This window comes from Lygodium microphyllum, chromosome 11, assembly GCF_053477565.2.
Source record: "Lygodium microphyllum isolate KBCC chromosome 11, Lygodium_microphyllum_v1.1.10, whole genome shotgun sequence".
Classification (NCBI taxonomy): Eukaryota; Viridiplantae; Streptophyta; class Polypodiopsida; order Schizaeales; family Lygodiaceae; genus Lygodium; species Lygodium microphyllum.
Window position 1 is genome coordinate 1,977,157 of NC_141145.1, and position 144,179 is coordinate 2,121,335.

Sequence of the window (144,179 nt, forward strand, 5' to 3'; positions counted from 1 at the left end):
GAAATAAAGTGCAAAAATTTAAAGCTGAAAGAGAAGACTCCACATTGGCTAGGATTTCAATGCTTTCATTCAATAAACATATAGAGTCTTTCTTTTTAGACTATGACTTTTCTTACAAATTGTTAATGTGAAAGTACTAATGGAAACTTGGGATTATGACAGGAACAGAAGATGTCACAGAGCAGGACCATGCCCACCGACTTCCGTTCACAGAAGAGGAAAGAGCGTAGTACAACATCACTCTTGAGAGCCACGCTTACAACCAGCTAAAGTTCCAAACCATTCACAACATAGAGGGTTTGGTGGCCAAGGAGGAAGCAGCCAGGAGAGTCATTGAAAAATGCAACTTCACCAAGTACCTTGAAAAAAGTACACAGGAACCTGACCACACAAAGTGTATGGAGTTTCTCAGGTCTTATGACCCCGACAATGAGTGCGGCACCGTCATGATAGGAAGGGGATAAAATGCCAAACAGGTGCAGGTTTGCTTAACCCCTGCCTTGGTAGAGAAGGTATTGGGACTAGAGCCAAAGATAGAGAAGAAGAAGAAGAGGGATGTGTATGCCATGCTGAAAATGAGAAAGGAGGACATGTTAAGAGACGATAGCATCAGCATCCAGGACATCCTTGATGCAGAAACTAGATTGCAAGAAAAACTAGTACACATGCTCTTCTCCAACCAGCACTACAACACCTTAATGTACCAAATCAGCGTGCCTGTGCTGGAGAATGTAGCGGCTCACACCCTACATGAAGTCGACTGGAGCAGTTATGTGCGCAAAACTATCAACCAGGCGGCTAAAGCACTAGGAAGCACACTCGTAGGAGGAGAGTCCCCAGCTTCCAAGGCCACAAAAATAAAGAAGGCCTCGTCTAAGGCCTCGTTCATTGCCTATGGAAGCATTTTGACTGCACTCATCTAGGAGGCAGTGAAAGAGATGCAGGATGCAGAAGAAGGGAAAGGAGAAACGCCCGACAGGTCACCCCCCACTAGGACCAAGAGAGGTCCAGCGACAAGTCTGAGACTGATAAGGAAGGGCAGAGGCAAGAAGAACAATCAAGCAAAGAGCAGAACAAAGAACCCAAGAAAAAGACAGCGCAGAAGAAAAAGAAGCCGGATGAAGGCCATAGGAAGGAGAAAGAGGATTTGGAAAAGGCAAAAAGACAATCCCTCAAGGAAGCCGAGGAGAGGGAGAAGAAGAAGAAACAGGAAGAAGAAAAAACAAAAGAAGAAGTCAAGAGGGCTAAAAAGGTGTCAAAACAGGAAGCTGAGAGAGAAAAAGAGAAGAGCGGGAAGAAAAGGAGAAATTGGAGGAAGAGTACAGGAAAGATAAAAAAGAAAGGCAAAGAAGAGCTGCGAAGGAAGAAGAGCAACTAAGAAGGAAGGAGGAGGAGGATTTTGTCGAAGCCACACGATGGTCCATTAAGCAGCAGTGCAAGGCTAATGATCCGGGAGCCTGGAGCCCACTGAGGGAAGAAGGGCCTAGCTCTAGCATGTAGGTACCAGAAGTCGCCCCACCCATTGTCCTTGAAGGCAAAGGCAAGGCCCTCCTCCATCCTATCCCCACCCTCATGGTACTCTCCACAGAACCAACCCCCCTCACTCGTAGCATCCCCACTAGCATGGAGGATTCCAACTTCGTGGCCTGGATGCAATATTTTATCAATAAATAAATGGCCTAGAGAAAGAGCAAAGAAACCACAGCCACACAAATGCTGAGTCGAGACAGGACCAGAAGCGTTCGAGAGTGGAAGCCTCGCCCACCCCAACCCACACAACAATGATGCCACCAGCCAGTTACGATGAGTACGTTGCCGAGTTGCTCTCCCAATTGGAGAGGGCAAAGGAGGAAAAGAGGATGGTTGTGGCTGAGTTGTGGCAGAAAAGGAGTCACTGGCTGCCTTCTAGCTTGAGAAAACCCACACAATAGCCATGAAACAATGACAGATCTTTAACCTCAAGCAGGAATTAAAGGCCAAGGAAGACATGGAAGAAAGCTATAAACAGTGGCTCGAGGATGAGAATCAAGAACTCGTGCAGATGCGACAGGAATACAAGCTCCTCCTGATGCAACATGGGAAATCGGAGGCAAAAACTGCCAAGATCAAGCAAATGATGGAGGAATTAAATGCCAAAGAGGAGGAGATAAAGGAAGAGAGGGAACAATAGCAAAAGGAGATCGAGTCTGTGACTGATCAACTACACTTGGGAAGGAATTTGAGTAGAAAACTCAAAGCCCAGGAGCAGAAGCTCGTAACCTTGGCACAGAAGCAGGGGGAGAGCATGGAAGGAATGAACAAAAGAGCAGAGGAATGGACTGCGTAGAACGAGAAACGGGTGAAGACATTGGCATGGTGCCTTGCTTTGCTGGAGAAAGAAAAAATACTTTCAGAAAGTAAAATAGAGGCCGCCTAGAAAGCCTTCAGTGCCCAGCAATAGCCCTTCCTCAACACATTACTGGACACGACCCGGCCAGAGGGAAAGGAGTTGTTGGAGGTGCTGCAGAAAAAACTGAGCATCGCATGCAGAGGCCTACATGCATGGCTACAGATGCCACCCCAACTTGCGGAGGTTAGGCTGAGCTTAGAAGAGCAACAGAAGTATCTACTACTAGCCGTCCTAACCCCCCAGGATTCGGATGCACTGGGCTTTGAGGAAGGAGCGCAACTAGAAGACCGACAAGGGGAGGAGGCTAACCTTGAATTCGTTATGGGAAGAATGAGAGAACAGATAATCCCACAACCCCCTTGTCACATGTTCAAGAATAACAACAGATTGATCCACCCACGGAAAGACAAGCCACGCTAAGGGACGGAGAAAATTAGTTGAAGAAACAAGGAAGCAGTTAAGAGACAAACTGGTTGTGCAGTTGTCCGCACCCCTCCCACTGTGCCCTGATGACCTCCCTACTGGATTCCACGTGAAACTAGTGATTTGGGAATTGCAAGAAAAAGAAAAATACTCTTTCACCTTCAGCTTCCTCATGCCTAACAGCTTGCGGAGGGTCCTACCGATCAAGGTGATGGAGGAGGTAATCGGGACTTGGCAGCCGACTGGGACAAAAATGGCTGGAAGAAAGGGAAAGGACCCCCACTTTATGGAGAAGGGAAAAAACAGAGTTTTGGCAAGATAAGGTGTTCGAAATACCACATACTATATAGGGCTACAACTGCCAACCCCTATGGAGAAGGTGAGTGTGCAATATTAGCATGCTCGCCTGGATGGCTTTTTGTAACACCCTGCCCTATGAGAGGAATGACCCCACATTCATGGCATATCCTCGTAGGGTAGATGTGGATTTTGTTGCCACCCTCCATGGGTGTCATGATTTCCCCATCATCTACAACTCCAATGCCACCTCCTTCGAGCATGCCCTCCTTTTTGACTCAGGAAGCCTAAATGATTCCATGACGCGTTTTCTCATGGACTTCTCTTTATGCCCCGATCCAGACTTTGTAACTACCTGTAATTATCTTAGACTACTTAAGCTACTACTCAAGCAGGATCTGACCCCACAAGAGCGTGGCTTGCCTCCCCTCTTTTTTTACCCTAACGCCATTGACAGTAGTGCCATGGTACATTTAATGATGAGAGCTAGCCTTCTCTCCTCCTTTTGCCTAGCTCTCCTAGAGGATATGAATGACAGCCAGTTCACTAGGTGCAACCATCCCTTCCTCTCCACCACGTCCCTCCATGTCCACATGAACCTCAAAGGGTACATGCAAAGCCATCAATTTTTGAGCAAATCCATCCGACCCCCTTCTCTGCCTAAATGAAACAAGGAAGATTAGGTACAGGCTATCATTCTACTAGTTTAATACTACTCACAAAAAAAAAAGCATCCAAGCAAGAGCAAGTGGAACATTACACATGGAATAACCAAAACAACTCACTTATAGAAGCACTTAGCACCACATAAAGTATGATCACTGCACCTAGGGGTCCTCAAGTTAGGCATGCCCAGTGGCTTTGGTCGGCCAGCTATGCCCCTATCCCCTTAGCCCTTTTTGCTCCCCCACTTCATGCTTAGGGCCCGTCAAGGGCAGGACATACCTAGGGAGGTCCACTTGCCTATGGTTAGACATGTCACCCTAAGCTACTCGCACTGCACCTCTTGCACGAATGGGGCCCCCAAGCGTGGGATATCACCCAGGCTACCCTATGGTTAGACCCAACTCCCCATTCCTCTAGCACGGGCACAATGCACTACACAATAAGATAGCCACTCCCCCTTAGGTAGTGCACCAAAACCTTTCCTTTCAAGCATCACAAAGGTGACCAACCACTGACTTCGGAGGCCCCCGTCAACCACTTGCTATCCGTTTGACTTCTCCAACAAACCTTATTACCACGCTTCCACGAGCACCCGAGTTTACACGTCACCCTGCCCTTACACGATTGCTTCGTCAACTGCCTCTTAAATATCAACAGTCGACAAGAGTGCCATGGGACTAGCAGCCATCTCGGAGGGGGGTAATTTTAACACCAAGCAAAGAAGGTGGAAGAATGAATAAAAAAGTGGAAAGAAGATGGAAAAGGACCAAAGACACGAAGGCGGTCTCTAAAGCTAAGTGGGGGCCAAAAGTGTAGTTTTAAATAAAAGGCGCCTCAAAAACTCCAAAAACTCTTGTAAAAGAATAGTCGGATATAGGCTTAAGGCATGAAGCAAAAGAGGTAATTAGAAAAAGGGACCTTACCACAATGGCCGGTCATGTAAAAAGGGATGGGCATCCATGGGGTTTTAGGTTTGTATATATAAAGTTCAAAAAGTGAATGGAAGCTCATTCCTTGGTGTGTGGGTAACAAGAGCTCTCCTCTTCTTCTCTTCTTCTCCTCTTCTTGCTTGTGTGTGCTCTTGAGAGAGGAAGTGTGAGAGTGTGAGGGAGTGAGTGAGTGGGAGTGAGGGATCAAGAGAGTGAAGCTCTTCACCATCTCTTCTCTTCTCTTCTCAGAGGCTTGAGGATGCTTGAGCTAGCATCTAGGATCGTGGAGCTACCAGTGTGTGCGAAAGAGAAGGAAACTCATATCGGCATCAAGGTAAGCTCACTACATTCGTAGGATCGATGCCACGTCGGCTATGTGAGAGGTAGCCATTAGAGTTTGCTTGGAACGCTTGAAGCAATAAGCGGTCCATGGGTCTTGGCGGTAGAGCAAAAGCTCCCACACCACCTAGATTAGACACTAGTATGAACATGATCTCTTTTTTTAAAATAAGTAACCTCCCATTAGGATCAAATAGCCGAGTCACCAACATGTTATGGCATGTGTAACAATTCTAATCTCTAATTCCACCTAGATCATAAGGCATTGATAGTGCATGATATCCCTCGTTCATATAGCCTTTCATGACTAAACCCATGAACTCATTAGATAGTTTGAGATCAAAGGGTAAACCAAAATACTAGTGTAACATCCTATATCCTTGATTTTATGCATGGTTGGAGCATCCATCTATGTATCGGTGCATTCATCCAAAGCACATATTTATTTCACACCTTCATTTCTTGTAGCATCATCCATCTCAAGCACATTAACATCAACATGCTTCATCATCACATCCTCATGAGGAACGTTACCAATCTGCATTATTATCCATAGCATTTGTAATAGTCTCCTCTAGCATTACATTTGTCAATGCATCTCTATCTTGAGCATAAATCTGCTAGCAAAAACATAGCAGAATCCTAAATCAAAACCTCCACATAATCACAACCCTCCAACACTATGTCTGATTCTATAATTATAGGCAACATGTCCATAACTATAGCATCAACCTTCATGTTAGATAGTACAAAAGCATCCTTAGACAAAATATCTATATCATCAATAATCTTTGGCTTTGTATTGGCATCTCTATCATCCTCTATCACTTCAACTTCTAGTGATGGAACCTCAAATAGTTCAATAGATAAATTAGGATCTTACATACAAATATTAGGTTTTTGGGCACCCTTACATTCTTTCCAATATTTAAGAGCATGCTTGTAGTCATCCCAAGTTATGCCATACATTTGTCACATGTCCTACACTTGTTCCTTTCACCCTCTTTCATCAATGCATTCAAAACATTCAATCCTATAATCCTCTAGGATATCAAAATATTATATCCTTTCCGCAGAAACTTTGAGATGGTTACATATGTCCTATCCATCAAATAGACTAGCTTTCTCCACAATTAGCTGAATTGGTTCATTTCCGAATTCTACATCTACTTAGGTTTTTGTTTAGTAATTTCCTATTCTTGCATATCTATGACTAGATATAGTAACTGCATTTATACTACCTCTATAAATATTTGAACTACTCATACCATACAATCCATATCCAAATCTTTATGCATAACTACATGTGTACACTTTTCCATTAATTCACTCCCTACCACATTCTTCTTAAAGTCCTAGTCAGGTTCATGATTCATATCGTCCCCATTTTGAAACCTTGTCACGACGTCTCATATTGGATTCAACATTGATATTGAAAGGATGTGTACTGACCAGTAAGAGATTCAAGGAAGAGAAGGAAGAGTGGTAGAATCAGATGAACAAGGAGAGACATTTTGAATATTATTCACTATATTATGAAAAACCCGGATTACAATCCTTGTCAAGAGATTTGCATCCAAATCACAAATTCATATGATACCTTGATGGTAATTAATCTTCTTGTTGAAAATATCAAGTATCTTTTGTAGCTCATTTGGTACATGAGTATATGCAATACAACCAAACACTTTCAGGTGTGACACATTGGACTTTTTGCTTATAAAGCATTCTTTAGGGATTATCCCATGAATTATAGTTGTGGAAGCTATTCATAATATAGACATCAATATGAATATCTTCATATCAAAATATTTTTTTCAACCATCAATGCTCCTGCAACTTTTGCAATATGTTTATTTTTTTCTTTCTACAATCTCATTTTGATGTGTGATATATTTATGAGTAAACCGTCTCTTTATCCCCTGATTCCTTAGGAAGCCACTGAACTCATTAAAGAGGTTATCTTGTCTTCCATCTAACCTCAAGTACTTAACTTTCAAAACTTGAGTAAAATGATTGAACCTATTTACCACTTCTCTCAAATAATTCACCCCACATATTGATCCCTTCGATGATCATGAGAGAGATCAACTCATTAAAATCTCAAAATGGCTTTCATATATATATAGAAATAGCAAATGATTTCTAAGCCTTGTCAGCATTAACGCCATCCAAAGTAGATGAAACCAAATCATCGTCATCAACCATTGTATCAATCATTGCCAAAGCATTTGCAATGATCATCACCTTCAAAATATACTCATTAATAGAAATTTTTTCTTTCTTCAAAGTATTCAACCCTTGCTTGAGTTGAATTTTCCATGCCTTCCTATTTATTGAAAGCATGTTTGTTAAAATGGTCCAAGCTGCTTGTGAAGTTTTTGCATTTCTAATATATCCCAACATAGTATTATCAATGACTACCAATAGCCAATACATCACCATTTTGTCCTTTGCATTCCATTATTTCCACGCTTTTAATTCATCTACAATCATAGGATTACTCAGCTCTAGCTCTTTATTTACCTGAAATGGACTCGTAATGGCCCTTTCCAATAAGGAAGTTTGTCACACAAAACTTCCATGATGGAAAATTTCTCTTGTCCAACTTCTCAATGATGGGATTTCCATTGTTATTTATCATTATCACAGAATTGATACAAAACACAAAGAAAGTCTTCTGCAATCTTTCACAACAAGTGCATATCAATACACTAAGTAGCCTTTTTAATTGACTACTCAATAGTACATTGAGTATGCAACTTTTTGTAGATAAAAATTGTGTTTGATTCCTCGGAAACACCTTAGAACTTAAAAATTTGAAATCTGTAACCTATGTATCCATTTTTGATTGATACAACCAAAACTGCAATATATCTTGAAACTATTATTTGCAAACTTGTGGATATTAAATGCGGCCCAAAATTGCCTCAAATGGCCAAAAAAGTATATGACTATCTTGCAAAATATACAATCCTTTGTTTGAACATCAAATCTCACAACAATCTAAGATTGTTGCTATGTCGTGCTTCCATGCCTCCACATGCACTATCTAAGAGAGAAAGTGGAAGAATGGGAGAGATTCTTACTCCTTGTTTGCTTGCTTGAATCCTTGCTTCTTCTCCTTCACTTTAGCCTTCATCAATACTAGCCTCTCTTAATGGCACCACTCTAATACCATAATAAGAATCATGTTGTGGGGAAACTTGTTTGAGTTGTTGTGCCAAAAACACACTATATACATAAGGAAAAGCTCACTCAAGAACACAAGAAGAGAGATGGAGGAAAAAACATTTTCTTTCTTATTCTTCCACCCATAATACAATGTATACAAAGTATAAATAAGATACAATATAAAGAAAATTTATATACTAAGTTAAACAGTGTATAACTAATTATACTAATCAAGTAGTGATATAATTATGTCATAAAAGTAGGTGCATCAAACTAAATATAATAGCTGATAAGTCACTGACCATGTGAGGAATATAATAACCATCAAAGTGCTAAGTACAGATGTGCATAAGAGTCTCCTTTAGCATTGTTCTTTAACATCAACCTACATAGTAGAAAACATAGTAGCATCCTCAATCAAGACCTCTACATCTTCACATTTCTCCAGCACTACATTTGATGCTTCAATTATAGTAGCATCAACTTTTACATCGGATAGTTTAAAGAATCCTGAGAAACAATCTATGCAACATCAATAATCTTTGACTTTATGTCTACCTTTGCATTATACTTTGCAACTTTAGCATGTAGCAGTGGAATCTCAAATAGTTCAATAGACAAATTATGATTTTTCATACAAATTTTAGCTCTTTGGGCACACTTATATTCTTCCTAGACTTTAAGAGCATACATGTAGTCATCCTAGGATATTCCATACATATGTGGAATCTCCTAAAACTATTTCTTAAACACCACTTTCATCAACATATTCAAAACATTCAATCCTACAATCCTCTTAGATATCAAATTGTTGCATCCTTTTATCAAAAAATTTGACATAGTTACATACGTCGTGTCCATTATATATGCCCACTTCCTCTTTAATCATCTCAAGTGCTTCCATTGCCAAATCCTATATCCTCTCAGGTTCTCAATTAGTAATTTATTGTTCTTGCATATCTATGACTTGAAATGGTAACTACATTTGTACTTCCCGTATTAATATTTGAATTACATGTATCCTACAATCCATATCCAAATCTTTACACTTAACTACATGTATACACTCTTTCAATAACTAGGTCCGCTCCTCCCTACTACATTCCTTATAAAGTCCTTGTCAGCTTCATGATTCCTAAGTCTACCATCCTTCAACCTTGTCAAGACATCTCACATCGGGTTTTAACACTCATGTTGAAAGGATGCAAATGTAGGCCAATAAGAGGTGGGGTCTCTACCAAGAGATTCAAGAAAGAGGAGGAACAGTGGTAGTATTAGCTGAACAGGAAGAGATACTTTCAATGTTATGCACAACACTATGAGAAACCTGGATTACAATCCCAATCAAAAGCTTTGAACCCAAATCACAATTTCATATGAGAATATCCTCAATGTTAACCCTCCACTTCACCCAAGTGCTTCCAGGGATTAGTAGTGGTCGACATTAACCCCAAACTCTACTTAGCCCTCCACTTCATCTGAACATAAAGCTTTTCAAGAGTGATAAAAAATAAGCCTCGGTAGTTAACCCTTATTAAGTCACTTCAAAAATTGAAGTATGTTTTGTAAGAAGAGGTAAAGCCTAACTTCCTTCATTGCATTCTTTCCATAAAGCATTGACCAACACATACATAAACAAAGTTAAGATGAACTATGATAGCTACATCAATTTCTCCACTTCTCCAATATATGCAAATTAAGTATAGCGTGATTCTCCTCTTAGGGTAGGTTTACCCTTCTCTTGTTGTCACTTGTTTCTTTCCAAGGTTCGTTAGTCAATAAGATGCCCTTGCTGAATGGTAGCTATGATAACAAGGAACTTTCAACTCTTGATGTTTGTAGCAAGGACCATAGACTACACAGAAGGAGTTCATCATAGTGCTAGCTCTCATGATAAGGCAAACAGAAGGATTAGCTTTTGTACTTTTCGTTAGGGGAGGGTAGGACTTGAAAAAGTGTTTCTTTTACTCAATTGTCTTCTTGAGAATAGAAGCATGGAGAGAGACTCGGCTTGTTGCCACCTTGAAGTCAACTTTATAAATCTAGTGGAGTATATCTTGAAGGTAGTGTTGTAATTGTAGTGTTGTATACACAATGATTTCAACACAAGAACTATTGAAACCCTAGTAAAACTTCGGTATGTTGTTAAAATTTAGACTCTTCTTATAGACAACCAAGAGTCCATTGAACTGATGCTCCCCTCCTTTCTTTATAGCATTGGCCTCCTTATAGCAAGGTGAGTTCTAATGTAGTCTAGGGAATACACAAAAGGAAAAATAGGAGGGAAGACACACTGGCTACTCTTGTGCATAATAGTATTCCCACATTCCCCCACATGAAGATCCTTCTTTACGAGAATGAGGTTGCACCCCCACCCTCCTTTGGGTTCCTAAAAGCATGCAAGGAAAATCCCTTTTTTTCCCACAATGCATGGCAATATATATTAAATACTTATTTTTCTCCTCCTCTTTCTTTTTCTCCAATTCAAGTATTATTCACCAATCAAGCATATTTGAATGAAGGATGAGATTTTTCCCATCCTTGTCCATGTTATCATTCACCACCCTTATGGCCACACAACTTACATCCACTAGATCATGTATGGAGGTGTTCTCAAAAAAGCCATAAGCTACCTTCCTCATATATAGTGATCATTAACCATTCCTTCTATTCTTCCAAAGATGTAAAGGTACTCACAAACAATGCTAAAAGCATGTACTCGTTAGTCGTACAATGCCAACCATTTCACCATTTAAAAAAATGGCCCATCCATGCATGAGGTCTTATTCATCTAACTTAGATCATCTATACAATCAATCTCACTAGCCAAAACAAAATATATGGATAGTGTCGCTGAATTTGGCTACACAAAACACCTAGCTCATGTCCTTTTTCCTAGGGTTTTCATAAGTGGATGCACAACATCATGACATCCACCCTCTTCGAACCTACATATCCGTATGATGTGCCACACTATGTAGCCACCTAGATTAAACACTAGTATGATCATGACCTTCTTTTTTTGAATAAGCAACCTCACACTAGGATCAAATAGCCAAGTCATCGGTATATTCTGGTATGCATAACAATTCCAATCTTTAATTTCACCTAGATCGTGAGACATTAATAGTGCATGACATACCCTCATTAATATAGCCTTTCATGACTAAACCCATGAACTCATTAGATTCTCTGATATCAAAGGGTAATCCAAAATATTAGTGTAACATCCTATATCCTTGAGTTTATGCATGGTTGGAGCATCCATTTGTGCATTGGTGTATTCATCTAAAGCATATATTTCTTTCATAACTTCAACTCTCATAGCATCATCCATCTCTTGCATATTAGCATTGATATGATCCATCATCACATCCCCATTAGAAATGATCCATCATCCATCTCTTGCATATTAGCATCGATATGATCCATCATCACATCCCCATTAGAAATGTTACCAATCACATCAACAGACAATGGATCCATATTATCAACCATAGCATTTGTAATAGTCTCATATAGCATTACATCTATCAATGCATCTATATCTTGAGCATCAATCGGTATACAAAAAAACATAGCAGTATCATGAATCAAAACCTACAACAAAGCATGGGTGGAATAACATTTATGTGGTGGTGGACTAGTCCAAGGAAGAGAAGGAAGAGTGGTAGAATTAGTTGAACAAGTACTACAAGGGAATGGGGCAATAGCGATGCTGGATATCGGTGTCGCTATAGGCGTCGCAATTGGCGTCGCTATATGCGTCACTATTTGCTTCGCATTTGCGACGCAAATAGCGACGCATATAGCGACGCCCCAGGGAAAAAAAGCGCGGCCGAAACCAGAGCGCCGTTTTCATTTTCTTTTCTTCGCCTTTTGAGAGCGAGAGCGAGGGAGAGAGCCAAGGCTTTGTGAGAGAAGAGGAGGAAGAGACTTGCTGCCGCCGCCGCCGCCGCCACCGCCGTTGTTCGCGAAGGAGAGGAGGAGCCCTCGTTGCAAAGAGAAGCCGCCCACGCTCGCCATATCTCATTGGTGAGTCTCCCTCTCTCTTTCTTTTACTTGTTGAAGGTTTAAATCGTTCTCTTTTGTTTGTTTAGGAGAGGAAATGAAAGAGAAGGAGAGGGAGAGGGAGAGAGAGGGAGAGAAAGAGAGGGAGAGTGCATTCTCTCTCTCTCTCTCCCTTTTGCTTGTTTAATGTTTAAATTACTTTCTTTTTTGCTTGTTTAGGAGAGGAAACGAGAGAGTAAGAGAGAAAGAGAGGGAGAGGGAGAGGGAGAGGGAGAGGGAAAGAAAGAGAAAGAGAAAGAAAGAGAAAGAGAAATAGAGGGAGAGGGAGAGGGAGGGGGAGGAAATAGGAGAGGGAGAGAAAGAGAAAGAGAGGGAGAAGGAGGGAGAGTGCATTCTCTCTCTCCCTCCCTCTCCCTTTTGCTTGTTAAATGTTTGAATCACTTTATTTTTTGCTTGTTTAGGAGAGGAAATGAGAGAGAAAGAGAGTGAGAGGGAGAGGAAGGGGAAGGAAATGAGAGAGGGATAGAAAGAGAAAGAGAGGGAGAGTGCATTGTATCTCTCCCTCTCCCTTTTGCTTGGAGGATGTTTAAATCACTTTATTTTTTGCTTGTTTAGGAAATGAGAGAGAAAGAGAGATAGAGAGGGAGAGGGAGAAAAAGAGAAAGAGAGGGAGAGGGAGAGGGAGAGGGAGAGGGAGAGGGAGGGGAAGGAAATGAGAGAGGGAGAGAAAGAGGGAGGGAGAGGGAGAGGGAGAGGGAGAGGGAGAGAGAGAAAGAGGGAGGGAGAGGGAGAGGGAGGGGGAGGGAGGAAATGAGAGAGGGAGAGAAAGAGAACGAGAGGGTGAGAGAAAGAGAGGAAGAGAGGGAGAGGGAGAGAAAGAGAGGGAGAGGGAAGGGAAGGAAATTTAAGATAATATACGTATTGATAATGGTATGCAATGTGCTTTGCATACGGCCACGTACTTCATCAAAATGAACCCAAAATTATTGTTATAGAAGAAGAAACCCTTAAATTGAGTATAGGATAATTTCTCTCAGGTCTTATGACTATGAGTAGAATTTATTGAAATAAATTTTATTACTATAGTTATAAAATTTCATAGATGGCGCGCATTAATTTTAAAATGGATTACTTATACTCAAAGCCGAGATATAACAAAAAATTATCTACCGGGACAAACAAATCGTTGAGCATGATACAAGGCCGAGATATAACATCGGAAAATCTCTCGACTACTATATAGAATGCAAGGTTTATGGTCAACTTGCAACTTGACGTACATCTCCATAAAGCTATCCATTTAAGCCTCGTTTGCTGTAATGTAGATAAGATGGCAAACGAAGAAGGTCCTATTGTTCAAGACCGTGAGCCGTATCTTAATCAGCGTGTCCCATGTCCTTGCTCTCAATGCAAGTTGGCAATTAGATGAAAACGCCAATTGTCTATAGAACATGTACGACGATTTGGCGAGTTTCAATCTGAGATCATTGATCAGGCGATTGTAGATTTTCAGCAAACGGTAATTTGAAGTTAACATTTTTCATGCATTGTACTCTCAAGCTAATTGAAAACCATACACAATAAGATTGGGTCTTGTTGGCAAATTTTGTATCCAGGGGGGTGATGTCTCGACCCAAGGGGGAGTGCACCCTTTGCGGCCAATTAGAAGAGTTCGTGGACGTGCGATGGATGGATTGCAGGAGCCAATCAACCACTCACAAGGCCCAACTATACCGTCAATGCCAGAGGAGACAAACAACCTTCCCGACTTGCCTACAATCTTGGAGCCTGAGATGGAGGCAATGATCGATGCATTGATTCCCATGGATGTTGAGACATCTGACCCGCTTAGAGAGGAAGCATCCATACCATTATATGATGTGTGCCGAGTATCTCGGTTGAAGACATTGCTTGCACTCTTAAGTGTGCAAGCAAAATACGGTTGGAGCGATACGAGTGTGACTGAGTTATTCAGGTACCTTGCACACAGACTTCATTGTTTTTTTTTTAAACAGTATTATTGCAAACATGGATGGATTTTTCAAGGTGTTTTATGATTTTTTCAGGTTATTGAAATATCATATATTACCACCTGCAAACACCATGCCCGAGTCTCGTGATGATGCACGACATGTTTTACGGAAGCTTGGCATGGACTACAATAACATCCATGCATGTATCAACGACTGCATATTGTTTCGAGATGAATACGAGACTATGGAGACATGTCCAAAGTGTGGTGCTCACAGGTATCGACAGGACTTACAAGGGCATACCATCCCTCAAAAAGTCCTCAGACACTTTTCGCTCATCCCCCGCATAACCCACATGTTTCGCATGTTTGCCATGGCAAGCTTGACAACGTGGCATGTGCAGAATAGGTGCACGGATGGAGTGCAACGAATATCAGCAGATTCGCGCGCATGGAGCCACATTGACTCTACCTTCCTAGGCTTTGCGCGAGAGCTAAGGAATCTTCGGCTCGGTCTCGCCATGGATTATGTGAACCCATTCGGTCTGCGCTCGACTTCTTACAGTGTGTGGCCTATAGTGCTTGTCAACTACAACATTCCTCCATGGCTTTCTACGAAGAAAGGACATCTCATCCTTAGCTTGCTCGTCCCGGGCCGCTACAAAGTAAAAAATATGGATGTGTATCTTCGTCCATTAGTCGATGAGCTTAAGATTTTGTGGGAGGAGGGGGTCACGGTGCAAGATATGAGCAGGTGCGATGGTCGGCGGTCAGCCAACATTCGAGCCATTCTCATGTGGACGATGCATGACTTTCCGGGATTGGGAGAGTGCTAAGGTGAGCAGACCTTTGTTCTCGCCGGTAATATCTATATTTTATTTCATTCAATCAAGTATTCACTAGGTCGTGGATCGCCTTACAGGTCTCGTTACCTCAGGTTATCATGCATGTCCATTGTGTGGGCCACAATTAGACTCCCAAAGGTCACGAACCATGAAGAAGATGGTATATCAAGGACACGTCGCTTTCTTGCCGGAGGATCATGAACTCAGGGAAGGTTTTCTTGGATAACCTCCAGCACGTATGAACGTTGCAAGCTGGTACGAGCTGAAAATGGTAAACCCGGAATCACATCCAAATGGAATGCAACGGTTCTCAGTTTTCTACGAGTTGCCATATTGGACCCACTTACAGGTCAACCACTTGTTGGATCCCATGCATATTTTCAAAAATTTGGGCAGCTTGCTATGGGACCACATCACAGGAAAGAGAGACACTATAGGGTCACGAATGGATTTAAAGGAGGTAGGTAAGATGGAGGCGCTTTGGCCGTAGTCGAGTGCTGAAGGGGGAGTGCAGCTTCATCGCGCTCCCTGGGTTTTGTATACCAAAGAAGAGCGCATTGTGAAGCAAGTAATCAAGTCTATCCGCACTCCGACGGGTATGATGCGTTCTCTCAGGTCCGCATTTTCTAAAGATGACCAAATGTCTGGGCTAAAATCCCATGATTGGCATAAGATATGTTAGGTTTGTGAACAGAATGGATTTTAATTAGCGTGGACATTTTGAAATTTGAAAAGTGACCATTATTCTTAATGCTTTCTCATTTGTGGCAGTTTGTCCTACCGATCGCGATCACGGGATGTCTAACTCCAGAAATTCACGGGGCCATTTACAAGCTGTTGACTTTGGTGCAATGGATCTCACAGAAAGAGATTAAGACGTCCTCTATTGAATCCGCAAGGCGGGGAGCAGTTGAGACGGTCTGTCTCTTTGAGAAATACCTGCCCACTAGCATGCTCACGATACAAGTTCACCTTCTTGTGCATCTTGTGGATGAAGTGGAGATTGCTGGACCTGTCCATACGCGATGGATGTTCTTCCTGGAGTGCTTCATGAAAACCCTGAAAGGCTTTGTGCGACAACGAGCTCATTCGGAAGGTAGCATGGCGGAAGGTTGGTTGGTGTCAGAGGCGTTAGTGCATATCTCACAATGGCTACCAACGGTGGAACCAGACAATGAAATGCTATGGACGCTGAAGGACGATGACAGGCTGACTGGAGATGTGGTGGTTGGAAATGGGGTAGAAAAAAGAATGGATGCCTCAATGGAAGAGAAGGTGAATCGCTTTTGTATGTTGCACCATGCCTCCATGGAGACGTGGCTCGCCAAGTACCAGATTGCAAGGCAAGATCGAGAGGAAATGCGAGCTAAATTCTAATCCACACATATACAAAGGGAGACTAAAATTCTAAAAATACTTTTAAAGTATGAGGGAGACCTCTAGCACAACAAAAGTATTTAAAATAGAAAATGATTTATAAATTATATTTTAAAATTGAAATAAAATTATCCCTAAAAATGTACCTTATGGACTACCATTAGTTGAGTCGGAGGCGAAGCAGAAAGGGAAAAAACTAGTCAAAGGCTTTCAAAATGAATAAAATGTTTTGAAACCTTCATTTATGTACTTAAATTTTTGTTTGTAAGTTTAACAATCAAAAGCTTTTGATCACTACTCCAATAACAGATGATAATGATGATTGTAGTCTTTGTTGAGATGTAGAGAGAGAAGATATGTAGAGACTCGAGAGGGAGAGAAGAAACACACCATGTAGACTCCCGAGGACTATTTCATATTAATCACAATCTACATATATATATGCTCAAACAAAGGTCTCCAGTTGCATATGAAAAAAGCCTTGGGGAGCACAAGGGAAAAACCCCATCTCCTAGATACAAATTTACAACCATGATCAAGAAGGATTATTGTGTGTATGTAAAGTGAATCTGTGCATGTGAAGTGAAATTGAATATTTATTTACAAAGATGACCAAGATTTCTCAGATGTATATGCATGTGTGAAGTATATGGTGCCTACAAAGAGTATGTTCAATGGCACTACAATGTCGTAGTAGATTAATTCCCAAAGATTGAAGTTGAGACAACTCCAAGTTCCAAGTCTAGCTGAGTAAAGCGTACTTCATTGAGTCCTTTAGTGAATATATATGCAATCATCTGATCACTTGGACAATGTTCAATCATGATCATGCCTTTCTTTACTTCATACCAAATGTAATGATAATGCATTGCAATATGCTTAAACTTGTTATGCTGAACATAGTCTTTAGCAAGACTAATGGCACTTTGGTTATCACATCAAAATGGTATGCTGGAGTGAGGACGATGGCCAATATCTGATAGAACTTGTTGAAGCCATACTAGCTCTCGAGCCGCTAAAGATACAGCTACATATTCAGCCTTTGTAGTGGAAACAACAACACAATGTTCTTTGTTGCTAGTGTAAGAAACATGACAACCATTGATAAAGAAACAAATTCTACTTATAAAATGCATAGATAAGTGAGAGCTTGCCCAATCTACATCTGTATAACCCAAAAGGTGAAGTGAGCACATAGAATTGGAGTTTTGTTGGCACCGATAAACCAACCCAAAATCTTTAGTGCCTTTCAAATACTTCAAAAATCATTTGGCTACAGTCCAATGTTTAAGGCATTGAGAACTAGGATGTTGTCTGGTGCAGAAAGTGAGAGTTTTTGGTAGAGCTCATAAGACAAGGAGTACTAGTAGGATATTCAGAATCCAAACCAAACTTCTAAATAATATTGTTAATGAACTTTGTTGGACATAGTATTAAAACACCCTTTTTTTGATAGCGTCGAATTTGAATACCAAGACATGAGTGCATGTCTGCAAGATCCACCATATCAAATGCAAAAGATAAAACCTTCTTTACTTGTTGAAGGAAGTTGAGATTATCAATTGGAAGATCAACATAGAGATCAATGCCACGGTCATCATTAGCAATAATAGGTACAAGTTATGAATCGTGAAGAGTCAATATTATCTTGTGTAGGAGGTTCATCATCATATAGAAAAGAAAAAGCAACGAGTAATGACTTTTTTTCATCAATGTCCTCTAATGACCATATGACCATGTCCTCCCAATGTCCTCATGACACCATGTGTTGCCCATAAGTTTCTCATTGAAAATAGCATCACGACTTATGATAACCTTCTTGGAGGATGGATCATAAAACTTGTACCCCCTAGGAAAATTTGAATATCCAATGGAATCAAGTTTTCTATGAGTCTCTTTGGGTACGTAAATACAAGCAATACATCCAAAGGTTTAAAAAAATGAAATAGAAGGAGTCTCACCTGTCTAAGTAGTAATCACTATTTTACAAGGAGAAATAGAAAGATGATTTTGGACAAATACTATTGTTAAGACCGCTTCAATCTAGAAACATTTAGATAAGCCAGAATGAATGAGCATACATCACACAACATTGAGGATAGTCCTGTTTTTACACTCAATAACACCATTCTATTGAGGAGAGTAGGGAACCATATATTCATGGATGAATACCTTGATTATTACAATAATAATCAAAATCAGTATTCTCCATCATTATCACTCTGAAGTTTCTTGATATGATGACCAATACGAAGTTTGGCATCTTTTTTATATTTCTTAAAAGATAATAAAATTGAATCTGATTTGTGTCTCAAGAGAAAAACAGAGGTGTATCTTGAAAAGTCGTCAATAAAAGTCATGAAATACTGATATTGAGATTTTGATGGAGAAAAAGGTCAATAAATATTAGTGTGAATAAGATTATCTTTAGAATGAGTAGTTTTAGAAATTGAAAACAGTTTTTGAAAATGCTTTCTAAGTGCACAATATTCACAAATACCCATGTGAGAATGAGCTTTGAATTCCATAGCTTGAACAAGGTCACGTTGATAAAGATGGACAAGATTAGAAAAATCAAAATGAACAAAGCGTGAAGCTATATTTTACTGTTAAGATCACCAGGAGATGTAACAAAATTTGTAATATCTTCATGTAAAGATTACTAAAAAAGATTACCATTTTGAGGAGCGACAGCTATGGTTTTCCATCTTTCTCAATGCCATACTTGATATGGTCAAAACCAACAAAGAGACCAAGATCCACAAGCATTGCAACTAAAATAAGATTCATTTGTAGATCTAGGATGTGTAAAACTCCACACAGAACTCTTGCTGACGATAGAGTACCGAGATATAAATCACCTTTAACTTTGACTTGACAGTTTGTGTCATCAACAAGATAAACCAATTTCTTGACAAGAATAGAATGATAATTATGTAACCATTGGGACTAATATGTCATGTATCCTGTAGCACTAGAATCAATAATAAAAAGAGATCCAGCACACAAACATGAAGTATCCTTTCCAAAGAGATATAATAACTCACATAAGTTGCTTCTTCAATAGTATTGTCATGTGTAGCAACATATGCTATATTATGATCTAAATAAAAACGCCTCTTGAAATATACATGGGTTTGATAATCACTCTTTTTGTAGTATTCATAAGGAGAATAATCTGTGGATAAACGTGTTGTTTATTAGTAATACCATATTCTTCCTCATATTATTTTACCTGAAAATCATCTGTACTGTGATCATTTCTATTACAATAAGAAGAATGTCTATTAAAAAACACGATATGAGAGAAGTTACCGCCATGATGACGCCTATGTATAAAGCGTGGAGAGGAATATCTTTGAGAAAGTAAAGCTTGATTGTTTTTTTTGACTATGTCCTCTTGTAAGATCATAGTTGTTTCTTGATTTATGCATCGTCGTTCATGTCATTGTGAACAATCAATCATAGATATCCAAGCTTGATCAAAATTGATCCCAACTTTGTTAGATAATATGGTAATAATATTATCATAAGTAATCCTTTTTACAGTGTCAAGAAGTTGTGTTACCAATTGCTTTCATGGAATGGCATCACCAACAGGCAGCAAGTTGATTGATAATGTTCTTGAATGATTCGTGTTGTTATAGAAGTTTCGATGTTGTATAGTAACTTAGTCAGCTCTCATCGTACACTACTGCAACTTATTATAGCAAGCATATATCTCCAGACTACTGTGATGTATTTTTCATGCTTAATCATCTTGGTTTGATGTACTTTTGATGGTACTTGGTGGGCAGCATCATTAGATACTCGTTTCTCGCCATTTTTCCTTGGTTTTGGTGGTTTTTTGTCATTTTCTACAGTTTACAGCAAGCAATTTTGAACTATCTGCATTGTTTTAGCTTACAATTGGTATCTTCTTTCACTGACAGTGCTATCTTCAACATCAATAAGCTTGATTGTATGAAATATGCCTATTGGAAGAGCCAAGTTTGGCAGGGATTGGTGTGACAAGCAAAGTCCTGCAAGTCAAATGTATTGGCTGAAATAGCTTATTGATCTCCGCATGAAAGAGAATGTGACCATGTCAGCTCATCTACACTAATTTCATGCTATTCTTAAGAACTTTGGTTCGTAGGGAATTTATTTCAAAGAGGATATCACTCTATTGTTCTTTCTTGGAACTCTTAATGAGTCTTGGGATGTATTCCGCACTATCTTATGTGCTTCTGCCACTACTCTGAAGCTATCTAATGTTGAGAGCTCTCTTCTGTAGAAAGATATAAATTTTAAGATTTTGGATGTCTCATGTTTGTCTCATTCTTTGACCATTAGAGGTAGAAATGATGGAAATGAAAAGAATGATCGTGATAGTAGTTGTGGATGGGATTTGCAAAAATCTCGGTCCAAGTCTTGTGGAAAGTCACACAGGAAATCCTATGGAAGGAATGCCAATTTGACATGTCATCATTGTGGAAAGAAAGGCCACAGTCTCATGAACTATGCAATGAAAGGCGCACAGAGAAGGGAAAAGAGAAAGTGTAAGATAAGTCTTCTGATTGTAGCATAGTACCTACTAAGTAAAGTGTTAAGATTAAAGAGATCAATGTTATGCAGCCCGAGGATTTTGATGGGGATTATATCCTTGTATAAGCTTCATCTAGTGCTTCACAGATGACAAAGATAAACTTTATGTATGTATAGTGTTGGCTCTTGGACTCAGGTGCATCCTTTCAAGTGACACCTTGCCAAGAGTGGTTTCATTCATACCATTCTATTTCGGCTTCTCTACACTTGGGTGATGACAGGTCTCTTGAGATTGTCAGCATTGGTGATGTTAGGTTGCAATATCCTTCTGACAGAAGTTTTGTTATGCACGATGTATGTCATGTACCTACATTGACATGTAGTTTCATGTCCGTTGGACAACTTGATGGCACAGGATATCATGTATCTTTTGGAGACTTTACATGGAAGATTACTTGTGGCAAGCTTGTGCTTGTGAGAGTGCCAAGGCTAGCAGCCTCTGCCCCTTAGTTGTTTCTAGATCTACAGTTGATAATGCTTTGTCTATAGGGTCTTTACCTCATGTATCTCTTTGGCATGCTCATTTGGGGCACATGTTCGTTAAGGGAATGAAAATGCTTTTTGCTTTGCAGTACTTACCACCCCTTGACTATTCTCATTTTGATTCTTGTGATCATTGTCTTTATGGCACATAGACTAGGTCTATGCATAAGAAGTCTCGTATGTCATGCATGAGTGAGCCCTTGGCTTTCATGTGGCTGAAATGAAAAAGCTTTACCATGATTCTTTAGCATCTGCATGAAGATTTTCTTTTTAGCTGTCAAGAGAAAAGAGTCTTCACCAATTTTTAGCTCTTGTAAACTGTCTGCTATAAATTGGTGACCAATATCTTTGGGATCACAAAGGCTTGGCTGTTTGGATACCCTTTTTGCTAGTCCTTCACTTTCGGGTGGTAGAGGAGTAGCCACTGGCTTGACCTTTTTATCAAATGTCTTATACTTTGTTTCTACTCTTACCTCTTCCTTATTCGGATGTCCAAGAGCTTCATGATCTACAGATTCTTGAATTATGTCATACATATCCAATGTGCATACTTGTATGGACCGATTTTCAGCTTGATTTTCAGCATGAACAGCTGCATATATTTCAGCCACTATATCATTATCATTCAGCCCATAAAATAGCCCTGAAATTTTTTCATCTATAGGCAAAACATCAATTTTCTTCAGTTCTTATTCCACATGACATAGATGCTTTCTTTCAGCCCTATTCACGGCTGAAAACCGTTTATAAAAGCCCACACTATTGGCCATAAAAATCTGCAAGTCAGCTTTTGGCCTTGCCCTCTTTATATGTGAAGGCAAGTTTTTATAACATGATGCACTGCCATAGCCTCCACTTATAGCAGTGCTACCCGAAAACCCTTAAATTCTCGGACATTAGGAGGAACAGGATGATCTCTCAATCGATCTCTATTCCGGTGATGATTTACACATACAGTCAAGAATTGGATAGCTTTGTCATTATCCTTACTTCTTATCTGAGCATATGATGAACCATCATCAAGGGCCTTTGTCTCTAAACGAGACTTAGAAATAAAAGGTTGTCCAAGAATGATAGGATAGCTGCAGGAATCTTGAACAAAGAAATGAAATTCATCTTTTACATTACCAATAGTATCTTGTACATAAGGGCATGCTGCATAAGTATCACCAGAGGAGTTATTGGATGCTTTTATGCGCCATCCTGGGTCCACATCAATGGGCCATCCACCATTCTCGTAGAGACTTCTTGACATGACATTAATCTCCGAGCCATGGTCTATAAGGGCAATGCATGGAGTCTCTTTTTCTCCAATCCTAACAACGGTCTCAGTGGTCGCCCTTGCCCAATGGGTACGGGAGTAGTGACTACTAGGAATAAAGTGAGCATCACTTTCTTCTTGCATGTTGTGAAGATGAGCTTCTTTCTTAAGCATGGGTTGCACTTTAGATTGAGAAGTCCCCACCATAATAGCTTCTTCAGTTTCTGCTTCATAAATGTCTTCATCTTTGGCTTCTATGGGTGCAATCAATTCATCTCTAAATACCTAGGTACTAATTTCCATCTCCGCTATTCATTGAGACATAGGCATGTGCATGAATTCATTTTAACAAGTAGCTTGAATTTATTTTTTGATAGTTAATGAACTCATAGGGGGATGGTAGGATAATTATTTTCATGTTAGGTTCTCGATTACCATAAATGAACTTGCATAGATTTATGCATATGGTGCATTGAGGTTCGCACAAATTATTGTACCCAAATACAATCATGGCATCCTAGTGCTACACAACAAAATCATACATAGTATGAAAAGCATATAAGTTTACCTTGAGGGTTACGTGCATAGACAGTAGATGCATGGGAAAGATTATATGAAACATACATCAATGGTACATGAAATGATCTTTCATTAAAAGTCTTGTATCTATCCTATGAAGATTTCACCTAAAATAGCGGTTAAGGAGTTTACCTTGTGCTACCAAACCATGAGTTGATTACAACTTGCACAATAATTTGGGAATTATTTTACATCGGAAGATAGTCTTACATCATTACAAATTTGTCTTGCATTCTTTGCCTTACGAGAAAGGAAGATAAAGTCAAGTTAAAATTTTACATAGTATCCCTCTTTGATCCCAAGGGGGAGAGCAAATATGCAATGGAAAGGTTATCGCAAATTTTCTTGTAATGTTTGGGAAATAATACCATTGTTTTTGTTGAATTGTTGTTTGAATTATTATTTCAAGTGTTTGTGATTGATGGTAAATTCATGGCGGGGGTCTATGATGACGAATTGCCATGGGGATAAAGGAATGTTTTCTTGGAAAATTATATAAGAGCTAACTACCTTGACTATGCTTGATTCTTAAATGATTTAATTAAGGAAAGGTTATTTGCACGGATGGATCACCTCCAAGATCGCACCGTGGATCAACCCGAAAAGGGCACCACTAGATTCACGACCCGAAGGTCGAGTGGTGAGAAGGCCAACCATGGGAATAATGTTTTCACTCCTAGGCAGCTTGCGGGTTAGGTGGAGCTCTAGACACCCCTTGCCAAGTCCAAAATGGAGTTGAGGACCTCTGTGGCCCCAAAGTCTGTGTGATGTTGGAAGATCCTATTCTAAATAAAGGATGCAAATTGTGGTGCCATGTGATTTGGACCAGTTACTTGTGTAGAAGGACATGTAAATTCTCCTGTATGGGGAGGGGGCAAAGATTAACTTCAAGATAAATTAAGGAACTTGTTTGCCAAAATGATTGGTTGCTCTATATTCGTTTCTCTACTATAAATTATGCAAACAAACCCTATTTCTTAAAAGGATTAATTAAGGAACATGGATTTAAATGTCACACATAAATGTGATAGGACATAATTAAATAACTAAAGAATGCCTATTGAGGGAAGCGGGTGGACGGAACCCTCGCGATGGGGTCCGTTCTACAATAGGGTGGTCTAAGAGAACTGGGAGGCTTCTCACCAGGTTTTACCGAAATTTGAGATTTAGGAATTGTTAGGTTAGAACCCCAATTCATGCTGTTTTAGGGGACCGGAATGGGACTATGCCCTACTTGAGCCGCACATCCCTCTTGTTTTCGATTCTCTTTGAACCATGTGCGGCATGGGTCTGCTTCGACTTGGTATCTCTACATAAACTAGGATGTTCAGGACCACCTAACACTAGAATGTTGTCAGGAGACCTTGACCACTAGGGACTCAAATATCAAGTCAATCCTAGTGGGTTCCTCGGCCATGAATGTTCTGTTGTGAGGCAGACTCAAGAAACCCTGGGTGACAAACCCCGTAAAATTCCATGGGAGTGCCGGGCAGCGTCGCTTAGATTCATCTCTCGATGGACCGCTAAAAATGTGCCTTCACACCCGCTAGGTGGGCACGTCACATCTTGCTAGGGCTTTTGTGAGGGCTTGTGGGCTCTTGGTCTACCAGAAATTGTTATCATTTGATGTTGCTTTGGATGGTCTTATGGAGCTCAATTTCATGTTCTCTATTCTCAACTCAATAGAAGTCATTTTGGTGGCTTGTGTGCCAATTATTTAGTTTTATAATCAGCTTTTGTGTTTATTTCAATGATAGAAATGTGATTGGCTTGTGATGAGGTCAAAACTCTTACTTATGGAGGTAACACAATTGGTCTATGGGCTCATGGATACTTGTGATTAGTTATTTCAAGAAGTTGTGATGAAGCGTGCCATATTTCTTGTGATTTGTTTATGATATTTTGGGGCTTTCTAATCCCTAAGGGTGTCTCCCCCACACAAGATGCACCTATTGTATACTAGGAATTTTCTTATCATTCTATTAAGGATATATATCATATGCTTGTGTCCTACACAATAACCCTTGAAGAGTGATGTAAATGATACCCTTAAAGAGAAGAAATATTATTTGTTTCCTTTGTCTTGCGTAGTTTGAGTTGTTTTAGACATTGAATCTCATGATATCTCATCCCTTGCTACTCTTATTCAAGGGTAATGCCATTGTTCAATCTTGATTGGTGGGTGGGTGGGTGATTAGGAAAAGTCAGTGGTTGTAAGTGTGGTATTGTTACCCTTTTCCCATTATGCTGCTATCTTATATGAATGAGTTTGGTCTTAAAATATTGAAAGAGGGATGGAGATAAGTGACGACACAATAGGAGAAAGAGTTCAATTACAAAATAGTAATGAACACTCTATTTATGAATATGATGTGCCTTTATAAAGGCATTACAACTAGTGGTTTTGGAAGGTCCTTTTAGTATCTCCAATCACACCTAAATAGTTTTCCCTAGTTAAATGTAGTACGTGAAAAGTGAGTTCCTATCTACACTTGTGATAGAGAGACTCTCCCTTTATTCATGCATAAAAAGTATAGAATAGAACATAATTGTTCCTAATAGCTATGGCCCATCTACAATCCCCTTAGTACATATCATGTGTTTGGATTTAAACCCCCCCTCCCCCCCCGAAATTTAAACTCGTGATGTAGACAACTTTATGCATGAACATCTTTTGTAATAGCTCGATTACCACATTACTTGCAAGGAACATGTGTGCCTCAGAGATGTAAATGGTTTAGTAGACTTGTGCTTCTAGATAATATAATTTTAGCCAAGGCTTATATATGTAAAGTTACAAGGTGTTTATAATTATGATTTGCGAGAATTAAAAAAGAGATTCCGCACTTTCTCAAGTACTCCTTCATATGTAGAAATATTAAAAGGATCCTTCTTTCTCTCTTTTTATTAAAATTCATGGAAATGCCTTTTTGGCGGGCCCTAACTTTGGCATACAATAGGAAATTTCAAAAGTTTGTTATGGGGGTGGGTTTAGTGAATCAACAAACTAAGTACCCCAACAAACCAACCACTTCTTGGTTGTTAGTAACTAACTCATGTATTTAAGCATGGATTAGCTAAAGAAGGGAGTGAGGGAAAGGTGAGAGTTGAAGCTCTATTTGAAGTATCTTTCTTTTTCCAATAATTGATATTTTCCCTTTCTAAGCCAATATAATGTGTGTTGTCAAGAGCTTGTTGGATAGGAATTTTATACATAGTTGTTGGTGGAGACAATAGGCATCACTCATCATGTTTGTTAATTTGATAGATGAAATTATGATTTCTTATGAATTTTACTTTGTACAAACTTCTAGCCTAAATTCCTTGTTGCAATCTTACAGTGTAGCATTGGAGAAACTATCTACAACCAACCAGCAAATTTCTATCAATCAAGCCATTCTATCTTTGTTAGCCAATCAAGATACCACCACCACCACCACCACCTCCTCCTCCTCCTCTTCTTCTTCTTCTTCAAACCAATATAGGAAGGTTCACCCAAAATCTTTTTCTGTTCTACAAGCTGTAGACATATTATCTTGGTTAGATCCCTTAAAAAATGTTGTAGATTATTATCAATGCTGGCAAGAATGAGAAAATTTCAATGAGGTACAATTTTTTTTTGAAGAAATTGCATCCACATGGTATATTCAACAACTTGATGAGGTAAAGCATAATTGGAATTCTTTCAAGCTAGCTATAGGATGAGATTTTCTCATGACATGTAGCAAAAAGGGCTCTGCAACAGCTTAATGAGTGTGAACAAAAGGAGCATGAAACAATTTCTCAACTTGTTGTGCATTTGAAGAAAATTGTGATGAGATTTGATATAAAAATTATAGAGAACATGAAGTTATTTATTTAATGGCCTAGACTAAGACATTATCTTCATAGAGGGTTAAGTTCAAGGTCTTAAGACTTTTGTAGATGATATTTAGATTGGTCAAAGAATTGAAGGAAACCTTCTCAATGAAGAAGCAAGAAAATATTTTCAACAAGAATAAAAAAAGATAGAGCCAACCTTGATGGTCATTAATCTCCGGCAAAATGCTCAAAGACGATTATTTGCTAAAGATACCCATGGATATACAAAGTGTTTCAATTGTAATGTGTGTGATCACCTATCCAAGAACTGTTGGAAGCCACAAAGACCAAGAAATGTAATAAAGAAAGTACGTACAAGATGTTCAACTTGAAAAGATTTCATTATTAAAAAAATCCTAAGTGAATGGATGCAAGAAGCAAACCATTGGTACATTCAAGCCTCAACATGAAGTTCTCAAAAGTGAATTGTAAGCACAATTAGTGTGAAAATTAATGGTTTGAATGTAGAAGTATTGTTGGATTCTTGATGTTCTTTTTCTTTTATTAGTTCTAATTTAGCAAGCACAATCAAAGCTTATTGATAGCATGTTCAAGAAATTTCAATAACTTTTGGTGACAATAAACATGTTTATCATACATTTGAAGTTTATAATTTTTGGCAATAAACATGTTCATAATACATTTCAAGTTCTCCATGTCCCCTTTGGAGTAAAAGTGAGATTTTTTCAACATCCCTATTATATCATTCTGTGTGTTGTGTTTTCAATGACTTTGGGATCTGATTGGCTCATCAGGAGGTGCCCATTTGAATTTTAAAGATATGACATTGGATATTCCAATAGGATTGAAACTTCGTTTCTTGCACTTGGGTACTTGGGACCATTTTCAAAATTTACAAACTAATGAGTTAGTAAGGATGGCACTACAAGAACAACAACAACAACAAATTATAGAGGATTTGCTAAAGCAATTTGGAAATCTAATTCATGATAAACGAGTTTTTTCAATTATATCGGTTGATGTAAAACATGAGATAAAAATGGGAGATCACAAACCCATTAAAGTTGAAAAAAGATGTTCCCCAATGAAAAATCAAATAATAAATAAATTATTTAATGACATGCTACAAAAGGGAATTATTCAACACTCCAACAGTCCTTGGGCATCCAAACCTCATCTAGTAAATAAGGACAATGGAAAATACAGGTTTTTTGTAGATCTTTTGCATTTAAGTAAGATCACTACACATAATATTTTGCCAATGCCTTGCGGACTCAGAAAACAATGATACTTATCAATTTTCTACATACATTCTCAATGTTGTTTGAGCATGAGATGTCTTTCTAGTTATAGATTAGGCTTTCCAACTAGTTTGGTGGATCTAGTGTAGGTTAAAGAAGGTGTTCTATGGGTTGAAGTAAGTACAAGATTGGAGAGTACCTTCTCAACATTGGCTTTTATATTTCTGATGCTAATCACTCACTTTATGTGAGAAAAGGAGATATAGGCTTGGTCATCACGGTCATCTATGTGGATAACTTGATTATTACATGTAGCAATGACAATGGGATTGCTGAAGTTAAGGAACTTTTGAAGAGGAAGTTTGAGATGAAAGATTTGGGTGAGCTAAGGTACTTTCTTGGTATTGAGGTGATCATATATGATGATAGTATATGGCTATTCGAAAGGCAATATGGCTTAGATATATTATCCAAGTATGGTATGGCAACATGTGCTTAAGCCTTTTTTGGTGCCATTAGAGAAAAATGTGCAGTTGAGTATTGATGTTGGGGATAAGATAGAAGATCCTACTATGTTCAAGAGGATAGTAGGGAGTTTGATTTATATGACTATCACAAGGCTAGACTTGAGTTATGATATTGGCCTTACAGTCAATTTATGCAAATACCTAGAAAGACTCATTTGAATGCAAGTAGATACAGATTGAGGTATGTGAAGTCCACTTTATATTATGGAATTTTTGACAATGTAGGTAAGGATATACATGTGTTGGGATACACAAATTCAAATTGGGTTGGTCGCATACCTGACAGAAGATCTACCATCACATTCATGTTTTCCTTTGGTAGTGCAATGGTTACATAGAGCAGAAAAAGACAACCTATAGTTGCTTTATCAAGTACATATGCTAAGTATAGAGGTGCTACTATTGTAACATGGAGGTGGTATGGTTGCAAAAGTTATTGACTGATTTGGATTTGTAGGGAGATGGTTGAGTTTTCATTCATTATGACAACATGAGCAACATATAGCTAGCTAGGAACCCAATGTTCCATGGTAAGACAAGACACATTGATGTGCATTACCACTTTATGAGAGAGAAGATACTTGTAGGAGAGATTGACTTGGTCACATTGGATTAGATAGATGACATTCTCACAAAGCATTAGGTGTAGAGAAGTTTCAAAAATTTCAAAGATTACTTGGAGTTGTAGAGATACAGTTGAGCTTGACGGGGAGTGTTGAGATGGCAAGCTCAACATGTGTAAACATTGATGATGGACCTCTTGATTAGATGAGTCTACACATCTACACTTAGCATTTTGGTGGTCATTATGGTCCTCATATGGCCACTTCCTTATTACATATTATATTTAGTTTGCTACACCTACCTACAATTGGGATAGTTATAGTGACAATCGATTAGTATAGTCAGTTGTGCATTGTTTGACTTAGTTGGCCACTTTCCTTTATGTTGTATCTTATCTATACTTTGTGTACATTGTATTGTGGATGGAATAAGAAGAAAGATCTAGCAAGAAAAACATATTTGCCTCCATCTCTCTTCTTATGTTCTTAAGCGAGTTTCCTCTTGTGTGTATGGTGCATGTTTTGTGCAGCAACTCAAGCAAGTCCCTCCACCATGTGATTCCTGGCATGGCTATATGAATGCAGGATGTCATGCACGATAAGTACCTTATGATATAGGTGGATATTAAAATTGATATGTGTGCTCGAAGATACTCATGACTTGGGTGTTTGAATTTAGTTGGAGGTTGCTTACACACAGTTTTGGTTGGGTAGGTTATGATCATATTGGTCTTTGATCTGCATGACGATATAGCATGGCACATCAAGGGGATATGTAGGTTTGGAAAGGTTGGATCTCACAATTCTATGCATCCACTTGTGAAAAACATAGGAAGAAAGCTAAAGCTTTCTACTCGTGATACTTTGAGCTGGAGGTATAGAAGGAACCCTTAGATGTTCTTGTTGGAGTTGTTTCCATGCATTAGTGTGATCTAATGTAATATGAGAAGGAAGCTATGTTTATCACCGACTTGTTATACATTTTCAAAAATTATTATTGATGAGTTGATATGAGTTTGAGTAAAGTTGGGTAGAGTTGAGGGATAATTGCCATGCGTCTTCATTTGTGTTTGAGTTTTGAGTTCAAAGGTATTGTATTTCAATTTGAGTTTGCTGGTTTTAAAAGTGTTTGAAACTTGGTGGTTCCATATCTTCTCTCTTTCTTTCATCTTTGACGTAATGTACCTTCTTCACAAGACCTTGCATCTTTGGGTTCCTCACGTGCAACTATGTTTGATATTTTGGTAAACCCTACATGAACAGTTGAAGTGAAGGCTTAGTTATGGCAGGAATTATAGATGCAAATATGCTTTCTTTACAAGATGTGCAACATGTATTAGGTTACAATTTATAGATACTTGAGCCTGAATATGGAGATTTGGATTTTGTAAGGAACCTTTTGGATTCATGCAAGAGGGTGGTTGAATTGTACAAGAAACAATATGTAAAGTTATAAGAGGGTGCAAAAAGAATACTGGAGCAAGATGAAATAAGGATGGAGGAAGAGGATGGTAAAAGGATAGAGGAGGCATGATAGGATTTTCCTCAGACTACACTACTTATTACCGATGTTGAGATTAGCCATACCAAGGCCTATGCTAAGATTACTGAGGTTGTGATTAGCCATACAATGGGTGCCTTGAAAAGCATGAAGTTGATAAGACAAAAATTGCATGTGCGCACTTGTGAGTGCTTATGAGGAGGCATATGATGCTCATGTATTACTTGATGTAGTGAATCAAAGAGAGATTAAAGAATAGATGCATACACATGATACGCAAGACACACTTGTAGTCCATGAGAAGGTTCAAGAGCTAGAGGATATGCATACATGGAATGATGAATGTGATGCTACAAAGTTTGAGATGTTTCGTATGATTTGACATATGAAAGTACGATCTCTTTTTATGCCTTGGCAGGAAATCAAAAACACGTTGAATGTCTTGATGCCTTTAGTGATGCTTTGGTTGATTTGGATGTGGAAAGTGAGAGTCAACAAGAGCGGCTTTTAGTTCCATAGATTAAAAGTGAACAATAATATTCTTTGTAGATGTGCATATCGCAAGCATCTATATGGAGGTCAAAAGTCTCAAGTGTATGAAACCCACACAAGTCCTAAGGATTCAAGAGGGGGTGCTTGGTGTGGGACTCTAGATGTAAATATGTCTATTTTTCCAACCTATGATACAACTAGACACTTGATTATGTGCATGTTTGGAGAGGAGTTGGATATATGGGTGTTTGACCCAAGTGGTTGCATAGGTGGCATATTCGAAGGATGTGCAAATTCGAATGGGGTGGATATCATGTGGATTATCATCCTCCATGTGAAACCTCCAAATGCATCATATGTTGGGTCAATTACAAGATAATGGAAATACCACGATAATTACACTAGAAACATCTTGGTGTTTAATGATAAAGATAGACATTTAGATCTAATTAATTCTTAGTAAAACCTTAGCTTTATAGGCTAAAGCCATTGTAGCATTTAGGAGGCTATTTTTGGGAACACAAAGAGAATAGATGCATGTAGTAGCAGAAAATAAAGGGGAAAGCTAAGGCTCATATTGCACGTGAAAAAAGCAATGTTAGAGAGAAAGAGAGCTTTATGGAAAGAAGTGCTGATCAAGGTAGTCAAAGGGAGAGCGATTAATCGTATAAGCAATGAAGTGGTCATGTTTTATGTTTATAGATGATACTCATCATCAATTTGAGGAAACTCGGATTGCTATTGCAGTTGCATATGGTGGATTTAGAAGAAGCTCTGATGTATGAAACACAAAATGGGGATAATACTATAATCGGATGATGGAATCAACAGCCATGGAAGAAGAATGAATCCACCATCCCCAACAATATACTTGGGGAATGTAAGACTATGATAATCAAAGAGAGTGCCTATCAATCTTTGTCAACCTTAGTAGTGGTAATAAAACCCAAAGTTTTTCAAAAGCTTGTAGACATTAGTAAAACATGGACACCCAACATTGAGGAAAAATCATATTAATATGAGTGCAATCTAGGGTCCCCTAGCAATTGGAGAGGCCTCGGTGCGATCTAGATCCATCCTTAACTTTGTAGAGTGGAAGGCCACTACATGCAGTGGGCCCCACACTACATGTTGGCATCCACCACCTCTTGGAAGAACGTGGAGCAAGTGTAGCCAAATGTGCTGGCTATGTGATCATGGATGTTGTTATAAGTAAGCAATATCACAACAATGGTAACTTTCTTCTCAACTAATAATATGTGTCTAGGCATGCCTCGAAAGCAGACATGTATCTCTCCTTGTGTTGCAAGTCTAGATGCAGGAGGTTACACAAAGATATGGAAAATGGATATGACAATTTATATAGCTCCCTCCACTGGTCATTGTCCTCCCTTTTGTAGAAAAATAAGTGATTCCACCAATGGATGGAGGGCCACAACTTAATGTACCATGGTTGGATGTCTTTGTTGTACCTAATGGAAAATGGGGACCACCTTTGAATGAATTGGAGTGAATGCACACCAAAGCAAAGGAAGGTACTCCAACCACAAATGAAGAGCCCTGAAGAGTCTCCCAACTATTCAATAGTTGATAAATAGCTATTTTAATGAGGGAGGAAAGCCACCATAGTTGGGCTCTCATTTTCCTATGACATGCCTCAACATCACCCAATAAGGAGGCTTGAGACCAATGGAGTTGATAACTTCTCATTTCCTACATGATTTGTATGTTAAAACAATAAAAAGACAAGACTCTCACTTGACTCTAATAAAGCAAATAGACAATTAAGATGATGAATGTGATCAAACCAAGCTTCAAATACATGATTGTAGTAAAGAACAATGTAATAACTTAAACCACAGCATCTATGATAAATTTATATGCAAAAATTTCAACCAGAAAATTATATAGAGATTGCCCTAAGGGGATCACCTTATAAAAGCCTTCTATATCACATGTGTTCAAAGGACAATTTAATATTTTATTTTTTAAATTTTTGTATCATTTTATATACCCCTTTTGTGAATTTAAAAGGCAATAGTTATATATTTTCTATAATTTTAAAATTCAAAGAGTGTAATATCATGGTGCTTTTTATATAAATCAAATTAAAGCATGATGTTGGAATACTTTAGCCATGGAATTTTCATTGTGATCTAAGATGAATATTTTCTCTCTCCAATAGAACTTTTTTGGATAATGATTGATTGAGAAGGAGCTTGAATATAAAGGACAAAAATATACCATAAATGGTAACATATCAATCTACATAAAATGCTTATATAAATATTATAATGGTCACAATAAAATGCCTAAAATACCTAGAAATTTTAAGTATGAGTTAGACTCACACGAGCTAATCAAATTGCTAACATCGACTCTCAGATCATGGGTGACTTGATGTAATAGAATGATATAATGATAATGACTCATCATAGTCTATACAACAAAGACCACCAAAATAGGACTATGGATATCCAAGTAGTGGATGATGAAGCCACCAATAAGGTGTTTCAAAGAGAATCTAAGTGTCAATGTCAAGCATCTAGTACAAGATTATCCCAAAAAAAAAAGCCTCTAAACATAAATGACCATAGATTCCTTGCCTTTGGTCAAGATTGCCAAAGTGTCACCTCATATGAACTCCAACTAGGAGCTAATAACAATGTGTCAAATAATAGCCTATCATGGACTTGGATGTCAATCTTAACTCTAGGATTTCAAAACTTGTCAGACTTCAGCTTGTGTGCTAGGGATGCTCCTTTCTAGAACTTGTGTTCTTGTATATCTGTGTAGATGAGACGTAGTTACCCCATCGCACCACCCACTTACACATCCTCTCTTGCATTGGAGAGTCATAAGGGATGATCGCATCACTAATATTGGAAAGAAAGAGGAGACACCAAGTCCTTTCTGTGGTCTAAAGAAGATCATCATGTCTATTTCTTGGCCTTGGCCTTGGTCAGGATCCAAGTTAGAGTGTCTGAGAAAGATGATGATTGAGTAGAGGAGTTAGGATCTTGCTTCATCTTCATCTTTGCCTTCCTCGAAGCCTCTAACTCTTTGCAATCCTTGTGCCAATGTCCCTTTTTATCACAATGATAATACTTGGCTGGGCCTTCAACTTTTTATGCATGTCACCCCCCTCTGATGCTATAAATCCCTCACATATGGGATGCTCTAAATCCTCACGACCTGTTAGCTTCTCCATTTACACCTCTTTCTACAACTCACTATGCTAGACTGCATTCTTGACATCTAGTTGCTACAAACTCCAATCTTTGGGTACTATCAAAGCAATCATGCATCTTGCCGTGCTAGTAGCTAGAGTGAATGTCTCTTCATAATATATGCTCTATGTCTGAGCATAACCTTTTGAAATCAGTCTATCATTATACCTACTAACATAACCATTTGTATTATGCTTGATTTTGTAAATCTACTTATAGCAAATAACTTTATTTTCCTCAAGCAATGCTACCAAATTCCAAGTCTTATTGGCTTCTATTGCAACCATATCATTCATTGCTCCATTGCATGACCAATAGCATCCTCAAAGCATGTGGGCTCAACATTCTCAACCAACTTTATCATATAAGCATAACGGTGAGTTGCATAACCTTCAAAACCAAATCTTTTAATAGAGTATCTTACCTTGCTAGACATGTGTAATGTAGGATCACTCAATAAAGCCTTTACATTACCATATGCTCTTTGTACACCTGGTGTCCTGACTGAAAGAATACCAAGCTCATCATCTAAGCTCTCTAAACCATATTGGAATCTCCATGAGATCCCAAATGATTAGTAGATTTATCATTACCATTTGACACTTTCTTATTCCCTTTTTCTTTACTTGTAATACTTATAGATGCACCTAAAGATGTGGGCTACTACGCAGTCACCCAAACCAAGGGTTAATTGTAGATGTAGTACTAGATAATGTTTCAGGTCTACTAAGACTATGATTTTTTCTTTTTATTTTGCACATAACTATTATGATTATCATAATCATCCAATGTATCACTACTAGATTCATATCAAATGATTATCTCATTAAAACTAATATTTATGGTTACTCTAAACTCACCTATGATGACTAGGTTATAACGATAATACCCTTTCTACTTTAAAGCGTTGTCGTCGCGCTAAGAGTTGAAGGTCTACCACCGGGGCTTTAGTGCAAAAGAAGAGCTTAGGATTCAAGATTCAGGAAGGGAAAATAGATTGGGGTTTAATAAGATCTGGATTTTAGAAATGATTTAGGTACGGAAGAAGAGTTCAAGCTTTCTCACTATGTACTTAGCATACATGAACAGAAGGAATAAGTCTATCTTGATTACATCAAGTGCCTCTGGATACATACATCATATCATAAATGATATTTTTAGATTCTCAATTCATTTATGAATGTCAAATGGAAGTTCTAATGGCATTTATTTCAAGTACATAGATGGATTTCAACCCTTTGGAACAAGTATATTGTTGATAGATTCAAATGCATCCAAGATTTGGGCCAAAGATACATGAATTGGATTGAAGAAGTATAAGTTTAGCTTTAGTCCTGTTTTAAAACAGAAAATTCCAGCCCATAATCAAGTTCAAAATGAGTGCATAAACTCAAGAAGAAGCACTTCTGATCATTCATGAACAATGTCCTGAAGAAAAGAGGTCATTTCCTTCCATTACAACCATAAAAATCCCATGTTTGCTCATAAAAATGGACCATAACAGTGGGCTGCCCTGTTTATGACTGGTTATTTCAGCCCATAACAGCCCGTATGTCTTCAATATCCTCACCCTTTGCTTGCCCCAAAGTCACTCAAGTACTTGGATACAAGTCGGGCTTTATTGGACCAAGAATATGGTAGACAAAATGAGAGAAGTCGCGCATAAGAGCAGGCTGAATACTTTTCTCTTAGATTTCCCTCTTTTAGAGACTGTTTCAGCATGCATTTTTGTCAAACCAAAGAGGCAGAGAAGTGGAGCTCTCACCATGTTTACATCTTCAGTAGTTGGGCCTGTTGATCTTCAGTTTGCATGCTCCATATCATGCACCATAGCTCCAGCTCTCTCCAGTTTGCCTCAGACTGTGCAGCCCGCATTTTGCACCAAAAAATGTGGGCTGCTCCCTGCTCAGTCCCTGGTCACTTTTTGACCTACCCAAGTCACTTGCTGGTCACTTAAGTTTGTTACTCTAGGTCCCATGTGGACCTAGTGGACTTTTGGCAACTTTTGGCATCTTTCTTGGGTTCTGACCATATTTTGGCACCTGAATTAATGTGATTTAACCTGGAGACTGTCAATTACTTCCAGATGACCAAGTTGTAGGTTTCCATAGACTTATTTTTCATAAATATACATGGTATAACTGAAAATTATATGCTAAATACAAAAGAACTTGTGTAACTAAGGTGGTTATTGGATAACAATGTCTGAATTTTGTATGCAAATTTCTCATGTAACTTCCAGTGAAGCTCTTCTGTGTTCATAAGAATCCCATGATCTATATTATGAACAGTAAACTCTTTGACATTCACCCCCTCCTAACCTGCACATCCTCCGGCATGTGCCATTTCATAAGATTACAGGTCAAGGAGGGTCTTCTTCTTCATCTTCATTCTCTAAGTCTTTTTCTTCCTGCATGTCTTCAAGTAGAGGGCTTATATCTAAGTCATCAAGTTCATAATTTGAAGATTCTCTTCGTTTGAAGAGTTTGATTCGTTTCCCAGCTATTGGAATCTTAATCATGGTCCTATCCATTTCAGCCAAAGAATAAGTAGCATTATTATGTACTCCTTTTACAACATATGGTCCAAACCATCTCTTGGCTAACGTCCTATGAGCATTATATTGATTGTCCCGGCTGCTATCATAGACAAGAACCCAATCATTCTCTTGAATAGCTCTTGGACGGAGTCGATGATGCTTGTCAAATCTCTTCTTATTCTTTAATCTTGCTGTTTTTAGCCTTTCAATGGCTGTTTTGACATCTTCTGGCCTTCTTTCAAGTTGCCTTATGCATAAAGTAAGCAATTCTTCTCTATTCATGCCTTCATCCCAAGGCAAGAGACTCCATGTGACAATGGATTCCTCAATAGGCATAATAGGTAGCTGCCCATACATGAGTTCAGCTGGCATATATCCTGTCACTGCACTATGGGTAGTTCTATCAGCCCATAATGCGAATGGTAGCATTTTAGGCCATTTCCTCAACTTTCCTTTGCATGATTTTGCTAAAGCTTTAAGAATTGGTTGATGACCTCTTTCACTCTTACCATTGCCTTCAGGATTGTAGGCTGAAGTAAGAGATAGCTTAATTCCCAATTGAGCAAAGAAATGGCGAGCCTCATCGGCATCCAATTCCCCTCTATTAGCAGTTACTTTAGCAACACATCCGCAAAATACTTCTTCAAGTAGAAATCTACAAACAGCATGAGTGGACTTTGTTGTCAAAGCCTTTCCTTCCACTTGATTTGTGAGATCTTCTCTAGCAAGTACTAGATATCTCATGTTCCCAATTCTTGTAGGCATGGTTACTAAATCAATAACCCATCTATAGTGAATGGATAAAGGATAGGTAGGCTGAAGCCCATCTCTATGCTTTACCATAGAATACATTCGACAAACATGACAAGACTCAACAAAATGCTCAATGTCTTTATACATGTTTTGCCACTAAAATTTCTCTTTTATTTTGGCAAAAGTGCCCCATATGCCTCTATGACCAGCTAATAGGCTTTCATGGAATTCTTGCATGACTTGTCTCTGTGTCTTTTTATCTCTTAAGACACGAACATGCGCCCTTCCTTTCTTTTTCGCATTCCTCCAGAGGTATCCATCTTTAAGAAAAAAACCATAGGCTTTTCTCTTAATTCTCTTGAACTCTTCATTAGTCCAATATTCCTTCTTTGTCATAGTGCTCAAAAATTGGCCAATTTTTAGCCAATCATCTGCATAATATTCTTCTTTAAAGTGTGAACAAACCATAACAAAACATTGAATATGTTGTTTACTAGCTGTCCATTGTCCTTCTTTGGTTGATTCATCCTTCCTTGCTGTTGTAAAGTTTGTTTTAACAGTTGAACTTGTTGTTCTTGTTGTAATTTTTGTTGTACATGTATTAACAGCATCATTTATAAATTCTGATTCTTCTTCATCCATCATTTCTTCTTTATCTATATATCTGGCACGTGAAAGCATGTCAGCAACTGGATTATCTCTACCTGCAATATGTTTCAAATTAGGATTTAAGGATTTAATATAGCCTATCCATCTTAGCATGGCTATGTCAGGAGTGGAACAGTTGGCGATCATGCCCAAGAGTGGAAGGCAATCTGTCTCAACTATAACATGTGCGCCCATGAAGTACTCCCTGTCACATTTTAATGCAATTACTACTCCCCAAAGCTCTCTTTTAATTTGAGCATACTTTCTTTGTCGTTCATTAAGAACCTTCGCTCCAAAGCAGATTACATATATGTTGCCTTCAAGGTCCTCTTGAACAACTACCCATCCTATTCCAATAGGACTTGTGTCCACTGTCAGTATAATGGGCTGTCCATTAGAGTAATTAGCCCTCTTTAAAGTGGGGGTTGAAGTCAGCATTTTCTTGAGTTTCCGAATAGCTTGAGTGTGTTCTTTTTCCCATATAAACCTTTGACCCTTTCTCAGAAGCTGATAAAGACTTTCAGTAACATGGGCAAAATGTGGTATCCAAATAAGGTAGAAGACACATGCACCAAGAAATCTTCTCACTTCTGAAACATTTGTACATTCTTCCTGCATTTTGCTGATAGCATTTATTTTGGATGGAGAAGGCTTTCGGCCATATGGACCACACATATGACCGACCACAAGGACTTCTTCGACTCCAAAGACAGATTTAGCTCTTGAAAGAGTAAGATGAAATTCTTCTAATTTAGATAAGATTTGAGCACAATCATTAATATGATCAAAAACAAACTTTCGACATCCAAGTTCATAGAGTTCTTCATTTTTCTCATGAACTTCACATCCTTTGATTGGAACATCGTCAAGAAAAGGAAGAGTTAATAGAGGAATATAATCCCTCAATACTTTGTGCATAGCATTCATCATGTGAGTTACTGAATTCGTAGCCCCTTGAGGTAGAGTACACATGCGGACTAGGCCAAGAGGTGTCTTTATTGTGGTAATGTCACGGCTTTCCAAAGCGCTGAAATTGGTCGTAGCCTGAATATAAGTCTCCCATGGAATAGATTGCCCTACCTGCAAAAAATTCAGCAAACTCATCCACAATTGGTCCTGATCCAACATTTCTTATAGTGACTTTATTGACAGGTTGTAAGTCTTGAATGAATCGTAAAGATCCATTCTTCTTAGGTACCGTAAACCATCGGTTGGAATATGGAGCTGAAGATGGCTCCAATATTCGCATTTTTATCTTTTCATTTAAAAGTTCCAATAACTTAGGCAAATGAGCCCTTGGAACCGGAATTGGTTTGAGATTCCAAGGCACATGTGGGACTGTAAAAATTACCATTGGTGCCACAATGCTTGGATCCACACAGCCAATTTCATGTGGCTGAAATGAAAAGGCTTTACCATGGTTCTTTAACATCTGCATGAAGGTTTGCTTTTCAGCCGGCAAGGGAAAAGAGTCTTCACCAATTTTCAGCTTTTGTAGACTTTCTGTTGTAAATTGGTGGCCAATATCTTTAGGATCACGAAGGCTTGGTTGTTTGGATACCCTTTCTGCCAGTCCTTCGCTTTCAGGTGGTAGAGGAGTAGCTACCGGCTTGACCTTCTTATCAACTGTTTTATACTTTGTTTCTACTCTTGCTTCTTCCTTGTTTGGCTGTCCAAAAGCTTCATAATCTGCAAATTCTTGAATTATGTCATACATATCCAATGTACATACCTGTATGGACTGATTTTCAGCTTGATTTTCAGCATGAACGGTTGTATAAATTTCAACCATTGTATCATTATAATTGAGCCCATAAAATAGTCCTGAAATTTCTTCATCTTTAGGTAAAACATCAATTTGCTTCAGCTCTTGCTCCATATGACTCAAATACTTTCTTTCAGCCCTGTTCATGGCTGAAAACTGTTTATAACAGCCCACACCATTGGCTGAAAAAACCTGCAAATCAGCTTTTGGCCTTGCCTCCTTCATATGTGGAGGCAATTTTTTATGACATGATGCACTGCCATAGCCTCCACTTATAGCCGCGCTACCCAAAAACCCTTAAATTCTCGGGCATTAGGAGGAACAGGATGATCTCTCAATCGATCCCTATTCCGATGGTGATTAACACAAACAATTAGAAATTGAACAGCTTTATCATTATCCTTGCTTCTTATCCGAGCATATGATGAACCATCATCAAGAGCCTTTGTCTCTAAACGAGACTCGGAAATAAATGGTTGTCCAAGAATGATATGATAACTGCAGGAATCTTGAACAAAAAAATGAAATTCATCTTTTACATTACCAATAGTAACCTGTACATAAGGACACGCTGCATAAATATCGCCAGAAGAGTTATTGGCTGCCTTCATGCGCCATCCTGGGTCCACATCAATGGGCCATCCACCATTCTCATAGAGACTTTTTGACATAACATTTATTTCTAAACCACGGTCTATAAGGACAATGCATGGAGTTTCTTTCTAACCGATTTTAACAACAGTTTTAGTAGTCGCCCTTGCCCAATGGTTACGGGAATAGTGACTACTAGGAATAAAGGGAGTTTCACTTTCTGCTTGCATGTTGTGAAGAAGAGTCTCTTTCTTATGCATGGGCTGCACTTTAGATTGAGAAGTTCCCACCATTATGGCTTCTTTAGCTTCTACTTCATAAATGTCTTCATCTTTGGCTTCTATAGCTGCAATCAATTCTTTGATTGCCTCCAATCAAATCCCTTGTGTTTTCAGCTTCTCTTTATCCTGCAAATACATATGAAGTACTTGCAAAAAAGCATGTACAGATTCTTCAGTTTTCTCACCAACATATTGTCTTTTTCATTTGATTACATCAATTATTACATCATGAAATCCTCGTTTTGCAATACTGAGAATTTCACCTAATGTAAATTCATTTCTACTTCCAAGAATCCTTTCTTCTAGGATCTGTTTAAGATCCGTTGCGGTCTCTATGTCAGACTGCAACTTGTAATTGGGATGTTTGCTTTTTCTTTTTCCTTCTGTCTTCTTTGCTTGAGGGGCATCTCCCATGTCAAATTCCGGTGGCGGTGGATTTTCAACAGCCTTCTGTTGGTCTGGTTTACTTCTTGTTATGCGTTTAGTTAGTCCTGAAGAAGAAGGATTGGAAACATCTTCTTCTCTTCTTCTCTTTTCTTCTATCATGGCTTCTTGATTATTAATTTCAGCTAGCCGGGCAAAATCTGAAAATGAATCCACAGGCTCGGACCATCCAGTTTTCCCTCGTATACATTGGCTGGCGGTGGTTAAATCATCCTTAGTTGCCTTGCCTTGCTCCATGCGTTCCAAGGCCTGCGTCCACACTTTAGATTTTGCATTAGTTTTACATGTTTTAACAATTTTATTAGTTGGCTCAATTTGCAACCCATAAGTTGCAGCATCAACAGCTGCATAGGCCGTTCTTGTTGCCAAATCCTCCAATCTTTTCTTCATGCCACTGTTGCCGAAGTTTGGCTCAAGAGAAAGCCTGGTTTCAGTTGCATGAATTTTACCATCCTTCCAAAAGACTAATTTTTGTGCTTCAGCTTCACGTAATGTACGCACTCCCTCTTGTCATGCTGAAGTCTATCACACCAAATCTAGTGTCTTTTGAAGCCTTCTCGTGCAGGCCTTTGGGCAGTTGACTGACCCCTTTGTTCTACTTTTACATCAAGCCTTTCTACTTTAGAATTAATTTATGTTAAACTAAGATGGAGATCCCGCATGCTTTTAATTAGCTCGTCCATGATATCCTTCTTTGGAGAAGGAACAACAGAATTTCTTGATTGCTCGACCATAGAGACAGGAGGTCGAGAAACTGGAATAGGCGCCTTCATAGATTCAGTTGTTGTAGGGGTTGATCCCCATCTTAGGTGCAATCACTCTCTTCAAGCAATCATATTAACTGCTCCAGTGACATCACTCCAAGTAGTCTTCAATCCTGACTCAGAGTCAGGGTCTTCAAGTCGGTCAATCAATTTCTCCTGAAGAGAAAAATCTGCAACCTTTAAAAATAATTCAATCTTTTGACTTTCCATACCTTGTTGGTCATCACGATCTAGTTGGGCAAATTTGCTTTCAAATTCTCGATGAAGAGTAGTAAGCGGTTAGACCCTTATTGGGCCTTTCGACCCATTCGGTGAAGACTTTCTTTGTCATAAGGCCAGAATCGTCAAGGAAAAATTCTTCTCGAAGAGCCTTCTTGAACACAGTCCATCCAGCATCTTTTTGGAAATGAATTCGGTCCTGGAGACCATGCACAGCCAGGCGGGCAAAGTAACGGCTCCAGGCATGTTGAGGAACTCCAAAGAAGACCATCTTGTCAGTGTAGAGGCGGATAAAAGACGACATATTTTTCCCATTAAATTGCTTGAGCTCATGCCCAACTGCTTCTAAGGCCTTAATGGCACAGCATCAATCCGCTCTTCTTCTTGTCTCCGTTGTTGTTGTAATTGCAACTGTTGCTGAAATTGTAGCTGTTGTTGTTGGCTCTCTTGCATTAGACAAACCAACTATTGCAAAGCATCTCCTCCCGAACTTGATGATTCTCCCATTGGACTTCTTCTTCCGTAGCAGACCTTCACGTCGGATTCACCACTGTCGTCGCGTTAAGAGTTGAAGGTCTACCACCGGGGCTTTAGTGCAGAAGAAGAGTTTAGGATTCAAGATTCACGAAGGAAAAATAGATTGGGGTTTAATAAGATCCGGAATTTAGAAATGATTAAGGTACGGAAGAAGAGTTCAAGCTTTTTCACTATGTACTTAGCATACATGAACAGAAGGAATAAGTCTATCTTGATTACATCAAATGCCTCTGGATACATACATCATATCATAAAGGATATTTTCAAATTCTCAATTCGTTTATGAATGTCAAATGCAAGTTCTAATGGCATTTATTTCAAGTACATAGATGGATTTCAACCCTTTGGAACAAGTATATTGTTGATAGATTCAAATGCATCCAAGATTTGGGCCAAAGATACATGAATTGGATTGAAGAAGCATAATTTTAGCTTCAGTTCTATTTTAAAACAGAAAATTCCAGCCCATAATCAAGTTCAAAATGAGTGCATAAACTCAAGAAGAAGCACTTCTGATCATTCATGAACAATGTCCTGAAGAAACGAGGTCATTTCCTTCCATTACAACCATAAAAATCCCATGTTTGCTCATAAAAATGGACCATAATAGTGGGCTGCCCTGTTTATGACTAGTTATTTCAGCCCATAACAACCCGTATGTCTTCAATATCCTCACCCTTTGCTTGCCCCAAAGTCACTCACGTACTTGGGTACAAGTCGGGCTTCATTGGACCAAGAATATGGTAGACAAAACGAGAGAAGTCGTGCATAAGAGCAGGTTGAATACTTTTCTCTCAGATTTTCCTCTTTTATAGACTGTTTCAGCATGCATTTTTGTCAAACCAAAGAGGCAAAGAAGTGGAGCTCTCACCATGTTTACATCTTCAGTAGTTGGGCCTGTTGATCTTCAGTTTGCATGCTCCATAGCTCCAGCTCTCTCCAATTTGCCTCAGACTGTGCAGCCCGCATTTTGCGTTGAAAAATGCGGGCTGCTCCTTGCCCAATCCCTGGTCACTTTTTGACCTACCCAGGTCACTTGGTGGTCACTTAAGTTTGTTACTCCAGGTCCCATGTGGACCTAGTGGACTTTTGGCAACTTTTGACATCTTTCTTGGGTTTTGACCATATTTTGGCACCTGAATTAATGTGATTTAACCTGGAGACTGTCAATTACTTCTAGATGACGAAGTTGTAGGTTCCCATAGACTTATTTTTCATAAATATACATGGTATAACTGCAAATTATATGCTAAATACAAAAGAACTTGAGTAACTAAGGTGGTTATTGGATAACAATGTCTGAATTTTGTATGCAAATTTCTCATGTAACTTCCAGTGAAGCTCTTCTGTGTTCATAAGAATCCTATAATTTATATTATGAACAGTAAACTCTTTGACAGCGTATATGAATATATGCAATACAACCAAACACTTTCAGGTGTGAAACATTGGACTTTTTGCTTATAAAGAATTCTTCAGGGCTTATCCCATGAATTATAGTTGTGGAAGCTATTCATAATATAGACATCAATATGAATAGCTTCATATCAAAATATTCTTTTCAACCATCAATGCTCGTGCAACTTTTGCAATATGTTTATTTTTTCTTTCTACAATCTCATTTTGATGTGGAATATATTTGTGAGTAAACGGTCTCTTTATCCCTGATTCCTCAAGAAGCCACTGAAATCATTAAAGGGGTAATCTTCTCTTCCATATCTGACCTCAAGTACTTAACTTTCAAGTATGTTTCTATTTCAATAGCAGTCTTGAATGTTTTGGGACACTCAAATACATCACTCTTTTTCTTCATGAAATATATCCATAGCTTTCTTGAGCAATAATTAATAAACATGATAAAGTATTTGCTACCACCAAGAGATATATTTTGTGTAGGCCCTAAAATATGTGTATTCACAACATCAATTGTATTTCTACTCATATCTCTATCATGAGAAAAAGGTTTTCTTACCTACTTACCAAAGTGATATGTTTTATACACTTTATGAAATTTTATAGCTTTTAAAACAAGCAACCTTGTAATCAGCCCTTAAACTACATTAGTTTTAACCTTTACACATTTGTATGTCCAATATATTTGTGCTATATTTTAATGTCTTCAACCACTTCTTTGCTTTATACGTAGAAGCATTCATAGTAGGAATTCTCGATTCTAAAGTAAACATTGATAAACTCTACTTCCTTTTGCGATCAACCTGCACTTATCATTAATGTCTTCTACAAAACAACCTTTTGCATAAATCAAACCTGCAACCCTTGCTTTATCATTTGCACAATAGACAATAAGTTCTTTGTGATTGATGGCATATCTAATACATTTGACAAACTGTTTGTCTAGCCATCATGCAAGGATAAAGGAATCTTTTCAATGTGTAAAATTGGATGGCATGAATCATCACCCATTCGCACACAACCTAGATTTTGTAAATTCTTTATCTTTCCAAACCATTGAGCATGACTTATCATATTATTAAGGTCATCTAAATTTACAAATCATATATTGTCATGTGTCCTATTTCTTTGAATAGTATTCATCATATGCTACATAACAAACAAACACTCATGTTGGTCTTCATTTTGTCATTACAAGACGATGCAAGTTTTATTGTTGTAATTTACCACTACTAAGGATATCATCCTTCTTAGCTTAACAATGGGCTACAAAATGACATGTTTTACCATAATAATTACAAACAATACTAGAATTTCCAAAACCTCTTTTTATCATCCACCTCTTTCTCTAGAGCTCCCCTTATCTCTGAAGTTTTCATGGCTTCTTGAAAACTTTATTTCATCAAATTGTTCATTTAACTTGTTTTGCTGGTTATCACCAATACGTCCATACCAGAGTCTCTCGAAAAGGATGTGCCATGTTCCACTTCTAAACTTGAGTAAAATGATTGAACCTATTTACCACTTCTCTCAAATAATTCACCCCACATATTGATCCCTTCGATGATCATGAGAGAGATCAACTCATTAAAATCTCAAAATGGCTTTCATATATATATAGAAATAGCAAATGATTTCTAAGCCTTGTCAGCATTAACGCCATCCAAAGTAGATGAAACCAAATCATCGTCATCAACCATTGTATCAATCATTGCCAAAGCATTTGCAATGATCATCACCTTCAAAATATACTCATTAATAGAAATTTTTTCTTTCTTCAAAGTATTCAACCCTTGCTTGAGTTGAATTTTCCATGCCTTCCTATTTATTGAAAGCATGTTCATTAAAATGGTCCAAGCTGCATGTGAAGTTTTTGCATTTCTGATATATCCCAACATAGTATTATCAATGACTACAAAAAGCCAATACATCAGCATTTTTTCCTTTTCATTCCATTCTTTCTATGCTTTTAATTCATCTACAATCATAGCATTACTCAGCTCTAGCTCTTTATTTACCTGAAATGGACTCGTAATGGCCCTTTCCAATAAGGAGGGGGATGATGTATAAGGGAAAGGTTAGTGATAATTATTTCAACCATAGGGGCTACACATATACCCTAAATAGCACCTTCTTAACACCAAAGATAGATTTTTCACATGATAGAGTGAGATGAACTTCCTCTAACCTAGTCAAAATCTTCTTGCAATCAGTTATGTGGTTAACAACAAACATCCTGCAATCCCTATCATCCAACTCCTCATTCTTTTCATGCAATTCATAGCCCTTAATAGGGACATCATCAAGAAAGGGTATTGTGAGTTGTGGGATATAATCTCTCAAGACCTTATGCATCACATTCATCATGTGGGCAACTGAGTTAGTCCCCCTTGTGGGAGGGTACACATGCACACGAAGCCAAGTGGTGTTTTTATCATAGTGATATCTTGGCCCTCTAATGCAAAGCTGAAATTGATCATAGCTAGAGTATAAATCCCCCATGGAATAAATAGCATTACCAGCAAAGGTTTCTATAAACTCATCTACAATAGTCCCTACACCTACATTTCTTATCATAACCTTGTTGAGTGGCTGCATATCCTGTATAAAGTGTAATGCCCCATGGGACTAGAAATGAGTGATTATATTATGGAACTAAAGATGGATCCAAAATCTTCATCTTGATTTTCTCATTTAAGAGCTCCATAAGCTTAGGCAAGTATGCATAAGGCATGGAAATTGTTTAAGATTCCATGGAACATGTAGCATTGTAAAGATCACCGTTGGAGCCACAACAATCGAATCCATGTAGCCAATTTGAGTAGACTGAAATGCAGAAGCCCTTCCATGCTTTGCTAACATCTATATAAAACAATTCCTTTCTACTAGGAAGAGAAACCCATTACATCCAACCTTCAACTCTTTCAATGTTTCTGCAGTAAATTTATGCCCTACACCATTCAGATCACAGACCGTTGTTTAGATACTACCTCATTCAGCCCATTATTATTAGGGGGTAAAGGCAAGGCCACAAGCTTAAACTTTTTGTCAATCATTTTATATTTTGTTTTCACCAATGGTTCAGCCCTCTTTTACAACCCTTTACATTCATGTGTTCAACAAATTCACTTATGACACTAAACATCTCCAAAGCACATACATGAATGACATGCTTTTTAGTCTTGTTTTCAGCATTAATTACAATAGTAATTTTATCCAATGTATCAATAAAATTCAGCCCTAAAAATAGCCCCAAAATATATTCATTTACAACTAAAATACTTTATTTATTCAACTCTTTTTTAGCTCATGTGCATAGCCCTTTTCAGCCTTGCACATGGGTGCAATACTCTTAAATCTACCTACATTGCTCACTGTCCATTCCTAAAGACCAACCACAAAGATATTTTCCCCTTTTTCTTGGAGGAAAAAACATCTTCCAAGAACCACAACCATAGCCTCCATTTGCAACAATCCTGTCTAAAAACCCTTGAATTCTCTAGCATTAGACAGAACCAGATAATTTCTAAGTGTATCTTGATTACATGGATAATCAGCACATACATTTAAAAATTGAACTGACCTTATGCCATCTTTACTTCACACATGAGCATAAGAAGAACCATCATCTATCACCTTAGTTTCCATTCTTGACTCCACAATGTATGGCTACCCTTGGATACTTGTAACATTCATATTCGACATCTCCAATAATCATTAGAACACTTGAGCATGCACCATAGAGCTCCCCTAATGAGTTGTTTGTAGCCTGCATATACTAGCTAGGCACCATATCCATCGGCCATCCACCATTCTATTGAAAGATATGATAAATGATGTATGCTCCAGGAAGAGATGCTCTGTATCCCATAAGCACAGTGAGGAGAGTGGAACAACCCAAAGGCTACATAAGCATATACTTGGTTTTTATTTCAATGCAATGATATTGTAATTTTTACTTCCAATCTGTGTCCTTGTTATGTCCTACTCAATATTTTGCTTATGAGTCTAAGCACTTAATCTTGGAACCTAATTCACTTGAGTAACAATCATTGTCTCTTATCTATATCATCATGGTTCATGTCTATGTATTCTATCCTCTATAGCTAAATGATGCTCAAGATCCATGTTTCTGAACATGGTATTAGAGCCATGGTGAGCATGGCTAAGCTTATCAAAACTCTTCCTTTAGCTCATCTTAATCTTTGGTTAGCTCATTGTCATATCATGAGTTCATTTCTCACTCCAACTCCACTCTTTCCTTCATGGCAGCCATAGACAGCTTGCACCTACCTTGCTTGGAGCTCCCATATCTCTTTATATAGGCCAAATCTCAACAAGGTTCCTTCTAGAGTCTTTTTCCCCACTTCGAGGTGCTCCCTCATGGCACCTCAGAGTAAGAGATTAGTGATAATTCACTCTATCATTGCATGAATTCATCATTGTTGTCTAGATATGCGCCTGTGTTGGTCGTATGCTCCCAGCTCCTGATACGAAGCGCGATTCAACCTATGACCATAGGACATTGTTAGGGCACTATAGGAGCTCCTTCCTCACCAAATATCTCAGGCAGTGATCACTTCTATGTGGTATTGTAAAACTAGTCGGGTTCAGAAACCCTAACTGTGCACTCCATAGCCTTTAAGCTTCAAACTCATCTTTTACTTCCTTCAGCTCAAGCTTGTCAATGCTACTCTAATCTACTATAACACTCAATAGCAAGGAAATCACAACAAATCAACAAGAAGATCAAGTATAAATATTAGTCTCATCAAGATAGTATCACTTGATACTTATCTAGTGCTTCTTGGCACTTGTGTTTCTTAACACATCCAAGAACAACTCATTTGTTTGTTTTACTTCAGTTCTTACAATAACAAACATGAAGTTTTTTAATGTGGAATGCCCAATTGATTAAATCCCTTGTAAGCCTCAATCTCATTGTAAAAGGATAGACACTACCCAAGTATAATCACGGTAAGACATCCTTCAAAATGTCTAAACTTGAGCAAATAGCCAAATTCAATGGTGAAGGTTTTCATGCCTAGAAAGAAAAGACAATATACCATCTCATGAGGAAAGACCTCTGGGATCTATTTGAGGATGATGTAGGAGATGCAGATGGCAAGAAGGAAGATAATGAAGATAGGTTCGGTGAAGAAGTCCAGCCCAAGACAAAAGAGTGGAAAAAGATGAACAATAAGACTCCGGGCATGGGGACTATCTGATGATGTATTGCACCATATCTCTAACATCAAAGATGCAAAAAAGGAATGGGATGAGCTTGACAGGATACATAAGTTATAGATTTCAAATTTGTAACTTCTAAGGTGTTTCCTAGGAATCAAACACAAGTTTTATCGATAACAAGTTGCATACTCATGAAGCTCTCATGAAGGATTGAGGTGGCATTAGTGGCTGCCTTCTTCTCCAAAAGACTCAAGGTAACGAATTCTTGGCTCTCATTCTCTCCGTTTAAGCCTCTTGTTGAATCCCGTCCACTTGTTTGAGAGAATGTATGAGTCCAAGTAGATAATAAGAGTCCCAGACATTGAATGCATGCTAAATATTAATCCTAGTCATTTCCTACTAGTAGAACTTTTGAAGATTTTGGTCTTTTCTTGGTCCCCGGGAGTACCTCTTCAAGCCTAGCTCAAGATTTCAGCCCCATCAAGAAGCACGAGAAGAAGATTACAAGCAATATTTGAAGGTATACACTTGTGGGCAGACATGGCTATGGAGTAGAACTTCAATTTCAGCAAGAACTCTTCATGGGAAGGTCTTGAGCCATCCTGCCTTGACTTCACCCTTTCTTGACCGAGCACAACCATTTTGGAGCTATGGAGCATGCGGGATCAAAGTGGAGCTCTCATGAAGGATTGAGGTGGCATTAGTGGCTGCCTTCTTCTCCAAAAGACTCAAGGTAACCAATTCTTGGCTCTCATTCTCTCCGTTTAAGCCTCTTGTTGAATCCCGTCCACTTGTTTGAGAGAATGTATGAGTCCAAGTAGATAATAAGAGTCCCAGACATTGAATGCATGCTGAATATTAATCCTAGACATGGCTATGGAGTAGAACTTCAATTTCAGCAAGAAATCTTCATGGGAAGGTCTTGAGCCATCCTGCCTTGACTTCACCCTTTCTTGACGGAGCACAACCATTTTGGAGCTATGGAGCATGCGGGATCAAAGTGGAGCTCTCATGAAGGATTGAGGTGGCATTAGTGGCTGCCTTCTTCTCCAAAAGACTCAAGGTAACCAATTCTTGGCTCTCATTCTCTCCGTTTAAGCCTCTTGTTGAATCCCGTCCACTTGTTTGAGAGAATGTATGAGTCCAAGTACATAATAAGAGTCCCAGACATTGAATGCATGCTGAATATTACATCCAAAGGTTTAAAAATATGAAATAGAAGGAGTTTCACCTGTCTAAGTAGTAATCACTATTTTACAAGGAGAAATAGAAAGATGATTTTGGACAAATACTATTGTTAAGACCGCTTCAATCTAGAAACATTTAGATAAGCCAGAATGAATGAGCATACATCACACAACATTGAGGATAGTCCTGTTTTTACACTCAATAACACCATTCTATTGAGGAGAGTAGGGAACCATATATTCATGGATGAATACCTTGATTATTACAATAATAATCAAAATCAGTATTCTCCATCATTATCACTCTGAAGTTTCTTGATATGATGACCAATACGAAGTTTGGCATCTTTTTTATATTTCTTAAAAGATAATAAAATTGAATCTGATTTGTGTCTCAAGAGAAAAACAGAGGTGTATCTTGAAAAGTCGTCAATAAAAGTCATGAAATACTGATATTGAGATTTTGATGGAGAAAAAGGTCAATAAATATTAGTGTGAATAAGATTATCTTTAGAATGAGTAGTTTTACAAATTGAAAACAGTTTTTGAAAATGCTTTCTAAGTGCACAATATTCACAAATACCCATGTGAGAATGAGCTTTGAATTCCATACCTTGAACAAGGTCACGTTGATAAAGATCGACAAGATTAGAAAAATCAAAATGAACAAAGCATGATGCTATATTTTACTGTTAACATCACCAGGAGATGTAACAACATTTGTAATATCTTCATTTAAAGATTACTCAAAAAGATTACCATTTTGAGGAGCGACAACTATGGTTTTCCATCTTTCTCAATGCCATACTTGATATGGTCAAAACCAACAAAGAGACCAAGATCCAAAAGCCTTGCAACTAAAATAAGATTCCTTTGTAGATCTAGGATGTGTAAAACTCCACACAGAACTCTTGCTGATGATAGAGTACTGAGATATAAATCACCTATAACTTTGACTTGATAGGTTGTGTCATCAACAAGATAAACCGATTTCTTGACAAGAATAGAATGATAATTATGTAACCATTGGGACTAATATGTCATGTATCCTGTAGCACTAGAATCAATAATAAAAAGAGATCCAGCACACAAACATGAAGTATCCTTTCCAAAGAGATATAATAACTCACATAATTTGCTTCTTCAATAGTGTTGTCATGTGTAGCAACATATGCTCTATTACGATCTAAATAAAAACGCCTCTTGAAATATAGATGGGTTTGATAATCACTCTTTTTGTAGTAGTCATAAGGAGAATAATCTATGGATAAACATGTTGTTTATTGGTAATACCATATTCTTCCTCATATTATTTTACCTGAAAATCATCTGTACTATGATAATTTCTATTACAATAAGAAGAATGTCTATTAAAAAACGATATGAGAGAAGTTACCACCATGATGACTCCTATGTATAAAGCGTGGAGAGGAATATCTTTGAGAAAGTAAAGCTTCATTGATTTTTTTTTACTATGTCCTCTTGTAAGATCATTGTTGTTTCTTGATTTATGCATCGTCGTTCATGTCATTGTGAACGATCAATCATAGATATCCAAGCTTGATCAAATTTGATCCCAACTTTGTTAGATAATATGGTAATAATATTATCATAAGTAATCCTTTTTACAATGTCAAGAAGTTGTGTTACCAATTGCTTTCATGAAATGGCATCACCAACAGGCAGTAAGTTGATTGATAATGTTCTTGAATGATTCGATACGTGTTGTTATAGAAGTTTCGATGTTGTATAGTAACTTAGTCAGCTCTCATCGTACACTACTGCAAATTATTATAGCAAGCATATATCTCTAGACTACTGTGATGTATTTTTCATGCTTAATCATCTTGGTTTGATATACTTTTGATGGTACTTGGTGGGCAGCATCATTAGATACTCATTTCTCACCATTTTTCTTTGGTTTTGGTCGTTTACAGCAAGCAATTTTAAACTACCTGCACTATTTTAGCTTACAATATGGCATCTTCTTCCACTGATAGTGCTATCTTCAACATCAATAAGCTTGATTGTATGAATTATGCCTATTGGAAGAGCCAAGTTTGGCAGGGATTGATGTGACAAGCAAAGTCCTGCAAGTCAAATGTATTAGCTGAAATAGCTTATGGATCTCTACATGAAAGAGAATGTGACCATGTCAGCTCATCTACACTAATTTCATGCTATTCTTAAGAACTTTGGTTCGTAGGGCATTTATTTCAAAGAGGATATCACTCTATTATTCTTTCTTGGAACTCTTAATGAGTCTTGGGATGTATTCCGCACTACTTTATGTGCTTCTGCCACTACTCTGAAGCTATCTAATTTTGAGAGCTCTCTTCTATAGAAAGAGATAAATCGTAAGACTTTGGATGCCTCATGTGTGTCTCATGCTTTGACCATTAGAGGTAGAAATGATGGAAATGAAAAGAATGATTGCAATAGTGGTTGTGGATGGGATTTGCAAAAATCTCGGTCCAAGTCTTGTGGAAAGTCACGCAGGAAATCCTGTGGTAGGAATGCCAATTTGACATGTCATCATTGTGGAAAGAAAGGCCACATAAGGCCATAGTGTCATGAACCATGCAATGAAAGGCGCACAGAGAAGGGAAAAGAGAAAGTGTAAGATAATTCTTTTGATTGTAGCATAGTACCTACTAAGTCAAGTGCCAAGATTGAAGAGCTCAATGTTATGTAGCCCGAGGATTTTGATGGGGTTATATCCTTGTACAAGCTTCAGCTAGTGCTTCACAGATGACAAAGATACACTTTATGTATGTACAATGTTGGCTCTTGGACTCAGGTGCATCCTTTCAAGTGACACCTTGCCGAGAGTGGTTTCATTCATACCATTCTATTTGGGGTTCTCTACACTTGGGTGATGATAGGTCCCTTGAGATTGTCAGCATTGGTGATGTTAGGTTGCAATATCATTCTGATAGAAGTTTTGTTATGCACGATGTATGTCATGTACCTACATTGACATGTAGTCTCATGTCCGTTGGACAACTTGATGGCATAGGATATCATGTATCTTTTGGAGACTCTACATGGAAGATTACTCATTGCAGGCTTGTGCTTGTGAGAGGTGCCAAGACTAACAGCCTCTGCCCCTTAGTTGTTTCTAGATCTACAGTTGATCATGCTTTGTCTATGGGGTCTTTACCTCATGTATCTCTTTCGCATGCTCGTTTGGGGCACATGTTCGTTAAGGGAATGAAAATGCTTTCTGCTTTGCAATACTTACCACCCCTTGACTATTCTCATTTTGATTCTTGTGATCATTGTCTTTATGGCACACAAACTAGGTCTACGTATAAGAAGTCTTGTATGTCATGCATGAGTGAGCCCTTGGCTTTGGTTCGTTATGATGTCTGTAGGACTATGCCCTATTAGACTATGGGTGGTGAGAAATATTTTTTTACTTTCATAGATGAATTTTCACGTAAGATATGGGCTTATTCCATAAAGCAGAAGCCCAATGTCTTGGCAGTTTTTCAAAGATGGCTTGCGTTGGTAGAAAACTAGTCTAGGAATAGGCTGAGATGCCTTAGGATAGATAATGGGGATGAATATGTATCACGTGCTTTTGAGCAGTTACATGATGAGAGGGGTATAAAGCGTCAGGTGACCACCCCCTTACACCCCTCCCTAGAATGGTATGGTTGAGTGGATGAATAGGACCATCCAGGAAAGGGTTCATAGTATGCTTAGCCATGCTGACCTACCCTAGCACTTTTGTGTTTAGGCAGTTACAATTGCCATGCAAATCATTAATAGATCGCGTTGTAGTGGCATTGATTTTTAGGTTGCAGAGGAGGTATGGATTGGAAATCCTCCCTCTTATGCTCATTTGTATGTCTTTTGGATATGAGACATTCTACCATGTGCCCAAGGGCAAGCCTAACAAGCTAGATCCTAAGAGTTTTAAACACATATTCCTTGGTTATGAAGATGTAGGAGAGATGGGTTACCATCTATGGGATCCACAGGTACGGAAAGTCATCCACAGCCATGATGTAGTCTTCCATGAAGACAAGATTCATAGACAGCTTGAGAGAGTTGTGGAGATATGTAGGGTTATATTTCAAGAGGAGCCAAGTAGATGCTCATGGCCAAGGTGTTGGATAGAATGTTGGGCATGCAATAAAGCTTGCAATGCAGTATTCTATGATAGATAGATGCCCACTTGACATATTTGATCCCTCCATGCACTATGTCTTGATTACAAATGCAGGAGAGCCTCTCACCTATGATGAGGCTATGCATAGGGGTGACAGTTATTCCTAGGAGAGGGCTATGCAGTTTGAGATTGACTACTTGGATAAGAATATGACTTGGGATTTGGTTTCCTTGTCTACTACTGGCAAGAAGGCTCTACCATGCAAGTGTGTGTACAAGCTGAAAAATACCCCTGGATACTCCAAGCCGGCATACAAGGCTAGATTAGTAGTGTAATGAACGGGGATCATGGGAACATGGCATGGGAACATACCAGTCACATTGACGGTATATAAGGTATAAGAGGGTATTTTGAGGCATGACAAAAATTATCAAGAAACTCTCTTTTCACCTTCTCAAGCTTCCATGGCTTCTTCTTCTTCCTCCTCCTCTTCTTCCTTTCTCCCTCTTTCTCTCTCTTCTTCTTGACTTTCTCTCTCCTCTCCCTCTTCTTCTGTAGTCCTTCTCTCTCTCATTCCCCTTAGTTAGGATAGTTAGGTCTCTTTCATTACATTTGATATCAGAGCTTTGTCCTTGATCCTTCTCTTTTCCCATAGATATAGGGCTCTCACAGTTTCCCACAGTTAGAAAACTCCAGTTACATCTCTTTCATAGGTACACAGGAGTACTCAGGCAGGCTATCAGGCCTCTTGAAGACTATGGCAGCCTTTCTTGAAGCTTTCCCAAGAACCATGGACAAATCTGGAGGCGAGCAGACAAATTTGACAGGTCCTCACTAATTTTCATGCAAGTTTTTTTAGGGTTTTGGGCAAAAAGGAGGGTAGCACAGTTAGAGAAGGCCAAAAAATCAATTACTTTTCAAGAAGACCTTCTCTCTCCTCCTTTTCCCAAGTTGCCATGGAATCTCCAACCCAAGAACCTCAGAAATCTTGCTTCCCCCCTCTTTTGGAGCAAGAATGGCTGGTCCCAATGCCTTCCCTTCAGTTGGAGCAGCATATAGAGTAGCAAAAATCTTGATCTATCCTGGCCTGTAGCCCCAGGAGCAACCCCGAAATTTGCGGCACAAAAAATAGGCTACTTCTTGGCCTGCTGTGGACAGCCCCCCAGCCCTCCTCTCCTTCTTGACCTCACTCCTGGCTCTTGGCAACCTTCTTGGGCAGAATTAGAGGCATCTTTCTCATCTCTTGGACTCCCCTTTTCACTTCAAGAAACCCTGGTCTGGTGCAGTCCATGGCAGCTATGGAACCTTGGCATCAAGCTTAGAAATTTTGAAGATTTTGGTATTTTCTTTGTCCCCGGGAGTACCCCTTCAAGCCTAGCTCAAGATTTCAGCCCCATCAAGAAGCACGAGAAGAAGATTACAAGCAATATTTGAAGGTATACACTTGTGGGCAGACATGGCTATGGACTAGAACTTCAATTTCAGCAAGAACTCTTCATGGGAAGGTCTTGAGCCATCCTGCCTTGACTTCACCCTTTCTTGACGGAGCACAACCATTTTGGAGCTATGGAGCATGCGGGATCAAAGTGGAGCTCTCATGAAGGATTGAGGTGGCATTACCGGCTGCCTTCTTCTCCAAAAGACTCAAGGTAACCAATTCTTGGCTCTCATTCTCTCCGTTTAAGCCTCTTGTTGAATCCCGTCCACTTGTTTGAGAGGATGTAGGAGTCCAAGTAGATAATAAGAGTCCCAAACATTGAATGCATGCTGAATATTAATCCCGTCCACTACTAAGGATATCATACTTCTTAGCATAACAATGGGCTACAAAATGACATGTTTTACCATAATAATTACAAACAATACCAGAATTTCCAAAGCCTCTTTTTATCATCCACCTCTTTCTCTAGAGCTCCCCTTGTCTCTGAAGTTTTCATGGCTTCTTGAAAACTTTATTTCACCGAATTGCTCATTTAACTTGTTTTGCTGGTTATCACCAATACGTCCATACCACAGTCTCTCGAAAAGGATGTGCCATGTTCCATTTCTAAACTTGAGTAAAATGATTGAACCTATTTACCACTTCTCTCAAATAAGTCACCCCACATATTGATCCCTTCGATGATCATGACAGAGATCAACTCATCAAAATCTCAAAATGACTTTCATATATATATAGAAATAGCAAATGATTTCTAAGCCTTGACAGTATTAAGGCCATCCAAAGTAGATGAAACCAAATCATCGTTATCAACCATTGTATCAATCATTGCCAAAGCATTTGCAATGATCATCACCTTCGAAATATACTCATTAATAGAAATTTTTTCTTTCTTCAAAGTATTCAACCCTTGCTTGAGTTGCATTTTCCATGCCTTCCTATTTATTGAAAGCATGTTCATTAAAATGGTCCAAGCTGCATGTGAAGTTTTTGCATTTCTGATATATCCCAACATAGTATTATCAATGACTACAAAAAGCCAATACATCACCATTTTTTCCTTTTCATTCCATTCTTTCTATGCTTTTAATTCATCTACAATCATAGCATTACTCAGCTCTAGCTCTTTATTTACCTGAAATGGACTTGTAATAGCCCTTTCCAATAAGGAAGTTCATCACGCAAAACTTCCATGATGGAAAATTGTTCTTGTCCAGCTTCTCAATGATGGGATTTCCATTGTTATTTATCATTGTCATAGAATTGATACAAAACACAAAGCAATTCTTCTATAACCTTTCACAAAAAGTGCATATCGATACACTAAGTAGCCTTTTTAATTGACTACTCAATAGTACATTGAGTATGCAACTTGTTATAGATAAAACTTGTGTTTGATTCCTAGGAAATACCTTAGAAGTTACAAATTTGAAATCTATAACTTATGTATCCATTTTCGATTGATACATCCAAAACTGAAATATATCTTGAAACTATTATTTGCAAACTTGTAGATCTTAAATGAGGCCCAAAATTGCCTCAAATGGCCAAAAAAGTATATGACTATCTTGCAAAATATACAATCCTTTGTTTGCACATCAAATCTCACAACAATCTAAGATTGTTGCTATGTCGTGCAAAATATAAATCTATGCCTCCACATGCACTATCTAAGCAAGAAAGTGGAAGAATGGGAGAGCTTCTTACTCCTTGTTTGCTTGCTTGAATCCTTGCTTCTTCTCCTTCACTTTAGCCTTCAATACTAGCCTCTCTTAATGGAACCGTTCTAATACCATAACAAGAATCATGTTATAGGGAAGTGTTGTGTCAAACACACACTATACACATAAGGAGAAGCTTACTCAAGAACATAAGAAGAGAGACGGAGGAAAAAACGTTTTCTTACTCATTTTTTCTTATTCTTCCCCCCATAATACAATGTATACAAAGTATAAATAAGATACAATATAAAGAAAAGTTATATACTAAGTTAAACAGTGTATAAGTAACTATACTAATCAACTAGTGCTATAATTATGTCATACAAGTAGGTGCAGCAAACTAAATATAATAGTTGATAAGTCACTGACCATGTGAGGAACATAATAACCATCAAAGTGCTAAGTACAAATGTGCATAAGAGTCTCCTTTAGCATTGCATTAATCAATGCATCTCTTTCTTTAACATCAACCTACATAGTAGAAAACATAGTAGCATCCTCAATCAAGACCTCTACATCTTCACATTTCTCCAGCACTACATTTGATTCTACAATTATAGTAGTATCAACTTACACATCAGATAGTTTAAAGAATCGTGAGAAAAAGTCTATGCAACATCAGTAATCTTTGACTTTATGTCTACTTTTTCAATAGACAAATTATGATTTTTTATACAAATTTTAGCTCTTTGGGCACACTTACATTCTTCCTAGACTTTAAAAGCATACATCTAGTCATCCTGGGATATTCCATACATCTGTGGAATCTCCTAAAACTGTTTCTTAAACACTACTTTCATCAACACATTCAAAACATTCAATCCTACAATCTTCTTAGATATCAAATTGTTGCATCCTTTTATCAAAAAATTTGACATAGTTACATACGTCGTGTCCATTAAATATGCCCAGTTGCTCTTTAATCATCTCAAGTGCTGCCATTGCCAAATCCTACATCCTCTCAGGTTCTCAATTAGTAATTTCTTGTTCTTGCATAGTTATGACTTGATATGGTAACTGCATTTGTACTTCCCGTATTAATATTTGAATTACATGTATCCTACAATCCATATCCAAATCTTTACACTTAACTACATGTATACACTTTTTCAATAACTAGGTCTGCTCCTCCCTACTACATTCCTTATTAAGTCCTTGTCAGCTTCATGATTCCTAAGTCTACCATCCTACAACCTTGTCATGACATCTCACATCTGGTTTTAACACTCATGTCGAAAGGATGCAGATGTAGGCCAATAAGAGGTGGGGTCTCTACCAAGAGATTCAGGAAAGAGGAGGAACATTGGTAGTATTAGCTGAACAGGAAGAGATACTTTCAATGTTATGCACAACACTATGAGAAACCCAAATTACAATCCCAATCAAAAGCTTTGATCCCAAATCACAATTTCATATGAGAATATCCTCAATGTTAACCCTCCACTTCATCCAAGTGCTTCTAGGGATTAGTAGTGGTAGACATTAACCCCAAACTCTACTTAGCCCTCCACTTCATCTAAACATAAAACTTCTCAATAGTGATCAAAACTAAGCCTCGGTAGTTAACCCTTATTAAGTCACTTCAAGAATTGAAGTATGTTTTGTAAGACGAGGGAGGTTGCTTAGTCAATAAGATGCCCTTGCTGAATGGTAGCTATGATAACAAGGAACTTTCAACTCTTGATGGTAGTAGCAAGGACCATAGACTACATAGAAGGAGTTCATCATAGCGCTAGCTCTCATGATAAGGCAAATAGAAGGACTAGCTTTTGTACTTTTCCTTAGAGGAGTGTAGGACTTGAAATAGTGTTTCCTTTACTCAATTTTCTTCTCGAGAATAGAAGCATGGAGAGAGACTCGGCATGTTGCCACCTTGAAGTCAAGTTTATAAATCTAGTGGAGTATATCTTGAAGGTAGTGTTGTAATTGTAGTGTTGTATACACAATGATTTCAACACAAGAACCGTTGAAACCCTAGTAAAACTTCGGTATGTTGTTAAAATTTAGACTCTTCTTATAGAAAACCGAGTCCATTGAACTGATGCTCCCCTCCTTTCTTTATAGCATTGGCCTCCTTATAGCAAGGTGAGTTCTAATGTAGTCTAGGGAATACACAAAAGGAAAAATAGGAGGGAAGACACACTGGCTACTCTTGTGCATAATAGTATTCCCACATTCCCCCACATGAAGACTTTACGAGAATGCAGGTTGCACCCCCACCCTCCTTTGGGTTCCTAAAAGCATGCAAGGAATATCCCTTTTTTCCCCACAATGCATGACAATATATATTAAATACTTATTTTTCTCCTTCTCTTTCTTTTTCTCCAATTCAAGTATTATTCACCAATCAAGCATATTTGAATGAAGGCTGAGCTTTTTCCCATCCTTGTCCATGTTATCATTCACCACCCTTATGGCCACACAACTTACATCCACTAGATCATGTATGGAGGTGTTCTCAAAAAAGCCATAAGCTACCTTCCTCATATATAGTGATCATTAACCATTCCTTCTATTCTTCCAAAGATGTAAAGGTACTCACAAACAATGCTAAGAGCATGTACTCGTTAGTCGTACAATGCCAACCATTTCACCATTTAAAAAAATGGGCCATCCATGCATGAGGTCTTATTCATCTAACTTAGATCATCTATACAATCAATCTCACTAGCCAAAACAAAATATATGGATAGTGTCGCTGAATTTGGCTACACAAAACACCTAGCTCATGTCCTTTTTCCTAGGGTTTTCATAAGTGGATGCACAACATCATGACATCCACCCTCTTTGAACCTATATATCCCTCTGATGTGCCACACTATGTAGCCACCTAGATCAAACACTAATATGATCATGACCTTCTTTTTTTGAATAAGCAACCTCCCACTAGGATCAAATAGCCAAGTCATCGGTATATTCTAGAATACATAACAATTCCAATCTCTAATTCCACCTAGATCATAAGGCATTGATAGTGCATGGCATCCCTCATTCATATAGCCTTCCATGACTAATACCCATGAACTCATTAGATTCTCTGAGATCACAGGGTAACCCAAAATATTAGTGTAACATCCTATATCCTTGAGTTTATGCATGGTTGGAGCATCCATGTGCGCATTGGTGTATTCATCTAAAGCATATATTTCTTTCATACCTTCAACTCTCATAGCATCATCCATCTCTTGCATATTAGCATCGATATGATCCATCATCACATCCCCATTAGAAATTTTACCAATCACATCAACAAACCACGAATCCACATTATCAACCATAGCATTTGTAATAGTCTCCTATAGCATCAATCCGTATAGCAAAAACATAGCAGTATCATGAATCAAAACCTCTACATAATCACAACCCCCAACACTATGTCTGATTCTATAATTATAGGCAATATGTCCATAAGTATAGCATCCACCTTCGTGTTAGGTAGTAAAAAATCATCCTTAGAAAGAATCTCTCCATCATTAGTTATCTCTGGCTTTGTATCAGTATCTGCATTATCCTATGTCACTTCAACATCTAGCAGTGGAAGCTCAAATAGTTCAATAGATAAATCATGATTTTCCATACAAATCTTAGCTTTTTGGGCATATTTACATTCTTTTCAATATTTTTTAGCATGCTTGTAGTCATCCCAAGTTATACCATACATCCATCATATCTCCTTAGCTTTTTGGGCACAGTTACATTCTTTTAAATATTTTTGAGCATGCGTGTAGTCATCCCAAGTTATACCATACATCCGTCATAACTCTTAAACTTGTTCCTTTAACCCGTTCTCGGACGGAATTTGTGTGAGGACTCGTGAAAGTCGCTCACCGCCCGCAGGGATGCTTTGCAATGGGAGAACTCAGTGTAAAATAATTATCCGAAAGAATTTTAGTTTGAGAAAAAAAATCCTTTGATTAAAGATGCATACAAGATACAAAATAAAAAGGCTCTCAGATATGATCAAAAGACATAAGCTCGATATGGAACTTGTCTCTTTTAAGCAAGCAAAGGTATATTTTTACTACCTCAATAAATTTTTGAACTACTCATACCCTACAATCCATATCCAAATCTTTATGCATAACTACATGTACACACTTTTCTAGTGACTTCATCCACTCCCTACTACATCCCTCTTAAAGTCCTTGTCAGCTTCATGATTCATACAGTCCCCATTCTACAACCTTGTCATGGCATCTCATATTGGATTCAACATTGATATTGAAAGGACATGCACTGGTGGCCAATAAGATGTGGAGTCTCTATTAAGAGATCCAAGGAAGAGTGGTAGAATTAGTTGAACAAGAAGAGACGTTTTGAATATTAAGCACTATATTATGAAAAACCCAGATTACAATCCTTGACAAGAGATTAGAACCCAAATCACAAATTAATATGAGAATATCCTAGATGTTATCCCTTTGATTCACCGAAGGACTTCCATGGATTAGGAGTAGTCGATGATGCTAACCCCAAACTATGCTTAGCCCTTCACTTCATTTGAGAATAAAATTATTCAAGAGTGATCAAAACTAAGCCCTTGTCATTAACCTTTATCAAGTCACTTCAAAACTTCAAGCATTTTTTCTGACGTGAGATAGAACTCGCCCACTTCCTTCATTGTTTTCTTACTGTTGTAAAGCACTGGCTGAACTACACATAAACAAAGTTAAGATGAAAAGTGATAGCTACATCAATATCATTGCTCTACTTCTCCAATCCATGCAAATTAAGTGTAGATTCCTTTTCCTCTTAGGCTAGATATACACTTCTTGTTTTCACATATTTCTTTCTAAGGTTCCTTGATCATCATAAAATGCCATTGTTGAATGATAGCTATGATAACAAGGAGCTTTCAACTCCTTATGGTTGCTTGTTTATTATAATATCGAAATGTAATATAATAATGCAGCTAAGGTTAAGGCTCTCTCTTTTTAAGCTTGAATGAAGAAGCTGTACGGGGTTTTGGTAATGGTAGCTTTTTCGTTGCATTCATTATAAAGTAAAAAAGCAGGGAGGGTCCCGGGACAAAAGACGGTGGGTGGATCGATGGCCGTGCCGGGCGGGTAGGGTGATTTTTCTTCTTTTCTATTTTTATTATTTATTTTTATTTTCCTTCCTTTCTTGTAGCGGGTTGTTTGTTGCCTTTGTTGCTTGTTCCGTTCGTTGTTAAGTTAGGGTGGAGGTGGTGGTAGCAGGGGGCCGTCCCAAGCCTCCCGCAGCAAGGCCCGGCCATCGTCTCCGTTGCATCATATCCCCACCGACGCGAGGTCTGCAACAAGGAGAGCCCACCGGGGACAGACGAGATGGGAGGCGCCGCTCTCCGCACACTTTATAAGCAAAGCCCGGATTACGCGCCATTGCATGTGGGATACGCGGGATGCAACAATGTTAAAGGATAAGACATCATATACGTACCGAAGGTCTTCTTGAACATGGAGGGCTTGCTCTCAGAGGATGTGTAGTATGCTCAATTATAGAAAACTTGAATAGAGCATGGTCCTCGAATAGTACTTGCAAGGTAGGATTCAAAGGGTCTCCTCCATGCTTATGCTTTTGCCACCCCACTCGCGCCATCTCATTTTCTCGTGATGCATCCCCAGAGGAATATTCCTCAAAATCAAAATGCTCAAGAACCAATCGAGTGTTGTAGCCTTCGGTTTCCTTCACGGCTACATCATGCAAGGGGGTGCATTCTTATGAAGCATAGGGCTTGTTTTTCATGTCATGGTCCATCGTTTCGTTTCTTTAGGATCTGTAGCATATACTAGGAGTATCTATAGAAAACTTAGAGATGCTTTCTCATTTTGTAGCATACTAGGGCTACAACATGTGAGGACTAACACATTGTACAAATTGAGGGGCACATTGCATGATGGTCTAGCTCATGCTTCGTTGACTTGAATTTAAAAACATGTGCGTAGCTCTAGCTTCTATTTTTTGAGAGCTAAATTTTGATACTAATCTTACCTTAACTCAAAGTGGTGTGAATTCTTATACTGAATAGCTTCCAATGCATTTCTACAAGCTCAATTTGCATGTGCATGCTTCAAGTCTTTAATTTTGGGAAATGGTTTATTGCGTTCCTTCAAAACAATGTAAGTTTCCTTATCCCGCCTTCTTCGATACACTGTATGCTATGTGCAATATGGCCAATGATAAGGCAACCATGATGTGACTGAGCATGCATATTGGAAAATCAACAAAAGTTCCTCAATTCAATGCTATGCGCATGTTTAGTATTGAAAAGGCATTTTGGGGCTAACGTGAAAAGGGGGAAAAAAAGAGACAATAAACTTCTACCGGCTCTATGATGCACACATGCATGATGATTGAAAAGGTAACTAAGTTGTGAAGGGGCATATGATAGGAGGGGAAACTAGAAGTTTCCAATATCTCCATTGCATGTATACCCTTCCATAGCACAACTACATGATAATAAAAGGGTTTTGTGTATGTGGTGAATTATAATGATATCTCAAAACTTGATAGGATTAAATGGCATGCAAAGGTAAGTGAAGGAAAGATACACATGAGAGAGAGAGATAGAGAGATACACACGCATGCAAAGCATATGGAAGGCCTATCTATTCTAGTTGTTGTTGTTTATAAGCCCGGGGAGTCTACCTTATAGAACATGTAAGATACCACACACAAGCTCAAAGGATAGGATATTTTATTTGATTTTATCTATAGGATTATATCTATAAAATGGGGTTCTTCAAATAATAATTTAAAAAAAAAACAGGGAAATATTAGTTTATGGCCTTAGATCATGTAAACAAAGAGTATTTCTTAATAGCCTTTGAGTGCACATTATATAGATCAGTTTTTATAGGTGCACCCCTAGGTTTATAAGTCACTGACTTTATCTTCATGTTCAGATTTGTCTAGTAAGTTCCCATCCCAATTGTTATTTTGATTCATGTCACTGGCCTTCAATGTTGCTTTTGTCTAGTTACTCTTCCTATTGTGTTCCTATCATTGTCATTCAAAAACGTTTCTATAAACATTTAATATGTAGGCATGACAAGCAAGATTCTTAGAGAATTTCTAGTTTTAACAACTCATATATATACATCCATATGCAAAACATGTTGGAAATACGAAAGAAGTGGGTGCATGTAGTGTACCCATTATGCTAACCTTGTACTTCTAAATCTTTTGTATCGTGAATGGTTAATTTAAATCTTGATACTTGGTGAATTCAATGTTTCATTTAAGAAAAGTGATAAACAAAGTTCGTCTCGAATTTTGGCGAAGTTAAAGAGAGTCGTCTAAGACTACCCCTACCCCTTTTGGACATCTTGATTCGCTAATGTAATATCGAATTTTTTGTTCGAATACCACCACTTCAACATGAGAATATTCACCTTATGTTATTTCTTCCATGTAAATGGCTCCACCCAAAAGGTAAGACCCATCAAAGACACAACGAACTATGACAAAATCTTCTTTACTTTGAAGCCACAATAGGCCTGCAACCTCTAACTTGTGCTATGGAACATGGGGAATTAGAAACTTTTCTTGTTGAACAAGATAGACAAGGCCATAGCAGGCAATGATATAGCCAAATTGCTGATTAAGTCAGTGTAGAATCATTGGAAGACATCAAGGTCATGAGTGGACTTGCACAAATGCTTGGCTCCACGGCTTTCATTTGGGAGTTCATGCTAGATATTAAGGCCTCTACAATGTGTGCATCATAGAAAAAAGGGGACATCATGCTTGCCAAAGTTACACAACAAGAATTGGTGGAGCTCGTCCTAGGCATGGACATTGGTTGCTCTTTAGTGCTATCTAGGACAATGATTTTAGAGTCACCACCCAAATCTTCTATGCTACGTTCACTTATGTTAAGGTGATTAGCTATATCCCCAAGGGATTAATGGAGGACATCATGGTAGGAAGATTAGCCAAGTCAAAATCTGAATGGATTTTGACTTAAGGCTATCACAAAATCCACCGTGAGTATTAGTAAAGTTTGATTATTCTATTGTATTAGAGAATTTTTCACACCAATGAGGACTCCAAAATGACAAATATGCACGTATTCCAAAATGTAATTTTATTTCGAGAATGTGAGATAAGCCTTTAATATAAAAAAATGATAGATTACTCTAACACATAACTCCTTTCTCAAATGCGAGGTTAGTCTTTAACAAACACAATGAACAAATCACTTGAATGCAAGAAGATTCTTACACTTTTATTGTAACTGGAAATACTAATTTCTTACAAACACAAGTACAAGCATCATAGTTTAAATCCTTTTCCAGAGAGTGGCTGAAGTGTTAACACTCTTAACAATAATATTTTTATTACCTAGATGCGCTATTGGAGTGTGAGTGCACATGTCAAATAGCAAAGACTAGGTAGTTTCTATGCTTGTATTGTGAGTTAGTGTGAGAACCTCCAACGCAACACAAGTATACAATACCACAAAGTTTAAATCCATTTGTAGAATGTGATGCAAACCTTTAATAGACATAAAAATGGATGTTTTATAGCTTAGACTTGCTATTGGAATGCAAATGCAAGTCTTGAGGACTAGCAATAGAAAATCCAAGAAAATTGTATGCTTGTATTATGAAGGAAAGTGCAAGCCTCTAATACAACATAACACAAATGAATAATCCTAATATCCTATTTCTAGAGTGCGAGGCATGTCTCTAATCCACACATATACAAAGGGAGACTAAATTTCTAAAAATACTTTTAAAGTATGAGGGAGACCTCTAGCACAACAAAAGTATTTAAAATAGAAAATGATTTATAAATTATATTTTAAAATTGAAATAAAATTATCCCTAAAAATGTACCTTATGGACTACCATTAGTTGAGTCGGAGGCGAAGCAGAAAGGGAAAAAACTAGTCAAAGGCTTTCAAGATGAATAAAATGTTTTGAAACCTTCATTTATGTACTTAAATTTTTGTTTGTAAGTTTAACAATCAAAAGCTTTTGATCACTACTCCAATAACAGATGATAATGATGATTGTAGTCTTTGTTGAGATGTAGAGAGAGAAGATATGTAGAGACTCGAGAGGGAGAGAAGAAACACACCATGTAGACTCCCGAGGACTATTTCATATTAATCACAATCTACATATATATGCTCAAACAAAGGTCTCCAGTTGCATATGAAAAAAGCCTTGGGGAGCACAAGGGAAAAACCCCAGCTCCTAGATACAAATTTACAACCATGATCAAGAAGGATTATTGTGTGTATGTAAAGTGAATCTGTGCATGTGAAGTGAAATTGAATATTTATTTACAAAGATGACCAAGATTTCTGAGATGTATATGCATGTGTGAAGTATATGGTGCCTACAAAGAGTATGTTCAATGGCACTACAATGTCGTAGTAGATTAATTCCCAAAGATTGAAGTTGAGACAACTCCAAGTTCCAAGTCTAGCTGAGTAAAGCGTACTTCATTGAGTCCTTTAGTGAATATATACGCAATCATCTGATCACTTGGACAATGTTCAATCATGATCATGCCTTTCTTTACTTCATACCAAACGTAATGATAATGCATTGCAATATGCTTAGACTTGTTATGTTGAACATAGTCTTTAGCAAGACTAATGGCACTTTGGTTATCACATCGAAATGGTATGCTGGAGTGAGGACGATGGCCAATATTTGATAGAACTTGTTGAAGCCATACTAGCTCTCGAGCCGCTAAAGATACAGCTACATATTCAGCCTTTGTAGTGGAAACAACAACACAATGTTCTTTGTTGCTAGTGTAAGAAACATGACAACCATTGATAAAGAAACAAACTCTACTTATAAAATGCATAGATAAGTGAGAGCTTGCCCAATCTACATCTGTATAACCCAAAAGGTGAAGTGAGCACATAGAATTAGAGTTTTGTTGGCACCGATAAACCAACCCAAAATCTTTAGTGCCTTTCAAATACTTCAAAAATCATTTGGCTACAGTCCAATGTTTAAGGCACTGAGAACTAAGATGTTGTCTGGTGCAGAAAGTGAGAGTTTTTGGTAGAGCTCATAAGACAAGGAGTACTAGTAGGATATTCAGAATCCAAACCAAACTTCTAAATAATATTGTCAATGAACTTTGTTGGACATAGTATTAAAACACCCTTTTTTCGATAGCGTCGAATTTGAATACCAAGACATGAGTGCATGTCTGCAAGATCCACCATATCAAATGCAAAAGATAAAACCTCATTTACTTGTTGAAGGAAGTTGAGATTATCAATTGGAAGATCAACATAGAGATCAATGCCACGGTCATCATTAGCAATAATAGGTACAAGTTATGAATCGCGATTTAAAGAGTCAATATTATCTTGTGTAGGAGGTTCATCATCATATAGAAAAGAAAAAGCAACGAGTAATGACTTTTTTTCATCAACGTCCTCTAATGACCATATGACCATGTCCTCCCAATGTCCTCATGACACCATGTGTTGCCCATAAGTTTCTCATTGAAAATAGCATCACGACTTATGATAACCTTCTTGGAGGATGGATCATAAAACTTGTACCCCCTAGGAAAATTTGAATATCCAATGAAATCAAGTTTTCTATGAGTCTCTTTGGGTACGTAAATACAAGCAATACATCCAAAGGTTTCAAAATATGAAATAGAAGGAGTCTCACCTGTCTAAGTAGTAATCACTATTTTACAAGGAGAAATAGAAAGATGATTTAGGACAAATACTATTGTTAAGACCGCTTCAATCTAGAAACATTTAGATAAGCCAGAATGAATGAGCATACATCACACAACATTGAGGATAGTCCTGTTTTTACACTCAGTAACACCATTCTATTGAGGAGAGTAGGGAACCATATATTCATGGATGAATACCTTGATTATTACAATAATAATCAAAATCAGTATTCTCCATCATTATCACTCTGAAGTTTCTTGATATGATGACCAATACGAAGTTTGGCATCTTTTTTATATTTCTTAAAAGATAATAAAATTGAATCTGATTTGTGTCTCAAGAGAAAAACAGAGGTGTATCTTGAAAAGTCGTCAATAAAAGTCATGAAATACTGATATTGAGATTTTGATGGAGAAAAAGGTCAATAAATATTAGTGTGAATAAGATTATCTTTAGAATGAGTAGTTTTACAAATTGAAAACAGTTTTTGAAAATGCTTTCTAAGTGCACAATATTCACAAATACCCATGTGAGAATGAGCTTTGAATTCCATACCTTGAACAAGGTCACGTTGATAAAGATCGACAAGATTAGAAAAATCAAAATGAACAAAGCATGATGCTATATTTTACTGTTAACATCACCAGGAGATGTAACAACATTTGTAATATCTTCATTTAAAGATTACTCAAAAAGATTACCATTTTGAGGAGCGACAACTATGGTTTTCCATCTTTCTCAATGCCATACTTGATATGGTCAAAACCAACAAAGAGACCAAGATCCACAAGCCTTGCAACTAAAATAAGATTCCTTTGTAGATCTAGGATGTGTAAAACTCCACACAGAACTCTTGCTGATGATAGAGTACTGAGATATAAATCACCTATAACTTTGACTTGATAGGTTGTGTCATCAACAAGATAAACCGATTTCTTGACAAGAATAGAATGATAATTATGTAACCATTGGGACTAATATGTCATGTATCCTGTAGCACTAGAATCAATAATAAAAAGAGATCCAACACACAAACATGAAGTATCCTTTCCAAAGAGATATAATAACTCACATAATTTGCTTCTTCAATAGTGTTGTCATGTGTAGCAACATATGCTCTATTACGATCTAAATAAAAACGCCTCTTGAAATATAGATGGGTTTGATAATCACTCTTTTTGTAGTAGTCATAAGGAGAATAATCTATGGATAAACATGTTGTTTATTGGTAATACCGTATTCTTCCTCATATTATTTTACCTGAAAATCATCTGTACTGTGATAATTTCTATTACAATAAGAAGAATGTCTATTAAAAAACGATATGAGAGAAGTTAATGCCATGATGACTCCTATGTATAAAGCGTGGAGAGGAATATCTTCGAGAAAGTAAAGCTTCATTGATTTTTTTTTACTATGTCCTCTTGTAAGATCATAGTTGTTTCTTGATTTATGCATCGTCATTCATGTCATTGTGAACATTCAATCATAGATATCCAAGCTTGATCAAAATTGATCCCAACTTTGTTAGATAATATGGTAATAATATTATCATAAGTAATCCTTTTTACAATGTCAAGAAGTTGTGTTACCAATTTCTTTCATGAAATGGCATCACCAACAGGCAGCAAGTTGATTGATAATGTTCTTGAATGATTCGATACGTGTTGTTATAGAAGTTTGGATGTTGTATAGTAACTTAGTCAACTCTCATCGTACACTACTGCAAATTATTATAGCAAGCATATATCTCTAGACTACTGTGATGTATTTTTCATGCTTAATCATCTTGGTTTGATATACTTTTGATGGTACTTGGTGGGCAGCATCATTGGATACTCATTTCTCACCATTTTTCCTTGGTTTTGGTTGTTTACAGCAAGCAAATTTTGAACTATCTGCACTATTTTAGCTTACAATATGGCATCTTCTTCCACTGATAGTGCTATCTTCAACATCAATAAGCTTGATTGTATGAATTATGCCTATTGGAAGAGCCAAGTTTGGCAGGGATTAATGTGACAAGCAAAGTCCTGCAAGTCAAATGTATTAGCTGAAATAGCTTATGGATCTCTGCATGAAAGAGAATGTGACCATGTCAGCTCATCTATACTAATTTCATGCTATTCTTAAGAACTTTGGTTCGTAGGGCATTTATTTCAAAGAGGATATCACTCTATTATTCTTTCTTGGAACTCTTAATGAGTCTTGGGATGTATTCCACACTACTTTATGTGCTTTTGCCACTACTCTGAAGCTATCTAATGTTGAGAGCTCTCTTCTGTAGAAAGAGATAAATCGTAAGACTTTGGATGCCTCATGTGTGTCTCATGCTTTGACCATTAGAGGTAGAAATGATGGAAATGAAAAGAATGATTGCAATAGTGGTTGTGGATGTAGAGTCTTCTCATTTCCGTTGGACAACTTGATGGCACAAGATATCATGTATCTTTTGGAGACTCTACATGGAAGATTACTCATGGCAAGCTTGTGCTTGTGAGAGGTGCCAAGACTAGCAGCCTCTACCCCTTAGTTGTTTCTAGATCTACAGTTGATCATGCTTTGTCTACGGGGTCTTTACCTCATGTATCTCTTTGGCATGCTCGTTTGGAGCACATGTTTGTTAAGGGAATGAAAATTCTTTCTGCTTTGCAGTACTTACCACCCCTTGACTATTCTCATTTTGATTCTTGTGATCATTGTCTTTATGGCACATAGACTAGGTCTACGTATAAGAAGTCTCGTATGTCATGCATGAGTGAGCCCTTGGCTTTGGTTCATTATGATGTCTGTGGGCCTATGCCCTATCAGACTATGGGTGGTGAGAAATATTTTTTTACTTTCATAGATGAATTTTCATGTAAGATATGGGCTTATTCCATAAAGCAGAAGCCCAATGTCTTGGCAGTTTTTCAAAGATGGCTTGCGTCGGTAGAAAACCAGTCTAGGAATAGGTTGAGATGCCTTAGGATAGATAATGGGGATGAATATGTATCACGTGCTTTTGAGCAGTTACATGATGAGAGGGTTATAAAGCGTCAGTTGACCACCCCCTTACACCCCTCCCTAGAATGGTATGGTTGAGTGGATGAATAGGACCATCCAGGAAAGGGTTCATAGTATGCTTAGCCATGCTGGCCTACCCTAGCACTTTTGTGTTTAGGCAGTTACAATTGCCATGCAAATCATTAATAGATCGCGTTGTAGTGGCATTGATTTTTAGGTTGCAGAGGAGGTATGGATTGGAAATCCTCCCTCTTATGCTCATTTGTATGTCTTTTGGATGTGAGCCATTCTACCATGTGCCCAAGGGCAAGCGTAACAAGCTAGATCCTAAGAGTTTTAAACACATATTCCTTGGTTATGAAGATGTAGGAGAGATGGGTTACCATCTATGGGATCCACAGGTACGGAAAGTCATCCACAGCCATGATGTAGTCTTCCATGAAGACAAGATTCATAGACAGCTTGAGAGAGTTGTGGAGATATGTAGGGTTATATTTCAAGAGGAGCCAAGTAGATGCTCATGGCCAAGGTGTTGGATAGAATGTTGGGTATGCAATAAAGCTTGCAATGCAGTGTTCTACGATAGATAGATGCCCACCTGACATATTTGATCCCTCCATGCACTATGTCTTGATTACAAATGCAGGAGAGTCTCTCACCTATGATGAGGCTATGCATAGGGGTGACAGTTATTCCTAGGAGAGGGCTATACAGTTTGAGATTGACTACTTGGATAAGAATATGACTTGGGATTTGGTTTCCTTGCCTACTACTGGCAAGAAGGCTCTACCATGCAAGTGTGTGTACAAGCTGAAAAGTACCCCTGGATACTCCAAGCCGGCATACAAGGCTAGATTAGTAGTGTAATGAACGGGGATCATGGGAACATGGCATGGGAACATACCAGTCACACTGACGGTATATAAGGTATAAGAGGGTATTTTGAGGCATGACAAAAATTATCAAGAAACTCTCTTTTCACCTTCTCAAGCTTCCATGGCTTCTTCTTCTTCCTCCTCTTCTTCTTCCTTTCTCCCTCTTTCTCTCTCTTCTTCTTGACTTTCTCTCTCCTCTCCCTCTTCTTCTGTAGTCCTTCTCTCTCTCATTCCCCTTAGTTAGGACAATTAGGTCTCTTTCATTACAATTGGTATCAGAGTTTTGTCCTTGATCCTTCTCTTTTCCCATAGATATAGGGCTCTCACAGTTTCCCACAGTTAGAAAACTCCAGTTACATCTCTTTCATAGGTACACAGGAGTACTCAGGCAGGCTGTCAGGCCTCTTGAAGACTATGGCAGCCTTTCTTGGAGCTTTCCCAAGAACAATGGACAAATCTGGAGGCGAGTAGACAAATTTGACAGGTCCTCACTAATTTTCATGCAAGTTTTTTTAGGGTTTTGGGCAAAAAGGAGGGTAGCACAGTTAGAGAAGGCCAAAAAATCAATTACTTTTCAAGAAGACCTTCTCTCTCCTCCTTTCCCCAAGCTGCCATGGAAGCTCCAACCCAAGAACCTCAGAAATCTTGCTTCCCCCCTCTTTTGGAGCAAGAATGGCTGGTCCGAATGCCTTCCCTTCAGCTGGAGCAGCATATAGAGTAGCAAAAATCTTGATCTATCCTGGTCTGTAGCCCCAGGAGCAACCCCGAAATTTGCGGCACAAAAAATAGGCTACTTCTTGGCCTGCTGTGGAGAGCCCCCCAGCCCTCCTCTTCTTCCTGACCTCACTCCTAGCTCTTGGCAACCTTCTTGGGCAGAATTAGAGGCATCTTTCACATCTCTTGGACTCCCCTTTTCACTTCAAGAAACCCTGGTCTGGTGCAGTCCATGGCAGCCATGGAACCTTGGCATCAAGCTTAGAAATCTTGAAGATTTTTGTCTTTTCTTAGTCCCCGGGAGTACCTCTTCAAGCCTAGCTCAAGATTTCAGCCCCATCAAGAAGCATGAGAAGAAGATTACAAGCAATATTTGAAGGTATACACTTGTGGGCAGACATAGCTATGGAGTAGAACTTCAATTTCAGCAAGAACTCTTCATGGGAAGGTCTTGAGCCATCCTGCCTTGACTTCACCCTTTCTTAACGGAGCACAACCATTTTGGAGCTATAGAGCATGCGGGATCAAAGTGGAGCTCTCATGAAGGATTGAGGTGGCATTAGTGGCTGCCTTCTTCTCCAAAAGACTCAAGGTAACCGATTCTTGGCTCTCATTCTCTCCATTTAAGCCTCTTGTTGAATCCCGTCCACTTGTTTGAGAGAATGTATGAGTCCAAGTAGATAATAAGAGTCCCAGACATTGAATGCATGCTGAATATTAATCCTAGTCATTTCCCTTTGATCTTATGGCACTGAAATGGATTTTACTCATGCTGAAGCTTCATTGTGATTATATTTTTTCTTACCCATAACCCGTTTGGCTTCTTGTGAATTGGCTGAGCCAAGAAGTGATTAAAAAAATCCATTGTATAAGGGTGAGTAGGCAGTGAGTCACGGCCGGTAAGCTCTCTATCCCTATTCCCCATTCCAATTCCATGCACTTCATGAAAAGCCCAAAATTTTGATTCTTGAAATGCATCTCATGCTAGGTGTTTAATTAATAAATGTCTACCATGTATATTTCGGGTGAAAAAAAAGCCCGATGCCAGGCGAGGTGGCAAGACAAAAGAGGGGTGACCCCCCTTGCCATCAAAGACCCTGAAGGGGTGCACAACCCGGCCCACGAGGAACTTTGTCCTCCTCCCAGTGATCCGGAGCCCAAAAATTTATTGCAGGTGCAAGTATATTTGATGGAATAGCCCGAACCCTGATCATTTGAGTCTACAAGCCCCTACATGCATTGGTAATGTCACAAACCACTTGGTAATGTATGGTGGATGCAATGCAAGAAGGGCAGGGTATGCGGTTATGGAAATGGTCTCAGCAATGACCTATGGATGCAAAGGATGTATGGCTTTATGTGGCATTGAGAGCCACTATTGAGGCCCTGGATGTCTGGGATAAGACCCTCACCATTGGGATAAGGCATGCTCCTTGATGTCAGGGATAAGACCCTCACCATTGGGATAAGGCATGCTCCTTGAGGGAGTCTTTGAAGGGTATTGTAGACAGCCAGTGTTGACCACTGTTGAGGCCCTGGATGTCTGGGATAAGACCCTCACCATTGAGATAAGGCATGCTCCTTGAGGGAGTCTTTGAAGGGTATTGCAGACAGCCAGTCCTACACAGTCAGCCCATAAAAGTTGATTAAAGCAAAGCCTTCTTGTGTGATTGAGTACGGGCTCTATAGCTTGATTCGAAGAGGGTATCTTCCCCTTTGGTCTGAACTAAAAATCTCCCCATTCCGCCTTACAGTTTGGTAGATACACTTAGTTTTGTGCTTAGAGGTACTGTGGGACAAGCAGCAGTCCTACACAGTCAGCCCGCAAAAGTTAATTACAACAAAGCCTTCTTTGTGACTGAGTGTGGGCTCTATAGCTTGATTTGAAGAGGGCATCTTCCCCTTCGATCTAAACTAAAAACCTCCCCATTCTGCCCTACGGTTTGGGAGATACACTCAGTTTTGTGCCTAGAGGTATTGTGGGGCAGGCAGCAGTGCTACACAGTCAGCCCACAAAAAGTGATTACATCAAAGCCCTGATCATTTACTGTCAGAGATATTTTTACATAGCCTCATAGAGGGGATCGAGAGCTTTCATTTGAATCAAAAATTTTGGCGATCAGAGTTCCTAGCTCAAAATATCGTCATTTTGGTAACAAGGGGTCTAGTGGACTGCACTTGGGATGGCAGGCCACAAGGGTAAAGCAAAGGCCTAGGAGGAATTTCAGCGTGAAATAAGGGACTCCCGTGCCTCAATGAATGATCCTAGCTCAGCCTAGGAGGATCGTGAAGACATGTTTGAAGAGGGTGCCCCCGAGATAGACCGCTTATCTCTGCTCAACCAAACCTTATGCCAACATGAGACCCATCATGCTGAACGACATCGAGAGATGGAGCAACGCCATAGGGAGATAGAAACCCGCCAAGATCACAGTCATTCCGAGATGATGGCCAAAATGGACTTAGTCATAGAGCACATGGGCGCCCTCATCCCTGCCATTGCCCCCCCTCGGATCGACCCAAGGAGTATGTCCCTCCCCATGAGGCTAACCCCCCCCCATTGGAGACTAGGCGTAGCCCACAAGGTCTCGGTGGTACCCATGGCATTCCCCATAGCACTTATGAGATGGATGAGCCCTCCACCTCACATGATGAACCCCTCCTTCCCTCCCCCGTTGCAAATCCTTCAAGCCCATCCTTGCACCCCAACTCCCCTGTAACGGAAGCTACTTGCACACTCAAGGGAATGGCTCCAATGCAAATCTTGGGCAGCATGGAATGCACAGAGTGCATGGGCAGCATGCACATGGAAATGGGCAACATGCATATGGCAATGGGCAACATGCACATGACAATCGGCAACATGCATATGGCAATGGACAACATGCATATGGTAATGGGCAGCATGGACATTTTGGACAGCAAGGTCCTAATGGAAAATTTGGTACTCATGTAATGCAAGGGCAGCATGGCCCCATGGAAATTTTGGACAGCCGGGGATTGGATAGCAAGGCATGTATGGGTAACATGTAGCACATGGCATTCATGGGCATCAAGGCCCAAATGAGCTGCGTGACAAGATTGTGTTTACTAAATTCAATGGGCAGTCCTCATCCCCAGCTGAACTAGAGGAATGGACCTCTAAATTGAAAGCCTATTTTCTCATCTACCCCCGTACCAATGAGGCAAAGATCATTTTTGCCTCCCTTCATTTAGAAGGTTTTGCCCACACATGGTAGAGATTCGTTCAAAGAGAAAATCAGCAGTTTCGTGATTGGGAAGAGTTCAAGATGCATATAATCCAAGTTTTTGTCTCCTCGATGGAAAAAGAACGCTTGGCTAGGCAATGGTACGAGTTTGATTAGCGAAATCTCACTGGGAGGGAGTACACCAATCAATTTATGAACCTATCCATGTATGTTGAGGTAGTTAGTGATGAGGCCCAATTGCATAAATACATTTATGGGCTAGATGCGCATCTCTCAGCTGATGTAATGGCTCAAAAGCCAACCACCCTGTTTGTAGCCATAGAATTGGCCGAACGCTATGGTCAAAAATATTGCCGCAATGAGGGCATGTAGCCCATTGCAGGATAGCAGAGATACCCTATCAGGAAACCCCCATTTGCTAATAATTATTGCAGCAACAATGCAGGAAATGGCAGCCCCAAAATTCCTACTTATCCCATTTTTAATGCTAAAATGAAATATGGCAATTTTGGGACAGCACCACCCTCCAAAAGTGACCCAAAGTATGCTAAAAATAAGACAAGGAATGGCTTCAGCCCTAACGGTCAAAAATTCATTCTTCCTGAAGTGGTCAAGGATAGAAAAGCCAAAGGCTTGTGCTTTAAATGCGGGGATAAGTACATGACTGATCATGCATCCAAATGCCCCTTTAAGAATGCCATTGTCAAGTTTTATAGCATTTATGTGCTAGAAGAAAGTGAAAAGTTAGAAGAGGACTTGCATGACAACTCTCTAATGATGACACTTGCTGAAAATGCTGAAAATGAGGAGGATATTGATACTGATCAGTTTTATGACTCACTGGACGGGTTCCCTTTTGACCCCGGTGGTTGCCCCATTGATGACATGCTTGGGAATGACCCTTGGCACCCCTCATTCACCACTATATCAGCTTGCTCGATCTCCACGGATTCATGGACCGGCTCTAGGAGCCCGAAGACCCTACGAGTGCATGGTAACATTGATGGCAAGAGTATATACATCCTCGTAGATAGTGGCAGCATGCACAGTTTTGTGAATAAATCGACTCTTGGCCATTTGACATGTGTTCCCACTGAATTACAGCAACCTCTTTGGGTTCAAGTGTCCAATGGAAATGAGGAAGTGAGCTCCCATGTATGCACACAAGTGTCTCTCATGCTGGTTGAAAATTACACTGCAAAGGTAGACTTAATTACCCTTGATATGGGCCCCATGGATGTTGTTTTGGGATGTGATTGGCTTCAGCAGTTGGGAAAAATCTCTATGGACTTCTCTCAGCTGTATATGGAGTTTGTAATGTGTGGGCAGCTTGTACACTTGGAGGGAATAAAAGAAAATGCAGATTTTCAGCTTGTAACAGCAAGACACTTAAAAAAGAATTCAAGAAATGCTCCCAAATCTTTGTCTTGCATTTGCATAAGGATAATGATGACCAACACACCTTGGGGAAAAAAAATGCAGCACTAAAAGCGCTTTTGGTTGAATATGAGGACCTATTTCAGCCCCCCACTACCCTTCCCCCTCAGATATCGGTGGATCACCCGATTGACTTGGAGCCCCATGCCAAGCCCATCAATAAACCCCCATATCGACTCTCTAAATGTGAAAGAGAGGAGGTAGCAAAGCAAGTCAAGGAACTCACTAAGATGGGATTTATAGAGCCTAGCTCTTCCCCTTATGCCTCCTCGGTTCCATTGGTTAAGAAAAAGGATGGATCTTTCCGGTTGTGCATTGACTACCGTGATCTCAATAAGATCACTGTCAAAAATAGATACCCCATCCCTCGAATTGATGACTTGCTTGATGAACCCAAGGGAGCACGCTACTTCACCAAGATTGATTTGCGATCCGATTACCAACAAATCAGAATGAGGGTGGGTGATGAAGTCAAAACAGCCTTTCGGACTGACCGTGGCTTGTACCATTTCATTGTCATGCCATTTGGGCTCACTAATGCACCCACCACATTTCAGAGCTTAATGAACAAAATATTGCAGCCATGGCTTTTCCAGTTTGTGTTGGTATTCTTTGATGATATACTCATTTACAATAAGTCACTGCATGAGTATCCGAAGCATGTCAGGCAAATTTTTGATGTACTGAGAGAGCACCAGCTATTTGCCAAAGAAAGTAAGTGTGTCTTCATGCAAACAGAGGTTGAGTACTTAGGACACATTGTTAGTGGAAAAGGCATCCAAGCTGATCCTAAGAAAGTGCAATGTGTCCGGGAGTGGCCCACCCCCACTACCACTACCTCCTTGCGTGCTTTCTTGGACTCTCCTCTTTTTATCGGAGATTTATTCACCATTATGCCATAATTGTAGCCCCATTAACAGACAAGCTAAAAAAAGAGGCTTTCCTATGGGATAAATTGGCTGACCGTAGTTTTCAGCAGTTGAAAGACTTCCTCACTTCAGCCCCCATCCTCGTATGCCCCGACTTTTCAAAGGATTTTACAATCTAGTGTGATGCTAGTGGACGGAGTATTGGTGCAGTCTTGCTGCAAGAACACGGGGTAATAGCATTTGAGAGCCGAAAATTGGATGATAAAGAGAGAGAGTTGCATGTCTATGATCAAGAGATGTTGGCAGTCATTCATGCTATCAAAAAGTGGCATCACTACTTGTATGGCCGCAAATTTAAGGTGAAAAGTGGCCACCGTGTGCTCAAATACTTCTTGACTAAGCCCAACCTCACTCCCAAACAACATAGATAGGTGGCTACCCTACACAACTATGACTTTGAGATTACCAACACCCATGGCAAGGACAATGTAGTGGCTGATGCACTCTCTCGCATGTAGGCATGCAAGGTTTGATCCATCATTGAACTCCACCATGATTGGATTGAAGAGCTCCAAGAGGCATACTTGCTTGATGCTGAATTCAACCCTCTTTTCCAGAAATTACAGCAAGGTGTCATGGATGACAATTCCCAATATCAGCTCCGCAATGGTCTCATTTGGATCCATGGCCGTATTGTGATTCCCCATGCCTCTCCCTTCACCCAAAGGATCCTTGAAGAGATGCATTCTTCACCAATTGCTGGCCACTTAGGAGTCTTCAAAACATATGACCGAGTTTCAAAAAGCTTCCATTGGAAAGGCCTATGGTGGGATGTTAAAGACTTTGTGTCTAGATGTGTGCCTTGCCAACAAAATAAAGATAACACTCTTAAACCGGGTGGATTGTTGCAGCCTTTACCTATCCCCGAAGGAAAATGGACCCACATTACCATGGATTTCATCACTGGTTTACCTACAACCAAGAAGGGTTGGGATAGCATATATGTGGTAGTTGACCGACTCACTAAAGTAGCCCATTTCATTCCTACAAAATCCCAGTTTATAGCATCTCAAGTTGCCACTCAGTTTATGGAGCATGTTTTAAAGTTGCATGGCTTACCCCAAGTCATAGTACATGACCATGACACCAAATTTATGAGTCAGTTTTGGTAGACAATTTTCAGCTCCATGGGGACCAAATTGGCTCCGTCCACAGCCTATCATCCCCAAACGGATGGGCAAACCGAGAGAGTCAATAAGTGGCTTGAAACTTATTTGCAACATTTTTGTCATGATGTGTAGAATTCTTGTGACGTATGGCTGCACTTGGCTGAATTTTCTTACAACAACTTCACTCATTCGAGCATTGGAGTCTCTCCCTTCGAAGCATTGTATGGTTATCGGGTGCCCCTTCCTACCATGATCTTCAATGAAAAGTTCAATCCCCTTGGAAAAGAAGAGTTGGGCTGCATGCAAGCTTTACTTCAACAATGCAAGGTAAACCTCATAAGGGCTCAAGAGCACATGAAGATCCATGCTGATGCAAAAAGAAGACCCCTTGACTTTCAAGAGGGTGAATTGGTACTCCTCAAGGTCCCCAAGTCCCGTTAGGCCACACTAAAGGATGATTCTTGCAACAAGATGGCACATCGTTACTATGGACCCTACAAAATCATTAAGAAGGTCGGGGACTTGGCTTACTGTCTCCAACTCCCTCCCACTACTAAGATCCATGATGTCTTCCATGTGAGCCAATTGAAACCTTTCATTGGCACTCCCAAAGATCATGTAGAGGAGCTACCACCCATAGATGAGGAGGGCCTTATTCAGTACATTCCTGAAGTGGTCATTAGGCAACATGAAAAGCAACTCCGCACTCGTTCCATACATGAATACCTGATCAAATGGCAAGGCCTACCAATAGAGGAAGCCTTTTGGCCCCCAACATCTATATTGGATGAATTTCCACACCTCAAGGAGGCCGTATTGGTTGGAACTTAACCATGACACCTGTTTTGGGCTGCAGGCTGTATCTGGACAGCCACTTATTTTATACTAGTTTTGGTCCTGGTCCATTTTCAGCCCCATCCTCCATACATGGGCTAAAAGTACACCTCGAGGGCTCCGTTGTCATCGTGCTAGGGGTTGAAGGTCTACCATCGGGGCTTAGAGCATAAGAAGAGTATGGGATTCAAGGTTTGGAGAATGGAAAAAGAATGGAGTTTCGGGTTTTAGAAATGACTTGGTTGAAGAAGAAGATATCAAGCTTTTTTTGTGTATTTAGCATACATGAATGGAAGGAATGTCACTATCTTGATTACATCAAATGCATTTGGAAAAATAAGCCATTACATAAAAGGATATTCTCAAATTTTTAATCCAAATGCATATGCCAAATGCAAGTTCAAATGGCTTTTAACTCATGTATATAGACGGATTACAACTCCAAGAAACTAGTATTTTGATGGTAGACTCAAGTACATTCAACACATGGACCAATAGTACATGAAATGCATTGATGGAGCATAATTTTAACTGCAGCCTTGTTTTAAAATAGAAAATTACAGCCCATAATCAAGCTCAAAAAGTGTACATAAACTCATGAATAAGCTCCTCTAATCATTAATGGGTAAAGCCCTGATGTTAAGAGGTCAATTTCTTCTATTTCAATCACACGAATCACTTGTTTGTTCATCAAAATGGACAAGAACAGTGGGCTGCCCTGTTTATGACTGGTTTTTTAAGCCCATAACAGCCCATACACCTTCAAAATCCTCCCCCTTTGCTTGCCCCAAAGTCACTCAAGTACTTGGGTACAAGTCGGGCTTTATTAGACCATGAATGAGGTAAATAAAATGAGAGAAGACGTACATAAGAGTAGGATGAATACTTTTCTCTCAGATTTCCCCCCTTTTATAGACTATCATACCATGCATTTTTGTTAGACCAAATAGACGAGTAAGAGGAGCTCTCACCTTCCTTGTTTGTATCTTCATCTTCAGCTCTAGTTTATCTTCAGTTTGCATGCTCCAGAGCATACACCATAGCTCCCAGTTTTCTCCAGATGCTGCAGGTTATGCAGGCCCGCATTTTGTGCCAAAAATGTGGGCTACATCCTACTCAGCTCCACTTTACTTTTTGACCTACTTAGGTTACTTATAGGTCACTTAGGTTCATTACTTCAGGTCCCCCATGAACCTAATGGACTTTTGGTATTTTTCATGATTTCTAACCATATTTTCCACTTGAATCAATGTGATTTATCCTACAGACTGTCAATTTCTTCCAGCTGACCAAGTTGTAGGTTCCCATAGACTTATTTTTTTTATCAATATACATGGTACAACTGAAAATTGTATGCTAAATACAAAAGAACTTATGTAACTAAGTTGGTTGTTGGGTAACAATGACTGAATTTTGTATGCAAATTCCTCATATAAATCCTAGTAAAGTTCTTCTATGTTCATAAGAATCCAATGATTTATATTATGAACGATACACTCTTTGACATTCACCCCCTCCTAACCTGCACATTCTCTGGCATGTGCCATTTCACAAGATTACAGGTTTAAGGAGGGTCTTCTTCTTATATGTCTTTATCTTCATTTTCTAAGTCTTTTTCTTCCTGCTTGTCTTCAAGTAGATGGCTCATATCCAAGTCATCAAGTTCATAAGTTGAAGATTCTCTTCGTTTGAAGAGCTTGATACGTTTCCCGGCTATTGGTACTTTTACCATGGTTCCATCCATTTCAGCCAAATAGTAAGTAGCATTATTATGTACTACTTTTACTACATATGGTCCAAACCATCGCTTGGCTAACTTTCTATGAGCACTATATTGATTTTCCAGGCTACTATCATAGACAAGTACCCAATCATTCTCTTGAATAACTCTTGGACGGAGTCGATGATGCTTGTCAAACCTCTTCTTATTCTTTAATCTTGCTCTTTTCAGTCTTTCAATGGCTATCTTGATATCTTCTAGCCTTCTTTCAAGTTGCCTTATGCGCAAAGTCAGCAATTCTTCTCTATTCATGCCTTCATCCCAAGGTAAGACACTCCATGTGACAATAGACTCTTCAATAGGCATAATAGGTGGCTATCCATATATTAGTTCAGCCGGCATATAACCTGTTACTGCACTATGGGTAGTTCTATCGGCCCATAATGCAAATGGTAGCATTCTAGGCCATTCCCTCACCTTTCCTTTGCAAGATTTTGCTAAAGCTTTAAGAATTGGTTGATGACCTCTTTCCCTCTTACCATTGCCTTCAGGGTTGTAGGCTGATGTAAGAGATAGTGTGATTCCCAATTGAGCAAAGAAATGGCAAGCCTCATCAGTATCCAATTCTCCTCTATCAGCAGTTACTTTGGCAACACAGCCATACCTGCAAAATACTTCTTCATGTAAAAATCTACAAACAACTTGAGTAGACTTTGTTGTCAAGGCTTTTCCTTCCACTTGATTTGTGAGATCTTTCCTAGCAAGTACTAGATATCTCATGTTCCAAATTCTTGTAGGCATGGTTACTAAATCAATAACCCATCTATAGTGAATGGATAAAGGAAAGGTAGGCTGAAGCCCATCTCTATGCTTAATCATAGAGTACATTTGACAAACATGACAAGATTCAACAAAATACTCAATGTCTTTATACATGTTTTGCCACCAAAATTTCTCTTTTATTTTGGCAAAAGTGCCCCATATGCCTCTATGACTTGTCTTTGAGTCTTTTTGTCTCCTAAGACTTGAACAGGTGCCCTTCCTTTCTTTTTCGCATGCCTCCAAAGGTAGCCATCTTTAATAAAAAAGCCATAAGCTTTTCTCTTGATTCTCTTGAAATCTTCATTAGTCCAATCTTCCTTCTTTGTCATAGTTCTCAAAAATTGGCCAATTTTTAGCCAATCATTTGCATAATATTCTTCTTTAAAGTGTGAACAAACCATAACAAAACATTGAGCATGCTATCTATCAGCTGCCCACTGTCCTTCTTTGGTTGTTTCTTCCTTTCTTGCTGATGTAAAATTTGTTTTAGCAGCTGAACCTGTTGTACTTGCTATAATTATTGTTGTACCTACATTTTTGATAGTTGAACCATCATTAGGTATAGCTGTACTTGCTGTTTTCAGATTTGAACCTGCATTTACAGCATCATTTTTAGCAAATATAGACTCTAATTCTTCCTCATCCATCATTTCTTCTTCATCCTTATATCTGGCACATGAAAGCATGTCAGCAACTGGATTATCTCTTCCTGCAATATGTTTCAAATCAGGATTTATGGATTTAATATAGGCTATCCACCTTAGCATATCTATATCGGGAGTGGAACAGTTGGCAATCATGCCCAAGAGTGGAAGGCAATCTGTTTCAACTATTACATGTGCGCCAATGAAGTACTCCCGGTCACATTTCAATGCAGTTACTACTCCCCAAAGTTCTCTTTTAATTTGAGCATATCTTCTTTGTTGTTCATTAAGAACCTTCACTTCAAAGTGAATTGCATATCTGTTGCCTTCAAGGTCGTCTTGACCGACTGCCCATCCTATTCCAATAGGACTTGTGTCTACTGAGAGTATAATAGGTTGTCCATTAAAGTAATTAGCCCTCCTTAAGGTGGGGGCTAAAATCAGCAATTTCTTTAGTTTCCGAATAGCTTGAGTATGTTCTTTTTCCCATATAAACCTTTGGCCTTTCCTTAGCACTTGATAAAGATCTTCAGCAACATGAGCAAAATGTAGGATCCAAATAAGGTACAAGACACTGTAAATATATTGCACGGCGCAGCGAACAGAATCTAAGAAAGAGATAGAGAGTACACAACAGATAAGAGGAGAATCAATAACTTCTTTAACTCCAAACAACTAATACAAAGATGGCTCTGTCCACCCGTGCGCTTCCACTGTGTGAAGCTTAGATGGCGATCTAGACAGAAGATAGGTGAAGAGCTTAAGGCTAGCTGGAACAACAACTCTGACTGGGTGAAAGATGAGTGTATGATGGCTGCGAAGGGGTTTAGCTTTTATAGCCCGCGAAGGTCGTTAGGTCGGCCTGCTGACCGACCTACCATATGAGCCTCCACTAGTCGGCCAGGGAATATTCCCTTTACAATCGGGCCGGGGGCGCTACCCCCGGACCCCCGCCAGGGGGGCCGCTAGCCCCCTGGGACTCCCCAATAGGGGCCCCTTTTAACTCCCTTACACCGCAACTCGATGCAATGCGCCTCGAGTTGCTACCAGCTTAACCACTCCGTCTAACCCAAAGATTAGACCCACAATGGTCACCTTTTTGCCATCCGGTCACATAGACCTCATCTGATATACAAGTCAGGACTCCACCAATGTCCGGGCTCACACTTGGCTTCTCCTCATAATGGGGGCCTTACAACTTTGAGCACCATGGATCATTGGTAGCACCTAATGAGGGTGGGGCATTGATCATATCTAACACCCCCCCTCAATGTCCACCCATAGGTGAACTATCTCCTCGGCCCAATGCCGAGTCTCTGAAGATGAACTTGAAGCAGATCCTTCGTAAGTGCTTTGGTGAAGATATCTCCTCCATTCTCCTCTGTTGGACAGTAGACCAATTCCACTATCCCATCCTCCATCAAATCACGCACATAGTGATACTGGATCTCTATATGTTTGGTGCGTGGATGAAACACTGGATTTTTGGCAATGGCGATGCAACTCTGATTGTCACATCTCAGCACAGTTGGTTCTTCATCCTGCACTCCCATATGCCATAGAATCCTTCTCAACCATACGGCCTCACATGCAGCAAAACAAGCTGCCTTGTACTCTGCTTTGGTAGAAGACAATGCCACTGTTGGTTGCTTCTTACTAATCCAAGAGAAAATTCCTGAACCCAAAGAGAAACAATAACCAGAAACTTACTTCCTGGAATCAATGTCTCCTGCCCAATCTGAGTCACAGTTCCCCACAAGAGAAGTTTCGAAACTGTATGTGATACCATAGTCAAGAGTTTTCTTCAAGTATCTGAGCACCCGCATCCCAGTCTTCCAATGACTCTCATGAGGTTTGTTTGAGAACCTACTCAAAACACCAACAGCAAAACTGATATCTGGTCTAGTGTTACACAAGTAGATCAGACTGCTGACCAACCTCCTATACCTCCCAATGTCTGCTAGTGCTGATGTATCCTCGACGGATAACTTTGCATTCACTTCCATAGGTGTAGCTATCTCCTTGCACTCGGTCAAGCCAAATGCCTTCAAGATCTCCCATGCATACTTCTTCTGAGAGATGAAGATCTTTCCTGGTTCTTGCCAGACTTCAATCCCCAAACAATAGTTCAGCAAGCCCAAGTCTGTCATTTCAAACTCAAAACTCAAAGCCTTTCGAGTTTGGTTGATCATATCTTCATAGTCACCTGTAATAAGAAGGTCATCCACATATAGGACAATCACTATAGACTTTTTACCATCCCTGTAAACATACAAGTTAGCATTTGAGGCACATCTTTTGAACTTTAGGTTTAAAAAGAACCTATCTATCCGCTGGTACCATGCTCTGGGGGCTTGTTTCAGCCCATACAATGCCTTCTTCAGTTTACACACTTTGTTCTCAGAAATGGGGGCCTCAAACCCTAGTGGCTGAGCCACGTACACCTCCTCCTTGAGGTCACCATTTAAGAACGCTGACTTAACATCCATTTGGTACACTGGCCACTTCTCATGGGCAGCCACTGCAAGTACCATGCGAATAGTGGTCATTTTGGCAGTTGGAGCAAATGACTCTTGAAAATCAAACCCTTCAACTTGTGAAAATCCTTGGGCAACCAGTCTAGCTTTGTACTTTTCTAAGGTACCATCAGCCTTGTACTTTACCTTCCAGATCCACTTCGTGCCAATAATCTTCCGCTTTGCTGGTCGATCCACTAGCTCCCAAGTGTCATTCTTCATTATGCTGTCATACTCCGCCTGCATAGCAGCCTTCCATGATGGATCTGCAAGTGCTTCTTCTAAGTCAGTCGGCTCCTTTACTTCTCTCATAATCTCAACCATCAAGGCCATATTGACTATGTGAGCAGAAGCCCTCCTTTGCTCCTCTATTCTCTGAGACCTCCTTGGTGCGTCTGCCTTCTCCTCAATAGATGCAGGCATATGATTATTGTGGTCATAGAGCTGCTTCACCCAGCGCGGCAATGGCTTTTCCGGTGGGGTGATGTCAGGTTGGTGAACTTTTTCCTCATCATCTGAAGATGATGCTTCCTCCTCCTTAAGGATAGGGATAGCTCTCGGGACAGGTTCGTAGTGGACTACTTCTTCACTTGATGATAAAGTGGACTACTTCTTCACTTGATGTGTATGTGGCTCCTCCTTGAATACCACATCACGGCTCACGATGATCTTCTTTGCCTCTTGGTCATATAATTTGTAAGCCTTCTGCTCATCACTATAACCCAAGAAGATACATTTTTTGCTTTTTGGTTGTAACTTGTTTCTCTTCTCATCTGGAACATGTGCATAACATTCACATCCAAAAATTCTGAAATGTGAGACAGATGGTTTCTTACCAGCGTAAGCCTCATGAGGTGTTTTTCCCTTGAGAGCCTTTGTATAGCTCCGATTTAGAATGTAGACTGCAGTATTAACAGCTTCAGCCCAAAAATGGTTAGGCAATCCCTTGCCCTTTAGCATGCATCTTGCCATCTCCACAATGGTGTGATTCCTGCGTTCCACAACACCGTTCTGCTGAGGTGTGTGAGGCATCGTCAATTGACGCTTGATCCCTTTGCTCTTGCAAAAGCCTTCAAACTCCTTTGAGTTGAACTCACCACCACCATCTGTTCTAAATTTCTTCACACTTTTCCCTATTTCATTCTCAACAAGTATTAGCCATTCTTTAAACTTACCAAAAGCTTGAGCCTTATCACGAAGGAAGTACACCCACATCTTCCTACTGTAGTCGTCGACAATCAACATAAAATAAGAAGATCCCCCCAAGGCCTGTGTAGGCATCTTACCACACAAGTCAGCATGCACCAACTCTAGAGGAGCCTGTGCTCTATTCTTGCTTTCTTGTGGAAATGCCTTTCTTTGTTGCTTGCCCATCATATAAGCTTCACATGGTTCCTTCAATTCAGTTATTGTAGGTAGGTGAGCAACCATACCTTGCTTTTGCATCTCCTTCAATACTGCAAATCCGATGTGTCCAAACCTTTCATGCCAAAGCTTACTTGTGCCCACTCCAGCGGTGGCTGTAAGAGCACTTAGCTCATACAAGTTGTTCCTTCTTTCTCCTTTGCCAACAATTGTGCTAGCACTATCAATAATTTCTGCACCTGTCTTCTTGAACCTCACTTCATGACCAAGATCAGTTATGGCAGCAACTGATAAGAGATTTCTCCTGATTTTGGGAACATATAACACATTTGAAAGCTTTTTGACTTCACCATTTGCAGCAACAAAAGAAATAGTACCTGTGCCCGCAGCAGGGCATTTAGCATCATTTCCAACTGTCACAGTGATGGATTCTTGTAGAGGCTGCATAGAACTGTATAGACCTTTCTTGTTGGTCATGTGACGGGAGGCCCCACTATCCAACACCCATGAGTCAGTGGTAGATTCTTATTGCGCTGAGGAGCACACTTCCTCAATGGTCGCCATGAATAATTCCAACTCTGCTTCAGCCGTATTGGCTGTCTTTTCATCTGCCTTCTTGACACGACAATCTGCAATTGCATGTCCTTTCTTCTTACAGTAGAAGCACTCTCCTTGAAACTTCTTCTTGCCGCCCTTCTTCTTTTTGTCACCATCATTTTTGGTGGAGGAAACACCTTTGCCTTTTGCATTGGCAGAGAATGCAACATCTCCATTGTTGCTTCCTTCTCGGGCTTTCAGCCTCAACTCCTCCTCCATTAATAATGCACAAAACTCCTCAAAATTCAAAGCTTGAGGTCTCACCTGAGTATTAAGGGCAGTTACTAGTCCATCAAACTTTTGTGGACAAATCCGAAGACACCTCCAAGATAGCTCTTTACTAGTCTTTTGTATCCCAGCGCCAGCCATCTGGTCGCCCAAATTCTTAATCCGAGTGATGAATGCTTCAACCGTCTCTCCTTCAGCAAACTTCTCCGCTGCTAGTTGATTCTCCAAGTTTTGAATCCTTGTTTGGTTTCGTGTTTCATACTGACTCCTTAGTACATTCCAAGCCTCTGATACTTTGGTTGAATGCTCAATCAAAGTCAAAACACTGTCAGAACAGCTTGTAACTAAGGCATACAATGCATCTGCATTCCTTCGTTTCCAAGCTCGTAGAAGATCTGCATTCGGAGGAATCATCACACTAGGATTTGATGGGTCAGGGGTAGGCTGTGGTTCTGCGTCACTCCCCAGCACAGTCTCCAGAAGCTCATAAGAATCAAGGATAGTTGTAATTTTGAACTTTCACAAGGTGTAGTTTGTACCATCTAACTTGCCTTCGCTGAAGGTTGGTGGATGAATCCTCAGTGTTTGAATAGCCGGTACAGCAGCACCACCTCCTGCACCACTTTCTGATGCGCCAGAACCGCTTCCCAGAGTCGAATAGTTTCTCTTTGCTATTGAAGCCTTTGCCTCTTGCACGCTCTCCGATCTCTAGAGCCCTCTGGGATCTGATACCATGTAAAAATATTACACGGCACAGCGAACAGAATCTGAGAAAGAGATAGAGAGTACACAACATATAAGAGGAGAATCAGTAACTTCTTTAACTCCAAACAACTGAAACAAAGATGGCTCTGTCCACCCGTGCGCTTCCACTGTGTGAAGCTTAGATGGTGATCTAGACAGAAGATAGGTGAAGAGCTTAAGTCTAGCTGGAACAACAACTCTGACTGGGTGAAAGATGAGTGTATGATGGCTGCGAAGGGGTTTAGATTTTATAGCCCGCGAAGGTCGTTAGGTCGGCCTGCTGACCTACCATATGAGCCTCCACTAGTCGGCCAGGGAATATTCCAAGAAATATTCCCTTTACAATCGGTCCGGGGGCGCTGCCCCCGGACCCCTGCCAGGGGGGCCGCTGGCCCCCCTGGGACCCCCCAACCAGGGGCCACTTCCGCGGCCCCCGGACCCCACAATAGGGGCCCCTTTTAACTCCCTTACACCGCAACTCGATGCAATGCGCCTCAAGTTGCTACCAGCTTAACCACTCCGTCTAACCCAAAGATTAGACCCACAATGGTCACCTTTTTGCCATCCGGTCACATAGACCTCATCTGATATATAAGTCAGGACTCCACCAATGTCCGGGCTCACACTTGGCTTCTCCTCATAATGGGGGCCTTACAACTTTGAGCACCATGGATCATTGGTAGCACCTAATGAGGGTGGGGCATTGATCATATCTAACAGACACATGCACCAAGAAATCTTCTCACCTCCGAAACATTTGTGCATATTTTCTGCATTTTGCTGATAGCATCAATCTTGGATGGAGAAGGCTTTCGGCCATATGGACCACACATATGCCCTACCACAAGAACTTCTTCGACTCCAAAAACAGATTTAACACCTGAAAGAGTAAGATTGACTTCTTCTAATTTAGACAAGATTTGAGCACAATCATTAATATGATCCGAAACAAACTTGTGGCATCCAAGTTCGTTGAGTTCTTCATTCTTCTCATGAACTTCATATCCTTTGATTGGTACATCATCAAGGAAAGGAAGGGTTAATTGAGGAATATAATCTCTCAACACTTTATGCATGCCATTCATCATGTGAGCTACTGAATTCGTAGCCCCTTGAGGTAGAGTACACATGCAGACTAAGCCAAGAGGTGTCTTCATTGTGGTGATGTCTCGGCTTTCCAAAGCAAGCTGAAATTGATCATAGCTTGAATATAAATCTCCCATGGAATAAATTGCTCTACCTGCAAAAGCTTTAACAAATTCATCAACAATTGGCCCCGAACCAACATTTCTAATAGTGACTTTATTGACAGGCTACAAATCTTGAATGAATCGCAAAGATCCATTCTTCTTAGGCACGGTAAACCATCGGTTGGAATATGGAGCTGAAGATAGCTTCAATATTCGCATTTTTATCTTTTCATTTAGAAGCTCCAATAACTTAGGCAAATGAGCCCTTGGTACCGGAATTGGTTTAAGATTCCAAGGAACGTGTGGAGCCGTAAAAATCACCATAGGTGCCACAACACTTGGATCCACACAACCAATTTCATGTGGCTGAAATGAAAAAGCTTTACCATGATTCTTTAGCATCTGCATGAAGATTTTCTTTTTAGCTGTCAAGAGAAAAGAGTCTTCACCAATTTTTAGCTCTTGTAAACTGTCTGCTATAAATTGGTGACCAATATCTTTGGGATCACAAAGGCTTGGCTGTTTGGATACCCTTTTTGCTAGTCCTTCACTTTCGGGTGGTAGAGGAGTAGCCACTGGCTTGACCTTTTTATCAAATGTCTTATACTTTGTTTCTACTCTTACCTCTTCCTTATTCGGATGTCCAAGAGCTTCATGATCTACAGATTCTTGAATTATGTCATACATATCCAATGTGCATACTTGTATGGACCGATTTTCAGCTTGATTTTCAGCATGAACAGTTGCATATATTTCAGCCACTATATCATTATCATTCAGCCCATAAAATAGCCCTGAAATTTTTTCATCTATAGGCAAAACATCAATTTTCTTCAGTTCTTATTCCACATGACATAGATGCTTTCTTTCAGCCCTATTCATGGCTGAAAACCGTTTATAAAAGCCCACACTATTGGCCATAAAAATCTGCAAGTCAGCTTTTGGCCTTGCCCTCTTTATATGTGAAGGCAAGTTTTTATAACATGATGCACTGCCATAGCCTCCACTTATAGCAGTGCTACCCGAAAACCCTTAAATTCTCGGACATTAGGAGGAACAGGATGATCTCTCAATCGATCTCTATTCCGGTGATGATTTACACATACAGTCAAGAATTGGATAGCTTTGTCATTATCCTTACTTCTTATCTGAGCATATGATGAACCATCATCAAGGGCCTTTGTCTCTAAACGAGACTTAGAAATAAAAGGTTGTCCAAGAATGATAGGATAGCTGCAGGAATCTTGAACAAAGAAATGAAATTCATCTTTTACATTACCAATAGTATCTTGTACATAAGGGCATGCTGCATAAGTATCACCAGAGGAGTTATTGGATGCTTTTATGCGCCATCCTGGGTCCACATCAATGGGCCATCCACCATTCTCGTAGAGACTTCTTGACATGACATTAATCTCCGAGCCATGGTCTATAAGGGCAATGCATGGAGTCTCTTTTTCTCCAATCCTAACAACGGTCTCAGTGGTCGCCCTTGCCCAATGGGTATGGGAGTAGTGACTACTAGGAATAAAGTGAGCATCACTTTCTTCTTGCATGTTGTGAAGATGAGCTTCTTTCTTAAGCATGGGTTGCACTTTAGATTGAGAAGTCCCCACCATAATAGCTTCTTCAGTTTCTGCTTCATAAATGTCTTCATCTTTGGCTTCTATGGGTGCAATCAATTCATCTCTAAATACCTAGGTACTAATTTCCATCTCCGCTATTCATTGAGACATAGGCATGTGCATGAATTCATTTTAACAAGTAGCTTGAATTTATTTTTTGATAGTTAATGAACTCATAGGGGGATGGTAGGATAATTATTTTCATGTTAGGTTCTCGATTACCATAAATGAACTTGCATAGATTTATGCATATGGTGCATTGAGGTTCGCACAAATTATTGTACCCAAATACAATCATGGCATCCTAGTGCTACACAACAAAATCATACATAGTATGAAAAGCATATAAGTTTACCTTGAGGGTTACGTGCATAGACAGTAGATGCATGGGAAAGATTATATGAAACATACATCAATGGTACATGAAATGATCTTTCATTAAAAGTCTTGTATCTATCCTATGAAGATTTCACCTAAAATAGCGGTTAAGGAGTTTACCTTGTGCTACCAAACCATGAGTTGATTACAACTTGCACAATAATTTGGGAATTATTTTACATCGGAAGATAGTCTTACATCATTACAAATTTGTCTTGCATTCTTTGCCTTACGAGAAAGGAAGATAAAGTCAAGTTAAAATTTTACATAGTATCCCTCTTTGATCCCAAGGGGGAGAGCAAATATGCAATGGAAAGGTTATCGCAAATTTTCTTGTAATGTTTGGGAAATAATACCATTGTTTTTGTTGAATTGTTGTTTGAATTATTATTTCAAGTGTTTGTGATTGATGGTAAATTCATGGCGGGGGTCTATGATGACGAATTGCCATGGGGATAAAGGAATGTTTTCTTGGAAAATTATATAAGAGCTAACTACCTTGACTATGCTTGATTCTTAAATGATTTAATTAAGGAAAGGTTATTTGCACGGATGGATCACCTCCAAGATCGCACCGTGGATCAACCCGAAAAGGGCACCACTAGATTCACGACCCGAAGGTCGAGTGGTGAGAAGGCCAACCATGGGAATAATGTTTTCACTCCTAGGTAGCTTGCGGGTTAGGTGGAGCTCTAGACACCCCTTGCCAAGTCCAAAACGGAGTTGAGGACCTCCGTGGCCCCAAATTCTGTGTGACGTTGGAAGATCCTATTCTAAATAAAGGATGCAAATTGTGGTGCCATGTGATTTGGACCAGTTACTTGTGTAGAAGGACATGTAAATTCTCCTGTATGGGGAGGGGGCAAAGATTAACTTCAAGATAAATTAAGGAACTTGTTTGCCAAAATGATTGGTTGCTCTATATTCGTTTCTCTACTATAAATTATGCAAACAAACCCTATTTCTTAAAAGGATTAATTAAGGAACATGGATTTAAATGTCACACATAAATGTGATAGGACATAATTAAATAACTAAAGAATGCCTATTGAGGGAAGCGGGTGGACGGAACCCTCGCGATGGGGTCCGTTCTACAATAGGGTGGTCTGAGAGAACTAGGAGGCTTCTCACCAGGTTTTACCGAAATTTGAGATTTAGGAATTGTTAGGCTAGAACCCCAATTCATGCTGTTTTAGGGGACCGGAATGGGACTATGCCCTGCTTGAGCCGCACATCCCTCTTGTTTTTGATTCTCTTTGAACCATGTGCGGCATGGGTCTGCTTCGACTTGGTATCTCTACATAAACTAGGATGTTCAGGACCACCTAACACTAGAATGTTGTCAGGAGACCTTGACCACTAGGGATTCAAATATCAAGTCAATCCCAGTGGGTTCGTCGGCCATGAATGTTCTGTTGTGAGGCAGACTCAAGAAACCCTGGGTGACAAACCCCGTAAAATTCCATGGGAGTGCCGGGCAGTGTCGCTTAGATTCATCTCTCGATGGACCGCTAAAAATGTGCCTTCACACCCGCTAGGTGGGCACGTCACATCTTGCTAGGGCTTTTGTGAGGGCTTGTGGGCTCTTGGTCTACCAGAAATTGTTATCATTTGATGTTGCTTTGGATGGTCTTATGGAGCTCAATTTCATGTTCTCTATTCTCAACTCAATAGAAGTCATTTTGGTGGCTTGTGTGCCAATTATTTAGTTTTATAATCAGCTTTTGTGTTTATTTCAATGATAGAAATGTGATTGGCTTGTGATGAGGTCAAAACTCTTACTTATGGAGGTAACACAATTGGTCTATGGGCTCATGGATACTTGTGATTAGTTATTTCAAGAAGTTGTGATGAAGCGTGCCATATTTCTTGTGATTTGTTTATGATATTTTGGGGCTTTCTAATCCCTAAGGGTGTCTCCCCCACACAAGATGCACCTATTGTATACTAGGAATTTTATTATCATTCTATTAAGGATATATATCATATGCTTGTGTCCTACACAATAACCCTTGAAGAGTGATGTAAATGATACCCTTAAAGAGAAGAAAGATTATTTGTTTCCTTTGTCTTGCGTAGTTTGAGTTGTTTTAGACATTGAATCTCATGATATCTCATCCCTTTCTACTCTTATTCAAGGGTAATGCCATTGTTCAATCTTGATTGGTGGGTGGGTGGGTGATTAGGAAAAGTTAGTGGTTGTAAGTGTGGTATTGTTACCCTTTTCCCATTATGCTGCTATCTTATATGAATGAGTTTGGTCTTAAAATATTGAAAGAGGGATGGAGATAAGTGACAACACAATAGGAGCAAGAGTTCAATTACAAAATAGTAATGAACACTCTATTTATGAATATGATGTGCCTTTATAAAGGCATTACAACTAGTGGTTTTGGAAGGTCCTTTTAGTATCTCCAATCACACCTAAATAGTTTTCCCTAGTTAAATGTAGTACGTGAAAAGTGAGTTCCTATCTACACTTGTGATAGAGAGACTCTCCCTTTATTCATGCATAAAAAGTATAGAATAGAACATAATTGTTCCTAATAGCTATGGCCCATCTACAATCCGCTTAGTACATATCATGTGTTTGGATTTAAACCCCCCCTCCCCCCCCGCAATTTAAACTCGTGATGTAGACAACTTTATGCATGAACATCTTTTGCAATAGCTCGATTACCACATTACTTGCAAGGAACATGTGTGCCTCAGAGATGTAAATGGTTTAGTAGACTTGTGCTTCTAGATAATATAATTTTAGCCAAGGCTTATATATGTAAAGTTACAAGGTGTTTATAATTATGATTTGCGAGAATTAAAAAAGAGATTCCACACTTTCTTAAGTACTCCTTCATATGTAGAAATATTAAAAGGATCCTTCTTTCTCTCTTTTTATTAAAATTCATGGAAAGGCCTTTTTGGCGGGCCCTAACTTTGGCATACAATAGGAAATTTCAAAAGTTTGTTATGGGGGTTGGTTTAGTGAATCAACAAACTAAGTACCCCAACAAACCAACCACTTCTTGGTTGTTAGTAACTAACTCATGTATTTAAGCATGGATTAGCTAAAGAAGGGAGTGAGGGAAAGGTGAGAGTTGAAGCTCTATTTGAAGTATCTTTCTTTTTCCAATAATTGATATTTTCCCTTTCTAAGCCAATATAATGTGTGTTGTCAAGAGCTTGTTGGATAGGAATTTTATACATAGTTGTTGGTGGAGACAATAGGCATCACTCATCATGTTTGTTAATTTGATAGATGAAATTATGATTTCTTATGAATTTTACTTTGTACAAACTTCTAGCCTAAATTCCTTGTTGCAATCTTACAGTGTAGCATTGGAGAAACTATCTACAACCAACCAGCAAATTTCTACTAATGAAGCCATTCTATCTTTGTTAGCCAATCAAGATACCACCACCACCACCACCTCCTCCTCCTCCTCCTCCTCTTCTTCTTCTTCAAACCAATATAGGAAGGTTCACCCAGAATCTTTTTCTGTTCTACAAGCTATAGACATATTATCTTGGTTAGATCCCTTAAAAAATGTTGTAGATTATTATCAATGCTGGCAAGAATGAGAAAATTTCAATGAGGTACAAATTTTTTTTGAAGAAATTGCATCCACATGGTATATTCAACAACTTGATGAGGTAAAACATAATTGGAATTCTTTCAAGCTAGCTATAGGATGAGATTTTCTCATGACATGTAGCAAAAAGGGCTCTCCAACAGCTTAATGAGTGTGAACAAAAGGAGCATGAAACAATTTCTCAACTTATTGTGCATTTGAAGAAAATTGTAATGAGATTTGATATAAAAATTATAGAGAACATGAAGTCATTTATTTAATGGCCTAGACTAAGACATTATCTTCGTAGAGGGTTAAGTTCAAGGTCTTAAGACTTTTGTAGATGATATTTAGATTGCTCAAAGAATTGAAGGAAACCTTCTCAATGAAGAAGCAAGAAAATATTTTCAACAAGAAGAAAAAAAGATAGAGCCAACCTTGATGGTCATTAATCTCCGGCAAAATGCTCAAATACGATTATTTGCTAAAGATACCCATGGATAGACAAAGTGTTTCAATTGTAATGTGTGTGATCACCTATCCAAGAACTATTGGAAGCCACAAAGACCAAGAAATGTAATAAAGAAAGTACGTACAAGATGTTCAACTTGAAAAGATTTCATTATTAAAAAAATCCTAAGTGAATGGATGCAAGAAGCAAACCATTGGTACATTCAAGCCTCAACATGAAGTTCTCAAAAGTGAATTGTAAGCACAATTAGTGTGAAAATGAATGGTTTGAATGTAGAAGTATTGTTGGATTCTTGATGTTCTTTTTCTTTTATTAGTTCTAATTTAGCAAGCACAATCAAAGCTTATTGATAGCATGTTCAAGAAATTTCAATAACTTTTGGTGACAATAAACATGTTTATCATACATTTGAAGTTTATAATTTTTGGCAATAAACATGTTTATAATACATTTCAAGTTCTCCATGTCCCCTTTGGAGTAAAAGTGAGATTTTTTCAACATCCCTATTATATCATTCTGTGTGTTGTGTTTTCAATGACTTTGGGATCTAATTGGCTCATCAGGAGGTGCCCATTTGAATTTTAAAGATATGACATTGGATATTCCAATAGGATTGAAACTTCGTTTCTTGCACTTGGGTACTTGGGACCATTTTCAAAATTTACAAACTAATGAGTTAGCACGGATGGCACTACAAGAACAAAAACAACAACAAATTATAGAGGATTTGCTAAAGCAATTTGGAAATCTAATTCATGATAAACGAGTTTTTTCAATTATATCGGTTGATGTAAAACATGAGATAAAAATGGGAGATCACAAACCCATTAAAGTTGAAAAAAGATGTTCCCCAATGAAAAATCAAATAATAAATAAATTAGTTAATGACATGCTACAAAAGGGAATTATTCAACACTCCAAGGGTCCTTGGGCATCCAAACCTCATCTAGTAAATAAGGACAATGGCAAATATAGGTTTTTTGTAGATCTTTTGCATTTAAGTAAGATCACTACACATAATATTTTGCCAATGCTTTGCGGACTCAGAAAACAACGATACTTATCAATTTTCTACATACATTCTCAATGTTGCTTGAGCATGAGATGTCTTTCTAGTTATAGATTAGGCTTTCCAACTAGTTTGGTGGATCTAGTGTAGGTTAAAGAAGGTGTTCTATGGGTTGAAGTAAGTTCAAGATTGGAGAGTACCTTCTCAACATTGGCTTTTATATTTCTGATGCTAATCACTCACTTTATGTGAGAAAAGGAGATATAGGCTTGGTCATCACGGTCATCTATGTGGATAACTTGATTATTACATGTAGCAATGACAATGGGATTGCTGAAGTTAAGGAACTTTTGAAGAGGAAGTTTGAGATGAAAGATTTGGGTGAGCTAAGGTACTTTCTTGGTATTGAGGTGATCATATATGATGATGGTATATGGCTATTCGAAAGGCAATATGGCTTAGATATATTATCCAAGTATGGTATGGCAACATGTGCTTAAGCCTTTTTTGGTGCCATTAGAGAAAAATGTGCAGTTGAGTATTGATGTTGGGGATAAGATAGAAGATCCTACTATGTTCAAGAGGATAGTAGGGAGTTTGATTTATATGACTATCACAAGGCTAGACTTGAGTTATGATATTGGCCTTACAGTCAATTTATGCAAATACCTAGAAAGACTCATTTGAATGCAAGTAGATACAGATTGAGGTATGTGAAGTCCACTTTATATTATGGAATTTTTGACAATGTAGGTAAGGATATACATGTGTTGGGATACACAAATTCAAATTGGGTTGGTCGCATACTTGATAGAAGATCTACCATCACATTCATGTTTTCCTTTGGTAGTGCAATGGTTACATAGAGCAGAAAAAGACAACCTATAGTTGCTTTATCAAGTACATATGCTAAGTATAGAGGTGCTACTATTGTAACATGTGTCAAGATTGTGGGAGAGAAGGAAGGAGTCTCGCTTGAAGCTTTCTTGCTTGCACAATGGGGGAAGACACACAAGGGTGGAGGCTGAAAACAGTTTTCCTCTTCTTAGTTGTGTAAGCCAAAAGAACTCTAGTACAAAGAAATAGAAGAACCCTATGTATGGGTCTCAAAACCAAACTCAACTAACTAAGGTGGCATACTAACTGAGCCACGAACTAGAGTAGATAAGGATAGCTATCATGTAGCTAATATTCATCGGCGGTGTACCAACCGCGTCTGCAACTGACAAGTCGGTGACATAAGTACTCAACGGTCACCCTGGCGTATCACGAGTGGAGCTCGATATCTCAACACTCCCCCTCGAGCTCAATCCCAATTCCTGCACACCAAGCAGGTCTCTGAACTTGCGCAGCTTCTCTGCGCCCAATGCCTTCGTGAATATGTCAGCTACCTGATCCTCTGTGCTGACATAAACTAGATCAATAAGACCTAGTAAAACCCTCTCTCGCACATAGTGATAATGCACCTCAATGTGCTTTGTTCTAGCATGATAGACTGGGTTATTTGCCAAGTGTATACTACTTATGTTGTCACAATAAATGACAACTGGCCCATCTGTAGACTGATGTATATCATAAAGTAGCTTATGCAACCAAGCTACCTCACATGCAGCCATTGCTGCACCCCTGTACTCGGCCTCTGTGCTCGACAAGGCAACTGTAGGCTGTTTCTTGCTGCTCCAAGTGACTGCAGCACTCCCGAAAGAGAACACATATCCACTAGTAGATCGTCTATCAGAAATGCTACCAGCCCAATCAGCATCAGTGTATCCATGCAACTGTATCTGAACCCCAGTCTCATAAAATAGTCCATACTGCAATGTGGACTTCACATACCTGAGTATGCGTCTAGCCGCATCCAAATGCGGTTTCCTTGGAGCCTGCATAAACTGACTTATCAATCCAACAACATAGCTCAAATCTAGCCTGGTAATAGTCATATAAATCAAACTTCCTACTATGCGTCTGTACATAGTAGGGTCTTCTAGAAGCTCACCTGCATCTGTGCTCAGCTTCACATTCTGCTCCAAAGGAACTGAAATAGGCTTACAGCCTGTCATCCCATATTTGGACAGCATGTCCAATCCATACTGCCTCTGCAAGAGCTGTATCCCACTTGGTGATCTAATCACCTCAATGCCCAATAAATAACGCAGCTCTCCCAAATCCTTCATCTCAAACTTCTGCTTCAATAGCATTTTCACATGAAGGATATCTTCATCACTGTCACCTGTCATAATCAAATCATCAACATAAATGACAAGTAGCATAATACCTTTCTCTGTTTTTCTCACAAAAAGTGAGAAATCGGCCTTGGAAATCTGAAAGCCAATAGTGACAAGATACTGTCCTATCTTGTCAGACCATGCTCTAGGTGCTTGCTTCAAGCCATACAAGGATTTCTTCAACCTGCAAACAAACTGAGGATGAACAGCATGCACATAACCTGGTGGCTGCTCCATATAGACCTCTTCTTGCAAATCACCATGCAAGAAGGCATTCTTTACATCCATCTGATGTAAAGACCATCCCTTTGATGCAGCCATAGCAATGACTGCTCTTACAGTTGCCATCCTTGCAACTGGACTAAATGTTTCTTCATAGTCAATGCCATATGTTTGTGCATACCCCTTGACTACTAATCTTGCCTTGTATCTGTTCACAGAACCATCTGCATTGTGCTTCACCTTATAAACCCACTTACAGCCAATTGCATTCTTACCTTTAGGCAAAGGTACTAACTCCCATGTAGCATTTGCTTCCAAGGCATCCATTTCTTCATCCATGGCTTTCTCCCATTTTTCTTTTCCCATGGCTTGCTCAAAAGATGTGGGTTCTGGTTCCTGTATCACTTTGACCATATATGCATAGTGAATGGCTGTAAATCCATCATATTTCAGCCTATCCACAGGATACCTAGCTCTCGTAGACCTGCGCAAAGTAGGTTCACTCCCAGGTGCTCTCAAAGCATCCCTGGTCTTCCTTACTCCAGGTGTAACAATAGAAGGGATACCCAACTCATCATCAATGCTCTGTTCTGAGCTACTGGATTCACCATCCACATAAGAGTGACCTGCATTCACATCAAACATGGGCTGATCAACCTTCTCTTTTCCTTTTCGTGATACCTACATACCACTATCTGCATTGCTTTGAGAAGATTCTCCTGATCTCAATCTGCCTGTCCATGGCAAAGAATGTGAACCACTGCTAGAGGACGCTCCAGGTCCACTAATATTTTGTGACTGCTGCTGTGAATTCTGTGCAGCATTACCATTTTGTGCATCTACATCATCAATCACATTTACTGGTTTATACCAGCTACTCATCTCATCAAAAACAACATCTCTGCTCACTATAAACTTACAAGTAGAAGGGTTATAGCATCTATACCCTTTTTGCTGCAGAGAGTAACCAATAAAAATGCACTTCTCAGCTTTTGGATCCAACTTGGATCTCAGCTCATCTTGCACATGTACATAGGCAATGCAACAAAAAATTTTCAAATGAGAAATATCTGGTTTCCTACCAGTATACCTCTCCTCTAGAGTCATTCCATGTATTGCTGCAGTGGGAGTCCTGTTCATTATGTAGACTGCTGTAGCAACTGCTTCAGCCCAATAAAAATCTGGCAAGTCTTTTTCATTGAGCATGGCACGAGATACCTCTCCAATATGCCTGTTTTTCCTTTCTGCAATTCCATTTTGTTGTGGGGTATAACTGCATGAATATTGCTGCTTTATGCCATGCTCCTGCAAGAACTTTGCAAACTCATTTGAGAGGTACTCTCCCCCTCCATCTGACCTTAGGCATTTTTATTTGCAGACTTGTTTCTTTTTCAGCCATAGCTTTAAGGGTTTTGAAATGCCCAAAAACTTCACTTTTCTTTTTCATAAAATACACCCAAACTTTTGTGCTATAGTCATCAATAAAAGTGACAAAATAATGACAGCCTCCAAGAGATGCAGCTTTAGTAGTCCACACATCAGAGTGGATTAATTCCAATGGCTTCTCACTCTCTTGAACATGTCTAGGAAATGGTTTCCTTGCCTGTTTTCCAAACTGACAGGCTTCACATACCTTATGCATTTCTGCAACCTTGAATTTTGGCAATCCTGCAACAATATTTTGGGCCTGCATTGATTTAAGTCGCTATACATTAACATGACCAATGCGTTTATGCCAGATATCAATATCTGCAACTACACCGGTCCCATGTGCAAACATTGCTGCACTCAATTCAGACATGTCTGCATCCAATGTAAACATTCTGCCCTTCTTCTTTCCTTTTGCTATCAAGCGACCTTTATTTTTCATATCCTCAACAAAGCATCCATGAGGATTAAATCTGACCTGCAAGCCCTGCTCAACCATTTGACCAACAGAAACCAGATTCTTGATGATATTCGGAACATGAAATACATCGGAGAGGTATTTCTTTTTCCCATCTTGCATAGACAAAGGAAATTTTTCAATCTGCACAATAGGATGTGCAGTATCATCACCAGTCTCCACAAATCCTGGTTTTTCCATTTTCCTTGCATCCTCCATCCATTCTGCATGACCTGTCATGTGGTTTGACGCACCTGAGTCAACTTACCATACATCGTTGCTTTCTTCTGCACTTGTCACAGAATTGTTCATGTGCTGCACCATAAACAGATGCTCATTTCTGTCATCACCCTGTCTACTAGAAGATGCATAATTTCCTTGTTGCAGTTTTCCATTCATGATGTCATTCTGCTTTTTGTAGTAGTCTTTAGCCATATGACCCATTTTACCACAATAGTAGCATTCAACATTACTGTTTGCATTTTGGTCTCTTTGCCATCCACCACGACCTCTTTGGCTCCCCCTGCCTCTAGAGTTACCACGTCCTCCTCCATAGGACTGGTTTTCTTGAGTCTGCTGCATATTCTGATTTCTGCCACAGCCTCCAAATCGGCCTCCTCTACCTCTGCCTCTACCTCTTCCAGCATTTGAGTAGAAGACAGCTTCTTTTGAAGTTCCTCCTGAAGAAGATGCACCACCATTTCTCTGCTCCTCAGAAATTAGAAGAGCAATCAACTCCTCAAAATCAGGAAATCTTTCACGGATGGAAATGGATGTCTGAAACTGCGCATAATCCTTTCCTAGACCATTCAAGGTCACAGAAACTAAATCATCATCTTCCACTGGCGACCCAATGGAAGCAAGTGCATATGCAATCTTCTTCACCTTCATGTGGTAGTCATTGATGCTCATATTTTCTCTTTGCACATTATGCAACTCTTGCTTGAGCTGCATTTTCCTGGCTTGAGTATTTGTGCTATACATTTTTGACAAAGTATCCCATGCCTCCTTTGGCGTACTTGCATCCTGAATATGCACAATCATAGAGTCTGAAATACTGATAGAAAGCCAATACATAACTTTCCTGGCTCTCTCATGCCATGTTTTAAATGCCTGCATTTTCTGTTGATTGGGAACATCAGGAAGAACTGGTTCTTCTTCATTTCCTGCAACAAATTCCCAATATCCTTTTCCCATAAGAAAATTCGTCATTCTAAACTTCCATGCCTGGAAGTTGTTCTTGTCAAGCTTTTCAGTGACAATCTGTGAAAGAGAATCAGACGCCATTACAGAATACTGCAAGAGATTCTGTCACTGCAAAAAAACACAGCTACACCCTCACAAGGGCAAATCTGCAAAACTGGCGAAAGTGGCATTTGACCACACAGTCACTTCCTAGTGACGATTTTGCATAAACAAGAACCAAGGATGATTCTGAAACTCCCAATGTCTTTGCGCACAAGCATACGATGCAATTTCTACAGTAACTTTTCACCGACCTGTAGAACAGTGGCTGCACAGCATAAAACTGAGCCTTTTCCTGAGTGCGTGCAGAAAACTTCGGTCTCAACCTGAGACAATGCACTCCTGCAATTTTCGGCTGTGCTACCTGCAGAGATCTGCTCCCAAAATAGAAAATGAAAGAAACACTGCTCCTCTTACCAGAACACCGCGAGCTTGGCTTGCTTTCTTGAGCTCCTTACCACGAAGAAGGCTCTGATACCATGTCAAGATTGTGGGAGAGAAGGAAGGAGTCTCGCTTGAAGCTTTCTTGCTTGCACAATGGGGGAAGACACACAAGGATGGAGGCTGAAAACAGTTTTCCTCTTCTTAGTTGTGTAAGCCAAAATAACTCTAGTACAAAGAAATAGAAGAACCCTATGTATGGGTCTCAAAACCAAACTCAACTAACTAAGGTGGCATACTAACTGAGCCACGAACTAGAGTAGATAAGGATAGCTATCATGTAGCTATTATTCATCGGCGGTGTACCAACCGCGTCTGCAACTGACAAGTCGGTGACATAAGTACTCAACGGTCACCCTGGCGTATCACGAGTGGAGCTCGATATCTCAACAACATGGAGGTGGTATGGTTGCAAAAGTTATTGACTGATTTGGATTTGTAGGAAGATGGTCGAGTTGTCATTCATTATGACAACATGAGCAACATATAGCTAGCTAGGAACCCAATGTTCCATGGTAAGACAAGACACATTGATGTGCATTACCACTTTATGAGAGAGAAGATACTTGTAGGAGAGATTGACTTGGTCACATTGGATTAGATAGATGACATTCTCACAAAAGCATTAGGTGTAGAGAAGTTTCAAAAATTTCAAAGATTACTTGGAGTTGTAGAGATACAGTTGAGCTTGACGGGGAGTGTTGAGATGGCAAGCTCAACATGTGTAAACATTGATGATGGACCTCTTGATTAGATGAGTCTACACATCTACACTTAGCATTTTGGTGGTCATTATGGTCCTCATATGGCCACTTCCTTATTACATATTATATTTAGTTTGCTACACCTACCTACAATTAGGATAGTTATAGTGACAATCGATTAGTATAGTCAGTTGTGCATTGTTTGACTTAGTTGGCCACTTTCCTTTATGTTGTATCTTATCTATACTTTGTGTACATTGTATTGTGGATGGAATAAGAAGAAAGATCTAGCAAGAAAAACGTATTTGCCTCCATCTCTCTTCTTATGTTCTTAAGTGAGTTTCCTCTTGTGTGTATGGTGCATGTTTTGTGCAGTAACTCAATCAAGTCCCTCCACCATGTGATTCTTGGCATGGCTATATGAATGCAGGATGTCATGCACGATAAGTACCTTATGATATAGGTGGATATTAAAATTGATATGTGTGCTCGAAGATACTCATGACTTGGGTGTTTGACTCTAGTTGGAGGTTGCTTACGCACAGTTTTGGTTGGGTAGGTTATGATCATATTGGTCTTTGATCTGCATGACGATATAGCATGGCACATCAAGGGGATATGTAGGTTTGGAAAGGTTGGATCTCACAATGCTATGCATCCACTTGTGAAAAACATAGGAAGAAATCTAAAGCTTTCTACTCGTGATACGTTGAGCTGGAGGTATAGAAGGAACCCTTAGATGTTCTTGTTGGAGTTGTTTCCATGCATCAGTGTGATCTAATGTAATATGAGAAGGAAGCTATGTTTATCACCGACTTGTTATACATTTTCAAAAATTATTATTGATGAGTTGATATGAGTTTGAGTAAAGTTGGGTAGAGTTGAGGGATAATTGCCATGCGTCTTCATTTGTGTTTGAGTTTTGAGTTCAAAGGTATTGTATTTCAATTTGAGTTTGTTGGTTTTAAAAGTGTTTGAAACTTGGTGGTTCCATATCTTCTCTCTTTCTTTCATCTTTGACGTAATGTACCTTCTTCACAAGACCTTGCATCTTTGGGTTCCTCACGTGCAACTATGTTTGATATTTTGGTAAACCCTACATGAACAGTTGGAGTGAAGGTTTAGTTATGGCAGGAACTATAGATGCAAATATGCTTTCTTTACAAGATGTGCAACATGTATTAGGTTACAATTTGTAGGTACTTGAGCCTGAATATGGAGATTTGGATTTTGTAAGGAACCTTTTGGATTCATGCAAGAGGGTGGTTGAATTGTACAAGAAACAATATGTAAAGTTATAAGAAGGTGCAAAAAGAATACTGGAGCAAGATGAAATAAGGATGGAGGAAGAGGATGGTAAAAGGATAGAGGAGGCATGATAGGATTTTCCTCAGACTACACTACTTATTACCGACGTTGAGATTAGCCATACCAAGGCCTATGCTAAGATTATTGAGGTTGTGATTAGCCATACAATGGGTGCCTTGAAAAGCATGAAGTTGATAAGACAAAAATTGCATGTGCGCACTTGTGAGTACTTATGAGGAGGCATATGATGCTCATGTATTACTTGATGTAGTGAATCAAAGAGAGAGTAAAGAATAGATGCATACACATGATACGCAAGACACACTTGTAGTCCATGAGAAGGTTCAAGAGCTAGAGGATATGCATACATGGAATGATGAATGTGATGCTACAAAGTTTGAGATGTTTCGTATGATTTGACATATGAAAGTACGATCTCTTTTTATGCCTTGACAGGAAATCAAAAACACGTTGAATGTCTTGATGCCTTTAGTGATGCTTTGGTTGATTTGGATGTGGAAAGTGAGAGTCAACAAGAGCGGCTTTTAGTTCCATAGATTAAAAGTGAACAAGAATATTATTTGTAGATGTGCATATCGCAAGCATCTATATGGAGGTCAAAATTCTCAAGTGTATGAAACCCACACAAGTCCTAAGGATTCAAGAGGGGGTGCTTGGTGTGGGACTATAGATGTAAATATGTCTATTTTTCCAACCTATGATACAACTAGACACTTGATTATGTGCATGTTTGGAGAGGAGTTGGATATATGGGTGTTTGACCCAAGTGGTTGCATAGGTGGCATATTCGAAGGATGTGCAAATTTGAATGGGGTGGATATCATGTGGATTATCATCCTCCATGTGAAACCTCCAAATGCATCATATGTTGGGTCAATTACAAGATAATGGAAATACCACGATCATTACACTAGAAACATCTTGGTGTTTAATGATAAAGATAGACATTTAGATCTAATTAATTCTTAGTAAAACCTTAGCTTTATAGGCTAAAGCCATTGTAGCATTTAGGAGGCTATTTTTGGGAACACAAAGAGAATAGATGCATGTAGTAGCAGAAAATAAAGGGGAAAGCTAAGGCTCATATTGCACGTGAAAAAAGCAATGTTAGAGAGAAAGAGAGCTTTATGGAAAGAAGTGCTGATCAAGGTAGTCAAAGGGAGAGCGACTAATCGTATAAGCAATGAAGTGGTCATGTTTTATGTTTATAGATGATACTCATCATCAATTTGAGGAAACTCGGATTGCTATTGCAGTTGCATATGGTGGATTTAGAAGAAGCTCTGATGTATGAAACACTAAATGGGGATAATACTATAATTGGATGATGGAATCAACGGCCATGGAAGAAGAATGAATCCACCATCCCCAACAATATACTTGGGGAATGTAAGACTATGATAATCAAAGAGAGTGCCTATCAATCTTTGTCAACCTTGGTAGTGGTAATAAAACCCAAAGTTTTTCAAAAGCTTGTAGACATTAATAAAACATGGACACCCAACATTGAGGAAAAATCATATTAATATGAGTGCAATCTAGGGCCCCCTAGCAATTGGAGAGGCCTCGGTGCGATCTAGATCAATCCTTAACTTTGTAGAGTGGAAGGCCACTACATGCAGTGGGCCCCACACTACATGTTGGCATCCACCACCTCTTGGAAGAACGTGGAGCAAGTGTAGCCAAATGTGCTGGCTATGTGATCATGGATGTTGTTATAAGTAAGCAATATCACAACAATGGTAACTTTCTTCTCAACTAATAATATGTGTCTAGGCATGCCTCGAAAGCAGACATGTATCTCTCCTTGTGTTGCAAGTCTAGATGCAGGAGGTTACACAAAGATATGGAAAATGGATATGACAATTTATATAGCTCCCTCCACTGGTCATTGTCCTCCCTTTTGTAGCAAAATAAGTGATTCCACCAATGGATGGAGGGCCACAACTTAATGTACCATGGTTGGATGTCTTTGTTGTACCTAATGGAAAATGGGGACCACCTTTGAACGAATTGGAGTGAAAGCACACCAAAGCAAAGGAAGGTACTCCAACCACAAATGAAGAGCCCTGAAGAGTCTCCCAACTATTCAATAGTTGATAAATAGCTATTTTAATGAGGGAGGAAAGCCACCATAGTTGGGCTCTCATTTTCCTATGACATGCCTCAACATCACCCAATAAGGAGGCTTGAGACCAATGGAGTTGATAACTTCTCATTTCCTACATGATTTGTATGTTAAAACAATAAAAAGACAAGACTCTCACTTGACTCTAATAAAGCAAATAGACAATTAAGATGATGAATGTGATCAAACCAAGCTTCAAATACATGATTGTAGTAAAGAACAATGTAATAACTTAAACCACATCATCTATGAGAAATTTATATGAAAAAATTTCAACCAGAAAATTATATAGAGATTGCCCTAAGGGGATCACCTTATAAAAGCCTTCTATATCACTTGTGTTCAAAGGACAATTTAATATTTTATTTTTTAAAATTTTTAATCATTTTATAAACCCCTTTTGTGAATTTAAAAGGCAATAGTTATATCTTTTCTATAATTTTAAAATTCAAAGAGTGTAATATCATGGTGCTTTTTATATAAATCAAATTAAAGCATGATGTTGGAATACTTTAGCCATGGAATTTTCATTGTGATCTAAGATGAATATTTTCTCTCTCCAATAGAACTTTTTTGGATAATGATTGATTGAGAAGGAGCTTGAATATAAAGGACAAAAATATACCATAAATGGTAACATATCGATCTACATAAAATGCTTATATAAATATTATAATGGTCACAATAAAATGCCTAAAATACCTAGAAATTTTAAGTATGAGTTAGACTCACACGAGCTAATCAAATTTCTAACATCGATTCTCAGATCATGGGTGACTTGATGTAATAGAATGATATAATGATAATGACTCATCATAGTCTATACAACAAAGACCACCAAAATAGGACTATGGATATCCAAGTAGTGGATGATGAAGCCACCAATAAGGTGTTTCAAAGAGAATCTAAGTGTCAATGTCAAGCATCTAGTACAAGATTATCCCAAAAAAAAAAAGCCTCTAAACATAAATGACCATAGATTCCTTGCCTTTGGTCAAGATTGCCAAAGTGTCACCTCATATGAACTCGAACTAGGAGCTAATAACAATGTGTCAAATAATAGCCTATCATGGACTTGGATGTCAATCTTAACTCTAGGATTTCAAAACTTGTCAGACTTCAGCTTGTGTGCTAGGGATGCTCCTTTCTAGAACTTGTGTTCTTGTATATCTATATAGACGAGGCGTAGTTACCCCATCGCACCACCCACTTACACATCCTCTCTTGCATTGGAGAGTCATAAGGGATGATCGCATCACTAATATTGGAAAGAAAGAGGAGACACCAAGTCCTTTCTATGGTCTAAAGAAGATCATCATGTCTATTTCTTGGCCTTGGCCTTGGTCAGGATCCAAGTTAGAGTGTCTGAGAAAGATGATGATTGAGTAGAGGAGTTAGGATCTTGATTCATCTTCATCTTTGCCTTCCTCGAAGCCTCTAACTCTTTGCAATCCTTGTGCCAATGTCCCTTTTTATCACAATGATAATACTTGGCTGGGCCTTCAACTTTTTATGCATGTCACCCCCCTCTGATGCTATAAATCCCTCACATATGGGATGCTCTAAATCCTCACGACCTGTTAGCTTCTCCATTTACACCTCTTCCTACAACTCACTATGCTAGAATGCATTCTTGACATCTAGTTGCTACAAACTCCAATCTTTGGGTACTATCAAAGCAATCATGCATCTTGCCGTGCTAGTAGCTAGAGTGAATGTCTCTTCATAATATATGATATATGTCTGAGCATAACCTTTTGCAATCAGTCTAACATTATACCTACTAACATAACCATTTGTATTATGCTTGATTTTGTAAATCTACTTATAGAAAATAACTTTATTTTTCTCAAGCAATGCTACCAAATTCCAAGTCTTATTGGCTTCTATTGCAACCATATCATTCATTGCTCCATTGTATGACCAATAGCATCCTCAAAGCATGTGGGCTCAACATTCTACTTTATCATATAAGCATAATGGTGAGTTGCATAACCTTAAAAACCAAATCTTTTAATAGAGTATCTTACCTTGCTAGACATGTGTAACATAGGATCACTCAATAAAGCCTTTACATTACCATATGCTCTTTGTACACCTGGTGTCCTGATTGAAAGAATACCAAGCTCATCATCTAAGCTCTCTAAACCATATTGGAATCTCCATGAGATCCCAAATGATTAGTAGATTTATCATTACCATTTGACACTTTCTTATTCCCTTTTTCTTTACTTGTAATACTTTTAGATGCACCTAAAGATGTGGGCTACTACCCAATCATCCAAACCAAGGGTTAATTGTAGATGTAGTACTAGATAATGTTTAAGGTCTACTAAGACTATGATTTTTTCTTTTTATTTTGCACATAACTATTATGATTATCATAGTCATCCAATGTATCACTACTAGATTCATATCAAATGATTATCTCATTAAAAATAATATTTGTGGTTACTCTAAACTCATCTATGATGACTAGGTTATAACGATAATACCCTTTCTACTTTAAAGTGTTGTCATTGCGCTAAGAGTTGAAGGTCTACCACCAGGGCTTTAGTGCAGAAGAAGAGCTTAGGATTCAAGATTCAGGAAGGGAAAATAGATTGGGGTTTAATAAGATCTGGAATTTGGAAATGATTTAGGTACGGAAGAAGAGTTCAAGCTTTCTCACTACGTACTTAGCATACATGAACAGAAGGAATAAGTCTATCTTGATTACATCAAGTGCCTCTGGATACATACATCATATCATAAAGGATATTTTTAGATTCTCAATTCATTTATGAATGTCAAATGGAAGTTCTAATGGCATTTATTTCAAGTACATAGATGGATTTCAACCCTTTGGAACAAGTATATTGTTGATAGATTCAAATGCATCCAAGATTTGGGCCAAAGATACATGAATTGGATTGAAGAAGTATAAGTTTAACTTCACTCCTGTTTTAAAACAGAAAATTCCAGCCCATAATCAAGTTCAAAATGAGTGCATAAACTCAAGAAGAAGCACTTCTGATCATTCATGAACAATGTCCTGAAGAAAAGAGGTCATTTCCTTCCATTACAACCATAAAAATCCCATGTTTGCTCATAAAAATGGACCATAACAGTGGGCTGCCCTGTTTATGACTGGTTATTTCAGCCCATAACAGCCCGTATGTCTTCAATATCCTCACCCTTTGCTTGCCCCAAAGTCACTCAAGTACTTGGATACAAGTCGGGCTTTATTGGACCAAGAATATGGTAGACAAAATGAGAGAAGTCGTGCATAAGAGCAGGCTGAATACTTTTCTCTTAGATTTTCCTCTTTTATAGACTGTTTCAGCATGCATTTTTGTCAAACCAAAGAGGCAGAGAAGTGGAGCTCTCACCATGTTTACATCTTCAGTAGTTGGGCCTGTTGATCGTCAGTTTGCATGCTCCATATCATGCACCATAGCTCCAGCTCTCTCCAGTTTGCCTCAGACTGTGCAGCCCGCATTTTGCGCCAAAAAATGCGGGCTGCTCCCTACTCAGTCCCTGGTCACTTTTTGACCTACCCAGGTCACTTGCTGGTCACTTAAGTTTGTTACTCCAGGTCCCATGTGGACCTAGTGGACTTTTGGCAACTTTTGGCATCTTTCTTGGGTTCTGACCATATTTTGGCACCTGAATTAATGTGATTTAACCTGGAGACTGTCAATTACTTCCAGATGACCAAGTTGTAGGTTCCCATAGACTTATTTTTCATAAATATACATGGTATAACTGAAAATTATATGCTAAATACAAAAGAACTTCAGTAACTAAGGTGGTTATTGGATAACAATGTCTAAATTTTGTATGCAAATTTCTCATGTAACTTCCAGTGAAGCTCTTCTGTGTTCATAAGAATCCCATGATCTATATTATAAACAGTAAACTCTTTGACATTCACCCCCTCCTAACCTGCACATCCTCCGGCATGTGCCATTTCATAAGATTATAGGTCAAGGAGGGTCTTCTTCTTCATCTTCATTCTCTAAGTCTTTTTCTTCCTGCATGTCTTCAAGTAGAGGGCTTATATCTAAGTCATCAAGTTCATAATTTGAAGATTCTCTTCGTTTGAAGAGTTTGATTCGTTTCCCAGCTATTGGAATCTTAATCATGGTCCTATCCATTTCAGCCAAAGAATAAGTAGCATTATTATGTACTACTTTTACAACATATGGTCCAAACCATCGCTTGGCTAACGTCCTATGAGCATTATATTGATTGTCCCGACTGCTATCATAGACAAGAACCCACTCATTCTCTTGAATAGCTCTTGGACGGAGTCGATGATGCTTGTCAAATCTCTTCTTATTCTTTAATCTTGCTATTTTTAGCCTTTCAATGGCTGTTTTGACATCTTCTGGCCTTCTTTCAAGTTGCCTTATGCGTAAAGTAAGAAATTCTTCTCTATTCATGCCTTCATCCCAAGGCAAGAGACTCCATGTGACAATGGATTCCTCAATAGGCATAATAGGTAGCTGCCCATACATGAGTTCAGCTGGCATATATCCTGTCACTACACTATGGGTAGTTCTATCAGCCCATAATGTGAATGGTAGCATTTTAGGCCATTTCCTCAACTTTCCTTTGCATGATTTTGCTAAAGCTTTAAGAATTGGTTGATGACCTCTTTCACTCTTACCATTGCCTTCAGTATTGTAGGCTGAAGTAAGAGATGGCTTAATTCCCAATTGAGCAAAGAAATGGTGAGCCTCATCGGCATCCAATTCCCCTCTATCAGTAGTTACTTTAGCAACACATCCATACCTGCAAAACACTTCTTCAAGTAGAAATCTACAAACAGCATGAGTGGACTTTGTTGTCAAAGCCTTTCCTTCCACTTGATTTGTGAGATCTTCTCTAGCAAGTACTAGATATCTCATGTTCCCAATTCCTGTAGGCATGGTTACTAAATCAATAACCCATCTATAGTGAATGGATAAAGGATAGGTAGGCTGAAGCCCATCTCTATGCTTTACCATAGAATACATTTGACAAACATGACAAGACTCAACAAAATGCTCAATGTCTTTATATATGTTTTGCCACTAAAATTTCTCTTTTATTTTGGCAAAATTGCCCCATATGCCTCTATGACCAGCTAATAGGCTTTCATGGAATTCTTGCATGACCTGTCTCTGTGTCTTTTTATCTCTTAAGACACGAACAGGCGCCCTTCCTTTCTTTTTCGCATTCCTCTAGAGGTATCCATCTTTAAGAAAAAAACCATAGGCTTTTCTCTTAATTCTCTTGAACTCTTCATTAGTCCAATCTTCCTTCTTTGTCATAGTGCTCAAAAATTGGCCAATTTTTAGCCAATCATCTGCATAATATTCTTCTTTAAAGTGTGAACAAACCATAACAAAACATTGAATATGTTGTTTACTAGCTGTCCATTGTCCTTCTTTGGTTGATTCATCCTTCCTTGCTATTGTAAAGTTTGTTTTAACAGCTGAACCTGTTGTTCTTGTTGTAATTTTTGTTATACATGTATTAACAGCATCATTTATAAATTCTGATTCTTCTTCATCCATCATTTCTTCTTTATCTATATATCTGGCACGTGAAAGCATGTCAGCAACTGGATTATCTCTACCTGCAATATGTTTCAAATTAGGATTTAAGGATTTAATATAGCCTATCCATCTTAGCATGGCTATGTTAGGAGTGGAACAGTTGGCGATCATGCCCAAGAGTGGAAGGCAATCTATCTCAACTATAACATGTGCGCCCATGAAGTACTCCCTGTCACATTTTAATGCAGTTACTACTCCCCAAAGCTCTCTTTTAATTTGAGCATACTTTCTTTGTCGTTCATTAAGAACCTTCGCTCCAAATCAGATTACATATATGTTGCCTTCAAGGTCCTCTTGAACAACTACCCATCCTATTCCAATAGGACTTGTGTCCACTGTTAGTATAATGGGCTGTCCATTAGAGTAATTAGCCCTCTTTAAAGTGGGGGTTGAAGTCAGCATTTTCTTGAGTTTCCGAATAGCTTGAGTGTGTTCTTTTTCCCATATAAACCTTTGGCCCTTTCTCAGAAGCTGATAAAGACTTTCAGCAACATGGGCAAAATGTGGTATCCAAATAAGGTAGAAGACACATGCACCAAGAAATCTTCTCACTTCTGAAACATTTGTACATTCTTCCTGCATTTTGCTGATAGCATTTATTTTGGATGGAGAAGGCTTTCGGCCATATGGACCACACATATGACCGACCACAAGGACTTCTTCGACTCCAAAGACAGATTTAGCTCTTGAAAGAGTAAGATGAAATTCTTCTAATTTAGATAAGATTTAAGCACAATCATTAATATGATCAAAAATAAACTTTCGACATCCAAGTTCATAGAGTTCTTCATTTTTCTCATGAACTTCACATCCTTTGATTGAAACATCGTCAAGAAAAGGAAGAGTTAATAGAGGAATATAATCCCTCAATACTTTGTGCATAGCATTCATCATGTGAGCTACTGAATTCGTAGCCCCTTGAGGTAGAGTACACATGCGGACTAGGCCAAGAGGTGTCTTTATTGTGGTAATGTCACGGCTTTCCAAAGCAAGCTGAAATTGGTCGTAGCCTGAATATAAGTCTCCCATGGAATAGATTGCCCTACCTGCAAAAGCTTCAGCAAAATCATCCACAATTGGTCCTGATCCAACATTTCTTATAGTGACTTTATTGACAGGTTGTAAGTCTTGAATGAATCGTAAAGATCCATTCTTCTTAGGTACCATAAACCATCGGTTGGAATATGGAGCTGAAGATGGCTCCAATATTCGCATTTTTATCTTTTCATTTAAAAGTTCCAATAACTTAGGCAAATGAGCCCTTGGAACCGGAATTGGTTTGAGATTCCAAGGCACATGTGGGACTATAAAATTTACCATTGGTGCCACAATGCTTGGATCCACACAGCCAATTTCATGTGGCTGAAATGAAAAGGCTTTACCATGGTTCTTTAACATCTGCATGAAGATTTACTTTTCAACCGGCAAGAGAAAAGAGTCTTCACCAATTTTCAGCTTTTGTAGACTTTCTGCTGTAAATTGGTGGCCAATATCTTTAGGATCATGAAGGCTTGGTTGTTTGGATACCCTTTCTGCCAGTCCTTCGCTTTCAGGTGGTAGAGGAGTAGCTACCGGCTTGACCTTCTTATCAACTGTTTTATACTTTGTTTCTACTCTTGCTTTTTCCTTGTTTGGCTGTCCAAAAGCTTCATAATCTGCAAATTCTTGAATTATGTCATACATATCCAATGTACATACCTGTATGGACTGATTTTCAGCTTGATTTTTTGCATGAACGGTTGTATAAATTTCAACCATTGTATCATTATAATTCAGCCCATAAAATAGTCCTGAAATTTCTTCATCTTTAGGTAAAACATCAATTTGCTTCAGCTCTTGCTCCATATGACTCAAATACTTTCTTTCAGCCCTGTTCATGGCTGAAAACTGTTTATAACAGCCCACACCATTGGCTGAAAAAACCTGCAAATCAGCTTTTGGCCTTGCCTCCTTCATATGTGGAGGCAATTTTTTGTGACATGATGCACTGCCATAGCCTCCACTTATAGCAGCGCTACCCGAAAACCCTTAAATTCTCGGGCATTAGGAGGAACAGGATGATCTCTCAATCGATCCCTATTCCGATGGTGATTAACACAAACAATTAGAAATTGAACAGCTTTATCATTATCCTTGCTTCTTATCCGAGCATATGATGAACCATCATCAAGAGCCTTTGTCTCTAAACGAGACTCGGAAATAAATGGTTGTCCAAGAATGATAGGATAATTGTAGGAATCTTGAACAAAAAAATGAAATTCATCTTTTACATTACCAATAGTAACTTGTACATAAGGACACGCTGCATAAATATCTCCAGAAGAGTTATTGGCTGCCTTCATGTGCCATCCTGGGTCCACATCAATGGGCCATCCACCATTCTCATAGAGACTTTTTGACATAACATTTATTTCTGAACCACGGTCTATAAGGGCAATGCATGGAGTTTCTTTCTAACCGATTTTAACAACAGTTTCAGTAGTCGCCCTTGCCCAATGGGTACGGGAATAGTGACTACTAGGAATAAAGCGAGTTTCACTTTCTTCTAGCATGTTGTGAAGAAGAGTCTCTTTCTTATGCATGGGCTGCACTTTAGATTGAGAAGTTCCCACCATTATGGCTTCTTTAGCTTCTACTTCATAAATGTCTTCATCTTTGGCTTCTATAGCTACAATCAATTCTTTGATTGCCTCCAATCAAATCCCTTGTGTTTTCAGCTTCTCTTTATCCTACAAATACATATGAAGTACTTGCAAAAAAGCATGTACAGATTCTTCAGTTTCCTCACCAACATATTGTCTTTTTCATTTGATTACATCAATTATTACATCATGAAATCCTCGTTTTGCAATACTGAGAATTTCACCTAATGTAAATTCATTTCTACTTCCAAGAATCCTTTCTTCTAGGATCCGTTTAAGATCTGTCTCTATGTCAGACTGCAACTTGTAATTGGGATGTTTCTTTTTTCTTTTTCCTTCTGTCTTCTTTGCTTGAGGGGCATCTCCCATGTCAAATTCTGGTGGCGGTGGATTTTCAACAGCCTTCTGTTGGTCTGGTTTACTTCTTGTTATGCGTTTAGTTAGTCCTGAAGAAGAAGGACCGGAAACATCTTCTTCTCTTATTCTCTTTTCTTCTATCATGGCTTCTTGATTATTAATTTCAGCTAACCGGGCAAAAGCTGAAAATGAATCCACAGGCTCGGACCATCCGGTTCTCCCTCGAATACATTGGCTGGCGGTGGTTAAATCATCCTTAGTTGCCTTGCCTTGCTCCATGCGTTCCAAGGCCTGCGTCCACACTTTAGATTTTGCATTAGTTTTACATGTTTTAACAATTTCATTAGTTGGCTCAATTTGCAACCCATAAGTTGCAGCATCAACAGCTACATAGGCCGTTCTTGTTGCCAAATCCTCCAATCTTTTCTTCATGCCACTGTTGCCGAAGTTTGGCTCAAGAGGAAGCCCGGTTTCGGTTGCATGAATTTTCCCATCCTTCCAAAAGACTAATTTTTGTGCTTCAGCTTCATGGAATGTACCGCACTCCCTCTTGTCATGCTGAAGTCTATCACACCAAATGCAGCGTCTTTTGAAGCCTTCTCGTGCAGGCCTTTGGGCAGTTGACTGACCCCTTTCTTCTACTTTTACATCAAGCCTTTCTACTTTAGAATTAATTTCTGTTAAACTAAGATGGAGATCCCGCATGCTTTTAATTAGCTCGTCCATGATATCCTTCTTTGGAGAAGGAACAATAGAATTTCTTGATTGCTCGACCATAGAGATAGGAGGTCGAGAAACTGGAATAGGCGCCTTCATAGATTCAGTTGTTGCAGGGGTTGATCCCCATCTTAGGCGTAATCACTCTCTTCGAGCAATCATATTAACTGCTCCAGTGACATCACTCCAAGTAGTCTTCAATCCCGACTCAGAGTCAGGGTCTTCAAGTCGGTCAGTCAATTTCTCCTGAAGAGAAAAATCTGCAACCTTTAAAAATAATTCAATCTTTTGACTTTCCATACCTTGTTGGTCATCACGATCTAGTTGGGAAAATTTGCTTTCAAATTCTCGATGAAGAGTAGTAAGCGGTTAGACCCTTATTGGGCCTTTCGACCCATTCGGTGAAGACTTTCTTTGTCATAAGGCCATAATCGTCAAGGAAAAATTCTTCTCAAAGAGCCTTCTTGAACACAGTCCATCCAGCATCTTTTTGGAAAAGACCATGAATTCGGTCCTGGAGACCATGCACAACCAGGCGGGCAAAGTAACGGCTCCAGGCATGTTGAGGAACTCCAAAGAAGACCATCTTGTCAGTGTAGAGGCGGATAAAAGAGGACACATTTTTCCCATTAAATTGCTTGAGCTCATGCCCAACTGCTTCTAAGGCCTTAATGGCAGCAGCATCAATCCGCTCTTCTTCTTGTCTCCGTTGTTGTTGTAATTGCAACTGTTGCTGAAATTGCAGCTGTTGTTGTTGGCTCTCTTGCATTAGACGAACCAACCATTGCAAAGCATCTCCTCCCGAACTTGATGATTCTCCCATTGGACTTCTTTTTCCGTAGCGGACCTTCACGTCGGATTCACCACTGTCGTCGTGTTAAGAGTTGAAGGTCTACCACTGGGGCTTTAGTGCAGAAGAAGAGTTTAGGATTCAAGATTCAGGAAGGGAAAATAGATTGGGGTTTAATAAGATCCGGAATTTAGAAATGATTAAGGTACGGAAGAAGAGTTCAAGATTTTTCACTATGTACTTAGCATACATGAACAGAAGGAATAAGTCTATCTTGATTACATCAAATGCCTCTCGATACGTACATCATATCATAAAGGATATTTTCAGATTCTCAATTCAGTTATGAATGTCAAATGCAAGTTCTAATGGCATTTATTTCAAGTACATAGATGGATTTCAACCCTTTGGAACAAGTATATTGTTGATAGATTCAAATGCATCCAAGATTTGGGCCAAAGATACATGAATTGGATTGAAGAAGCATAATTTTAGCTTCAGTCCTGTTTTAAAACAGAAAATTCCAGCCCATAATCAAGTTCAAAATGAGTGCATAAACTCAAGAAGAAGCACTTCTGATCATTCATGAACAATGTCCTGAAGAAAAGAGGTCATTTCCTTCCATTACAACCATAAAATTCCCATGTTTGCTCATAATAATGGACCATAATAGTGGGCTGCCCTGTTTATGGCTGGTTATTTCAGCCCAAACAACCCGTATGTCTTCAATATCCTCACCCTTTTCTTGCCCCAAAGTCACTCAAGTACTTGGGTTCAAGTCGAGCTTCATTGGACCAAGAATATGGTAGACAAAATGAGAGAAGTCGTGCATAAGAGCAGGCTGAATACTTTTCTCTCAGATTTCCCTCTTTTATAGACTGTTTCAGCATGCATTTTCGTTAGACCAAAGAGGCAAAGAAGTGGAGCTCTCACCATGTTTACATCTTCAGTAGTTGGGCCTGTTGATCTTCAGTTTGCATGCTCCATATCATGCACCATAGCTCCAGCTCTCTCCAGTTTGCCTCAGACTGTGCAGCCCGCATTTTGCGCCAAAAAATGCGGGCTGCTCCTTGCTCAGTCCCTGGTCACTTTTTGTCCTACCCAGGACATTTTGCTGGTCACTTAAGTTTGTTACTCCAGGTCCCATGTGGACCTAGTGGACTTTTGGCAACTTTTGACATCTTTCTTGGGTTTTGACCATATTTTGGCACCTGAATTAATGTGATTTAACCTGGAGACTGTTAATTACTTCTAGATGACGAAGTTGTAGGTTCCCATAGACTTATTTTTCATAAATATACATGGTATAACTGAAAATTATATGCTAAATACAAAAGAACTTGAGTAACTAAGGTGGTTATTGGATAACAATGTCCGAATTTTGTATGCAAATTTCTCATGTAACTTCCAGTGAAGCTCTTCTGTGTTCATAAGAATCCTATGATTTATATTATGAACAGTAAACTCTTTGACAGCGTATATGAATATATGCAATACAACCAAACACTTTCAGGTGTGACACATTGGACTTTTTGCTTATAAAGAATTCTTCAGGGCTTATCCCATGAATTATAGTTGTGGAAGCTATTCATAATATAGACATCAATCTGAATAGCTTCATATCAAAATATTCTTTTCAACCATCAATGCTCGTGCAACTTTTGCAATATGTTTATTTTTTCTTTCTACAATCTCATTTTGATGTGGAATATATTTGTGAGTAAACGGTCTCTTTATCCCTGATTCCTCAAGAAGCCACTGAAATCATTAAAGGGGTAATCTTCTCTTCCATATCCAACCTCAAGTACTTAACTTTCAAGTATGTTTCTATTTCAATAGCAGTCTTGAATGTTTTGTGGCACTCAAATACATCACTCTTTTTCTTCATGAAATATATCCATAGTTTTCTTGAGCAATAATTAATAAACATGATAAAGTATTTGCTACCACCAAGAGATATATTTTGTGTAGGCCCTAAAATATGTGTATTCACAACATCAATTGTATTTCTACTCATATCTCTATCATGAGAAAAAGGATTTCTTACCTACTTACCAAAGTGATATGTTTTATACACTTTATGAAATTTTATAGCTTTTAAAACAAGCAACCTTGTAATCAGCCCTTAAACTACATTAGTTTTAACCTTTACACATTTGTATGTCCAATATATTTGTGCTATATTTTAATGTCTTCAACCACTTCTTTGCTATATACGTAGAAGCATTCATAGTAGGAATTCTCGATTCTAAAGTAAACATTGATAAACTCTACTTCCTTTTGCGATCAACCTGCACTTATCATTAATGTCTTCTACAAAACAACCTTTTGCATAAATCAAACCTGCAACCCTTGCTTTATCATTTGCACAATAGACAATAAATTCTTTGTGATTGATGGCATATCTAATACATTTGACAAACTGTTTGTCTAGCCATCATGCAAGGATAAAGGAATCTTTTCAATGTGTAAAATTGGATGGCATGAATCATCACCCATTCGCACACAACCTAGATTTTGTAAATTCTTTATCTTTCCAAACCATTGAGCATGACTTATCATATGATTAAGGTCATCTAAATTTACAAATCATATATTGTCATGTGTCCTATTTCTTGGAATAGTATTCATCATATGCTACATAACAAACAAACACTCATGTTGGTCTTCATTTTGTCATTAGAAGACGATGCAAGTTTTATTTTTGTAATTTACCACTACTAAGGATATCATCCTTCTTAGCTTAACAATGGGCTACAAAATGACATGTTTTACCATAATAATTACAAACAATACTAGAATTTCCAAAACCTCTTTTTATCATCCACCTCTTTCTCTAGAGCTCCCCTTATCTCTGAAGTTTTCATGGCTTCTTGAAAACTTTATTTCATCGAATTGCTCATTTAACTTATTTTGCTGGTTATCACCAATACCTCCATACCAGAGTCTCTCGAAAAGGATGTGCCATGTTCCATTTCTAAACTTGAGTAAAATGATTGAACCTATTTACCACTTCTCTCAAATAATTCACCCCACATATTAATCCCTTCGATGATCATGAGAGAGATCAACTCATCAAAATCTCAAAATGACTTTCATATATATATAGAAATAGCAAATGATTTCTAAACCTTGACAGTATTAAGGCCATCCAAAGTAGATGAAACCAAATCATCGTCATCAACCATTGTATTAATCATTGCCAAAGCATCTGCAATGATCATCACCTTCGAAATATACTCATTAATAGAAATTTTTTCTTTCTTCAAAGTATTCAACCCTTGCTTGAGTTGAATTTTCCATGCCTCCCTATTTATTGAAAGCATCTTCATTAAAATGGTCCAAGCTGCATGTGAAGTTTTTGCATTTCTGATATATCCCAACATAGTATTATCAATGACTACAAAAAGCCAATACATCACCATTTATTTCCTTTTCATTCCATTCTTTCTATGCTTTTAATTCATCTACAATCATAGCATTACTCAGCTCTAGCTCTTTATTTACCTGAAATGGACTCGTAATGGCCCTTTCCAATGAGGAAGTTCATCACGCAAAACTTCCATGATGGAAAATTGTTCTTGTCCAGCTTCTCAATGATGGGATTTCCATTGTTATTTATCATTGTCATAGAATTGATACAAAACACAAAGGAATTATTCTATAACCTTTCACAAAAAGTGCATATCGATACACTAAGTAGCCTTTTTAATTGACTACTCAATAGTACATTGAGTATGCAACTTGTTATAGATAAAACTTGTGTTTGATTCCTAGGAAATACCTTAGAAGTTACAAATTTGAAATCTATAACTTATGTATCCATTTTCGATTGATACATCCAAAACTGAAATATATCTTGAAACTATTATTTGCAAACTTGTAGATCTTAAATGAGGCCCAAAATTGCCTCAAATGGCCAAAAAAGTATATGACTATCTTGCAAAATATACAATCCTTTGTTTGCACATCAAATCTCACAACAATCTAAGATTGTTGCTATGTCGTGCAAAATATAAATCTATGCCTCCACATGCACTATCTAAGCAAGAAAGTGGAAGAATGGGAGAGCTTCTTACTCCTTGTTTGCTTGCTTGAATCCTTGCTTCTTCTCCTTCACTTTAGCCTTCAATACTAGCCTCTCTTACTGGCACCGTTCTAATACCATAACAAGAATCATGTTATAGGGAAGTGTTGTGTCAAACACACACTATACACATAAGGAGAAGCTTACTCAAGAACACAAGAAGAGAGACGGAGGAAAAAACGTTTTCTTACTCATTTTTTCTTATTCTTCCCCCCATAATATAATGTATACAAAGTATAAATAAGATACAATATAAAGAAAAGTTATATACTAATTTAAACAGTGTATAAGTAACTATACTAATCAACTAGTGCTATAATTATGTCATACAAGTAGGTGCAGCAAACTAAATATAATAGTTGATAAGTCACTGACCATGTGAGGAACATAGTAACCATCAAAGTGCTAAGTACAAATGTGCATAAGAGTCTCCTTTAGCATTGCATTAATCAATGCATCTCTTTCTTTAACATCAACCTACATAGTAGAAAACATAGTAGCATCCTCAATCAAGACCTCTACATCTTCACATTTCTCCAGCACTACATTTGATTCTACAATTATAGTAGCATCAACTTACACATCGGATAGTTTAAAGAATCGTGAGAAAAAGTCTATGCAACATCAGTAATCTTTGACTTTATGTCTACTTTTTCAATAGACAAATTATGATTTTTTATACAAATTTTAGCTCTTTGGGCACACTTATATTCTTCCTAGACTTTAAAAGCATACAGGTAGTCATCCTAGGATATTCCATACATCTGTGGAATCTCCTAAAACTGTTTCTTAAACACTACTTTCATCAACACATTCAAAACATTCAATCCTACAATCTTCTTAGATATCAAATTGTTGCATCCTTTTATCAAAAAATTTGACATAGTTACATACGTCGTGTCCATTAAATATGCCCAGTTGCTCTTTAATCATCTCAAGTGCTGCCATTGCCAAATCCTACATCCTCTCAGGTTCTCAATTAGTAATTTCTTGTTCTTGCATAGTTATGACTTGATATGGTAACTGCATTTTTACTTCCAGTATTAATATTTGAATTACATGTATCCTACAATCCATATCCAAATCTTTACACTTAACTACATGTATACACTTTTTCAATAACTAGGTCTGCTCCTCCCTACTACATTCCTTATTAAGTCCTTGTCAGCTTCATGATTCCTAAGTCTACCATCCTACAACCTTGTCATGACATCTCACATCGGGTTTTAACACTCATGTCGAAAGGATGCAGATGTAGGCCAATAAGAGGTGGGGTCTCTACCAAGAGATTCAGGAAAGAGGAGGAACATTGGTAGTATTAGCTGAACAGGAAGAGATACTTTCAATGTTATGCACAACACTATGAGAAACCTAAATTACAATCCCAATCAAAAGATTTGAACCCAAATCACAATTTCATATGAGAATATCCTCAATGTTAACCCTCCACTTCATCCAAGTGCTTCCAGAGATTAGTAGTGGTCGACATTAACCCCAAACTCTACTTAGCCCTCCACTTCATCTAAACATAAAACTTCTCAATAGTGATCAAAACTAAGCCTCGGTAGTTAACCCTTATTAAATCATTTCAAGAATTGAAGTATGTTTTGTAAGACGAGGTAAAGCCTAACTTCCTTCATTGCATTCTTTCCATAAAGCATTGACCAACACATACATAATCAAAGTTAAGATGAACTATGATATCTACATCTATTTCTCCACTTCTCCAATATATGCAAATTAAGTATAGCGTGATTCTCCTCTTCGGGTAGGTTTACCCTTCTCTTGTTGCCACTTGTTTCTTTCCAAGGTTCCTTAGTCAATAAGATGCCCTTGCTGAATGGTAGCTATGATAACAAGGAACTTTCAACTCTTGATGGTAGTAGCAAGGACCATAGACTACACAGAAGGAGTTCATCATAGTGCTGGCTCTCACGATAAGGCAAACAAAAGGATTAGCTTTTGTACTTTTTGTTAGGGGAGGGTAGGACTTGAAATAGTGTTGCTTTTACTCAATTGTCTTCTCGAGAATAGAAGCATGGAGACAGACTCGGCTTGTTGCCACCTTGAAGTCAAGTTTATAAATCTAGTGGAGTATATCTTGAAGGTAGTGTTGTAATTGTAGTGTTGTATACACAATGATTTCAACACAAGAACTATTGAAACCCTAGTAAAACTTCGGTATGTTGTTAAAATTTAGACTCTTCTTATAGAAAACCGAGTCCATTGAACTGATGCTCCCCTCCTTTCTTTTTAGCATTGGCCTCCTTATAGCAAGGTGAGTTCTAATGTAGTCTAGGGAATACACAAAAGGAAAAATAGGAGGGAAGACACACTGGCTACTCTTGTGCATAATAGTATTCCCACATTCCCCCACATGAAGATCCTTCTTTACAAGAATGCATGTTGCACCCCCACCCTCCTTTGGGTTCCTAAAACCATGCAAGGAAAATCCCTTTTTTTCCCACAATGCATGGAAATATATATTAAATACTTATTTTTCTTCTTCTCTTTCTTTTTCTCCAATTCAAGTATTATTCACCAATCAAGCATATTTGAATGAAGGATGAGATTTTTCCCATCCTTGTCCATGTTATCATTCACCACCCTTATGGCCACACAACTTACATCCACTAGATCATGTATGGAGGTGTTCTCAAAAAAGCCATAAGCTACCTTCCTCATATATAGTGATCATTAACCATTCCTTCTATTCTTCCAAAGATGTAAAGGTACTCACAAACAATGCTAAGAGCATGTACTCGTTAGTCGTACAATGCCAACCATTTCACCATTTAAGAAAATGGGCCATCCATGCATGAGGTCTTATTCATCTAACTTAGATCATCTATACAATCAATCTCACTAGACAAAACAAAATATATGGATAGTGTCGCTGAATTTGGCTACACAAGACACCTAGCTCATGTCCTTTTTCCTAGGGTTTTCATAAGTGGATGCACAACATCATGACATCCACCCTCTTCGAACCTATATATCCCTCTAATGTGCCACACTATGTAGCCACCTAGATCAAACACTAATATGATCATGAACTTCTTTTTTTGAATAAGCAACCTCCCACTAGGATCAAATAGCCAAGTCATCGGTATATTCAAGAATACATAACAATTCCAATCTCTAATTCCACCTAGATCATAAGGCATTGATAGTGCATGGCATCCCTCATTCATATAGCCTTCCATGACTAATACCCATGAACTCATTAGATTCTCTGAGATCAAAGGGTAACCCAAAATATTAGTGTAACATCCTATATCCTTGAGTTTATGCATGGTTGGAGCATCCATGTGCGCATTGGGGTATTCATCTAAAGCATATATTTCTTTCATACCTTCAACTCTCATAGCATCATCCATCTCTTGCATATTAGCATTGATATGATCCATCATCACATCCCCATTAGAAATTTTACCAATCACATCAACAAACCACGAATCCACATTATCAACCATAGCATTTGTAATAGTCTCCTATAGCATCAATCCGTATAGCAAAAACATAGCAGTATCATGAATCAAAACCTCTACATAATCACAACCCTGCAACACTATGTCTGATTCTATAATTATAGGCAATATGTCCATAAGTGTAGCATCCACCTTCGTGTTAGGTAGTAAAAAATCATCCTTAGAAAGAATCTCTCCATCATCAGTTATCTCTGGCTTTGTATTAGTATCTGCATTATCCTATGTCACTTCAACATCTAGCAGTGGAAGCTCAAATAGTTCAATAGATAAATCACGATTTTCCATACAAATCTTAGCTTTTTGGGCATATTTACATTCTTTTCAATATTTTTTAGCATGCTTGTAGTCATCCCAAGTTATACCATACATCCATCATATCTCCTTAGCTTTTTGGGCACATTTACATTCTTTTAAATATTTTTGAGCATGCGTGTAGTCATCCCAAGTTATACCATACATCCGTCATAACTCTTAAACTTGTTCCTTTAACCCGTTCTCGGACGGAATTTGTGTGAGGATTCGTGAAAGTCGCTCACCGCCCGCAGGGATGCTTTGCGATGGGAGAACTCAGTGTAAAATAATTATCCGGAAGAATTTTAGTTTGAGAAAACAAATCCTTTGATTAAAGATGCATACAAGATACAAAATAAAAAGGCTCTCAGATATGATCAAAAGACATAAGCTCGATATGGAACTTGTCTCTTTTAAGCAAGCAAAGGTATATTTTTACTACCTCAATAAATTTTTGAACTACTCATACCCTACAATCCATATCCAAATCTTTATGCATAACTACATGTACACACTTTTCTAGTGACTTCATCCACTCCCTACTACATCCCTCTTAAAGTCCTTGTCAGCTTCATGATTCATACAGTCCCCATTCTACAACCTCTTAAAGTTAGGGTGGAGGTGGTGGTAGCAGGGGGACCGTCCCAAGCCTCCCGCGGCAAGGCCCGGCCATCGTCTCCGTTGCATCATATCCCCACCGACACAAGGTCTGCAACAAGGAGAGCCCACCGGGGACAGATGAGATGGGAGGCGCCGCTCTCCGCACACTTTATAAGCAAAGCCGGGATTACGCGCCGTTGCATGTGGGATACGCGGGATGCAACAATGTTAAAGGATAAGACATCATATACGTACCGAACGCAATAAGCCTATTTACCGAAGGTCTTCTTGAACATGGAGGGCTTGCTCTCAGAGGATGTGTAGTGTGCTCAATTATAGAAAACTTGAATAGAGCATGGTCCTCGAATAGTACTTGCAAGGTAGGATTCAAAGGGTCTCCTCCATGCTTATGCTTTTGCCACCCCACTCGCGCCATCTCATTTTCTTGTGATGCATCCCCAGAGGAATATTCCTCAAAATCAAAATGCTCAAGAACCAATCGAGTGTTGTAGCCATCGGTTTCCTTCACGGCTACATCATGCAAGGGGGTGCATTCTTATGAAGCATAGGGCTTGTTTTTCATGTCATGGTCCATCGTTTCGTTTCTTTAGGATCTGTAGCATATACTAGGAGTATCTATAGAAAACTTAGAGATGCTTTCTCATTTTGTAGCATACTAGGGCTACAACATGTGAGGACTAACACATTGTACAAATTGAGGGGCACATTGCATGATGCTCTAGCTCATGCTTCGTTGACTTGAATTTAAAAACATGTGCGTAGCTCTAGCTTCTATTTTTTAAGAGCTAAATTTTGATACTAATCTTACCTTAACTCAAAGTGGTGTGAATTCTTATACTGAATAGCTTCCAATGCATTTCTACGAGCTCAATTTGCATGTGCATGCTTCAAGTCTTTAATTTTGGGAAATGGTTTATTGCGTTCCTTCAAAACAATGTAAGTTTCCTTATCCCGCCTTCTTCGATACACTGTATGCTATGTGCAATATGGCCAATGATAAGGCAACCATGATGTGACTGAGCATGCATATTGGAAAATCAACAAAAGTTCCTCAATTCAATGCTATGCGCATGTTTAGTATTGAAAAGGCATTTTGGGGCTAACGTGCAAAGGGGGAAAAAAAGAGACAATAAACTTCTACCGGCTCTATGATGCACACATGCATGATGATTGAAAAGGTAACTAAGTTGTGAAGGGGCATATGATAGGAGGGGAAACTAGAAGTTTCCAATATCTCCATTGCATGTATACCCTTCCATAGCACAACTACATGATAATAAAAGGGTTTTGTGTATGTGGTGAATTATAATGATATCTCAAAACTTGATAGGATTAAATGGCATGCAAAGGTAAGTGAAGGAAAGATACACATGAGAGAGAGAGATAGAGAGATACACACGCATGCAAAGCATATGGAAGGCCTATCTATTCTAGTTGTTGTTGTTTATAAGCCCGGGGAGTCTACCTTATAGAACATGTAAGATACCACACACAAGCTCAAAGGATAGGATATTTTATTTGATTTTATCTATAGGATTATATCTATAAAATGGGGTTCTTCAAATAATAATTTTTTTAAAAAAATAGGGAAAGATTAGTTTATGGCCTTAGATCATGTAAACAAAGAGTATTTCTTAATAGCCTTTGAGTGCACATTATATAGATCAGTTTTTATAGGTGCACCCCTAGGTTTATAAGTCACTGACTTTATCTTCATGTTCAGATTTGTCTAGTAAGTTCCCATCCCAATTGTTATTTTGATTCATGTCACTGGCCTTCAATGTTGCTTTTGTCTAGTTACTCTTCCTATTGTGTTCCTATCATTGTCATTCAAAAACGTTTCTATAAACATTTAATATGTAGGCACGACAAGCAAGATTCTTAGAGAATTTCTAGTTGTAACAACTCATATATATACATCCATATGCAAAACATGTTGGAAATACGACAGAAGTGGGTGCATGTAGTGTACCCATTATGCTAACCTTGTACTTCTAAATGTTTTGTATCGTGAATGGTTAATTTAAATCTTGAGACTTGGTGAATTCAATGTTTCATTTAGGAAAAGTGATAAACAAAGTTCGTCTCGAATTTTGGCGAAGTTAAAGAGAGTCGTCTAAGACTACCCCTACCCCTTTTGGACATCTTGATTCGCTAATGTAATATCGAATTTTTTGTTCGAATACCACCACTTCAACATGAGAATATTCACCTTATGTTATTTCTTCCATCTAAATGGCTCCACCCAAAAGGTAAGACCCATCAAAGACACAACGAACTATGACAAAATCTTCTTTACTTTGAAGCCACAATAGGCCTTCAACCTCTAACTTGTGCTATGGAACATGGGGAATTAGAAACTTTTCTTGTTGAACAAGATAGACAAGGCCATAGCAGGCAATGATATAGCCAAATTGCTGATTAAGTCAGTGTAGAATCATTGGAAGACATCAAGGTCATGAGTGGACTTGCACAAATGCTTGACTCCACGGCTTTCATTTGGGAGTTCATGCTAGATATTAAGGCCTCTACAATGTGTGCATCATAGAAAAAAGGGGACATCATGCTTGCCAAAGTTACACAACAAGAATTGGTGGAGCTCCTCCTAGGCATGGACATTGGTTGCTCTTTAGTGCTATCTAGGACAATGATTTTAGAGTCACCACCCAAATCTTCTATGCTACATTCACTTATGTTAAGCTGATTAGCTATATCCCCAAGGGATTAATGGAGGACATCATGGTAGGAAGATTAGCCAAGTCAAATCTGAATGGATTTTGACTTAAGGCTATCACAAAATCCACCGTGAGTATTAGTAAAGTTTGATTATTCTATTGTATTAGAGAATTTTTCACACCAATGAGGACTCCAAAATGACAAATATGCCAAAATGTAATTTTATTTCGAGAATGTGAGATAAGCCTTTAATATACAAAAATGATAGATTACTCTAACACATAACTCCTTTCTCAAATGCGAGGTTAGTCTTTAACAAACACAATGAACAAATCACTTGAATGCAAGAAGATTCTTACACTTTTATTGTAACTGGAAATACTAATTTCTTACGAACACAAGTACAAGCATCATAGTTTAAATCCTTTTCCAGAGAGTGGTTGAAGTGTTAACACTCTTAACAATAATATTTTTATTACCTAGATGCGCTATTGGAGTGTGAGTGCACATGTCAAATAGCAAAGACTAGGTAGTTTCTATGCTTGTATTGTGAGTTAGTGTGAGCACCTCCAACGCAACACAAGTATACAATACCACAAAGTTTAAATCCATTCGTAGAATGTGATGCAAACCTTTAATACACATAAAAATGGATGTTTTATAGCTTAGACTTACTATTGGAATGCAAATGCAAGTCTTGAGGACTAGCAATAGAAAATCCAAGAAAATTGTATGCTTGTATTATGAAGGAAAGTGCAAGCCTCTAATACAACATAACAAAAATGAATAATCCTAATATCCTATTTCTAGAGTGCGAGGCATGTCTCTAATCCACACATATACAAAGGGAGACTAAAATTCTAAAAATACTTTTAAAGTATGAGGGAGACCTCTAGCACAACAAAAGTATTTAAAATAGAAAATGATTTATAAATTATATTTTAAAATTAAAATAAAATTATCCCTAAAAATGTACCTTATGGACTACCATTAGTTGAGTCGGAGGCGAAGTTGAAAGGGAACAGACTAGTCAAAGGCTTTCAAAATGAATAAAATGTTTTGAAACCTTCATTTATGTACTTAAATTTTTGTTCGTAAGTTTTACAATCAGAAGATTTTGATCACTACTCCAATAACAGATGATAATGATCATTGTAGTCTTTGTTGAGATGTAGAGAGAGAAGATATGTAGAGACTTGAGAGGGAGAGAAGAAACACACCACGTAGACTCCCAAGGACTATTTCATATTAATCACAATCTACATATATATATGCTCAAACAAAGGTCTCCAGTTGCATATGAAAAAAGCCTTGGGGAGCACAAGGAAATAACCCCAGCTCCTAGATACAAATTTACAACCATGATCAACAAGGATTATTGTGTGTATGCAAAGTGAATCTGTCCATGTGAAGTGAAATTGAATATTTATTTAAAAAGATGACCAAGATTTCTGAGATGTATATGCATGTGTGAAGTATATGGTGCCTACAAAGAGTATGTACAATGGCACTACAATGTCGTAGTATATAAATTCCCAAAGATTGAAGTTGAGACAACTCCAAGTTCCAAGTCTAGCAGAGTAAAGCGTACTTCATTGAGTCCTTTAGTGAATATATATGCAATCATCTGATCACTTGGACAATGTTCAATCATGATCATTCCTTTCTTTACTTCATACCAAATGTAATGATAATGCATTGCAATATGCTTAGACTTGTTATGTTGAACATAGTCTTTAGCAAGACTAATGGCACTTTGGTTATCACATCGAAATGGTATGATGGAGCGAGGACAATGGCCAATATCTAATAGAACTTGTTGAAGCCATACTAACTCTCGAGCCGCTAAAGATGCAGCTACATATTCAGCCTTTGTAGTGGAAACAACAACACAATGTTATTTCTTGCTAGTGTAAGAAACATGACAACCATTGATAAAGAAACAAATTCTACTTATAAAATGCATAGATAAGTGAGAGCTTGCCCAATCTACATCTAGTTTGTAGTATGCTTAGCCAAGTAGCAATATTTTTGGGCTAAGGGAGTTACTATTAATGTACACTTGATAAATCAGTCTTGATGTACTCCTCTTGACTACTAGCTTCAAGAGGACGTATGGCCTAGAAAACCTCCCTCATATGCTCATTTGCATGTCTTTGGTTGTGAGGGTTTCTACCATGTACCCAAGGACAAGCGCAATCTTTATTGATTGTGGGGATGCAAAAAGTGAGATGGGCTATCACTTATGGAATCCATAGGCTTGAAAGGTTATCCATAGCCATGATGTTGTTTTCTATGAGGGGAAAATGTAAAAGCATCATGAGCATGTTATTAAGGTATGCAATATGATCTTTCAAGAGTAACTTTTTGCTACTATACAGCAAGCTAGACAGCCTACAACAGCAACTAATGCCCTAGTGGCCTACGCCCTTGATGCTCCACAAGATGTATAGGCCCCACAGCTAGCTTTGAGGTCTACTAGAGATAGACGATAGCCTCCGTGTGGTTTGATCCCTCTATGGATTATGTTATAGTGACAGATGCTCGTGAGCCTCTTACCTATGATGAGACCATGTATACAGGTGATAGTCACTCTTGGAAGAGGGTCATATAGTCAATGTATGACTCACTATCAAGAAATCATACATTAGATTTGGCTCCTTTTCCTAGTGGTGGGCAAGTGTGCTTTGCCATGCAAGTGGGTGTACAGGTTGAAAAGTACCCCTAGATGCTCCAAGCTAGGATACAAGGCCATATTGGTTACTAAGAGCTTCAAGCAGGAATATGGTATGGATGAAGTATTTTCTCCTATTGTGAAGATCACTACACTACTCTTGGTACTAGCTTTGGTTGCTCAACTTGACTTGGATCTTTATTAGATAGTTATCAAGATAGATTTTCCTCATGGGGACTTACACAATGAGATTTACATGAAGTGACCTAAGGGCTTTGCAGAATATGGCAAGGAGCACCTAGTGTGTAGATTGAGGAAGAGCCTTCATGGCCTGAAGTAGACAGCTAGGGAATGGTACCATAAGCTTGATGCATTTATGCATTCATAGGGATATTCTCGTAGTGATATGGATCCATGTTTATACATAAGGAAGACACGTGACGGTAGCCTTATGATTTTGATCCTTTATGTGGATGATATGTTGATTGTTGGGAGTGCTCATGATGAGCTGAATACGTTGAAAGGTCAGCTCAAGAAGAGATTTGAAATGAAGGACATGGGCTAGGCCTCACATCTTCTTGGGATGCACATTACACGTGATTTCTCTAGGGGTCTCCTCTACTTGTCATAGAAGGAGTACATTCAAAATGTCCTTGAGCGGTTTCATTTGTAAGATGTTAAGCCTATTGGCTGCCCTTCACATGATAGTTAGGCAGGCTGATTGTCCACAATGTGATGAGAAAAAGGCCGACATAGCCAAGTTCCCTTATGCATATGTAGTGGGTAATTTGATGTATGCCATGATAGCCACTCGTCCTGACATAACATTTGTAGTGGGAGTTGTGGCATGCTATATGGCTACACTTGGAAGATGGCATTGGGATGCCATCAAGGGTATCATAAGATACATAAAGGGAACAACAACTATGTACATCTATTATGGTGGCTAGGATATATGAGTCACGGGATACACTGACTCTGATTATGCAGGATACATGTAAATAACAAGAAGTCCACCTCTGGCTATGTCTTTATCTTTGCTAGAGGTGTTGTTTTTTGGATGTCCAGGATGCAAAAATACACTGCCCTATCTACTACACAGTAAAAGTATATTGAAGCCACTAGTGAGGCTTGCAAGGGGAGAGTTTTCTTAGGCCATCTGGTGATGGTAGAGTCTATATTCAGATTCTATGAATTCTATTCAGTCGGTCTTCCATGTGAAGGTGAACACAAGGGATTCACTATTAGTAATAAGGAGACATCACCTGCGTGCAAGAAATATATGAAAATACAACTTATCTAGCCCCTATTTATGGGGCCTTATCTTATAAAATATAGCTTACTTCCCTTAAATAACCCCCTCCCTTACACTCACGTGGTACCATATGGTAAACCCTAGTGGACCCCCTGGGAAGGTGAAGCACATTGAGGTGGGTTACCACATTATTTGAGAAGTCATTGAGGACAAGTTTATTGAGCTTGTCAGATCTCAACTATTCAAAATCTTGCAAATGTGCTCACTAAAAGTCTCTTAGCGGAGCTTTTTGCCTTCCTTAGGAAGTTGATGGCTATTGGATGAGATGATGTCTTTCTTCATCCTATGGTACTACATTTGTACTTTAACATTTTTTTCTTATTCTCTCCTCATGAGGGGGACATTTACCTTTAAGTGGAAGGTTATTAGGGATAAAGGTGCCTATGTCTAGCCGCTCATGTATTAGTTATAATATTGACAATTCCACATAACCACACACTTATACATTGTAGGTAGAGGGCACCCACCACTATCACTTCATTCTTTATTCTTTCAATGACATTTGAATAAAGGAATGGCCGATCACACATTGTAGTTATTGGAGTTCCCATATCTTGTGTGTCTCTCTCTCTCTTGCTCTTGCTCCTTCCACCATAGCTTTTACTTCTACTCCATGCTTCCACTTTAGGGCTCACTGCCTTCACCTTTATGGTGTGATGTTTTTCATGAAAATCCTTTAAAAACCCTTACTTATTGCTATGCATTGAGTGGTTTTTGAAAACCCTGTACAAATCTTTGGTTGATGCTTGTTGGTTTGGATAGCCAATAAAACTCAAACTTCTAACACCTTAGGAGTTTAAATTCCCTTTATTCTTTGAATTTCTATAAATCATATGAAAAATTTCTTGTCAAGTTTGAGTTGTTGTATAGGTTGACAACAGGGAGCGAGATACTGGAAGCTAAAGTTACTAGAAAACGTGGTATATATTCTAAACCCTAAACTCTTACGCTTCACTGGGAAAAACAAGGAAATAAGCACAACACAACACAGTGTTCAAGGTAGATCATCAGAGGGCCTACTTAGACCCCTTCATCTCATTTACTGTTGTGCCATTGGGAAGATGAGCTTAATTGCACCATCTTGATGCATAGCATGAGATGAGGCCCACTTGAGCTATATCTAATGAACCTAATTACACATGCACATGAGAACCCACCTTCGTTGTGCACTCACATTCTTTGCACATCACTTTGGGATACTTTCCCTAGTTAGGAATTATGGATCTTGAGGGAAAAGGATTGGAGAGATAAAGAAGGCTAATGAAGGGATACCTCAATTAGGTTTGTATTGATGAATATCTTTATTAGAGTTGTTGTGAGGGTTGGGGTGGAGAGGAGTTCCATCATCAGTGAGAGGTGAGGTTGTGAGTGTAAAAGAGCCTTAAGATAATCAATGAATCTTTGCATCCATCTTGCATTAAGCACTCAGAGCACAATGTAGGCACAACTTCTTCAAATGCATACATTTTGCATACGTGGACATTGTGAGATCAAAATGCATAGCATCTCTTTGAATTGAATAATTTTTTGAATCATTAGGTGTTTTAGTACACATAATTATGTCTTCTAGGATGCACTAAGGGTCATGTTAGAGCCTCTCACAATGGGCTTAGTATCAGTATTGAATCTCAACTTTTTACATCATCATCACCATCAAGAGAGTGAGCGGGGTATGGGAGTGGTGCGATTCTTTTGCAAAATTGAGAGGCATAAGAAGAGAGAATGGATATTTTGTATCAACCTAATATATATATTCATGTACATATTTATAGACACCTATTATCATATATAGAGGTCCCCTTGTTTTATAAATAAGTATTAGTAAGTAATCATATAGAAGGGGCCTATACATCATATATTTACATACAAGAACTATGATTTCTTATTACTTATATGTAAATCCTTGGATGCATGTGTTTGTGTGCCAAGCTATGTATTTATATGTGCTTATTTGTGTGTTAATGCATGTGTGTGCATGTCTATGTGTGCCTATATGTCCCTAGTGGTGACTGCATGCTTATCTGCTATGATTAGGGGAACAAGGTCTTAAGGAATCTTGTCCTAAAAATCCTTAAAAGACAACATGATGAAATGCACATGGGAAAGAAGCTCAAAAAGGTGGTGAAGATGGTTGAGGCTTTATAACCCAAAAGGTAAAGTGAGCACATAGAATTAGAGTTTTGTTGGCCTCGATATACCAACCCAAAATCTTTAGTGCCTTTCAAATACTTCAAAAATCATTTGCCTACAGTCCAATGTTTAAGGCATTGAGAACTAAGATGTTGTCTGGTGCAGTAAGTGAGAGTTTTTGGTAGAGCTCATAAGACAAGGAGTACTAGTAGGATATTCAGAATCCAAACCAAACTTCTAAATAATATTGTCAATGAACTTTGTTTGACATAGTATTTAAACACCCTTTTTTTGATAGCGTCGAATTTGAATACCAAGAGTACATGAGTGCATGTCTGCAAGATCCACCATATCAAATGCAAAAGATAAAACCTTCTTTACTTGTTGAAGGAAGTTGAGATTATCAATTGGAAGATCAACATAGAGATCAATGCCATGGTCGTCATTAGCAATAATAGGTACAAGTTATGAATCGTGATTTGAAGAGTCAATATTATCTTGTGTAGGAGGTTCATCATCATATAGAAAAGGAAAAGCAATGAGTAATGACTTCTTTTCATCAACGTCCTCTAATGACCATATGACCATGTCCTCCCAATGTCCTCATGAGACCATGTGTTGCTCATAAGTTTCTCATTGAGAATAGCATCATGACTTATGATAACCTTCTTTGAGGATGGATCATAAAACTTGTACCCCCTTGGAAAATTTGAATATCCAATGGAATCAAGTTTTCTATAAGTCTCTTTGGGTACGTAAATATAAGCAATACATCCAAAGATTCAAAAATATGAAATGGAAGGAGTTTCACCTGTCTAAGTAGTAATCACTATTTTACAAGGAGAAATAGAAAGATGATTTTGGACAAATACTATTGTTAAGACCGCTTCAATCTAGAAACATTTAGATAAGCTAGAATGAATGAGCATACATCACACAACATTGAGGATAGTCCTGTTTTTACGCTCAGTAACACCATTCTATTGAGGAGAGCAGGGAACCATATATTCATGATGAATACCTTGATTATTACAATAATAATCAAAATCAGTATTCTCCATCATTATCACTCTGAAGTTTCTTGATATGATGACCAATACGAAGTTTGGCATCTTTTTTATATTTCTTAAAAGATAATAAAGCTGAATCTGATTTGTGTCTCAAGATAAAAACAATGGTGTATCTTGAAAAGTCGTCAATAAAGTCATGAAATACTAATATTGAGATTTTGATGGAGAAAAAGGTCAAAACACAATATTAGTGAGTTTGGGAATCTCCCAATTCCTATTTTTTAATTACTAAAAAGGTGGCACCCTGATAACATGCCCATAAGTTTCTCAAAACCATATGATATGACCTATCATTGGAAAGCGCTTGAAAAATGGAATCTATTGAGCTATAGAGCGCTTGGTTTGGAGTTATAGTGTTCAAGTTATGACAAATCTAAATATTTGACCACATGTCCCAAACTTATGGGAAATTCCCATATTTCCCAATATGATGTTTCAATAAATATTAGTGTGAATAAGATTATCTTTAGAATGAGTTGTTGTAGAAATTGAAAACAGTTTTTGAAAATGCTTTCTAAGTGCACAATATTCACAAACACCCATGTGAGAATAAGCTTTGAATTCCATACCTTGAACAAGGTCACGTTGATAAAGATCGATAAGATTAGAAAAATCAAAATGAACAAAGCGTGATGCTATATTTTACTGTTAACATCACCAGGAGATGTAACAACATTTGTAATATCTTCATTTAAAGATTACTCAAAAAGATTACCATTTTGAGGAGCGACAACTATGGTTTTCCATCTTTCTCAATGCCATACTTGATATGGTCAAAACCAACAAAGAGACCAAGATCCACAAGCCTTGCAACTAAAATAAGATTCCTTTGTAGATCTAGGATGTGTAAAACTCCACACAGAACTCTTGCTGACGATAGAGTACTGAGATATAAATCACCTATAACTTTGACTTGATAGGTTGTGTCATCAACAAGATAAACCGATTTCTTGACAAGAATAGAATGATAATTATGTAACCATTGGGACTAATATGTCATGTATCCTGTAGCACTAGAATCAATAATAAAAAGAGATCCAGCACACAAACATGAAGTATCCTTTCCAAAGAGATATAATAACTCACATAATTTGCTTCTTCAATAGTGTTGTCATGTGTAGCAACATATGCTCTATTACGATCTAAATAAAAACGCCTCTTGAAATATAGATGGGTTTGATAATCACTCTTTTTGTAGTAGTCATAAGGAGAATAATCTATGGATAAACAGGTTGTTTATTGGTAATACCATATTCTTCCTCATATTATTTTACCTGAAAATCATTTGTACTGTGATAATTTCTATTACAATAAGAAGAATGTCTATTAAAAAAACGATATGAGAGAAGTTACCGCCATGATGACTCCTATGTATAAAGCGTGGAGAGGAATATCTTGGAGAAAGCAAAGCTTCATTGATTTTTTTTGACTATGTCCTCTTATAAGATCATAGTTGTTTCTTGATTTATGCATTGTCGTTCATGTCATTGTGAACATTCAATCATAGATATCCAAGCTTGATCAAAATTGATCCCAACTTTGTTAGATAATATGGTAATAATATTATCATAAGTAATCCTTTTTACAATGTCAAGAAGTTGTGTTACCAATTGCTTTCATGAAATAGCATCACCAACAGGCAGCAAGTTGATTGATAATGTTCTTGAATGATTCGATACGTGTTGTTATAGAAGTTTCGATGTTGTATAGTAACTTAGTCAGCTCTCATCGTACACTACTGCAAATTATTATAGCAAGCATATATCTCTAGACTACTGTGATGTATTTTTCATGCTTAATCATCTTGGTTTGATATACTTTTGATGGTACTTGGTGGGCAGCATCATTAGATACTCATTTCTCACCATTTTTCCTTGGTTTTGGTCGTTTACAGCAAGCAATTTTGAACTATCTGCACTATTTTAGCTTACAATATGGCATCTTCTTCCACTGACAGTGCTATCTTCAACATCAATAAGCTTGATTGTATGAATTATGCCTATTGGAAGAGCCAAGTTTGGCAGGGATTGATGTGACAAGCAAAGTCCTGCAACTCAAATGTATTAGCTGGTCTCTTGAGATTGTCAGCATTGGTGATGTTAGGTTGCAATATCATTCTGATAGAAGTTTTGTTATGCACGATGTATGTCATGTACCTACATTGACATGTAGTCTCATGTCCGTTGGACAACTTGATGGCACAGGATATCATGTATCTTTTGGAGACTCTACATGGAAGATTACTCATGGCAGGCTTGTGCTTGTGAGAGGTGCCAAGACTAGCAGCCTCTGCCCCTTAGTTGTTTCTAGATCTACAGTTGATCATGCTTTGCCTATGGGATCTTTACCTCATGTATCTCTTTGGCATGCTCGTTTGGGGCACATGTTCGTTAAGGGAATCAAAATGCTTTCTACTTTGCAGTACTTACCACCCCTTGACTATTCTCATTTTGATTCTTGTGATCATTGTCTTTATGGCACACAGACTAGGTCTACGTATAAGAAGTCTCGTATGTCATGCATGAGTGAGCCCTTGGCTTTGGTTCGTTATGATGTCTGTGGGCCTATGCCCTATCAGACTATGGGTGGTGAGAAATATTTTTTTACTTTCATAGATGAATTTTCACGTAAGATATGGGCTTATTCCATAAAGCAGAAGCCCAATGTCTTGGCAGTTTTTCAGAGATGGCTTGCGTTGGTAGAAAACTAGTCTAGGAATAGGCTGAGATGCCTTAGGATAGATAATGGGGATGAATATGTATCACGTGCTTTTGAGCAGTTACGTGATGAATATGTACCACCCCCTTACACCCCTCCCTAGAATGGTATGGTTGAGTGGATGAATAGGACCATCCAGGAAAGGGTTCATAGTATGCTTAGCCATGCTGGCCTACCCTAGCACTTTTGTGTTTAGGCAGTTACAATTGCCATGCAAATCATTAATAGATTGCCTTGTAGTGGCATTGATTTTTAGGTTGCAGAGGAGGTATGGATTGGAAATCCTCCCTCTTATGCTCATTTGTATGTCTTTTGGATGTGAGACATTCTACCATGTGCCCAAGGGCAAGTGTAACAAGCTAGATCCTAAGAGTTTTAAACACATATTCCTTGGTTATGAAGATGTAGGAGAGATGGGTTACCATCTATGGGATCCACAGGTACGGAAAGTCATCCACAGCCATGATGTAGTCTTCCATGAAGACAAGATTCATAGACAGCTTGAGAGAGTTGTGGAGATATGTAGGGTTATATTTCAAGAGGAGCCAAGTAGATGCTCATGGCCAAGGTGTTGGATAGAATGTTGGGCATGCAATAAAGCTTGCAATGCAGTGTTCTACGATAGATAGATGCCCACCTGACATATTTGAGCCCTCCATGCACTATGTCTTGATTACAAATGCAGGAGAGCCTCTCACCTATGATGAGGCTATGCATAGGGGTGACAGTTATTCCTAGGAGAGGGCTATGCAGTTTGAGATTGACTACTTGGATAAGAATATGACTTGGGATTTGGTTTCCTTGCCTACTACTGGCAAGAAGGCTCTACCATGCAAGTGTGTGTACAAGCTGAAAGTACCCCTGGATACTCCAAGCCGGCATACAAGGCTAGATTAGTAGTGTAATGAACGGGGATCACGGGAACATGGCATGGGAACATACCAGTCACACTGATGGTATATAAGGTATAAGAGGGTATTTTGAGGCATGACAAAAATTATCAAGAAACTCTCTTTTCACCTTCTCAAGCTTCCATGGCTACTTCTTCTTCCTCCTCTTCTTCTTCCTTTCTCCCTCTTTCTCTCTCTTCTTCTTGACTTTCTCTCTCCTCTCCCTCTTCTTCTGTAGTCCTTCTCTCTCTCATTCCCCTTAGTTAGGATAGTTAGGTCTCTTTCATTACAATTGGTATCAGAGCTTTGTCCTTGATCCTTCTCATTTCCCATAGATATAGGGCTCTCACAGTTCCCCACAGTTAGAAAACTCCAGTTACATCTCTTTCATAGGTACATAGGAGTACTCAGGCAGGCTGTCAGGCCTCTTGAAGACTATGGCAGCCTTTCTTGGAGCTTTCCCAAGAACAATGGACAAATCTGGAGGCGAGCAGACAAATTTGACAGGTCCTCACTAATTTTCATGCAAGTTTTTTTAGGGTTTTGGGCAAAAAGGAGGGTAGAACAGTTAGAGAAGGCCAAAAAATCAATTACTTTTCAAGAAGACCTTCTCTCTCCTCCTTTCCCCAAGCTGCCATGGAAGCTCCAACCCAAGAACCTCAGAAATCTTGTTTCCCCCTCTTTTGGAGCAAGAATGGCTGGTCCCAATGCCTTCCCTTCAGCTGGAGCAGCATATAGAGTAGCAAAAATCTTGATCTATCCTGGCCTGTAGCCCTAGGAGCAACCCTGAAATTTGCGGCACAAAAAATAGGCTACTTCTTAGCCTGCTGTGGATAGCCCCCCAGCCCTCCTCTCCTTCCCGACCTCACTCCTGGCTCTTGGCAACCTTCTTGGGCAGAATTAGAGGCATCTTTCACATCTCTTGGACTCCCCTTTTCACTTCAAGAAACCCTGGTCTGGTCCAGTCCATGGTAGCCATGGAACCTTGGCATCAAGCTTAGAAATCTTGAAGATTTTCATCTTTTCTTAGTCCCCGTGAGTACCTCTTCAAGCCTAGCTCAAGATTTCAGCCCCATCAAGAAGCATGAGAAGAAGATTACAAGCAATATTTGAAGGTATACACTTGTGGGAAGACATAGCTATGGAGTAGAACTTCAATTTCAGCAAGAACTCTTCATGGGAAGGTCTTGAGCCATCCTGCCTTGACTTCACCCTTTCTTGATGGAGCACAACCATTTTGGAGCTATGGAGCATGCGGGATCAAAGTGGAGCTCTCATGAAGGATTGAGGTGGCATTAGTGGCTGCCTTCTTCTCCAAAAGACTCAAGGTAACGGATTCTTGGCTCTCATTCTCTCTGTTTAAGCCTCTTGTTGAATCCCGTCCACTTGTTTGAGAGAATGTATGAGTCCAAGTAGATAATAAGAGTCCCATACATTGAATGCATGCTGAATATTAATCCTAGTCATTTCCCTTTGATCTTATGGCACTGAAATGGATTTTACTCATGCTGAAGCTTCATTGTGATTATATTTTTTCTTACCCATAACCTTTTTGGTTTCTTGTGAATTGGCTGAGCCAAGAAGTGATTAAAAAAATCCATTGTATAAGGGTGAGTAGGCAGTGAGTCACTACCGGTAAGCTCTCTATCCTTATTCCCCATTCCAATTCCAGGCACTTCATGAAAAGCCCAAAATTTTGATTCCTGAAATGCATCTCATGCTAGGTGTTTAATTAATAAATGTCTACCATGTATATTTCGGGTGAAAAAAAAGCCCGATGCCAGGCGAGGTGGCAAGACAAAAGAGGGGTGACCCCCCCTTGCCATCAAAGACCCTGAAGGGGTGCACAACCCAGCCCGCGAGGAACTTTTCCCTCCTCCCAGTGATCCGGAGCCCAAAAAATTATTGTAGGTGCAAGTATATTTGATGGAATAGCCCGAACCCTGATCATTTGAGTCTACAAGCCCCTACATGCATTGGTAATGTCACAAACCACTTGGTAATGTATGGTGGATGCAATGCAAGAAGGGCAGGGTATGCAGTTATGGAAATGGTCTCAGCAATGACCTATGGATGCAAAGGATGTATGGCTTTATGTGGCATTGAGAGCCACTGTCTAGGATAAGACCCTCACCATTGGGATAAGGCATGCTCCTTGAGGGAGTCTTTGAAGGGTATTGTAGACAGCTAGTGTTGACCACTGTTGAAGCCCTGGATGTCTGGGATAAGACCCTCACCATTGAGATAAGGCATGCTCCTTGAGGGAGTCTTTGAAGGGTATTGCAAACAGCCAGTCCTACACAGTCAGCCCATAAAAGTTGATTAAAGCAAAGCCTTCTTGTGTGATTGAGTACGAGCTCTATAGCTTGATTCGAAGAGGGCATCTTCCCCTTTGGTCTGAACTAAAAATCTCCCCATTCCGCCTTACAGTTTGGTAGATACACTCAGTTTTGTGCTTAGAGGTACTATGGGACAAGCAGCAGTCCTACACAGTCAGCCCGCAAAAGTTGATTACAACAAAGCCTTCTTTGTGACTGAGTGTGGCCTCTATAGCTTGATTTGAAGAGGGCATCTTCCCCTTCGATCTAAACTAAAAACCTCCCCATTCTGCCCTACGGTTTGGGAGATACACTCAGTTTTGTGCCTAGAGGTATTGTGGGGCAGGCAGTAGTGCTACACAGTGAGCCCACAAAAAGTGATTACATCAAAGCCCTGATCATTTACTGTCAGAGATATTTTTGGATAGCCTCATAGAGGGGATTGACATCTTTCATTTGAATAAAAAATTTTGGCGATCAGAGTTCCTAGCTCAAAATATCGTCATTTTGGTAACAAGGGGTCTGGTGGACTGCACTTGGGATGGCAGGCCACAAGGGTAAAGCAAAGGCCCAGGAGGAATTTCAGTGTGAAATAAGGGACTCCCGTGCCTCAATGAATGATCCTAGCTCAACCTAGGAGGATCGTGAAGACATGTTTGAAGAGGGTGCCCCCGAGATAGACCGCTTATCTATGCTCAACCAAACCTTATGCCAACATGAGACCCATCATGATGAACGACATCAAGAGATGGAGCAACGCCATAGGGAGATAGAAACCCGCCAAGATCACGGTCATTCTGAGATGATGGCCAAAATGGACTTACTCATAGAGCGCATGGGCGCCCTCATCCCTGCCATCGCCCCCCCTCAGATCGACCCAAGGAGTATGTCCCTCCCTGTGAGGCTAACCCCCCCCCCCCCCCATTGGAGACCAGGAGTAGCCCACAAGGTCTCGGTGGTACCCATGGCATTCCCCAAAGCACTTATGAGATGGATGAGCCCTCCACCTCACATGATGAACCCCTCCTTCCCTCTCCCGTTGCAAATCCTTCCAGCCCATCCTTGCACCCCAACTCCCCTGTAACGGAAGCTACTTGCACACTCAAGGGAATGGCTGCAATGCAAATCTTGGGCAGCATGGAATGCACAGAGTGCATGGGCAGTATGCACATGGAAATGGGCAGCATGCATATGGCAATGGGCAACATGCACATGACAATCGGCAACATGTATATGGCAATGGACAGCATGCATATGGTAATGGGCAGCATGGACATTTTGGACGACAAGGTCCTAATGGGAAATTTGGTACTCATGTAATGCAAGGGCAGCATGGCCCCATGGAAATTTTGGACAGCCGGGGATTGGATAGCAAGGCATGTATGGGCAACATGTAGCACATGGCATTCATGGGCAGCAAGGCCCAAATGAGCTGCGTGACAAGATTGTGTTTACTAAATTCAATGGGCAGTCCTCATCCCCAGCTGAACAAGAGGAATGGACCTCTAAATTGAAAGCCTATTTTCTCATCTACCCCCGTACCAATGAGGCAAAGATCATTTTTTCCTCCCTTCATTTAGAAGGTTTTGCCCACACATGGTAGAGATTCGTTCAAAGAGAAAATCAGCAGTTTCATGATTGGGAAGAGTTCAAGATGC